Below are 144,179 nucleotides of genomic sequence, written 5' to 3' on the forward strand. Positions count from 1 at the left end.
CACCACGGGTTCGTGAGCATCCGCAAGGACATCCCACTGGGGTATGACTGCAATGAATGGCGGATAATGGTCTCCCTCTGCGGGATGTCGCTCCGAAGTCAATCTCCGCCTGCCCCTCTTCGTCGCACGGCCATTGTGATTCGGTCTGCGTGCAGTGCCGCTGCAAATCATAGTCCGAATCGACGTCCTGCTCGAGTTGGGTTATATGTACGTACATAGCTGTTGGCCCATCTCTGCTGTCGACACTTGCGAGATCGTGGGATCGCAGACCTGGAAAATAAAGAGGTGATCTCCGAAAACGGGCGGCAAGGACGTTGCCGGTGGAACATCGTCCGCGGGTATCCATTGCTGTGCGACTTGCTTCCGATTGCTCTGGCGTGGTTGTGTTCGCCTGAAGGCTTGTTGCGCATTGAACTCCGCTTGCGCGGTGTTATGGTCTGGATGGGCGAGTATCTCTCGCGATAAGATCTTCGTCAGGTAGGTGAACAGCACTCTTCTCACGATGGATGGATCTCGAGCATTATGTTGAAAGATGAAGCTGTGTAGCGAATTCGTGGACTATAGTTGCGAGAATGGCACGAATTGTTTCGAGAGAGAGAGAGGACATGGTCCATCATGTTAAAACATCATGTTCATAATTCATGTTCATAAGTCATGTTCACACATCAGGTAGGTGAACAGCACTCTCCTCAAAACGGTTGGAACTCGTGCATCAAAGATGAACCTGTACCGCGAATTCGTGGACTAGTTGCAAGAATCGCACAACTTGTTCCCAGAGGGAGTGGACGTGGTCCATCATGTTCATACATCATGTTCATACATCATGTTCATACATCATGTTCATACATCATGTTCATACATCATGCTCATACATCATGTTCATACATCATATTCGTACATCATATTCATACATCAGGTAGGTGCATAGCACTCTCCTCGCGACGGGTGGATCTCGAGCAGCATGTTGAAAAGATGAAGCTGTGACGCGAATTCGTTATAGTTGCGAGAATTGCGCGACTTGTTCCCAGAGAAAGAGGACGTGGTCCATCATGTTCATACGTCATATTCATAAGTCCTATTCATACGTCCTATTCATACGTCGTGTTCATACGTCGTGTTCATACGTCGTGTTCATACGTCATGTTCATACGTCATGTTCATACGTCATATTCATAAGTCCTATTCATACGTCCTATTCATACGTCGTGTTCATACGTCGTGTTCATACGTCGTGTTCATACGTCATGTTCATACGTCATGTTCATACGTCATATTCATACGCCATGTTCTTGCGTTATGTTCATAAATGCGACATGTACCATGCGGTCTTCCTGCGGAGTGTCCTGTACTTCATCTGAGCAATCAACCGCGTGCAGCAGTCTGTTCAACAACTTCAAAACGTCTCCTCAAACACACATGCATACTCAGATACTTGAGGTTTTTAAGAAGGCAATCAACCTTGCATGTAACGGAAACTCTTCCCCGGTGCCGAAGTGTGCGCTTGAACACTCCCTTCACCCCAAATCGCTCGGTCTCCGTGGACAGACGCCGCGATTCGTAGTCAGTCGACGTCCTGCTCGAGTTGGGTTCTACCTACTTAGCTGCTGGTCCATGTCTGGCATCAGCACTTGCGAATTCGTGGAATAGCAGTCCCGGAAAATAAGGATGTGGTCTCCGAAAATAGGGGCCGGTAAACCATCGTCCGCGGGTATCCATTGCTGTGCGACTTGCTTCCGAGTGCTCTGGCGTAGTTGTGATCGCATGAAGGTTTGTTGCGCGTTGAACTCCGCTTGGTCGGGGTTATGGTCCGGATAGGCGAATATCTCTAGCGAAAAGATCTTTGCCAGGTAGGATAACAGCACTCTCATACGTCATGTTCATGCGTCATGTTCACATATCATGTTCATATATCATGCTGACATATCATGTTCGTGCACCATGCTCATGCATCACGTTCATAAGCGCGACATGTATCACGGGCTCTTCCAGCGGATTGTCCTGTACTGCATCTGAGTGCTCAATCAACTGCGTGCAGCAGTCTGTTCAAAAACTTCAGAACGTCTCCGCATATACGCGAGCATACTCAGATATTTGAAGTTTTTCGAAAGCAATCAACCTTGCATTTAACGGAAACTGTTCCCCGGTGCTGAAGTATGCACTTGAACGCTCCCGTCACCCCGAATCCTTCGGGCACCCGTAACTCCCGGTGTCTCGCGTTGGGTGATACCTACCTGCTGTTACATATTCGTGGATTGGCAGTCCTGTTAAATAAGGAGGTGATCTCCGAAAACGGGCGACAATGACACTGCCAGTCGAACATCGTCCGTCGGTATCCATTGCTGCGCGACTTGCTTCCGATTGCTCTGGCGTATTTAGTTGTGATCGCCTGAAGGCTTATTTAACTCCGCTTGCTCGGGGTTATGGTTTGGATGGGTATCTCTCGCGCTAAGATCTTCGCGAGGTAGGTGAACGTCTCGAAAACCTGCGTGAAAACGTGGACGATATGACCGCAGCTCCAGCCCTGTTGTGGACATCACTCTCCTCATGGTACCGAGGATTTGTGGATTAGTTCCGAGAACTGTACGACTTGCTCCCAGAGAGAGCGGCCGTGGTCCATCATGTTCATACATCATGTTCACATGCCATGCTCACATGTCGTGTTAATACATCATGTTAATATGTCGTGTTCATAGATCATGTTCATAGGTACTGTGGTAAGCGCGACATGTAGCGTGGGCTCTTCCAGCGGATTGTCCTGGTATTCATCTGAGCAATGAGCTACGTGCAACAGTTTGTCCAAAAATTTGAAAACATGTCCGCATATTAATTTTATTTCAGTGTATTACTCACTTAGCCGGTGAGGGCTATACAGACAGGAGTGGTTAATATAATGAAAAAATAAAGAGAATATAAAAAAACGAGTGGTTACAGTACGTAAGTAGAAATGGCATCCTTGAATGTTACATGGTTCATAATGGTGACATATACGCGAGCATACTCAGATACTTGAGATTTTTTGAAGGCTGTCAAACTTGCATTTAACGGAAACTGTTCCCCGCTGCTTTATGCACGAGAACGCTCCCGTCATCCTGAAACACTCGAGGATCCCGACACCCTAGGAGACACCCATAATCTCGGTACACCCGGCGCTCAGTATACTGGCTTGATGCTTTTGGATTACTGACGGTGGTGTAGTGCTTAATCCACTTGCCAAATAACTAATTTTTGTAAGCATCATCTACTGAAACAGTGCAAATGAGTTTAAAGTGTGTCAGCTAACGCCAGCTTCCAGCAGATGCCCAGCGACTTTCGTCCACCAAAACTGCGGACGCTGTAATTCTGAAACTAGCCCCGCTTGGGGGAATCATGATAGTTTAATAAGAGAGTAATTACTCACTGGCATCCACCTTAACGCATCCACAATGCTACAAAGGAAAGCTGTACAACTTTCTCAGAAACTTCATAGTTAAACAAAAATTCGTCCTGGTCCAGGGTAGGTTAGTTTGGTTATGCAGCTGGATTGTACACTTACAGCGATACTTGTCTTAGGCAGGGCTAGAGCCGGATAGTAGTCGCGTTTTTTTAGTTACACATGATTCTTGTTTTTTGGAGTGCTGTAGTGCGTTGTTTTGAAAGTCGATGTTAAGCAGAAAATTATTTTTTTTCAAAAGTGCTAAGTACACAATACGAGCGTGAAGTTTCCAGCATTTTTAAATAAATACCTGTGGCAACTGTTGCTTCGGTTCATCAAAATAAGTGGCAGCACGTGAGTTCATTACAGTTCGGTGAACTTTACATGAAATTTCTCCCTAAAGTTTGTTCAGGTGCTATATTTCGTTATGTCCAGCACTTTGCAAGATATATATTGAATACGGCAATAATGCAAGGTATGGAAATATTGGGGGTAATGGTGCATTCTTCCTATGTATAGCGAAATCTTTTAAAGTTTTTCCGCCGCTCGCATCGAGCAGTTCAGACTGCCATAGAACACCATATGGCGAACTTTTACGCGTTAACGACAAAAAAAAATTCGTCTTTTGACAAGAGATCTACGGTTATATTGATTGTTACAGTGAACTCTTACAATATATGAAGAAACTGCATTCATGAAGTCTTTTCCGTTGAAAAAATGTTTTCTTCGGAATTGTTTGGTATTTGTCAGCGAGTGTTTTTCCTATCCATGGTAGTACACAAAATTGACTACACAGTGTAATCAGCTCTTCTTTGCTCGGTAAACAACAGTAACAGACTACGTCGCAAACGCGCAGAGAGAACTTGAGCTTTCACCGTAGCTACAGTAATTTTGCCGTGCATCTGAGTGCTCTGGAACTCTCCATGACGATGGCGCAGTAATGTCTGCAAAAGCAAAATTATCTTCTGCGCTCCATTTTAACATTGTGAAAACAGAGACGCTTAGCAGGAGACGCGGTAGTTATTGATAGTTTCTCGAAGGACGGCTTAGCATCTTATCACGACATTATTAGTCATTTTAAACTAGAAAGGAGGGCCTTCTCCTCTCCAGACAAAACCTTAGATAAGGAGGAGACCACCTGGAGGCAACTCCAGACGCGACCTTTGAAGACTCCTTACTTACTATTAAAAATTCTATTTCGGTGATTACGACCCGGAATGTACACTATGTGGCGAATAGCCTCTTATGATCACATATTCGTGAAATGGTTCAGAGGAGCCGCCACAGGAATCTATAATACAAGTTCCTAGTCTCGAGCAATGGGAGGCCGTGTTGATCAACTCAGACCTGGGCGTTCAAACCCGGGCCATTGAATTGGCTACTCAGGTCGCTGTCAGCCGTGGACTGATAGCCACCTAGCGCGGATCATCTGCACTTCGCATTTTGGATCATTCTGCATGTGCGAAAAGCGATGTGCAACATCTCATGTATAAGCCCCCTTTCCGCTGTCGTCCTTCTTTGCCATTTTGAAGCAATTAACGCAGAGCCGGAACTCATTAACAGAAGACAAGGGGCTCGGATCGCATACAGCTCTGACTTGCTACAGCATCCATTTGGAAAAATGCGCGCCGAGTATATGAGCAGATTAGCGCTTGTCCTATACGTCGTTCTTCTACTGTGTGCGTTTTTTCGGCGCTACTGTTTTCCTTTCTGGATCGAAATGAACAATCTAGCCCAAATAGAAGTTCTTCTAAACTATATGAACACAGTTTCAGTAAGCAAACATATTACGCTTAAAGTTCCTGCGAATAATTATTAATCACTTTTTAAAAACATCTCAATTGAACACAAGGGACATGTATGACAACGATAACAGATGTTAGTCGCGTACTTGGTATGGAGGCTGAAAATCCATGTTGCACACTGCACGCACCAAGAGTACATGAGCAAGCACACTGCACAATGTGTGTGCGAAAGTCCTGTTTATGTACGTGCAGGTTCCTCTGATATGAAACGGAACAACCAATTTGCCGAAAAAAACTAATTGTTCTCTCATTTATCTACTAAAGTTCAAAGTGACTTCGAGATCGTAAACGCCAAGAGGAAATGTAATTGGAACACAGGAGAAAATGTTTTTCGTGCATATCTGAGGAGTAATTGTTAATTTAAGGATCACACTTTGTACCCTTACCTATACGCGTGGACCTTATCTATACTCATGGGCCTCACCTATACTTATGGACCTCACACTTCACCTATACTCACGGACCTCACCTATACTCACGGACCTCACCTATACACACGGACCTCACCTATACACACGGACCTCACCTATACACACGGACCTCACCTGTACTCACGGACCTCACCTATGGACCTCCTTCACCCGGCGACGTCACGAAGATGCGGTGGCGCTGATGTCAGCAGCGACTTTCGCATGGTAGGCAAAACAGCTACGGCCAGCCGGTGCCTACCGCAGCTGCTGCAGCTACCGGCGGCTACATATCATGCCTGCGCACTGCAGAAGCCGCATTTATTGATCAGCTGCGTCACTGTTCGATCCACGTAGTAGCATAAAAGGAAATTTAAATTAGCCCCGATAGGCTTCTCGCGATAAATACCGCATTAGTAAACTGGCTAACGGGGAATGGGCCGCGGAAAGGGTGAAGCTGGGAGTCGATCGGCACTGCCACTCAATGTACTTAATAGCATGTAAGTTACTGCGTTCATTCACCTGCACATCAGCATAGTACGCTTATAATTGCGCAATGAAAAAAAGCACGTATGTAGCTGCGCACGCATTTATCACCTTGAGCCGGCGTGCACGGGGCCCCCGTCGGCAGGTTCACTCGCCCCCAAGGAATGCGTTATTTTGTTAATAGCACATCATGTTTTAATGGCACGTTTTATGGCATTTGATATTTACTAGAAAGTGTTTCTTAATATGACAGACGTAATTATTTGATTCGAGTAGAAAAAGTCTGGTAAGTTCATGCGCGGTCACGTTGGCTTGCTTAGAATAGCGTACCTTAAGTGTGCTAAAAGCCATATGCTTTTTCATTGCATCATGCATGTGTCATGTTTCATGATGCAGTCCATGACCGCGAAGCTTGTTTGGAAAGAAGCAGCCGCAGGCGCGCTACTAACAGACGTGCCGAGATTGAGAGGGGGCGCGGCAATGAAAAGTATTTTCGTTATTTATGCACGCGATATGAAACTAAATTTGGTGCAAATATGAAATTGCTACGCTAGTTTCGGTAATGCCTTTTATTTTTAGCTGTACCTGGTGCAGTTCTTGGGTAATTATAGTTAACACCCTCGTCAAGTCACCTCAAGGTCCTAACTAATGTTTATACAAAGCCTTGTTCTGTATATATGGCGCTATTACTTCTTTTTTAGACCATGTACTTATGCATGCATAGTTACGTGAAAACGTTTCTTACAAAAATAACGGACATAATACTGCACCTGTAGGAAAAAAATCGAGAGATAAATTACATTCCTCAACGTCTCAGGAATCGTTTGGGACAAATAGAATCATTCTATTTTCATGCGTTACGAAATTACGAAGGTGTGAGTGATGCCAATCGCAGAAAATGTGAAAGGTCAGAAAACGAACCTTATAATTAACGTTTATTTCCTCGTTTTTGGCCTCTTCGCTTGCGCTTTGGTCAAAGACATGCAGCCCTAAACACAAAGAGAGCCTCAAAGGAATTACCTCACAATTTTCGACGACACCGCATCTCGAAAGCGTACTTTATAAATTTCTACTGAATATTTTGCTATAATTTTTCGTCACGAAACAGAACACCCCAGGTCTAAGAAAAAAAATAATTCCAGAAATCAAAAATTTTCACCAAATCGACCAGTTTAACAAGGGGAGAAGTCGGCCTGGCTGGTGCGTGATCCTGCGGATAAAAACAGCGCTTAAGCGGGACAGCCAGAGGAGAATAAGTACACGACGCTGTCCCCACTTTTCGCACAGCACGACACCTACCTATGTCAGCAGACGGTGAGCGCACATCTGCTCCGCCGAAAGATCGCCAGCACATCCTCTCACTACTGTCCCGAAGCAAAATCATTCTGGCTAGAGCAGAGTGCCAAAAACTTCCTATTTTATTCAATGCCTAGCGTAGAAATCAACTGCAGAAACACTTTCTGTTTACTACTAACCATATATACAATACACAATGGCGAACTATTTCTCTGAATACACCGCACGTGGCCAACGCGAGCTCGTGTACTTCAAGAAATTACTAAGCTGTAAACATCAACCATTGCTGTGATTCGCAGAAGCTGAAAACGCGCCTACAAGCCTTGAAAACCCGCGGTCAACACCTCTCCGCGACGACACTCCCTGGTCTTTTGCGTACCACGAGCTCGCTAGCGACTGCAGCGCCACCTCGTTTGTTTACAAACATGCAAGAGGTCCATACTTATGGACATCACACCTCACCCATACTCATGGACCTCCCCCATACTCATGGACCTCACCTATACTCATGGACCTCACCTATACTCATGGACTTTACCTATACGCACGGAACTTACCTATACTCATGGATGTTCACTTACGAGCCATGGCAAGTGGACGCTATCTCTCTACAGTGCGGCGCATTTTGAGGCGAAATTTCTATTTAAGCGTACTCATGGTCGTTTGTAGTTTCGGCGTACTATCTTCAGCTGCAGCGTCCAGGAGGACTGATTTTTCCTTGCCGATGAAATTAACACTTGAGGGTATGTCGTGTACGTGGTCGATAGCAGATAATCAGCCGGTCTCGACTATTTGGAGTTATTTAAACTGACGTACGTAACCCCAAGGACACGTCCGTATTTTATATTTTATCTTCAACTGAAATTCAACCACAGCGCAGGCCTGCAAAGTCTGGAACCGCTTTCATCTCCCGCTCCCTGCATTGCCATAACAGGCTCGTGAGTGGTGGCCCTGTGATGATGCATCCGCCTAGCATTCGGAAGGTTTAGAGTTCGATCCCCAGTGGCGCCGGGTACCCGCCTGTTTTCTAATGAGTACAAGACTTCCCCCGGCCTGGTGTTCGACTTCTGTGGGGTGGGATTCTTGGAAAAGGGTCTTATACCAAATCGTTGCGTTGACGGGCCAGTGATTCGTTCCGACGTCAAGCCACCCTAAATCCGCCTTGTGCGGTTAAAGCCCGCTTATGGCCCCTTGTTTCACCGCAGCCGTGGCCTCGTGGTAGAGCACCCGCCTCGGCTTCGGGAGTTGGTGGGTTCGATTCCTGCTGCTGGCCGGTCATCCACCGGTTTTCTCAAAATGGGTACAAGCTATGCCCCGGCCTGGTGTTCGGCTTGCTAGGGTTACATGGCTTGGCAAAGGAGCCTGCGCTCACTGTGGGCCTCAAGAGATACATTGAAAGATGCTGGGCACAATGCTGGGCACAGCGGGGTGACAATAAAAGGGGAGACTATGCCTGACCGGTGATGGAGAGGATTATCCCTTTTCATCTGCCATTGTCACGCTAGAGGTTCACGAGAATCGGCCGACGCCATTGGTTGGAAGAGGGCTCATTGTCGAAGAAAAGAAGCCTCATTACTGAATTGTGTCCGACTATAGTCAGATCTGTTAACCGGCGCCGAGTACGTGGATACGTGAAGATAGTTGCTCTATAAGCGAGAACGCGAAAGAGCTCATGAGAGGTAGGTTTCACCACATGTGAGAGATGTTGCACGAAGAGCACTTTCAGGAGGCTAGAGCGCCATTCGGTTTGCGGCCACACTGATAAAGAAAACACAAGTTACAAAACAGTTATGTACGTTAGTATACGGTACAACCGGAATATATCGGACAAAGTTAAATTCCTGGACCTCCTTTATAAACGCTACATTTCATTTCACATCTCATTAAACATGCCTTAAAAAGAAATATTTTGCATTCAATGCCTACACTCCACAAATTGTCACCTAAAAGAAGACATTTGCAACCGCCTTCACGCGCACACACGAAAGACACTAGATTAATCAGAACCAACTGCCGTCACCAGTAATAACAGCGTTCAGGAGTATTCAAAATGAGTGTTTATATCAAGTTTGCAGTTCTGTTTTAAATTAGATATCTCAATGATTCCACATGAAAAGTATTAATGATCAGCGGTCATGCTCAAACGACGCTCAAGGTATTTTCAATTCCATTCAACGACGCAGCGGCGTTTGTCAGGTACGCTGCTCGAGCAGATGGAATTCATTAGCGGTACATACGTATCGAAAATCGTGGAAAAATTCAGCTCTCTACCGAGTCGCTTCAGATAACTTCGTTTAATTTTTGTCATTAAATTTTCCAATAACGACCCACAAACAGAACGCAATCCCCACAAAATTCACCACGTTTTCCGTGCATCACGCAGAGTTACACACCTCCAGGAAATGCCCATCCATGCCCTGAACTGAACCCCCAAGAAGCTTCCTTATCGCCGGCTTATCGCAAAGAATAACAAACCGAACTCCTTTGTGGCGCGCGTTCACACCGCGATCAGTGAAATGCTTGAGAACACGCGCGCTCCAGTGCCCCCCATTCGCGTGCCAGTGTGACGAAAAGGCATTGCCTTCCCTTTATCTTTTCTTCTTTCTTCGTTTCCGTACGCGCTTTTCGTCGCCGCGGTCATCTTTCTTTTTTTTTTTCCCTCTATCCTCCTTCCGCCGCTACGCGCGTCGCTCATCCCGCCACCTGATTAGCTTTTGGCGGCCATGGCGTTGTAATCCAATTGAGCGCCTTATTATCCTTTCGCCGCAACCAAAAAAAGGGGATCAAATTCCCTTTAAGGAGATAATTCCCGTCTGATCCTCTTCTCGTGCCCGTTTCCATTGATCCCCAAACAAGCGCCTTTTTTCCGGCCGCGGCGAGCGGCTCGGGAGCGCGCGGCGGCGGCGGAACGGAGAGGCCTAGAGAGCGCGAGCACGCGCGCACCTCCACGCGCTTCCCGAGCCGCCGGAGCGCTCCACACAATGGGCAGGAGAGAGTACGGCGTTCTCAAGGAGAGAGGAAGAGGCGGAGCTCCGCTCGCGCGACGCTCCGCCTCTTCAGCCTTGGCGCCGTTCGAGGTTATTCAAAACCAAAAAAGGAGAGGCGGTGTCGGCACAAAGGAGGAGGCGGGGCGCCCCGAGAACCGTTGCGACGGCGTGGCTGCGCGGTGGGCGTAACCCGCGTTTGCGGGAGGGTAGCTGCCCAGCCTTCTCGGGGCGGGGCGTCGCGCGGCCTGCGTTCCGCAGCCGCTTCCAGTGTGCGGTTCGGCAGCGTTGCGCAGGCTGCCTGCGACCGAGCAAGCTGGCGTTTCAACCGGCGGCGGCGGGACCGGGGCCTTTCGGCGGCTGCCAGCCGTCCGGCGGTGCCATGGCCGCGGCGGCCTACCACCACCTCAAGGGTCCCGCGGCGGCGGCGGCCTACTCCATGAACGGCATCGGACTGCACACCTCGCCGGGCGTCGATCTGCTGCACCCGGGCTACCCCGGTAAGCTGGATTAGCGGCGCGAGCGCGCGCAAGCTCTCTATCGAAGAGAGCCTAGGGGGAGAGAGGGGGGGCTGAGCGCCCCCCAAAGCCGATTACGGACGGCTTTGACGGATGCCTAATTGTGTGCTGCGGGCTCCGCCGCCTTCGCTCGCTCGCCCTCCGCGGCGGGCGCGCTCCGGGCCCGGGTCCCCGCCTGCTCTTTCTTTTCTTCAAAAACAGCGCACCCGCCGATACGGCTGGAGAAGTACCGCGACGAGTGGGATTCGCAGATGATCGAGGAAGTCTGGTACACCTCGTCGGGCTGCCCAAGTGAGTAGATGCCTTTTCTTCCCTTGCGCTGCGCATTGTCGGATACTCACTCGTGTCGGTGGTGCCTTGGATACGACTCCGTTCTTTCCACACGTCGCACGACCCCGGCAGACGCAGGCCGCGCGCATTCGGGCGACGTATGCTCCAGGTTGGACGGAGGCTGGCCACAGTTCGCTCGGTTTCGCCAGGCCCTAGTACGTCATCATCGTCCGGCTCCGGAGGAGGCCTTCACAAGCCCGCTGGGCGCAGTTTTTTCTTCGATCGAGGAGGGCCTCCGGCGTCAGGAGCCTGCCGTTTTTTCGACGTCTCCGCGTTTCGGCGCTCAGTGTGAGGAGGTTTGGGTGTGTTGTGGAAAGGAGGAATAAGGATTTCCAGCCTCCTCGCAACGGGTTCGGCTCTCATCCGCGGTGCTGGTGGTGGGGGTTCTTCGGACTACTATCGGACAGAGTGATTCCCCCCCCTCCCCAATCCCCCGCTCATCGCCGCGGGGCGCGCAAGGAAGCAAACAAGGGCGGGGCGTGCGATGCCCCGCCCACCAATGGCTCTCGTTGGTCGGCGCCACGGGCTCGGGGTCCCCGCCGGAATGGGTTGGCGCGGTACGCGGACCGCAGCCGACCCGCGCGAGCCTTTCCCCTGGCGCGCGGACAACAAATTGGTTGCCGACAGGGCCCAGTCAAGCCGTGGGTGCTGCGTGCTGCTTTCCGGTTTCTGGCCCTGACGTGACCCGAGAGATTCGGGGAAAGAAGGGGGCCGTCCTTCTCTGCGAAGTGTTTTATTTTGCTGCTGCCGATGGGCGCTGTGGTTTTTTGCCCGGGCCGGTCCGCCGGAGCGGCGGCGGCGTAACGGACGGGCGCTGTCAATCTGCGTCGAGTCGACGGGGTGGCTCGCTTGCTTGCTTACTTTCTGCTGCCGCTGCTTATCGGCCGTGGGCGTGCTCGCGAAAGCTGAGCTGCCGTGAGGCCGCCCGCTCCCCCCTCCTGTGAGCGAGCTAGCTGGAAGCCTTGTTGTGGAACACGGCGTCGGTTGCATGCCCTGTCAAGGGCAGAGGCCTCTTTCGCCTCCTGTATGGCAGCTTTCGGGGGCGCCGGTGGGGCAATATTTTCCCAAGAAGGACCGAACGCGTAGCAGCTTGAGAGAGCGAAAGGTGTGCGTTCGAATCGTCAGTAAATCAAGACGAGGAGAGGTTCGGGGGCGGTTCTCCGACTCCTCACGGTTGTGGCCTTCTTCGAGCTTTCCATTAGATGCGACTGTACGCTGCTGTTATTACTGTGTGCACTGGTCTCACAGATGTTATGCAACTTCCCAATGATTTCTGTGTCCGACCTAGAGGCCTTCATTCCACCGGCGCGATCGCAAAAAAAAATTAAATTAAAATGGACGGCGTTGTAGCGCTCCTGAAACTGCCAGTGAATATAGGTAGAATAATATATAACAGGCTCAGCCGTCTCTTTGCAGCCATTATTTGCTGCCAAGTTCAAAAGTTTATTCACGGACACAACCAACCTAACAACAGCCTGATAATCATACACTGCGTCCTACAGCTTCGCTGAAAGAAATATCGACTCAAGAACCGCGCTGATTTCTACTTATACATTTCGATTATTTTTCCGCGTTCGATCTTGCGACCGCTTCCCCGTTTGGCTACGGCTGCGCCGAGCCATGGCACGTGCTCTGTGCGCCTGCGTACAGTGTCTTTCGCCCCGCGCGCCATCTTTTTTTTTTTTTTTCCTCCGCTGCCTGCTGCGACGCGCCGCGTACACGACACTCGGCGAGCAGTTCTTCCGCCTTGGCCGCGTTCCCGGGATCGCCCGTTTTGCAACCGCCGCATTTGCACAGTGCGCGCTTCGTGCGGCAGCTCCCTGGGCGCCGCGGTCTACTTTCTTCGTCGCCTTCGCTCTTTCCCTCGCCTCATTTTATTCCGCACCGCGCAAACCTGACGTCTCCCCGAGTTTCCGAAGCCCGGCGATGCTGCGTGTTGGCTCTGCGCGCGAGATGCTCCGGCTGATCTGGTCTTCTTTGCGTCCAGGATGGCTGAGTACTAAACAGGAAGGACAGTGGCGATGCGTTTGCATAGGCTTGGTCATGAAACTTGAGTCTATGTCCTGAAGAGCTTGCATGATGGTTGTTGTGCGCCCTTGTCAAACTCCTGTTATGGTCTTGCTCATCTTACCCCGCCGCGGTGGCTCAGTGGTTAGGGCGCTCGACTACTGATCCGGAGTACCCGGGTTCGAACCCGACCGCGGCGGCTGCGTTTTTATGGTGGAAAAACGCTAAGGCGCCCGTGTGCTGTGCGATGTCAGTGCACGTTAAAGATTCCCAGGTGGTCGAAATTATTCCGGAGCCCTCCACTACGGCATTTCTTTCTTCCTTTCTTCTTTCACTCTCTCATTTATCCCTTCCCTTACGGCGCAGTTCAGGTGCCCAACGATATATGAGACAGATACTGCGCCATTTCCTTTCCCCAAAAACCAATTATTATTATTATTATTACTATTGCTAATCTGGTCTTCTTTGCGTCCTGGATGGCTGAGTAAACAGGAAGGACAGTGGCGATGCGTTTGCATAGGCCTGGTCATGAAACTTGAGTCAATGTTCTGAAGAGCTTTCATGATGGTTGTTTTGCGCCCTTGTCAAACTCCTGTTATGGTCTTTCTGTCCTGGACAGTTCCACATATACCATGCAGACAGGACGCTATCGACGTGTCCTTGGTCTGGCTATGCCAGGACACAACGCTTAGGTCGGAACAGTGTTTGTTCGTGCTGCGGAGTAGTGAGATGTATACTTCGCATCTGCGGCCTGAGGCTGTTGGGTTTCTCAAGCCAGAGCTAACAAAACAGGAACGTGACGATGCATTTAACGGAATGGATTTCAAGAGAAGGCAAGCGTAGCAGGGGGCGGCAAAAAGTTATGTGGGCGGATGAGATTAAGAAGTGGGCGGGCATGCGGTGGGCGCAGCTGGCAAAAGGACAAAGTTAATTGGAGAGACATGGGAGAGGCCTCTGCCCTGCAGTGGGCGTATATAGGCAGGCTAATGATGATGGTCAACGTGAGTGATGTTTGAGGCGGGGGCGCTCGGTCAAAGGCAGTGCATAATGGCGATGCATCTATAACATCCCGCTAGACACGAGGTTTTACATGGGTACGCGACCTCAGCTAATTGTGATTTGTTCCATGGAGGTTTTGAATTGAACAATAATAATAATAATAAGAAGCTAGCGAAGAAGAAGACCATTAACGAGTTAGCCGTAAGAGGGAAAGCACAGGAGTTTAGGATAGCGCTGCAAAACAGATACTCGGCTTTAACTGAGGAAGATGATCTTGATGTTCATTCAATGCACGATAACCTGACATCAATAATTACGGAGTGCGCAGTAGAAGTAGGCGGTAGGACAGTTCGAAAAGATACCGGGAAGCTATCTCAGGTGACGAAAGATCTGATTAAGAAGCGCCAAAACATGAAGGCATCTAACACTACCGATAGAATAGAACTAACGGAGCTATCAAAGTTAATAAATAAGCGCAAGGTAGCCGACATAAGGAAGTTTAATATGGAGAGAATCGAGCATGCTATAAAGAACGGAGGTAGCCTAAAAACAGTGAAGAGGAAACTAGGCATAGGTAAAAACCAGATGTATGCATTAAGAGACAAGCAGGGCAATGTCATTAGCAATATGGATAAGATAGTTAACGTAGCCGAAGAGTTCTACACAGAGCTGTACAGTAGCCAATGTAATGAGAGCGCCAATGAGAAAGACAGCAGTGCACAGCAATGCGTCATCCCGCCAGTAACGAAAGATGAAGTAAAGAAAGCCTTAGAAGCAATGAAAAGGGGAAACGCAGCTGGGGAGGATCAGGTAACAGCAGATCTGTTGAAGGATGGAGGGGACATCGTGCTAGAAAAACTAGCCACCCTGTATACGCAATGCCTTATGACATCGACTGTACCAGAAGCTTGGAAGAATGCAAACATTATCTTAATTCATAAGAAGGGAGACGCCAAGGACTTGAAAAATTACAGGCCGATCAGCTTACTATCCGTGGCCTACAAAGTATTTACTAAGGTAATCGCTAATAGAGTCAGGGCAACGTTAGACTTTAATCAACCAAATGATCAGGCAGGCTTTCGTAAAGGATATTCCACAATAGATCATATTCACACTATCAATCAGGTGATAGAGAAATGCGCAGAATATAACCAACCTCTATATATAGCTTTCATTGATTACGAGAAAGCATTCGACTCAGTGGAAACCTCAGCAGTCATACAGGCATTGCGTAATCAGGGGGTAGAAGAGCCTTATGTCAAAATACTGGAAGATATATATAGCAACTGCACAGCTACTATAGTCCTCCATAAAGTCAGCAATAAAATTCCAATAAGGAAGGGCGTCAGGCAAGGAGACACGATATCGCCAATGCTGTTCACCGCATGTTTGCAGGAGGTATTTCGAGGCCTGAATTGGGAACAGTTGGGAATAAGAATAAATGGAGAATACCTAAATAATCTGAGATTTGCTGATGACATTGCCTTGCTGAGTCACTCAGGAGGTGAACTGCAAATCATGATCAACGAGTTAGACAGGCAGAGCAGATCGATGGGTCTAAAAATTAACATGCAGAAAACCAAGGTAATGTTCAACAGCCTAGCAAGGGAACAACAGTTCACAATTGGCAGCGAGAGCCTAGAAATTGTGCCGGAATACGTCTACTTAGGGCAGGTAGTGACAGCTGATCCGGATCATGAGAGGGAGATAACTAGAAGGATAAGAATGGGGTGGAGCGCATATGGCAAATTCTCGCAGATCATGAGTGGCAGTTTACCAATTTCCCTCAAGAGGAAAGTGTACAACAGCATAATCTTACCGGTACTCACCTACGGGGCAGAAACGTGGAGGCTAACGAAAAGAGTTCAGCTTAAGTTAAGGACAACGCAGCGAGCCATGGAAAGAAAAATGATAGGTGTAACGTTAAGAGATCGGAAGCGGGCAGAGTGGGTGAGGGAACAAACACGGATTAATGACATCCTAGTCGAAATCAAGAGAAAGAAATGGGCTTGGGCAGGGCATGTGATGCGAAGGCAAGATAACCGCTGGTCTTTAAGGGTAACGGAGTGGGTTCCAAGAGAAAGTAAGCGTAGCAGGGGGCGGCAGAAGGTTAGATGGGCGGATGAGATTAAGAAGTTTGCAGGCAAAGGGTGGATGCAGCTGGCAAAGGATAGGGTTAATTGGAGAGACATGGGAGAGGCCTTTGCCCTGCAGTGGGTGTAGTAAGGCTGATGATGATGATGATGATGATGATGAATAATAATAATAATTGGTTTTTTTGAGGAAAGGAAATGGCGCAGTATCTGTCTCATATATCGTTGGACACCTGAACCGCGCCGTAAGGAAGAGATAAAGGAGGGAGTGAAAGAAGAAAGGAAGAGAGAGGTGCCGTAGTGGAGGGCTCCGGAATAATTTCGACCACCTGGGGATCTTTAACGTGCACTGACATCGCACAGCACACGGGCGCCTTAGCGTTTTTCCTCCATAAAAACGCAGCCGCCGAATTGAACAGCGTGGTCTACGATTTCTTCCCCAATTGAACAGCTTGGTCCTACGATTTCTTGAGGCAGATTGTTCCAGTCCTTCTCTCAGGCCTTCGAGGAGCCCCCGGCGTCAGGAACCTGCTGTTGTTTCCTGAACAAATCCTGAACTTACGCCCGAGGCTTCAGTCTGTGCAACCTTCTTTCTAACCCAAAGGACTAGGCTTAAGAGATATATTACGCTCACACTGTATCCTCCGTTGCACGCCTTTACTATGGCATGACGCTTGGGTCAGTGTAGTCCTCTTTCCGTTGTGGAATAATTTCATGGTTTAGAGGAAATATAATGATTTTCTCCGGCCTTGCCCTGCTACTGTGCAAACTTTTTCTTTTCTTTTTTTTTTGTAGAGAACCAATACTGAAGAACCAATACGGCAGTATTTACGCGGATGCTCATTTTAGACGAACTGCGGAAGAATTAAATAGTAGAGGCAAGATCTAGCTGGTGGCTTGCGCTGCCCAACATCTGAGGCCCGTATCGGTGCTTTCTGACGGCCACTGTGCCTCGATGATGAGTTTTGCCTGTTGATGCATCGCGAAAGCTTTTTCCTTCCGGATTATTGATCAGAACCTCAGCTTTTAATCGATGCAGCCCCGCTTTTTTGTTTGAGGACTGTCGAGGACAATTAGGCATCAAGGGCGTAGGTAAACTTGGACGTGATGCTTTAAACGAAAGCATTGCTTCTCTTTGTCTTACCATCGCATAGGCATGTACACGAGCTTGAACTCAGTGTATGAGCTTGACTCGGTGTATACTGATTTGACGCTCACGAAATAATTAATTTCGTGACTTTTTAATTGCTGCCGCTTCACTACAACGCCGCGAACCAGTTGTATCTATACACGATACACGGAAAACCGGCACGTTCCTTGTTTCTGAACAAATTATAAGAACAAATCTTCGAAACATAACCTTACTGTTAAACAAGCACAAATTTGACGCTAAGCCCACAAGAAACGACTTGCGGGAACAATTTCTAAACGCATAGTAAAACCCTAAATGTCTGCCCGTCTTTCGATCACATTGTGCTTTTTATCTATAAATGACGTCGACTGTTTGATTATGTCGCCTACGATAGTTCGTTTTTGAACATGTGATTTGTTAATACTGTATTGAATTGGCACTAATTCTATACAGGGTCAGTTTTTATATTGTATGCACTAGTCGTGTTTTCCTTGTACATAATACTGCATATAATGTTTTTGTCATATTACAATCATGTATCTGCACTGCTCTGCCTTGTTATGGTCTCTTGGGCCTCGTCGAACTGCCCCGAGCAGCTTTTTGCCCAAGAGGTCCAACCATGCATGTATGTGGTGAAATAAAATGAATCGAAATGAATTGAATTGAATAGTCAGGGCACTCAGCTCCAAAGACATGAGCAAAGAAGAAGTTACTCTGGCTTTTTGGCTAGGCGATTCTACAACAACGAGGCTACAAATAAATACCGAACAACACCTGAACGAAAATATCAAGCCGTGAAAAAGCTTTAAACAGCGACCTAGGCGACGCGACAATTGCATACATTTCGATTGACCGGCCATCGTTTCCTTTTCCCTCGTCTTTCTCTCTGCTCATTCGTCGGTCACAAACAGGCGCCATCTCAACTGCCTCTCGCGGTCTTGCACGTGTAGTGTCCGGGTCTGTCCCATATATTGCGGTGGCAATCTCGAAGAGAGTGGCTTGACACTCCTTTTGCGCAACCTGCATTTGTTGCATGCCTTGTCATCCGTTGACAGCCCAGACCTCATCTATATAGACACACACACATATGACGTGGCCGTTCCTGGAAGGGCCTTGGCCGGCGTGCATTGTCTGGGGCCGTGGGTGCGTGCCACGCCCTCCATATATAGAGGGCCTGCCACCTCTGCTCAGTTGCTGCTGTAGCCGAACTCCCGTCGCCCTCGAGCGCATGCGACTGGCGAGCGGGCTCTTCAGCCTCGGTGCGTCTACAAGTGTACACACATGCACTCTTGAGGGTCGGGACGGACCAGCCGTGGTTGAACCGGTTCCTCGGTGGGACGGGCTCTGGTGTGTGCGTGCGCATGCAGTTGTAGAACTGCCAATGGCCGCCCGGGCACCTCTTGACCACGACCCCGATGCAGTGTGCGGCTGCTGCGTTATAACCCATGGATATGTCGTGGCTCTGTACAAGGCGGCAAGACCACGACTGTGTCCCGGATTGAGCGCTCGTTCTAACCTGGACTCCGCCATATGTACGTTTTTGTTGGGATGTAGCGGTATATACAAGGCGGAGGCATCGCATGTTATACATCGAAGGAGTGTTGTTTGGAATGCGTCGTCAGGTTCCCGAGCTCTTGAATTCGAAGCGCGAAGCATGACTGTTTCATTGGTGATAAGACAGTCATTAATTACTTCACTCTTTAAAACGAAATCCTGACCTAATTGTAAGGTGTTATTACGTTGAGCGCAGCGCCTGTTACACCCGTGAGCACTCTGTCAACGGTTCGTAAGTTGCTTACCGCATCCGATCTCTGGCAGGTACGGCGCCATTTCTTCGATGCATAGTTATGCAGACTGCGCGCTGAACAACCTGACCTAACCAGATCCTGACCTAATTGGAAAGTGTTATTACGTTGAACGCGGCGCCTATTGCACCCGATATTTGAGCAATCTATCAAATGCTTGTAAATTGCTTACTGCGTCTAGCCGCTGGCAGGTGATGCCATTTCTTTGATGTGTAGGTGTACAGACTGTGCATTGAACAACCTAGCGGTAAGCGCCTCCGTGCGGTGTTCATCGTGAATCTCGACGGCACTGCCTGTCAGGCGTCGACGCTCTGCGGTTAGCAAGATTGATATTACCTTTTTTTTTTTTTGCCGAGAAAAATAATGCTTCTAGCGACGAGAACTTAAAGAAACCTAACTGCTTGCGTTGTTAAAATATTCACTCTCCTGACCGGCGGTTTCTCGTATACCCGAATTAGCTTACATAAAGAACAATAAGTTGTTTTTCGCCACGAAGTTTCGGAAATTTTGCACGACGCTCAAATATTTATTTAGTGTTCAGCTTTCGATTCATTTAAGTTCGTACATCGCTCTTTTTCGCTCGCTGCATTTATAGTGCACCATACCGGACAGCCGTGGTTCCTATAAGCACGTTCGTTAGTGAAGCACATCTGAATACGGACTATATTTAGGTATGTTTCCAAATTAGCACAGTCATTTGTCAATATGCGCATCCATGCATCTCTGAATTGCATCCGTTTGTGGATTGCATTCCATTGTGAATTTCATCCGTTAGTGAACCACATCCGCTTGAGAACGGCGTCCATAAATGAACCAAATCAATTTGTGAACCACATTCATTAGTGAAATTTCTCAACGGCTTTGTTTGGTTTGCGCGGTACAGCTGCACCAGGCGTCCGTTATGCGTATTAACCGGCACTCGTTACCGCTTCATATGCGTGAGGTCAATTAAGCGACGACCAGCACTCCACCACCCCGCCCCCTTGCCACCACAGCAAAGCATCCTCAACAGCGAATGACCGCGCCGAACGTGTTTAACGCCACCTCCTGTTCACATCGGCAGTTCCGGCCAACACCACCGACCCTCCCGGTGGAGCGCGTCATATCTTCGTCGCGCACTATATGAGTAAATGCCCTGCGGTCACTCTACGCACTCACAAACAAGCACAGCGTCCAGCTGCATAAAAACCATCCAAATCGTCGCCGAGAAATTAATGAACATAAAACGCATAAGAAAGCGTTCCGCTCCGCCGGCATCACGTCGCGGACGCGAGCAGCCACCACACATGCATCCCGGACCGTGCCGGCATCGGGAATGGCGCGCACGTAGTCACGGCGACGGCCTCGCTGATAAGCTTCCGCGGAGCGCCGCCGCAACACAGAGAACGGGGAGGGACGACGCAGGGCTGGCAGGGCCCCACTTTCTTCTCCAAGCTCTCTTGCGCCCCTCGCGCGACTCGGTTCTTGCCGCCGCGGCCGTTGTCGCGTAGCTGAACGAACCGTACTGCACGGCGAGAACCCGCACGATAGGCATCGCGCCGGCGGCGGCGCGGCCTTCTTCACCGAGCTCGCCTTCCAGAAAGAAGGGGCACGCGAAATGCACGCCGCCACTATGTGTGCGTGTGTCTGTGTGGAAGCGGTGGTGTCGGAACCGACCGGGCGTGAACGAATACGAGATGCCGACCGACCGCGGTTTAGGCGGCGGCGGTGGGCAGTCGCGCGATGCTTGCGGACAGCAGCACGGATATATCGCTCTGACTCCGCGCGCGGTTCTGGTTCGAGGAAAATCTTGGTTTCGGTTCCGGTTGGGCGAAATTATTCGCTTTGTTTCCCCTCAATGCCCCCCTGTACGCATAGTGAAATGTGTACAGGGTATCGCGTGTTTGTTGCGTATACGCGTAGCCGCCTGGAAACAACATTCCTCTCTTGATTTCTTTTGTTCATTCTCGGTTGCGTAAAGAACGCTAAGAAGGATAGCGTAGAGCATTGATTCCTTGTTCCCAAGCGTATACAACGCGTTCATCGCGCATCTTGCTGCGGAGGGTATTCGCCATTCAGGCATGCATGTGTTGGCCGGGACATTGGTTGGTTCCTGATGGTGATCTGATGTGCATCTTCCTGTCGGATTGCTCTTTTCATCTCGGAGATTGCGGGACTGCGGTCGCTTTGAATACGGTTTGGCGGCGGCTGGCTCGCTCGACGATGGTGTCCCGCGATATATTAATAATAATAATAATTGGTTTTTTGGGGGGAAAGGAAATGGCGCAGTATCTGTCTCATATATCGTTGGACACCTGAACCGCGCCGTAAGGGAAGGGATGAAGGGGGGAGTGAAAGAAGAAAGAGAAATAGGTGCCGTAGTGGAGGGCTCCGGCATAATTTCGACCACCTGGGGATCTTTAACGTGCACTGACATCGCACAGCACACGGGCGCCTTAGCGTTTTTCCTCGATATATTGCCGTGGTCCGATTTTGGGCGACCACTGTAGCTCTCACAAGCGCTTTTCCGCAGGAACCTTCGTTTAGAGGGTCCAAGAAAAGTGTATTTTTATACTCATAGACTCAATAGAAACGTCTTCTCATATACGTAGGGAACAAAGTAATATCGGTGAATGTCGTTGCAAAGACATTTTATAGGTGGTTTCCGGGCATTGTCACCACCAGATGGCGGTATCTGCTTCAATAAGTGTGTCGTCGATGGTCTTCTGCATACTCGATGGACAACGTCAGGCTGCACTCCGGCCCATTGAGGTCGATAGTACAATATTTCAGGTGTCCTAAGTTTTATAGACCACTAAGGACATGGAGACGTGCAATTAATACAAAGAACTCAAGTGACCTTTTCCTCTGTTTTCTCTTCCCCACATGTAAATAAGGCAGCCAATCGGGAGTAACCTGGTTAACCACCATCTTTCCTTTTTTATTCTTTCTCTCTCTCCCTGGCGGCAACCCAGAAAAACAGAGCACCGCGAATCGTGTTTCGGCGCGTCGCGAAGCGCCATACACTGGTATGCTGTGCGATGTCAGTACCCGTACATTAAAAACCCCGGGTGGTCGAAATTATTCCGGACTCCTGAGCCTCTCTTCCTTCTTTCACTCCCTCCTTCCATCCCGTACGGTTGATGTACCGAGAAGAGAGATATGCTACTGCGTCTTCATTTTATTCAAAGCAATTTTTTTTTTACGATCGTGTAGATGGTTATAATATCACGAGATCATTTTGCACCTATACGGATGCTGTATATACTCGGTCAAAATCCTTATATAAGCTTCAGTTGTCTCAGGCTTGCCATAAGCGTATTTTGTTGTCCTTCCTTTATTTTCAGGCTGTTTCTGCGAGGTGTTGAAATTGACTTTCATTTGTTCATCTCAGCTGTTGTACAAGCTGAGAACAGCTCGATTATTTCGCTTTCCAAACGGCTAAACAAACCGCGATGACTTGCGCGAATCACCTCGGGTGTATGTTGTACCGTATGAAAATTATATTTTGGTGTACTCGCACATATAAATTTATCTCGACTACACGGCATTACCACAATTCTTTGTCATCATGGATACTCCTGCTGTCGCCTGTTAGTGATTAACAATTTTAACCAGCTTGATTCGCAGATCATATAACGACCACATAGGCTGATGAGCACGTGCTATAGTTCAAGAATGGCTGTTTGTGCTCTATTAATACTTCGTCATATTGGGGGAGGCTGGCTCCGCAGGGTTCTGGGAGGGGATATACATACGTACAGCACTTCTTCGGCCCGCGGGGGGTCTACGATAACAATGCGACTCATTTCTCTGAGCGAAGGTTTGTTCACAGAGCGTAAAACAACCTAAATATCGAGCTCGGAGATTACATACCTTCATACTGCACACAGGTTGCACGAGCAACATCAAACACGCGGTGATATCTGTGATATATAGGGGTAAGCCGCTCTTTACACTTGATCTTGAAGAAGGCTTCATTCGAGAGGTGTATGGAAGAGCTCAACCCAAAAACAAGGGGGGGAAAATGCCTCCGATAATGAACCCGTTAGCTTTAATTTTTTTTTTCCACGCACCGTATACGAATCCGCTGCGCGTTATCTCACGGCGCGCCTCGCTCGATATATGTTAGGCGAGAGAATGAACCCGTTCTCCACGGCATTTCGATATGTAAGCGTGACTAGAGTACACAATACTGCGAGAAAGCAGCGCCAGAGAAGAACCGCCGCCGCCGTATCGAATATGCATGCCTGGAGCTGGTGTATGTATACGACAACTCCAAGGAGACGCACCCCAAACGACACTCACCACTCGTGCAGTTGTGTGCTCCACGGCATTGGCGTGTGGCGCTGCGGTCGCTTGCGGTGGTGATGCCGTAGCGGTGTGCCCCGTAACGCGGGCAAGAGAAGATTGTGTCCCTCCAAAGCTGCAAGGGCGGAAGCTGTGGGCTCTTATCTGATTCCGCGATGGCGGCTTGCGGAAAGGCGCCTCGCGCGACTCGCGCGATCTTTTTCCTAGTTCGCGGCAGCGGCAGTGGAGGTTATACGGCGCTCCGCTTGTTGGTGTTTTATGCACCCCATTCCTGCGGCAATCTTCGGCCTTGGTGACACTCAGTGCGCGGTATAAAACACAGAGAAAGCTTCCCGTGTCGGAAACTGCAAGCGGGTGTGCGAATATGGCGTTCGACTACGTGCTGTTTTGCGACAAAAAAAAAAATAAAGAAAACGAACTGCGAGGAACAAACGCATACTTTTCGCTTTCTCCCCGGTGGCGGTGGTACAGTGAGAGTTATAGCTGTGCCACAACCGCAACGACAACTGCCACTCCCACGCCACCTGTCATGTGGTCAGAGATGGTCAAGGCGTTCTTTTGAGTACACCAGAAATTCAATAAGTAAGCGATTGAGAGGTCACTGAGTACTTACCCATGGAGCAGAGCGATTGGATGGGTTGCGCATAGGAAAAGAGCTTCATTACCACAAGGTATATGAATAACGCACTTCAGTAATTAGAGCATAAAGGGCCGATATGCTTGTAATTAACTGTCTACCTGCGTATCCCCACCCATCCTAGCATATCTCCGGGCCTTCCACTTCGGAGTAAAGGCCCTATATACCCCCCCCAAATGATGAATGCTTTGCCCCGCCGCGGTGGCTCAGTGGTTAGGGCGCTCGACTACTGATCCGGAGTTCCCGGGTTCGAACCCGACCACGGCGGCTGCGTTTTTATGGAGGAAAAACGCTAAGGCGCCCGTGTGCTGTGCGATGTCAGTGCACGTTAAAGATCCCCAGGTGGTCGAAATTATTCCGGAGCCCTCCACTACGGCATTTCTTTCTTCCTTTCTTCTTTCACTCCCTCCTTTATCCTTCCCTTACGGCGCGGTTCAGGTGTCCAACGATATATGAGACAGATACTGCGCCATTTCCTTTCCCCAAAATACCAATTATTATATGCGAATATCTGCAGCGTTCGATTACTTGCTGTTTTGCGACAAAAAAAAATAAAGAAAACGAACTGCGAGGAAGAACGCATACTTTTCGCTTTCTCCCGGTGGCAGTGGTACAGTGAGAGTTATAGCTGTGCCACAAACGCAACGACAACTGCCACTCCCACGCCTACCTGTCATGTGGTTAGAGATGGTCAAGGCGTTCTTTTGAGTACACCAGAAATTCAGTAAGCGATTAAGAGGTCACTGAGTACTTACCCATGGAGCAGAGCGATTGGATGGGTTGCGCATAGGAAAAGAGCATCGTTACCACAGGATATATGAATAACGCACTTCAGTAATTGGAAGATGGAGGGCCGGATATACTTGTAATTAACTGTCTACCTGCGTATCCGCACCCATCCTAGCATGTCTCCGGGCCTTCCACTTCGGAGTGAAGGCCCTATATACACCCCCCCCCCCCCCCCCTCCCCAAATGATGAATGCTTTGCACAGACAAAGACAAGTGCTCTTGTCGAAACGTTGGCAAGCACCTCAGGATTCCCTCTCTTGCTCACTTTGTGGGTATCAAGAAACCAAATTGAATTGCATTTGAATTGCATTGAATTGAATTGTTGAATTGCATTTTTGTGACCTGTATTGCCCTTCCTTCTTGGTCTTCAATGACTGCAGTATGTTTTAAATAAATAAAAATAAATAAATAAGCCATCTGTCTGTCCTCTCTCTACCATAACCCGTGCGAGTTATAGCTATCGTCTAAAGAGCAGCAGTAGGATACAACTCTAGAAAGCAGCGGCTTTTCTCTACCAATCACCCCCTTCCAACCAATGGCGTCCGCCGATTATCATGACCCTGCTAGTGTGACAATGCAAGGAGGGTACTGTCATCAACCATGGAGGGAGGGGACTATCGCCTTTCATCTGCCGCACCCTACATTGTCACGCTATAGCAGCTGGAAGGGGAGCTTTGGCATTGGCAGTAAGGGGGAGCTTTGACGGGGGAAAAGCAATGTCGACAGCAGATATGCTCACGTCTGTTTCAGGTTGCGGCACTTCATGACGTGTATACTTTACCGAGGAGAGCATCACTCACGCAGTTATTGTTGTACAAAACTGTACCGCTGTATATCCGATGTGAGGCCTGAGGTATTCCATCATCTGGTTGCGCGACCACGCCCCTGTTGGGGCGTGAACAGAAATGCGGTAGAATCGTTATCACTCGCAGCTTATTGCTGAGAGCAAGCTGGCACATAGTTATGGCGATAAAATCAGTGCGCATATGGAATGACTGCGAGGAGAAAATAAGGGTAGGAAAAAATCAAGCGCTTATGTATACATCTTTACTTTTCGTTATCTATGTAACTGTTATCTCCTTACGATCATCTACTTGCGTACGTGTGTCAATTTTCGGAACTGCGACGATCAGAATACGCAGCACTGTTTGCAAAAATATTCGCTGACGTTGCGAAGCCTTTGGAAGATGCATCAATGTATACATACGAAGTATAGACTGAATATGAGCACAGCTTTTTGTGACTGTGGGGCTGTGTTGACTTCAGTATCTGTCTACATGCGATGTTTGTATGCATGCTTGTTGTACGACGAATGATTAGGGGGAGCTCGGTGCTTCACTGAGAGCTCTCCATGTAGACAGGAGGCCCTCAGTGACCACAAGCTATAAGGGAATAAAAAAAAAATGTACGCGTTGGTGAAGCGCGGCCTTACAATTACCATATCCTAACGAAACTTAGACGGTTCTGCTATCGTTCTTGGTTACTTCCACCAAGTTGAGATTGTTTCTGCGGTCAACACTGCATTTTCGACGTCACAGCAGCCCCCCCCCCCCCCCCCCACGTTAATCAACGACCTCCGCTTCAGTAACAATGTTTTGAGGATTGCTTTAGTTCGTCGTCTAATGTATTTTATGAAAGGAGTCATGGTTTTCAATCGCTACTTCATAGATTCAACCCGCGTACGAGTGTTTTTCTGTTAATGTTCGTGACGTGATCTCTGCGAAAAGCATCGTCCCTGACTGATTTATGTGCTTCGGTTGACTGTTTTCGCCGTTTTAAAACGGTCGCACTCGGTATATTTTGAAAAAAACGGGTTGTTCTGTCGGAGAGAGAGGAATATAAGTAATCTGGCGTGATTGTCAACTCAAAAAGTGCGAAACATCCCCAGAGTTGCTTTTTAAAGTCTGGACTGAAGCTCCGGCGAAATTCACGACCGCCGCACAGATTTTCTCTGCCACAGAAAAGTGTTTGTTGTGTAGCTTTTCTTGTTGAATAATCAGGGACCTGATCGTAAGAGGAAATTATGAGCATCAAGAATTTTGATGCTTCTCTCGACTTGAACATAGCCAAACATGGAAAAGCGCATTTCGTTTGCAGTTCTGGTTAGTCGTTTGAGCACGAACGCGGGAAAGAGACTGTTGTAGCGTGAGCACGGTTGCAGTTTAAGTGTACAGTTGTACCATGGTATAGTGATTGGCTGAATTGACCGATAACGCCTGCTCGGCTTTTCGTATACTGGCGGGGCTTATCAGGCAGAAACGTGCGACAGAAACATCTTTGAGAAGCGAACGATTGACATATATATAACAGGCGGTGCGCTCATTGCGATCGTTGTTTTTATATTTTAACCAAAACATAAGCTCAGTTTCCACCAAGCCACAGATCCTTAAACTACAGTGGAGGGCGTTTTATAGAACCACATTGTGTAGTAGTAAGTGGTTATTAAAATAATAATAAAAGGAAGGAAGAGATTTTTGCTAGCCCCGGCATCTGCCATCGATACTGAATCACCTGAGCTGGGGCAGCGGAAATAAAGGATAGCAGTTAGAATGGAGAAATGAAATGAAAGAGATGAGGGGACAGGAAGAGAGGATAGGGGGACAAGTAAATTGTGCAAACTATTTACACAATAAGAAATGTGTCCAGGTTGTGCGCGTGATTAGTTCATGTTGGTTGAATTAAAACACACGCGCACAGCACTGTGTTGGCTACAACTAGAGTTGGGCGTCCAGTTGTTAATCGTCCAAGGTAGAACTCGCGGAGCGTTCGGCAAGTGCGCGTAACTATATCTGGCGGATACATTGGGTTCAGTTCCACTTTTCATTTGACTTTTCTTCCAAAGCATATAACGTCACAAAAAATTGAGCAGGCTTAGAAATACGGGACGCTTATTCTTTCATCAGTGCAGTAACTCTCCAGTTGAGAGCTGAGAGGAATCATAAACGTTCATGTCCAGAATATCCACAGCCAACGACTGCGTCCAATTTGCCCGTGCGGATTTGTCTTTCAACGTTATATATCGTTTCTCTGTTTTCAGCTTGCAAAGACTAGGCGACCATGATTGTATGTACATACAGAAAGACTATTATATGCCTCGGTAAGAACTGAAGAACCTCAGATTGGCTTCGCTGATTGAAAAGGAAAACGCGGTAACCTCACTGGGCATTTTGGCGGGAGTTATCCATCATTCTTCTCATTTCAATTTGTTGTTAATTTCCGTTATTATTTTGAGGCCCGTGCATGTTTAGTCACCTTGCAACCGTGAACTTTGGCTAAGTTTCGCTGTGTACAGTACGCTGCTGCGACGACGGGTGTAATGCATATATAGTAGTTTCTTTTAAATCTAGCGATAATGCTACAACTCTGAACTTTAAAACTTTTGGGGTTCGAATAACAGCGGAAAAATCACACGGGGACAAAACTGTTTAACGATAACAAAAACATTGGCTATATTCAAGAAGCATTACCCACGTCTTCTTCCGACGACTCTCCCTTTCGCACCGGCCGCGTCCACCCGCTTTTTCACCCTCAGTGTCCACGAGGCACTATTTCTCTCTCACCCGCACGTGCACGTGGTTTGGTGGTTGCGTCCCCACCCCCACACTTTCGCCGTGTTTGACATCTGGAGTTGATTCGGGAAGGTGACCGCTTGCGGGCGTGTTGCTGAAGCGCGGTCTGTAGCCGACCGCGCGGCTCTCCCTAATGTCGCTGCCAATTAAAGGCGCCGGGCTGTTGGTGGTCTTTTGTCCGCTCTCTTCGGGGCGCCGCCGTTCGGGTGTCCCCAGGTTTCTGTTGCCGTCTGTTCCTGCTTTGTAGCACTTTACTCAAGCTAGGCGCTTCTTTCCGGGGAACTGCTGTTTCTGCTTCTTCGTTTCCTTGTTTCTTTACAACAGGTGGCGATGCTGTGGCGATTTATGCCAGACACGAGGACGGAGAAAGAAAGAACATTGAACGACAGGTTAAAAACGCGGAAGGTAAAAATTGGATAGATTCAGTGGAAAAGAAGCATAGTGTAGAACTATATCGATGCTGGAAAAGGCAGATCAGGAAGGAAACGTTTTATGATAACTCAAGAGGCAGTGCCCTCCTCTTTGAAGCTAGGTCAGGGTATCTTAGAACGCGCAGCCATAAAAAGAAATTTAACGAAGAAGATGACACATGTGCTGTGTGTGGTAAATCTGAAGAAACAATAGAACACCTCATCCTAAAATGCGATGGTATCCATCTCGATGTCGATGCAGGCACAGTCACCCTTCCTGGGGCCCTAGGATTTAGAGATAACAGTGGTCATGTAAATAAATATGGGGCGGAAATTACCAAAAAGTGATTGGAAGATTGGTGGCTCAAAAGCAGAGAGGTGACATAAGGTTAAAAGCGTAGGAAGACTTTTTTTTAAGGAAATGGCGAATTTGAATAACTTACTACTTAGTTAAACAGAAATAAAGGAAAAAAAGCTGAGCATGGTGGCAATTAACCGCCATCGCCCGTTTCAAAGGGGGCGCTCCTACCTTCCATCCTTCCATCTATCCATGCATACGCTTCATGACCTCGTCGCATTTGCTGCAACAGCGCCAGATATTGGAACCCGAACATATCAGATATATGTATGTTGATTGAAGAATAATGGGCATCAGCATTTGGAACCAGAGAAAGGGGGAAAATGCGAAGTTTATTTATTTATTAATACTGCAATCCCAGGAAGAGATTTTCGCAGGGTGAGCATACAGAAAATAGGTAAGTACAAATATTAAGAAGAAAAAAAAGTACAATGGCCACAAATTAATAATAAGCAACAAAACACAACAGCAAAAATGAAAGGCTCAATGACGTAACACAACAAAAAAGTACACTAAGGTTTGGGGCATATAAATACACTACTATCAAGTCATCAGTGAACATGGTCAACAGGGAATTAATTAAATGAAGAAAGAGCACCAAAACGATCACAATATTAAATTCAGTTCAAAAATGGGAACCGGGAATGCATGACAGAGGACATTATTGTGCACTGAGGTTGCCGATGAATGATGTTACAGATAGCTCTAAGACTTCGTCGTTAGTAAGTTGATTCCACTCCGTTACTGTTCGCGGAAAAAAAGATTTAAAGCAGTTATTACGCTGGGTGAAAGGGGTGATTGTAAGATTGTGACGTTGTCTTGTAGAATAACCTACAGTTGTGCAATAAGTTGTGCAAGGAAGCCGCACTATTCGTCACTGAACACAAACCAAGTCCCTGCCGCCGCAGTGGCCGAGTGGTTATGGCGCTTGGCTGCTGGCCCGAAAGACGCGGGTTCGATCCCGGCCGCGGCGGTCGAATTTCGATGGAGGCGAAATTCTAGAGGCCCGTGTACTGTGCGATGTCAGTGCACGTTAAAGAACCCCAGGTGGTCGAAATTTCCGGAGCCCTTCACTACGGCGTCTCTCATAGCCTGAGTTGCTTTGGGACGTTAAACCCCCATAAACCAAACCAAACCAAACAAACCAAGTCCCTTCCTCCACGAACCGGCAACCGAGCGTTTGATGGAATACCTTCTTACAGGTGTGCTGCATGACGAATTGACAGAACCCAAGAGGCCATGCCCCAAGTCAAATTTATCCTCATGGCTATCGGCTGGCGGGGGTTAAAGAACCTATGCGATTTGCATTTTTCATAGCGGCTGTCATCATCACTAGGCCGAGTTAATTCACTCCAGTGGAGTACAAAGGCCATTTGTTCTTTTTACTTACAGATTAGGTATTATCAACATTCGCTTCCTATGTAACCGACACTGCTTCCGTTTTGTCTATAAATATAGCAACAGTTTGTCTACAAATATAGCAACAATATAGCAACGTCTTAAAGCGACTCAGGCAGTGAGGGACGCCGTAGTCGAGGATTCGGGATAATTTCGACCACCTGCGGTTGTTTAACGTGAGCTGACATCGCACAGTGTTACACGACGTGCCTCTATATAGAATTTCGCCTGCATCGAAATGCAACCGCCGCAGACGAGTTCGAAGCCGCGTCTTCTTGCCAGCAGCCGAGCACCATAACCACAGCCTTCTTTAACAGGATTATCGTCCTGTATCTAACAGCAGCCTCAATGAGGCTTGTTGACAACAGCAATGATTGAAAACATGCCGAAGCTGCCTATAGTTAATGTTTTAGTACGACCATCGGCTGTCTATCAATGCTATATAGAAGTCACCGCCCATAGCCAGTTACAGAAATAGTTAACCGTCAAATAGTAGTTTTAGCAGCGTTCGCTTTGGGGTTAGTTTGCCCATTATCAAAGACGAATTACTTAATAGGGCAACAAACAGCACGCAACCCCGACTATACCTTTATCTTTGAGTAAAGGTACTGCGCAAAATAATACAAACATGGACGAGAAGGGCACAAGTACCTTTACTCAACGATGTACGACCGACTCGCCCAACAACATGCACTTCTGAATTACCTTTATCTGGTGCGTGCTTTGTGTTGCGCTGTATGAACTGATCTGTCTTCCCCTAGCGAAAAAAAGCTTTGTGATGCAATAACTTCATACGGTTTGTCATGCAAATGTCATACAATTATCATACAGATGTCATGACAAATGTCATTCATTTTTTCACAATCTTACATTTTTCTTACAAATGCCATGAAATATCGTAGAAATGGTATGACATTTGTGTGACGAATCCTGCATGAGATTATCGCATCATGCTTTTTTTTCGGTACGCATATCAGACAGTTGTTATCTATTTAAAATAAGGGAGTAATTACTCATAGGCATCCACCCAAGCGCTGCCTTACGGCTACAAAGGAAAGATATACAGCTTTCTCAGAAACTTCGCAGTTAAAGAAAAATTCGTCCCGGTCCGGGGTTCGAACCCGGGACCACCGCTTTCACCGGAACAGTCGCTCTACCAATTGGGCTAACCTGGACGGCAAGTTTATGCTAGCTTACGGTTATTATCGTTTTAGAAGCCTGTACACGTGTCATATCCGTGACCTCCGTTGGTCCCGCGAAGCGCGATATGACGTAACATCGGAAGTGCACACCGGCGCCACCTGCGTTGCCCCCTTGCAAAATTGGTCTGTAAACTGTCTATAGACTTCTTATAGACTCTGTTGCCTTCCTATATATATTTTTGTTTATTCATAGTCTATAGACTGGCTATAGACAAGACTACTAAAAGTGTATGGCCTTAAATCGATGGTTTGTTATACAGACTGCCATAGAATTGTTATTGCCTATAGACCGTTCTTTAGGGCTTCTCTATAGACAATCTATGGACTTTATAAACAGAAGTCTATGGACAGTTTATAGACTATAGGCTATAGACTATAGACTATAGTCTATGGACTATCCTATACAAAAATGTCCTATGCGCGTCTATGGCTTTTTATGAACGTCTATAAGCACCCACAGAGGTGCTTATATCCAGCTATTGAAAAATCTATGCCACTAAAGCTATAGCTTTGGAACCATACAATTAATTGTCTTAAGCTCTCTATAGAAAAATATATCAGCCTGTATAGACAGCTATAGACAGAAATAGGAAAGGTCTATAGCTCTTTGGGCCAAAATTCTATAGCCGGCCATAGGACATTTTTGTATGGGATAGTCTATGGACAGTCTATAGACTATAGTCTGTATAGTCTATAGACTGTCCAAAGAAATTTTTGTAAGGGTCCACCTCTGTTTCGCGACGCCTCCTTCCCTCACACTCGTCTTCGCAGTCCCGACAGCGCTCGCGGGGTCCCACCATGTATACACGCCTGCTACACACGCGCCCGCACTTGCATCCACGGCGGACACGTACCGTTTTCTACGGCGCAGATGAACCGTTCGTCATCCCGTCACGCACGCTGATGTGTGTGTTTCGCGCGCCGCCTGCGGTATATAGACACGGACGAGTGCGCGCTCGCCGCCGCCACGGACGATCCGCGTGTGTATGTGTGTAGTGCACACACACACGTACACACACGCACGCACAAACAGCGGGCAACTTTCTCTGGGGGTTTCTTTCTATTGAATTCCACAGTCAATAAGAGAAATACCTACAGGTATAACACTGAAAAGTTGTTATAGCAGTGTTCACTTTGGGGCTAGTTCGCTTATGATAAAGTAGACAGATACACGCTTAAAATCACGCTTAAAATGGTTTAGCCGCCGCTGTGTGTTAGTGATTGTGGCGCTCGACTACTCAGCCTAAAGACGCTGGTTCGATCCTGCGTGCCCTGCACTATACGGCCTCCCTCATAGCGTGAGTCGCTTTGGGACGTTAAGCCCCCATAAACACTTATGTTTTTAAGCGTGTGTCATTCTATTTTATAGGTATAAAATTTCTGGTTCATAATGCCTTCTTCGCATGCATATATACACACACACTGCGCGTCTGGAGGAAGCTGTGCGCGTGTTGGTGTTCTAACGCTGCCTGCACGACGCTTACAAGTGATACTGGCGCATTTTACATCATGTGTACTGTGCGATGTCAGTGCGCGTTAAAGAACCACAGGTGGTCGAAATTTCCGGAGCCCTTCACTACGGCGTCTCTTATAGCCTGAGTCGCTTTGGGACGTAAAACCCCCTCAAACCATTTTACATCTACATTCGGTCTTTCTATAGTGATAAACGGCGTCTCCTTGGAACTGCATAACGCCGCGGTGTCAGGAAGCATCGATGATTAATAGCTCTTGACCACGTGAGCTCGCAAAACTTGTAATGCGCTATCGTCCCTCTTAGGCAGCAGAACGTCTGCGTCTGACGTAAGCGGGCCGTGCTTCCGCCACGGCGCAGAGCTCAGACACGTATTGCCGAGACGCCCTGTTTCGTCACGTTGCCGTCCATGTCGCAACCTTCGAACCGAAATGTTTTAAACGAAATTTGACGTATTCGTTTTCACACAGTTCGTTTTCACGCTTTCATCTGAAGTGCGCAGAAATTTCCGCGCCAAAATATTTCGCCTCTGAAATGTTGGAGTCTGCATATATTTCCGTATAACTCGATAAGTCCGTATAATTTTATTCAAGCTGTGTACATAGGTAGTCTTTAATCAGTTTTATATATAAAATGCACCGGCCAAACTACATGCATACTAACGCAACCGCATTTGTGCACGGTGGCTCGTACAAGCGGCGCCTGTAAGCATCGCTAATAGGTATATTGATCAAAATGCGGATATCTGTGGTATAGAGCAAGCTTCGAGTGCGTGTTTGCGGCCATCTGCTCGGACGTTAAGCATACTCGTTATTATTACTTCGATGCGCTTCGTGCTATATTAATGACTTTGTTATTCGACGAGTATAGTTAATGGACTCATACGCGATTTCTAGCCGTTAGTGTGAAAGGAGGAAAGGCACCCAACGCCAATGCGGGCACCTGGTTCAGGTGGCGTGGTTTCCGAGAACGTTTTGTCACCCTGGCAGCAGCTCAGTCCGTGTTGAGCATATATCAAAAAGAAAAAAAAATTATGCTCGGAGAAACTGTGATAACAATCGCGCATGCATGGCTGTTTGTTGCATGACGCATGGCAACGCGACATCATTTTTGTATACTGCCGCGCTATAGCGCATTTGCTGCACCGTTCAAAGGCGGGCAACAGTGGCGCAAGTCCTTTTGCACGCAACTGCGGGTTATTTCCTGGCCGTTATGCCTTGTGCCTGACACTGGCACGTTTTTATTGCGAAATAAATATCGCTCATGCCTCGTTCATTCGTATCATGTACTCATACAACATGACGATTTTAGATGATGTTAGGAGAGAGTACTTTATTATAGGGAGGGGGGAGGTTAGATAACTTTATGGTTGAGTACTTTAATAAACAGCGGGGTGTGTGTTATAGCTATTGAATTTTCTGTAATCTTCCTTCCTCGAAGTGTTTTGCCATTATGGAGGACAACTTCCTTAATCCAGTGAGACCACTATTACCACCATTTATTTATGAGCCCGTGTTTGCATGTTTGCTCTATGCTTGCCCCCCTTTTTTTTAGTAACCATTGTCTCTGACATTTGCCTCGCTGACCACTCGCTAACCATTCTTGCTGACCAATGATCGTGAACGGTTTGTTGCTCTCAAAACTGAACTGCCTCTGAGCTTGAGTTCGGCTGGTTCATCTGAACCTGTAGTTCCTGCGTGTAATGTTTACAGCTTGTTCAGATTGTATCAGTATGCAGGGTACTGACAATTAGGAATTTTTAATGATTTTTTAAACACAAACATTAACCTAAGCGGTCAGCCTTACAAGAAAGCTGCTTCGCATGCACGTTATATATATTCCACTATAGACTTGCACAACTGAGAGGATGATTGTCATCGTCAGCCTCATAATTAACATCAATAAGTTTCTTAACCACTGCTGCTAGCGTCAATATTTATACTGGAAAATTACTGGTGCATGGTCGCATTATGTACGGGGCTACTCCACTTTATATAACTCTCCGAACACGCGCATGTACCGAGGTACTCAATTCAATCCGCCTAATTGCGCATTCAAGGTGGTGATAATCGGCAAAAAAAAAAATGCACAGAAATGCATATTCCAGGAAAGGCGTGGGATCTATGTAATAATTATATTTCGTGCCAATATGCATATGGAAAGACTTCATTTGAAACTGGGCTCAGAGTAACAATGAGTATATCGTACAGTTCTCTCACATTCTTTTTCGAGTTCTCGCATACGTGTAAGGCGAGATTACGGTGCGTCATAAGGTGCGGGGTTCGATCCCCAGTGGCGGCGGTTACCCTACGGATAAACGATCGATACAAGGTTTCCCCAGGCCTGGTTCTCTCGGCTTATGTGGGGCGAAAAACTAGGGAAAAGTGTATGTGACCTCTCACTTCGTGTTGACGAAAATACTTTGTGTCCTGACGCTCTTTGGCCAGTGCTGCCCTCTACAACACTGCCCTCTACCCCCCCCCCCCCCCCCCCTCCAAAAAAAAAAGCATCATCGTCAGTATATGGTGCATCGTTGAAAATGCATTTGAAAATAAAAAAAAATCCAGAAAGTACCAAACTTTGTCCATACTAGACATTTCGTGCAGAACAGTACACGGAGTAATTTCTCAAACTCATATAGCGGCACAGCTGGAACCATCTATAAACGTTGGTTTGGAACCACATACCCAAAAATACTGTAAATAATAATAATAATTGGTTTTTTGGGGAAAGGAAATGGCGCAGTATCTGTCTCATATATCTTTGGACACCTGAACCGCGCCGTAAGGGAAGGGATATAGGAGGGAGTGAAAGGAGAAAGGAAGGAAGAGGTGCCGTAGTGGAGGGCTCCGGAATAATTTCGACCACCTGGGGATCTTCAACGTGCACTGACACCGCACAGCACACGGGCGCCTTGGCGTTTTTCCTCCATAAAAACGCAGCCGCCGCGGTCGGGTTCGAACCCGGGAACTCCGGATCAGTAGCAACAATACTGTAAAATAGCATTTTTCAGCGGGAAACCGTTTATGAACGCCTTTTTTTTTTCATATAATGTAAGATTTCTCTGTAACAATCAATATATCCACAAGTCACCCGACGGCAGTCTTGTAGTTTTTTCTTTCTATTAACGTTTTTGCTATCGCCAAAAATGTTCCCCGTCGGTTTTCTATGCCAGTCTTAACTGCGTTATGTGAGTGATGGAAACTGTTTAAAAGAAAGATTTTGCTGCATATCAGAATAATGGACCATTACCTTCAATATTTTCTTAAGAGTGTCTTATAATTTTCCATTTTTCAAAATTTTTGTCCGATAATGTCGTACATGATTGCATGCGCGTAGCTGCGCCAGCTGCGGTGCTTACTTATTATTATTAATTGGTTTTGCTTACGCAAACAATTTTCTGGATGACCTGACAGTGTATACGTACCCGCCTTTGATGTCGTTTACTTCCTGTTTTCTTCTGCAAAGCTCGCGCCATGACATTTACACAAACACAGAGATAAGACCGTCGTCCAGCTGTTTCGTAACAAACGCCATGATGAGGCTCCATATACCGGTTGCCATCAATCATCACAACATTCAGGCAGTCGGAGCCGAACACCTACTTTTTGTTTTTGTTCCTGCTATTCATTCAACTCTTCCGTGAAATCTCGGAAGCTGCAGGTGCGACTGTGGCCGCTTTAACCTTGAAGCGAACGCGGAATCTGGCGACCGCAGCCGTGTAAAATGTATGCCGCATGCATGCCGTATAAGTGACGTGTGGCATACGCAGTTGGTTGCGTCTGTGTAGGTTAGACTCGAAAAGAAAAATTAAGGATTTTCTTTTTACACGGAAGGGATTAATAGCAGCGTTCGGAGCCGCAGTTTTAAAGCAAATGAGGCCATCACAAGAGGCGGGGGTGGAGACTGGTGGCAGTGAGAGAGAGAGAGAGAGAGAGAGAGAGAGAGAGAGAGAGAGAGAGAGAGAGAGAGAGATCATAGACGTGTCCGAAAACGCAGCTGCTGACTGCAGTCTGTTCCGTATATCGAGAACAGCTGGAGCAAGCGAGCGGCGCCCTGTACAAACGTATGGGAAAAATGACGCGACGCGGTCGGTGTGTAACATACATTCACCCTGAAGTCTGGTTATGAATGTTGGGCTCGCGTGTATATATGTTGTGTGCATGGCGGAACGACTTATTTTGATTAAACGAGCCCATTAAAATGTCCACGATTTCATTACTCACTGCACATATTTAAAGTAACACGGTGGTTTGGGCTAGTTGGTTGCTATTCATAATGGCGACAAGTTTCGCAGCATGAATAAAACGCACACAGAAGACAAGTAACAGACAAGACAGGACTGTGCTGCAGCACAGTCCTGTCTTTTGCAGCACAGTCCTGTCTTGTTTGTTCCTTGTCTTCTGTGTGCGTTTTATTCATGCTGCGAAACTTGTCTACATATTTAAACCATGGGTTTGAGAAGTAAGCTAATTCTTTGCATTGCACTATTCTTTCCCATCGCGAATCCCGGGGAAAGAGGGGGGGGGGGGGGGGGTCGACCGATATTCGGATAGACTTACAAGCGGGTAAACGCGAGAAGTTCTGGTAGTCACGGTTACGTGTATGGAAGAAGCTCGAACTTTCGCCCAACAATTCTGGACAAAAGCAGTTTTCAACGGGAAAGAGCTTATGAGCGCAATTTTTTTTCATACGTTGTAAGTTTTCACTATAACAATCGATATATCCGCCGATCTCCCGTCATCAGGCTTGAACTGTTTTGGTATTAACGTTTTTGCTATCGCCAAAAATTCCCCATAGATTTTCTGTGGCAGTCTTAACTGCACGATGCGAGTGATGGGAACACCCTAAGAGGATGATTATGCGAGATATCCGAAGAATGAACCGTTACCTTCACAATTTTTATACCAGTACCTTATACCAGAAACCTCAAGTTTTACAATATTCAAAACTTTTGTCACAGAATGTTGGAAATGTATGATAGGAGATCACGGAGAAAGAAGCGAGAAGCGCAATTAATATGTTTCATGGCCGCTTCAGCGCTCCTGTGCAACTGCATAGATGAATGCACTCCATTTCCTCATTTGTTTCGCGAGATTTTTGTCGCCTTTGTATGAAGCTTCTAGAAGACGAGTTATATAGTACTCGTCTGCTGCGGCCTGCTGGAAGAACGAGTTAAAATGCCATCAGCTTCTCCTTCGCCGCCCGTCCTATTAGCTGCACAACCCGTGACTAACCTCTTGAATGTGTATGTCGAGGTCGCCCAGGAGGTGACTGCGGTCACATTTACTGAAGCTGCAGATTTGCCGACACAATGATCGGCGGTGTCAGCGGCCGGCCGAGGCGTTAGTGAGTGAGAAAAAAAAACAACGTTTATTGCATAAAATAATTAAACGTTTTTTTTCTCACTCGTTTTCTTACTAATTTTTTTCTCACTCGTTTAATGCATAAAATAAAACCCGCCGCGGTGGCTGAGTGGTTAGCGCACTCGGCTACTGATCCGCTAAGGCGCCCGTGTGCTGTGCGATGTCGGCGCACGTTAAAGATCCCCAGGTGGTCGAAATTATTCCGGAGCCCTCCACTACGGCACCTCTCTCTTCCTTTCTTCTTTCACTCCCTCCTTTATCCCTTCCCTTACGGCGTGGTTCAGGTGTCCAACGATATATATGAGACAGATACTGCGCCATTTCCTTTCCCCAAAAACCAATTATTATTATTATTATTATTATTATTATTATTATTATTATTATTATTATTATTATTATTATTATTATTATTATTATTAAAATAAATCGACCGCCTCAGAACGCTCAATGACTTTCGGCTCGGACTTTCGCATCGGGACTTTCGCCTCGGGACTTTCGCATCGGGACTTTCGCATCGGGACTTTCGCATCGGGACTTTCGCATCGGGACTTTCGCATCGGGACTTTCGCCTCGGGACTTTCGCCTCGGGACTTTCGCATCGGGACTTTCGCATCGGACGCAGATCGTTCTTAGGCGCTCGTGCTGTTGCTGCCTCATTGTCTTCAGGACACGGCAGGCGCTTGTGCTACACATGTATATAAGCTACGCCGAAGTATCGAATGATGTGGTTATGGCGATCAGTTCCAGCCTATTTTCCTTGACATTTATATGCCCAAATAATGCAAGAGCATGGCGGTATCTTCCACCCTAGAGTGTCAGTCGCATGTATACAGTGTCTGACGTCATGAGTGATTTCGAACGAATATTAAATCCCCGACTGGCTTCCCCTCAGCGAGCGACGTCAGTTGCACCCGAACATTGACCGTATTATTGATGGCGCGAGGACATGGATTCAACAGATGCACATAATGGTTGCTACAAGCGCTTGCTTTTGTGCGATGCATAAAATGCCCTATTTGCTGTTCATTATTTCGAAAGCAAAAAAAAAATTGAGTTGCATTAACTGCCTACCAAATGAAATATGTTTTCGTTATGTCTAAAGCAATAAAAATCTAATTCTTTAAACAGTTTTTCAATGCAACCTGCCATTTCTAGGTATTCCGAAATGTACATTACCACTCTCCTCTATAGGACAAGTTGTCGGGCTAGTTGGTGGTGATCCATTATTTTGTTGACAGCGCTTAAAAAACACGGACAGAAGACATAGAAGACGACGTCACAGGCGCTGTGCGGCATATATCCTTCTCTGTAGACGTGCCTGCCTTTACACATTGCGAAAATATTGGCTCGCTTTCACAGCGGCCGTTTGAAACGCTTTGAAACTTGCACCAGGACGTTGCTAACGTGGATAACGCTTAATGCGATGATGCTGACAAGTCACCGGCTCAGTGGCCGTGTTGTGACGCCTTGCTTCTAGAACGTATAAATCTATACGTTTTCGAAATATTAAACTACAGCGCGATAAAACGAATTACGCTGCGTTTACTTTGGAAAGTATAGTTGGAGTAAATTGCAGCTACTTGTGGATTTAGGTGGGATTTTGTTTAAAGGCACACAGTTTAAACGCAGGCCTCTGAAGGGCCTCTGTCGGTGCTTAGAAAATGATGCCTTGAAGTCAGGAAAGGACCGCTTAATTATGTTCAACGAAGCTTCGTCTTCCAAGGTCAGCAGTGTTGCGGCTAACCAAATTAGTCGAAGCATTTCTTTTCGATGGTCGGACAAGCTTGCTGTGATGCTTCCGCAGCGGTCGCGATCTGCGCTTTTCTTTCTGATAAAACTGACCTCAAAACAGTAAATCATTATACTTTAGCGAGAGTTGTTGTCAGACTATTTGTTCTGGTACATGGTATGCCATGAAAGGTTTTTTTTTTCGCAATAAAAGACGACACATAGAAAGATACGACGACAGGAAGTTGCGCTCGTCATGTCGTCTTGTCTTTCTATGTGCCGTCTGTGCCGGCGCAAAAAATCTTTCATGGCGCTTCAAAAATCATTGTAACCCTGCAATACTTTTAGGCAAAGTTTATATAAGTAACTGACTCTTTCGAAAGGCAGTTTAATAACAATGATGTTACTGCAGCAGTCTCGCGTAATAGGTAATTCTTATGCAGAAAATGTACGCGGTCCCACTGTTGTGTCACGGCAACGTCCGAGACTCGGCCACAATCCAACTGCGTTATAACTGAGGCGACGCCTCGGTGAGTCAGTAGACACATTTAGCATACCGTGTTACCGGAGCACCGGAGCCTGGCTCCATCTGGCGGCCTCTAGGTGATGTGCGCATGCGCATTGGCTGCGCGCGGGATCCCGGTACTCCGGTCACGGTAGCGGTAACATTGTACACGGTATGCTAAAGGTGGCTACAGGAGAGTTTTAGAATAACGTAAGCGTAATAGCTTAGATGCGTACGAAACTAAGGGACGCGGGGCCATGTGGGGCCATTGCGCGTATATACTCAGCCGTTGTCCTCTAATCTGGCATACATCACGCTAGTACGTATACGTTACGCTAAAACTCGCTAATACCGACTTCCTGGAGAACCGCAGTATAGGAGGAAAACGGAGCCTCCTCTGGCGTTGCCACTTGCATTGCGAAACCAAAGGACGTTTCAACATTCCTTCAAGTTTCCTATGTACAGACGTGCTTCGTTAATAATATGGACACTTTGGTTCCCGAGCAAAACTATCCATAAAGTGGGTCATCCGTAATAACGAATTGGATATAAAAACGTGTGATTAAGGCCTCCTTCTGTGTATACTGGTGTCCAGTGAAGTTGAACTTAGACGTGATTTTCGGAGCTACAGACCCATTATCGTGGTCGCCATTGTGCTTGAAATGATGTGCTGCAGCTTTACGCGCCTGGTGGTCTATGATATGCTTGAAGGCATGTCGTGGCTAAATGACCTAACTGCTACTACTATATTGTTCACATCTCAAGAACCGCTGCTATATATCAGTACACAGTCGGCCGACGACTGCTGAACGCAGCTTTTTACGTGGCACAAGCTGGAGAGAAAGTTCTCATCACAGTCATTCATGCAATATGGAAAATAGTGAGGCACGTCAAGTGTGCAACTTTTCACTCTAAAGTATGAAACCACGAATGAAGTGGGCCATTACCAATGAAGTGGGCCATTACCAATGAAGTGGGCCCTTACTCAGCCATTCGCACTTTTTCATTGCATTAATCTGATGCCCTATACGCTCATAATGCAGAAATCCAAGCACCTCTTCGAGGCAGTAGAGATTTTGTTCTCATCTCCGTCCATATTACCGAGACAAAAATACATGAGCCCTATCGGATACTGTGCATTTTCCCCCTGTCCATTGTCCGGACAGCTAGTTTTCGCATTAACTAGGCGGAAATGCATTGAAAATGTTTGGTCCCCAGGAAAACTGTCCATAATACGAGACGTCCATATTAACCGGGGTCGTATTAACGAGGCAGGGCTGTACTCGTTTGTTTTCGCGTTATAGCGTTTCATGCTGTAAATTTACGGTGGACATTTTAACCTTCTTTTAGTCGTATGGCTACCAAACGAGACATAAAATGTATGGATCTTCCGTTTCGAAGCAAAAGCAGATTTATTTTTTCCCGGAAGTTAACGTGCGGAGCAGATTACACAGTGCAATAATCGAGTTAAATCCGACTTCTACATGAAAACACGCCCCTGGCAGTGGTTAGGGCGCTCGGCTACTGATCCGGAGTTCCCGGGTTCGAACCCGACCGCGGCGGCCGCGTTTCGATGGAGGCAAAACGCTGTAAGGCGCCCGCGTGCTGTGCGATGTCAGTGAACGTTAAAGAACACCAGGTGGTGTAAATTAATCCGGGCCCTCCACTACGGCGCCCCTCCTAAGCTTTTGGACGTTAAGATTAGATTCCATCTAATTAATCAAGCTCGAATTCTTTATTGCGCTGTAATACCGCAAGCACAGCAACAGATTATCTTGAAAGGATCTCACCCGCCTTTATTATAAAGCGACTCTGTCCGGATGGATGGATAAGGCTGAAGCCTTTAAATCGGGTGGGGGCTCACGGCACCTATATAGCCGCGACTCGTAAAAATTCCACTCTTGTCTTGATTTTAGCACACCAGTCAGATAACCTTCGCTTGGTTACTCCTACCCGTTTAAAATCTATTTTCACTCCACTGTCCTTAAACCCCACTGCTTTGAACAAATCAGCGCCATTGTTTTCAACTGTAGGGTGAAGCTCTTTACAGAAAAGTATCAAGTGTTGAGCTGGTCGAAATTATTCCTGACCCCTCCACTACGGCATCTCTTTCTCTTTCTTATTTCACTCCCACCTTCCTCCCTTCCCTTACGGCGCGGTTCGGGTGTCCACCGATATGCGAGACATTTTTGGTGCTACCATTTCCATTGCTCTTCTTTTTTTTTCCCTCTTAAAATATGGCACATATCCACGTGAGGGGATTGGCCAAGGTGTAGTGGCAAAAACCAATCTTCGTTTTCATTTCCTTTCTTCTTTCACTCCCTCCTTTATCCCTTCCCTTACGGCGCGGTTCAGGTGTCCGCCGATATATGATACAGATACTGAGCCATTTCCTTTCCCCAGAAACCAATTCTTCTTATTATTGTTATTTCATTTGAGCCGCTTCCTCATCCTCTCCGCGCCCATGGCATAACGTGTCTATTCGATTTTGAATCCGATTTTCATTTCGATTTTGAATCCAGCCTGCCCCCTTGCGGAAACGAAATGCGTTTTTTTCTTGCTGCATGCAACGCGTATGTAGTTCAGGAATAGCCTTTTAAGGACGATCAATCACGCCTCAGCGACTTCCGCTAGTTTTTTTCCTTTTTGTTCTCATGTTTTATGGAAGCGCACTCAGCTAGGTTCACGTTCCCTCGCTTTCGGCCGTCGCTGGCCAAGTCCGAAACCGGCTGGGACGTTTTTGTGGGTGCCATCCTCTGCGCGGCTCAACACAACGATGAAACAAAAATTCAGGTACCACTTGTTTTTCTTGGTTCCCGTGGGAAAAGAAAAAACGCGGACCCCGTTGCCTCTGGACTTCCTCCGGCCTTTGCTGCTGCCTCCGTTACGTGGGTGCTCCTCAATATTTTATACTAGGAAGTGAAACCGTATACAACCGTATACCGTATACGCGGGTTCGATCCCGGCCGCGGCGGTCGAATTTCGATGGAGGCGAAATTCTAGGGGCCCGTGTACTGTGCGATGTCAGTGCACGTTAAAGAACCCCAGGTGGTCGAAATTTCCGGAGCCCTCCACTACGGCGTCTCTCATAGCCCGAGTCGCTTTGGGACGTTAAAGCCCCATAAACCAAACCAAAACCAAACCAAACCAACCATTGGCACGCACTAACGTTGTTTGTGGTGTACATAGGCCGCTTCGCCCTGCCTCCGTGGGTGGGAGTTTTTGCTGCATCGATGCCAAAGCATGAAAAACGCGAAAACGAATCGTGTTTCCACTGTAGTACTCAGGAAAGAGACTGCAGAGTATAACCCTGCAATACTGGAAGATTTAATTGCATTCTAATCGAATGCCATTCGATGCATCGACTGTCAGTCGCTCTCTTTCGGTGCTACACACTGTAATAATAATAATAATTGGTTTTTTGTGGAAAGGAAATGGCGCAGTATCTGTTTCATATATCGTTGGACACCTGAACCGCGCCGTATGGGAAGGGATAAAGGTGGGAGTGAAAGAAGAAAGGAAGAGAGAGGTGCCGTAGTGGAGGGCTCCGGAATAATTTCGACCACCTGGGGATCCTTAACGTGCACTGACATCGCACAGCACACGGGCGCCTTAGCGTTTTTCCTCCATAAAAACGCAGCCGCCGCGGTCGGGTTCGAACCCGGGATAGCAATGACGGTCAGTGAAAAAAATTAATACAATAAGCAACATCAGTGCGCGTAAAAGGTGTTTGGAATGGTCGTGCAGTTCTTTCAATGTTTGCGAAAACATTTCTGTGCGATAGTATAGGTGTCAGGTATTATTTTCAGCCAAGCTGAAGCAATTTAGCCATGAAAAGCCCAGCAAAGTATAAAGTCAAACATAAATTCGATGGCTGTAGGCAAACAGTATGGCTTACACGGCGGAACGCGGAGACAGGCGCTGAGCATGGAATTGACACCCAAGAGGTGAAGCGCTCATGTTACAGCTTGAAGTATTGCTGAGCTGAACGAATGTGGAACGCCAAGCAAGAAGAAACACAGAACCCAAAATGACTAACAGTCGCGGTCAGCACAGTGCTTCTAGCTGAATGTTAATAAGGTTAATAAGGTAGTGTAATCTATATCCATGAATCAACTTTTATTTTTATTTTTGCAGAACTCAAGAAATAAAATTTTTAACTTTGGCGGTGCAAAGCATTATTTTACCTCAATGCTTGCTTCTGCTAACTGTATAGTGTCCAGAGTTTGCATTAGATTTCTGATCGAAGGTGAATGAATTGCTGAAACGCATCCGATGGTGAACGTCATTCGAAGCTAATGACATTAAGCATTCCCATGGAGCAGCCGAATAATGGCATCCTAACTGAATGACAAATCTTCCAGTGGGAGATAAGTCATGATACTTCTATATACTTGAAGTGGCTGATGCATGTTGCCGGACGTTCATTAACAACGGACATTCGTTGTAATAGATATTACGTCGTCTTGGTCCATTTCTACCTCTGCTGTACACTTCTGCTTAGGTCTGCCTACATTTATAGCGTGTTCTAGAGCGGTACATTTTCGGTGTGGAATGTTTTTGCTGCGGGACATTTCCCTATTCTGCTGCGGTCCATTTCTGCATATCTGCTGCCAAACATTTTAGCATATCTGCTGCGGGGCATTTTAGCATATCTGCTACCGGACAATTCTGCATTTCTGCCGCGGGACATTGATGCTGATCTGCTGCGGGCCATTTCTGTAGCGGGACATTTTTGCACTTCTGCTACGGGACATTTCTGCATTTCTGTATTGTGTCCATTTCTGTTGCTGGACATTTCTGCATTTCTGCTGCGAACCATTTCAGCATATCTGCTGCGGGACATTTCTGCATGGTGGCCATTTCTGTTTAGGTTCATTTCTGCATTTCTGCTGCGAACCATTTCAGCACATCTGCTGCGAGACATTTTGTTGTTGTCCTCTTCTGCGGGAATTGTTAGCTGCGGAACTTTTCACCCAAACTTTTGCCCAAGTATGTTCACAACGGGGCGAATTCAACGTCACTGAAACGTGTTTTCAGGCGTAGACTTAGTTGTACTCTCGCACAACGGGAAATTTTGTTCTGTTTACACGGCAAGCTTATTCGAAGTGCATTTCACCTGCAGTTAAGCACGTCCCCAAGCCCGGTTCGTCCCACGGCATTGAAAAAACACCGGGCGCCAATGTCTAACGCCGGCACCGAACTGGATGTGTCAGAACTGGATCGTGCGTCGAAGAGGACTGGCCTCACGGCTAGCCGCCGCCCTGCAGAGAAGAGCGCCGTGGGGTAGCGCCTATCTCGCAGTTGGGGGGGGTGTTCATGTTCATGTCGAACAGGCAACACACGCACCGATAGCGGCGCGATATCGAGATAGCGACTCGCGCCAAGAAGATGGCCGGTCCGCGCTCTGCGCGGAGGGAGACCTTTAATCGCGTCAAGGAAAAAAAAAAGAAACACAGCACGAAGTCTCCCCCTCCCCCTTTCCGCGCTGAAGCCGCACGCTAGCCGCCGCTGCGTGTCTGGCGGCCGTAAATAAGGCCCCCGGCGCGCTCCGCGGTATGAAGAAGGAGCAGGCAGCAGCGGAGGGCCACCGCCTTCTCCCCTCGATGGAACCGCGCCGCGGCTTCGCTGCCGTGACAGCGGCGCGCGCGTCGCGCCGCTGCTGGCCGGGCGCGAGCAGCGGCGGACACCGGCGAGTCAGTTGCTGCCGCCGCTGCTTCTGCAATGTCTCTCCTCTCCTTCGCTTTCCCTCCTCGCTTCGTGCTGGTGCAGCAAGAACAGACCCCGGGGATGGCCCACAAAGGAACGCCCGGCATTCCGCGACAACCGCGGCCTGCGGCTTGGTCCACTGCGGCGGAGCGCTGGCTGCGTCTTTCTCTCTCGCTCTCTGCCGCCTCCGCTTCTGGCGTCACAAAAGGGCCGGCCGCACGTGCGAAGAAAGCGATCGCAAATATTGGGACATGCAGGTGCGCCAGCTGCTAAGTCGTGTCCGGCTGTTTGCGCACGGGCTTAAGCCCTCCCCTCCCTCCGGCCTCCTTGCAGCGTCCTTTCCAACGCTGTGGCCGCTGTCCGGGGAAGAAGACCGGGATTCTCTGCTGTTGTTGTTCCTGCCGCCGGAACCCCGACGAGGTGCCCGCGAGCGCGCGCGGGGGTGTTCCCTTCACCTTGTGCCCTTAGCCGAGCATGAAGACCTGGGCGCTTGCCTCTTCTGCCCCCCCCCCCCCCCCTCTTCTTGCATCTCTTCTCGGGCGATCCCCCCTCCGTATACATGTCAACAGAAACTAGATCCCTAATTTCCCCGCCCGCCTGTGGCCTTTGCTAACCTTGCGTGCGGCTGCCGCTGCTTCTTCAAACTTGCCTACCTAGCAGGCATGTGCGTGCCTCTACTGGACAGAGAGAGAAAGCGGCGTTCGCGGGCCGTGCGGTGCAATGTCCAGCCGCATGAAAACCGCGACTTCTTCTCTGCCGCGGGCGTTGTTCTGTGTCTCTGCTTGCTTTGGCTCGGTTTACTTATAAAAGGGCGTCCTTTATCGGGGCACCTCCGCCAGCAGCAGCTTAGGCGCAAGGGACGCCTGGACATATTCTCTGGAACCTGTGTCGGTCACGTGCTTGCCAACTCCCTTCCCCCGCGAGCACGTACGACACCGAGTCGGCCAGGTTGTTGGCTTTAGGGGGCCGAAGGTCTGGCCAGGTTTAAAAGAAAGTTGGAAGAGAAAGTTCCAGTATGTGTCGTTTCTATTTGCTCGCTGTTCCGTCCCAGCTCTGGTCATGCGGCCTTCTCTCCTTTCTCTGGCATTTCGGATGTCTTTTTGCATCAGAATGCCTATAGGTTAGGTCTGTAGCGCACGGCGGCGTCTTTCTTCCACCAGCTGTGGCTCTCTTTTTTTTTCACCTTCCTTCTCTTTCGGCACGAGGAAATCGGCCCAAGCGCAACATACCTGGCGGGCTGTGCTCCGCTGCGCAACCCGCGATCGATAGAAAGCGGGCGGTGCCTCCTCATCAGTCCCAGAATGCGACACCCTTTCTCCGTCGCTAAGGCTCGTTGAGGCGCCTCCAATGACAGAAGAAAAAAAAAAGCTCCAGAGTTGTAACCCGTTACCGGAAGTACATCATTTTCTCAAACCGATTAATATTCTACTGGGGGTTCGATGACTGCACGTTAATGGCCGATGCACTTTTACGTGTCATTGAAAAGCTGCGGTATTTTTGTGGGTTCCGTCACGGAGTCCCCTGAATTCAGTTTTGACCGCCAAGGCTTGATTTACGTTGTATACACGCAGTTTCTAGCATTTCACTTCCATCGATATGCAGTCACTGCGGCTAGTATAGTACCCACTATGCCTATCAATGGTGTCCCTCTAAAAACCAGTGGTCTCTCAGACCAGCGGCAAATGGCGTCTATGACCACTCATATTTCTCCGTTCAATGTCCAATAGTGTCTTTGTTCAGTGGTGTCTGTACTTGCTATCGTTACACCCTTAGATGGGCTAGGGGACTTTTTCGGCGTCGGCCCTCTACACATGCAATAATAATAATAGTAATAATAATAATAAGTTTATTTCCATCAGATCAAATACAATTTGATGGAGGAGGGGAGAAAAAAAGCGGCATTCCGCTTGACAGAGTTCTCACCTCCTGTTCAGGCGGCAGTGACAGGGACGAGAAACAATTTTTTTTAGCATAAAAGTCAGCTTCAATATACAATAGTATGCAGTCAAGAAAATAACCACCATAGTGTGCGCATTCAAACAGAAATACAAGGAATTATAAGGAACGAAATAAAATAGGCGGCTAAGCATCAAACAACAAATAAGAGTTGAAGGTCCATCGTACAAAACGGTTGATGTATTAGTAGTAACTGAGATGAACTGGAATATTTCGCAGAGAGGAGAGAGTAATATCGGGAAAGCTAACGTTAGCTTCAATTAGTTTGTTAAGTGCGAGCGGTAACTGATAATTAACCATTTGACGGCCATAGTTGGTTCTTGTAAATGGTAAAACCCACTGTTGTTTGTGGCGATCTGGAACGATCTCGTTATCCTAGGGACCAGTGATGCTGAGCACGTTCCCGAAAGCACTTAATTATCTGCAGCATCACAGTAGTGTCTTGGTGGACCGCACGATAGCAACGGCAATGACACAACCGTTATGACCTGCACCTTACTAGGGCGTAAACTTTTTGCACCTTACTAGGGCCACTTTTTGATTGGTGAAAAATTTGGAGTGATAAGGAATCCCACTGCTTGTCGCAGTTTAAGGCATGGACCTCCGCGCCAACTTCTTTCTCAAACTGGCTGGCACATTTCATCAGATGAGTTTCTCGTTATTGTCGATAGAGAAAAGTTGCGCTGGTGCATTTTAATCAGCGCTCCTCCGAAGGCTTCAATCTTTGACGTAGCATTGACGCCGCTTAAAAGAGAAACGAAATAAGACTTGTAAGAATGGAACGAACGCTTAAGAATCGAGTTTAATAGCCGAGAAAGACCTGTCCCTGCTTCTCCCATTCGTCCGTGACTTCCGGCAAAACAAAAGACAGCGGGAGAAAATAAAGATGCGTCCTGGCCGGCTTCGCTGGCGCCTTCCTATTACGACGACGTCCTTGCCCCCGCACTCTATCTAACGCTTCGTTTAATTGCCGCTCACGGAGCTAGCGCACCCACGCGTTCGCTCCCCCTCGCGGAGAACTGTTTACGCCGCGTTCGCGCTCGTGACGTTCGCGCGCCGCCGGCCAGCCAAAAGTTGCCTCTCTACTACACACGCCGAAGCGAGTCAGTGTCCCGCGCGCCGCCTGCCGACTGCGGGCGCTGTCCTTTCTTTCTCCGTTCGTTCGCTCGCTGACTAGACTCCCCTCCTCTTTAAGTAGGGTGTGCGCTAGTCGCGAAGGTCGCCGACTTCCTTCCCAGCTCTTTGGTGCAGTTCATTCTAGCTGCAGTCTGCGCTGTCGCCGGCCGGTCGGTCCCCGATGCAGGCAGCGAGCCAGCAGCGCACCTCAGATCGCCTCCTTCGTCTTTGGACGCCGGTGCAACGGCTTCTTCCTCGGCCGCTGCTGCGCCGACGGCAGAAGGGCGCGGCGAGAGAGGAGGCAAGGAGGAATGGGAGAGGGCAGGCCGCGCCGATCGATGCGGCGCGGATCTTCCATCAGCCTCTTGGCGCTGGGGCCGCCGAAGCCGGTCCGGCGCGGCAGTGGGTCCGCGATAAGGCGGCCCTCAAAGGCGCCGCCGCCGCCCGCGCGCGCGAGACAATGCCGCTTATAAGCGGCCGCCGCCGCTCGGCCGCTGCTGAGGCACGCCGCCGCTGGAGCAGGACTCGCTCGATTGCCCCCGCGTGCCGCAGCCTCTGCTGCTGCCCAGGGGACATCTCCCTCAGAGGGGGGTATCGGGGGAGGTCTTGGGTGTAACGCAGGTGGGTAGTGGAGAGGAGGGGGGTCGGTAGTGTGTTGTGCTCTTGTGTGGCAGGGGGGAGCAGTGTTAACTGAAGGCATGCAACAACGGGACCGTCACGCGGGATTGTCGGTGGATGGTCCGTGTTTCGACGACGTTCCTTGCACGTGGGTGCTCGTCCCTGCCGGGCTTCGCGGCGTGGTATGCGAGAATATATCCACCTGCGTGTCCGATTTTCGGAGGGGGGGGGGGGGGTGCGTTGGAATGGGGCAGGAGAGAGAGTGGTGGTAGCATCCCCCCCCCCCCTCCTGTCCTTAGCTCGTTCGTATTGCAGAGCAGCGCATTCCGCAGAGCCGCACCACACATTGGCCGTTGCCCCCGTTTCGGTCTTCTATGCACTCCGTCCCGCATTCCGCCAAATGTCATTTTTCTTCTTTTTTTTTTGCGTGCCTGTGTGTATATGCTGGGGATTCTTCTCATACTGGCACGGAACTTGAAGGCGGTATTTAATTTTCTTTGGGCAGACTTCCGAATCGTACCAGAAGTCTGACAAGGCTTCCATCTGTTCAGATATTTTATTACGCAGACTGCACTCCTGTTCTTCAATTAACCGCTGCCGCTTTATTCATTTCGTAGAAACCCTGTTCTAAGCGCCGAACACAGGAGCAAGAACAGATACGTTTTCTACAATACTAGTGGTAAGCACGGTGGGGGTAAGGGACATTAAATTCTTAGATTATTTATATAATGTTCCCGCTTTCATTTTAGTTGGGTAATTTGTAGTTTCGCGACCATGACACTGAATTTGGTGACGAGGAAGGACTGTCGTCTTTATTCTTAGGAATACCTGAGAACTGCTGCGCAATCAGTTTACGAAAACACGTTTGTTCTACATTGTAATGTGCCTGGGGCAATAAATCTGTCTCGTCGGAGCACCTGTTGCAGCTTTGTGCGCTTATTCTAAAGATATTTTTTCTTGTTTGAGCAGAGCTCTTTCTTCCTAAATGGGCACTGAAATATTTATGCACTTCTTTGTTACCCTTTCAGATTGATACGTATTGGTCACATTATCTAACTTTTCCTAGTGACTACCTGTACAATGCACAGTATGTTTCATCTCGATATGTTACTTGACTGGGTCTCGTAACGCCTTCAAATGTATGCTGTGCGTAGACCTTTTTACGTGAATGGTCATATATTTGTCAAGAGCTAAACGTAAACGTACCAACCGTACTCGTCACTACAAGTTTGTCTCAACGTCAAATATACTGTTTGTGCTTGTATTTCAAAGACGCTGAGCATGTAGCCGCCTTCGGTGTAATGCACCTATCTTGCTCAATTACCTCAGCCACGCTTTCAAGGGCGTGCACTGCCCGTTACCTGCGCTCGCGGCCTGTGACATAAATGTCCGCAAGCGCTTAATTAATTCGCTTTATTTAGCCTAGAAGCAGAATAAGCAACAATTAAGTTCTCGCCGACGTCTTTGCTCTTTTTTTTGTGTTGTGTCTATCCGAGTATGTCCCACATTCAGGTGCTATCTTCACGATCTCACAAGTTGCGCATTTAAAGCCTCATTCATTCACTCAGCGCCGGTTGATTTCGCAGTCAGGATTTCGGCAGGTTATTGTAGCGCGCGCCGGTACTAAGCCGATTAGAACCGTTCGTATAACAGCACCAGAACTGCACGTAGTTATCTGAGAGGATTTTCTTCCGCTCTTGTCTTCAGTGTCTTCCTGTTTACGCCGTGAAACCCCCTCGCCCCCTTTATTTTTCTTTTTTTTTTTGCGTCCTTGTGCGCGCTGGAATATGTACACGTTAGCTTTTTCATAAAAGCTGACCGTTCTCGTCCCCACTCAAAGACATGTCATACGGAGTAAAATAACAACTATGCAAACGTTTAAACCACGTCTCTTCCCAAAGAGTAAGTACAGGCGGCAGCTTTACCGCAACGCACCCTCCCACCCACGCCGCCCATTCTCCCCCACTAGTTTTCATATCTAATGAGAATTCCCCTTTGAAGGTCAACATGGGCCGAGTGAATGTGTATAGTGTTGGCCAAATTTCACCTAGATCATGATGGAAGGGCGCATTCTAGTGACCGCGCACACCACCGGCCACTTGTATGCATACAGCATTCTCATCTGACAGCAGGTGAAAGCCGAAGTTTTTAGCGACGGCCTGCATCGACGGCGACGGTGGCGCCGTCTATGTCAGAGAAAGTTCGCTGTGCCGATATCGCCACACGCGCGCACCGAAATAAAAAGAAATCTGGCCGAGCGTGTTCGCGTTGGAAAACAAATGCAGCTTCTTTACCGGATCGAGAGAGGGCGTTGGAGCGGGCCATGAGCACCGACTCTGTGTACTCGTTGTGCCGCAGGGCCCCCGTATATAACTCGTCGTCGGCCAGCTATAAGCCACTCTAATAGGGACTCCCGGAGCATTAGTCAGGAGGGGCTGCAGGCGAACCGGGCCGCGCTGCAACTCCCGGGGTCTCCGCCGCAGCGGGAGGCTGCGGAGCAGTCGTCCTTTCGGTCCGTGCCGCCCCCCCCTGGCGACGACACGTCGGCCTGGGGTGGATATTATTTGCCCGGACCCCGTTGCGTGGTGACCGCGCATTAGTCTCGAACTTCTCGCGTTCTGGCGACTACACGCTATATGGAGGACAGGTCGCTGTGGTGGCTGGGCGGTCATGTAAGCCAGGTTTTGGTTCTTTTCGACTATCTCCTGTTTCTCCATATGGTAACCCTTACAAAAATTTTCTTTAAACAGTCTGTAGACGGTCCATAGACTTCCGTCTACAGACTCTCTATAGATAAATCCTAGAGAACAGTCTATATGCAATACAAATCCTATAGACAGTCATAGATTTATGGCCATACACTTTTAGCAGACTTTTGTACATAGGCAATAGTCTATAAGAAGTCTATGGACTGTCTATTGACTATTTTTGTAAGGGCAGCCAGGTTTGGTTCTTTCCAGCTCTCTCTCTCGTCTCCATATGGTAACCCTTGCAAAATTTATTTAGACAGTCTGTAGTCTGACCATAGAGTTCTGTCTATAGACTCCCTGTAGGCAAACCCTAGAAAACAGTCTATGGGCAATACAAATCCTATAGACAGTCGATAGAAAATCATAGATTTATGGCCATACACTTTTAGTAAGATTTGTCTATAGGCAGTACAGTCTATAAGAAGTCTATAGACTGCCTATTGACCATTTTTGTAAAGGAAGCCAGATTTGGTTCTCTCCAGCTCTCTCCCTTGTGCCCATATGGTAAGCCAGGTTTGGTTCTGCCGAGCTCTCTCCCGTGTCTCCCTATTAATCCTCCCAGTTATTGCAAAAGCAGTGGCTGCGCAGTTAGTTATCCTATACCTTCACAAGGTTCTAAACGCGTGTTGACTGCTTTCAGTATTTCCTCTCCAATTTTTTTTTCTTCCGGCTTCCTATTATGTTCTCTTCCACTTTTAATCCCGTCACTGCGCACTATTGCGTTTTCATTTCCCTATAATATACTAACATCCCCATGTCCTATAACACCATTCACTTTTCTACGCCACCTCGTGGACGTACTGGTACGTTTTCACAAAACATGACCGCTGTTGCACAGAAGCCATCCACTGTCGTCACATGCGAGTTCAGTGTATGGGCCGCTGTAGAACATCTCAGTGGTGAAAAATAAACGAAAAATGAAACGTCTATAGTTAAGCTTGAGACAATGTATGTATGTGGTTTCTTGAACCGTTCTTTCTGCAAATGGAGAAGCACGATGTCGTGTGAGTGTGTGTATTCGACGAGAAGAGGCTCTCTGGGCTCGAGTATGCTAAGTGCGGTATTAATGTAATCCAAATAACTGGTTAAGAACGTCTGCATCACGAAACCTGTAAAAGTACCTCCACAAGAAGTTGTATAATTATGTGCCATTAATCCAAAAGCAGTGGATTATCCTATATATACGGGGATTTTTAAATCGTGTAAACTAAGATCGATTCGTTAGTAGTCGAAAAAAAATCTGTTAGGAATACTATCGCTGCTATGGTAAAAGCTCGACGTTTTGCTGGGGTTAGTTTTCCGGGTTACGCGTTTGCAGCAGTCAGGTCTTCAGAAATCGGCAGTATTTGCTGGAATGAGCAACAGGCACCTCGAAGTAATATGGCCATAAATATGTTTGAGGAATACATGGCTGGATATACATGGCCTGTATGCCCGAGCATCTGAACCGGTATATCTTACTGGTTATATCTGGGCCGACATATCTGGCCCAAGATATATGCTGCCGTCCGGGGGCGTGTTGACTTGGACACGTTGGCTTGGACTCGCCTTCGACACGTTGGTATGGACACGTTGGTATGGACACGTTAGCGGCTGTATACTTAAGCGGACGTACGTATAGGTGTTACGTACGCTATAGGTGTGCATGATCAAGTCATAAATGGCCTTCCGCCGAAGGACAACAAAACAACGATTAGCGGTTATTAAGCAAGTGGTGTTTAAATGCGCCTATGAGTCTCATCCGAACCTGGCACCGCACCACACGAATCAGCAAATTTCAAGGTGAAGACACTTATTTCACTGCCGTTTCGGTTTACGAATCGAAGACCCATAATTGCATTGAAAAGACATCCTATTCTTGAACAGGAGTGTGCGTCAAGGGCGTTTGCTATATCAGCCTCGTTATGCACGCTGCCTGTGCGGATTACGATACACCAGATCGTATAACGTGTGTGCGTTATATACGACCATAGCCGGCAACAGACGACATCGGTCATTGTCCTCCACACAAACAACGGCAGTTGCTAGGGCAACGCAGGTGTATGCGGAGGGTTTGCGCGCGGAGCGAGCCAAAGCTGTCTTCACCGGCAAAATTGAGGCAAAAAAAAAAAACTATGTACGAATAAGGCAACATGCATCTGCATTCCAAACTGAGAAGTCGAAACACGACCTTTTGATAACTATGGCAATGAAGATTTTTTTTTTCTTTTGCTGCCGGCACAATGAAGCAATCAGTGTATGTGCTTTCGTGCACTAGTCACTTTCTTTAATGCCTTTTTTTAATGACACCCCTTTTTGCTCGCCAACTACAATAGCAGCCGACGTGCCGTCGGCTCGTAAGCATTTGCGTCTCAACTGCGTCACTTAGCGACTCAAACACCTGAACGCTGGCTTTCACATCACATCAGAAAGAGAACTAAAAAGGTGTGAAGAAGGAAACGAAATGCGACAGAAAAAAAAGGGAGAGGGAAAAAAAACAAGTCGCATAATAAGACGATGGAACGAGTCGCATAACGAGTGACCAAAAGTTAGAAAAAGATATATAAGTCGAAGCTATAAGAAGGGACAGGAAGCAAAAAAAAAAAGGGGGGGGGGGGGAACCCGAAGCGGCAATGCGCGCTGTCTGCCTGCCGCTCGGCCATAACTCTGGCGGCGAATGCAATTCCTGTCGCGTTGTCATGAATGTCGCGCGCGCTCTGCCGCTGCCGCCGGCGGCATCTAGCGGCATCGGCGCCGAACGCGCCTCTGTCCTTGCGAAAGCCCGGGCTCTGAAACAGCGCCGTGCATTTTTTTTTTTTCCCTCAGACGCATGCGTGCAACGCGCTCTTTGTGCGTTCGCTCGTGCGTGCGTGCGTTCATGGATGCGTTCGTGCGCACGCGGCCAGCGCAAGAAGGAGCCGATGCACGCGGTCTCAAGTGGAGAGGAGGAGCCGTAAATAACCGCTCGGCGCGGCGGGGGCAATGCATTACGAAAGGCAAAAGAAACGCGCCCGAGCCTCTCATTCCGGGGGTACCCCCGCGTCGAGCGAGGCACACGGGCAGCGGAGAGAAATAATCTCGAAGAAAGGAGGCAAAGAACAAAAACCCCAGCAGCGCTGTGTACTCCGAAGAGAGAGAGAGAGAGAAATAGAAGGGAAGGTGGAGGGGAAGAGAGAGCGAGTCTGTCGCTGGCGAGCGCGTTCTGGCAAGGTGTCCCTGTGGTGGTCGAAGTGGGTCTCTCCGCGGTCCCCGCTGCATGCAGTCCAGGATTCGCGGGGACTTCTGTGGCGTACGTTGCAGCGAATGCTGCAAAGAATGTTGTGACTAATGTTGCAAAGAATGTGCGTTGCTTCTAACGCGACCGGGTTCAAGCTACAGTCGAACCTCTTTATAACGAAACAATAGAAATAAAGTAGGAATGCCGAGTCTTCCCGGAGGCTCAATCAATAATGGTTATAACGAAGCTACAGCTATAACGAACTAATCGTAGTAATCATAGAAATTGTCATATAAATAGAGACAAATGACAAGGGAGGAGACACATTGGACGATTGACAAGCGCTTGTCAGTCGTCATATCTGTCTCTTACGTTGTCATTTGTCTCTATTTTTGTGACGATTTCTTTACTAGCCCGACAGCACGCCCTTCTGAACGAAGCAATCCCAGGGCTCCTTGAACTTAGTTATAACATGCTTCAACTGCATTAGCATTCGTCTCCTTCGGAAAATTCTACTGAGTTTCGAAAAGAAGGCCCCCATAGGGTTCTTCCGTCGAAATCCGGTGCTCCGATTGGTACAGATCTACTCGGAACTGTTGGTCTTCTATCGCGCTACAAGTGGCGGGCAGATGAACTGCGCAGCGCCGCTCAAGAAATGGACAATGTCTGGCAATGAAGATCACCACACACAACTCACTGCATAACTCATAGGTGGCGCTTCCATCTGTTTTAACTCGATAAACAGGCTGCATGCATGTCACGGCCGGAGTGTATGATATGTAGTTCAGCTAACTCCGTTAGCAATCGCCTCACCCGGGCGCGACGCAGTGGCCGGGGGGAGGATGCAGACTTGATTGATTCTTCACGAGCACGGAACGTTGCGCTCTGTTCTTTCCAGGGATTTCCCCCTGAACTGCCTTGAGGTGTCATGTGCGGTTCTTTCGCCACGGCGTCGGAGAGAACCTGGTTCAGCTGGACAGCGAATGTTGCGATATGAAACTGAGCGGTTGCGTCCCTGTCCGGATCAGTCGGTAGTTGCAGACTTGCAGTAGCTTCCCTTCTCGTTTATACTTTCATTTCTTTTCTTTTTTCTTCTTTTTTCTCTCCCTGCTACTATGAAACTCCCCCTCCACAAAGATCGCAGGTACAGCATGGGCAGAGGTGAAAGGGTGAAATTGTAGGAGCGTACTTTTTCAACCTTTGCTGCAAAAGAAAGCTGTGATATGGACGAATTTCGACCTACTAACCTATGTACGAAATTCCAAGTACTAAACGTGGCAATGTGCGTTAAACAGATGCAAAGAGTGGATGGTAAGAGTAGTATAGAAGATTGTTGTTCGCGTTCAATTTTTCGCGCGGACACCTCTAATACATGATTGCAGTACCTCTATATTAGGTGTCGAATGTTCACACACGATTGGTGCAGAGCCTGGAATACAGTTCGCGACGGCTCTACGGCTGTGACACTGTTCTCCTCTCACTGTTCTTCAGCTCTACGGCTGTGACTCGTGTTTGCAGCGTTGCATGTTCAGATTTCTGTGACTGAGGCAAAATGCTTAAACGCTTGATCGTCTGCAGTACCGTCGATACACGTGCAAAAAAGTGGTAGGGTTTTAAAGTAGCTAAACTGAGTAGACGCGCAAAAGTATGTGTTTAGCCTGGTTGGCTCATGGTTTTACTTTGCTGGGTCGTCGGCACGACGGTGTTACTTCGAAAGTAGTGTTAATTGATGAAGACGACGACGTGCAATAACACAGCGCGAGGGTGTGTTACAGTTTAACACGAGGCGTGACCGGCTGCGGCGGTTGCATGGTGCTATCGAGCAGTGGCCAGCGAATCTGATATGCTAGCGCCGCCGCGGGTTAATAATAATTGGTTTTTTGGGGAAAGGAAATGGCGCAGTATCTGTCTCATATATCTTTGGACACCTGTACCGCGCCGTAAGGGAAGGGATAAAGGAGGGAGTGAAAGAAAGGTTCGAATTCCAGTCGCGGCCATATTTGTTCATGATTTATTTACTCAAGGTCAGGCTTCAGCGTTTATACGGCTCTTGCAGTTTTGGTCGCACCCGCCGAGGTGGCTCAGTGGTTAGGGCGCTCGGCTGCTGATCCGGAGTTCCCGGGTTCGAACCCGACCGCGGCGGCTGCGTTTCGATGGAGGCGAAACGCTAAGGCGCCCGTGTGATGTGCGATGTCAGTGCACGTAAATCCCCAGGTGATCGCAATTATTCCGGAGCCCTCCACTACGGCACTTCTTTCTTCCTTTCTTCTTTCACGCCCTCCTTTATCCCTTCCCTTACGGCGCGGCTCAGGTGTCCGCCGATATATGAGACAGATACTGCGCCATTTCCTTTCCCCCAAAACCAATTATTATTATTGTTATTATTGTTATTAGCTTTGGTCGCGTAGTAGAGCTTTCGATTTGAAAATTCAAAGCCCTCCGAAGCTGATCTGGAAAAATTGTTCACTACCAGAGGCAGCAAACAGAAATGGAGGTTAGAATGTTAGAGGGAGGAATCTCATGGGACCTCGTGATTCTAACGCGTACTATTGTGAGGTCAGCTTTAACAGGGCTGTAACACGCACGCACGCACGCACGCGTGAGAGAAGCATCGCACGTGGCCGACGCGCCAAGTTCCTCCCTCACTACTTCCCCACCCTTTTTCAGCCTCATTGAAATGCACGGAGTGAAACACGACCTCCTTCTCGAATTCTATTGTACATGGACGAGGGGGGAACAACCACCGTTTGTGTATAGTGCCCCCCCCCCCCCTCCTCGGCGGTTATTTGCTTATTCATACTTATTCTCAGATAATGCGGGCGTCGGTACTATATTCTGTATAGCCGCGTACAGGGGAGAGCCCTGGGAACCGGAGCGGGAGAATGGCTCGATATCGTTACATTGTAACAAACTCGTTGTGTCTGGACTCGGAGCCAGGAGAATTATATTACTAGTTACACTGTGCGCTGTTTGTTACTAGAGTTTGAAAAGGTTTGGTTTGATGCCTTCCGTCGTGAATTATTCCCTGTTTTTCCTGCTTTATACGGACTATCAGTTCTTCCATTTTCTTCTTGTGTGTACTCCATGTTTTGCGTCTATTGACCGATATACCACCAGGTTGGATGCCAGAATGATCATTGAGCTTAACTTTTCGCTGCACTTTGAAGCGGCGGGGTTCGAAGTTTTGAACGTGTTCTTTAGATGAGCACGCTATGGCGTCGTGTTAGTCAAGTGCTGCGATTCGAACTGGAATCGACAGCGGATTCCTCGGCGCGGAATCGATTCGACTCGCGTGAATTCCGTTCCACTGGGAGAATAAAGCAAAACTGCGCCAGGCGTGTTCGAGCGATCGCTCAGTCTATACCACAATGGTTCCATTCCGTTTCCTGTCAGTTTTTGTCTTCACGCTGATCCTATTTTAATAAATTCAGTTTGTGTTTAGTCCGTACGCAAACTGATTCATGGCGTACACATGCCCATGGCGTACACACGCTCATGGCGTACACATGCTCATGGCGTACACATGCTCATGGCGTACATGTGCTATGTTCTGTTTCCGACGTGTTGCGATGATGTGAGTGGGAGGTTCTCTCATGTCTCAAGAAAACCCGATCACACATTTCGTGGCTGCGGTTAACACAATAATAATAATAATAATAATAATAATAATAATAATAATAATAATAATAATAATAATTGTTTTTTGGGGAAAGGAAATGGCGCAGTATCTGTCTCATATATCGTTGGACACCTGAACCGCGCCGTAAGGGAAGGGATAAAGGAGGGAGTGAAAGAAGAAAGGAAGAAGAGGTGCCGTAGAGGAGGGCTCCGGAATAATTTCGACCACCTGGGGGTCTTTAACGTGCACTGACATCGCACAGCACACGGGCGCCTTAGCGTTTTTCCTCCATAAAAACGCAGCCGGCGCTTTCGGGTTCGAACCCGGGAACTCCGGATCAGTAGTCGAGCGCCCTAACCACTGAGCCACCGCGGCAGGTAACACACAAAAAAAACAACCATCCAAGGAAGGCATGGAGCGGAGTTGCAATACCAGGCTTGACAACATTTTTGTGAACACAAAAAAAAGCAGATCACAAAAATGTTGCCAACCCTGGTATTGCAACTCCGCTTCATGCCTTCCCTGGATGCTTGCTCTCCACGTGCAAACCAACTCAGAAAAAAAAAATTGAAAAGAGAGGGTAGAAAGAGGTGTAGTGAGGAAGGAAGGCGGACACGGCCGGAGGTTTTGGAGGGGTTAGTTTCTGCAGCTGGGCCCCCGGTGAAGCTCGCGTGTTTGCCAATCTCTCCCCGGAAACTCTGAACCCCCCCCCCCCCCCCCCCCCCCCTTTTCTCTTGTTCGCCTTGTATACACCGCGGTCCCCGACGTCTCCCCTTTTCTTGGTCGCCAGCGTTCTCCCTTTCGTGCGGCCCGTCCGGGACCCCCGGGTCGTTGGCTGGTTTTGAAGCGGAACGGAACGCAGCGGGGTCCGTGGCCACGTGCACCGAATTACTGGCATTGGCAACGCGAATTAAGCGCGTACCTTTGGAAGGGCGTATTCAGTTGCCTCCCGCTTGCTTGGACAGTGTGAACCTAATGAATCGGTTGTGGTTGTCGTATACGGTCCGAAGCGATGTACAGCTGGCCACTGAGTTTCAACATTTTGCATTCCTGGGTACAGTCTGATCAGTAGGAAAGGTTGGTCTAGTTGGTGTCATCTCGGGGATAGCGTCTGACGTGACAGAGTAAGGCTTGTATGGGTCCAGAGAACATGACAGCGCTGACTCGGAAATATACTTGAAAATTTATTTGAAGGTAGTATTGTGAAAAAAGGAAATACATGCGAGTTATCCGCATTTTCGATTCTGTTAGCCACAGGAATTGTTAAAGGGAGGATGGTTATGAGATTGATGGTTATGACTTGTCAAGGGTATGCAGATGGCTGGCTGACGCATGCGTGTTATAAGAAAAATATGGCTAGATCTGTCCCATTTACAACGCAAGGGGTACAGGGATCATGTTGGTCGTTCAGTGTTCCCGCCGAAACTGTACCGTACCACAAAATGTCTGCTAGTTTTTGCCAGGGCATAGCTAGTCTGAAGAACTGAAGCTCATTCGTAACTTCCCCTTAGCTGCAGTTATTCCTAAGTGTTGCTCCAGGACAGGCGTGCTGCTCCACAATAAAGTTGACGCCTAAGTCGACTCTCTTGACATTCATCTAAACAAAATAGAACATTTTAGCATTCGCTTACCTCTATCTACACTGTACTAGCTATGTTGTTATGTCATGACCAGGTAATTACTGCGCATGCACGTCTTGGTGCAAAATAGCTAAAATTGCACTGTGGCGTCACCGACTGCGCCGAATAGTTTCGATATAGCCGCAGATAGCGAAACGTACCTGCGTGGTACAGAAAATATCCGGTAAGCATGCCGCGTTGGAACCAGTATTAGTCAGGCAGACGGCGGTATACGGGTTGAGAGCGCAGTATCCGTATAGTTATGCCCACCGGTTATAGTTAGCGCAAGTCGTTTGCGTGTGCGGATACGTAACGTGTAGCCGATTGATGATGCCCTCGATAGGTCGAACTCTCGCTTCTACAAGTTTTCAGAACAAGAAGAACATTGCGGAAAACCGTTCAGCTGACGGCTGCCATTGATGTGGAGGTGAGGGAGCCCTGAGCGGTGGACATATTAATTTTTAAGGTCGATCAGGCGGTGCGGGATGTAGTACATGTCGGTGCCAAGAAAAGCCGGAGACGCGGGCTTAACAAGCGATAACAGCATGATTAAATCATGTCCAACATTCTTGGACAAAGATTTTGAATATTGGAAAACGGTTATGGAAATATGGAAGATAATGTACATTCTTTCTAAGTTTTTCCATCGCTCGCGTTCAGCAGTTAAAGTTAAGACAGTCATAGAAAAGCGGTCGGGAACGCTTTTGACGATAGCAAAAACATTAATAGCAATAAAATGAAAGCCTGCCGACGGGAGGTCTGCGGTTGTACTTATTGTTGCAGTGAAATCTTACAATATATGAAAAAAATTGCGTTCATAAGCTCGAGCGTTAAAAAATGCTTTTGTCCAGAATTGCTGGGTATATGGCACAGATTACCAGAAACAAGGCTCAAATATGTAGCGAAATGATTTTACAAAGTTAAAAAATGTAAAAAAAAGGCTCGCTTGGTTTGGTTTATGGGCGTTTAACGTCCCAAAGCGACACACGGGCTATGAGGGACGACGTAGTGAAGGGCTCCGGATAATATCGACCACTCGTGGGGTTCTTTAACGTGCACTGACATCGCACAGTACACGGGCCTCTAGCTTATCGCCTCCGTCGAAATTCGACCGCAGCGGCCGGGATCGAACCCGCGTCTTTCGGGCCAGCAGCCGAGCGCCATAACCACTGAGCCACCGCGGCGACGTGAAAAAAGAAATAAAAGACTAGGGCGTACACTAAATCTAAACTTGAAGAATTGTAGAGTTACACGCAAGATACGTACAAATGAGACACAAATTTACAATGTTACATATAATCAAGAAAAAGAAATGTCCGGCAGAGAAGCGCCACATACCTGTAGGCGACGACTTCGGAGCAGGTTCCCGTCCCGTCGATGGTCGTTGCCGGCCGGCTCCCCTGTATCTCACGCAACCATGAGGACATCCCCCGCAACCTGCGCGCAGCCGAATGTCTCTCTTCAGCTATGCGCTGGGCTAGCCTCAACTGAGTGTCCTTTTGTCCAGACGGACTTACCCCTGGACTTTGGGACGTTTTGGACTGGTCCGCCGGTCCCCGACCTTGCCAGACCCGCACCTGCTGTCTATTAAGGTGATTGACGTACCTGGAAGGCGAATTTGCCACGCGCACGCAGTCACGTTCACCACAGGTGCATGCCTCAGATGACCTGGTCTGTGACGAAATTTCAAGCTGCGTGAATAGGAAAGCTCCGAATGCTTTGTGATGTCGCAAGGGGGCACTTTCAGTCGTCACGCATTGTTGCAGTTATGTCGTTGATGCTTTCATGCTTGTCTGGTTTTTTTTCACATGACGTTCTTTCAGGGACTGCAGTTAGGTATGGTTTACTGCGAAGTTTATTTTGTTGTTAACACGCGTTTCCTTCCTCTTGCATGCAACATATCGTTCTGTCGTCCTCAAGACTGGTCTCGTGACGTGTGTTATACCCCTGTCACACGGGCACTCTAAAGGCACTTTGAACTAATGCTCCTTTACGCTCCCAAAGGAGCACTACTTCAAGGGAGTTCGTTCATGCTACACGGTCGCGGAACGACCTTCGCAAGAAGTTTTTAGCGCCCTCATTGGCGAAAAGCTTTATTAAAATTGCACTGCACAAGTAAATACAGAAATGTCACATTTTTTTAGTAAATTAGTTTTATAACCGTATTATGTTAAAGCAACGCAATTTCAACTGCAATAATGATATGATTTTCCAAGTACAGAGCATAACATCACAGTGCTGGCCACACTGAGCCCAGCTTCGTCCTTCGGTTGTTCCCTTTGGTTCTTTTACCCCTGCGATCGTTGTTTTTGTGGTCACGTTTTTCTGGTGTACCTTGTGTTCGGCGGTCTCCATCAAAATGAGGGACGATCCACGCGACGACGCGAGAAAACATGGACGACATGGCGGCATATTTACCGTGGCTACCGTGACGCTCGTATATCTGGAACGAGAGTATGGCGTGGTGAGACTGCCACAAAACAGATGATCTTATATTTTAAAACACCACTAATCTTATGAAGTGAATTTATAAAATGAAAATTGAACGTTTCTTTTCCCAATTTATTTATGGTGTTAATTCGCTGGGAGAGAGAGTACTCCCTTGAAGCCTCAAAGGACGAACTCGAGCTGCCTTGTTTCGAAGCTCCTTTGAGCTAGGTGTCCTTTGGCGCGTCCGTGTGGCAGCGCGCGTTCGTCCTTAGAGTAATGGAGCATTTGTTCAAAGTACCTTTACAGTGTCCGTGTGACAGGGGTATTATACACTCTGAACTGACAGGAGTAAAAAGGGATTAAGTCATCCTCTAGTACACACCCTTTTCGCTAGATGGCAGCTTGCTTCCTTTCTACTTCGTTCGGGAGCAGAGAAGCTAGCAGTAAGATAGCATTCGAGGAGCGATTGAGATAAAAGGGGGGAAAAGCAGTGGGCTAGGAAAGTTTTCGGATAACTGTATGTAAGGAATGTTGACACGAAATGGAGAAAGCGAACTAGAAAATTGACAAGCAAATATCTGGACAGCAGTAGGGGGCCAAATCAGCAATCATCGGTTAAGAAAAAGGCTAAATAAACAGAGGGAGCTCTGTGGAAAACAGGGATGCTGACGAAATTGGCACTGGGAACATACAGGATTTTTAAGCAGGAAATTGCCGAAGAAGATATCTATGATAATTGTAGGGGAAGCTCTTTGTTGTTTGAGGCCGGGACGGGAGTTTTGTGGACTAAGACATATAGAGTCAGGTACCACGATATAGACACGTTGTGCATTGCGTGCGGAGAGGAGGAGGAAATGGCTGAGCACTTGATACTATCCTGTAAAGGGCTTCACCCTACAGTGTAATGCATTACCCAAGGCATTGGGGTTTAAGGACAGTGAAGGGAAAGTAGATTTTAAGCGGGTAGAAGTAACCAAGCGAAGGTTATCTGATTGGTGGCTAAAATCAAGACGAGTAAAATTTCATAAGTCATGGCTGGGTGGCTTGAGCCACCGCCCGATTTAAAGGGTTCAGCCGTATCCATCCATCCACTTGCATATAGGCGTATTCGTGTTTAGAGTGCAGAAACAGGGAAAATGTGGCTCTTCTGAGCGCAACACTTTCCAGTGCGGCTTTTTTCGATGTGGGTTCCCCCAGAGAGCTTGCATGAGCAGTGTTCCACTAAATTTCGTCTCATACGCATTAGTCACCGTATACACGGCCTCGCAGAGAACAAAGAATCCGTTTCCGTTCAGAGTGAGTAATTTAATAATAATAATAATAATTGGTTTTTGGGGAAAGGGAATGGCGCAGTATCTGTCTCATATATATCGTTGGACACCTGAACCGCGCCGTAAGGGAAGGGATAAAGGAGGGAGTGAAAGAAGAAAGGAAGAAAGGGGCGCCGTAGTGGAGGGCTCCGGAATAATTTCGACCACCTGGGGATCTTTAACGTGCACTGACACGTTAAACCCCAGGTGGTCGAAATTATTCCGGAGCCCTCCACCGAGTGTGATTTCGCTTGTAATTTCGGCACCTTCGAAATTAATAAAAACTACTGCACGCTCAGTATGCTGGGCGCTTTCTCTGTAGCACTCGCGATGTGGCATGAATTAATGCGTTCACAAGGGAATTCGCAGTTGTGAAACTGAAATTTTTTACACTGGAGGACACGTCCTGCGTTCACCGTGACAGTCCTCAGCGCATCTCAGCGCATGATTTTCCGAGTGGAATTTTCTCGAGCGGCGCGCAGCTCAATGAGATTCGCGGATGCATGAGGTGAAGGGAAAGTGCTGTCTCTTATGATACATACAACCGCAACGCCTTTGTGGAGGTGCCATATGCTCACCGTATTTATAAAAGCGCGCGGAATCTCGCCAGAGCTTCACTCGAAACGCCTTTCCAAAGAGTCCCCGCTATGAGAGGGCGATTCAGCTTTATATCTTGCCGCAGGGATGCCGAAGGTACCACTGCAACTTCCCTCATTTGCAAGCTCACGACCACCGCTCGCCTTTGGGCGAAAGCATGAGTTTTACGTTTCACATACTACCTCTGGTGATATAACTGCATGACCTTGATGTTTAATTAGACGAAAAAAAAATGTGAAGAGGCGGATTGGTACACCCTCGCACACCTCACGTAGCGACGTTGATACTTGTGCAGTCTTATAAAAGATAGATATTCTGCTCATTTTTAAAATGTACTAAGACGCTTATATGATATAATTTTGTTTTACTAAGTAATCACATGAAAATGAGCTCTGTCGGAATCGAAACCACTGCATCTGCTTTGAATTCAACACCATATAATCTAGCCAGTGCTGTTACCGCACGCCATCTTTACTTCTGTTTTTTTCCGCTGTCAAAGTGCGTTATTTCAGCTAACACAACTATCGGTTGTGTAGTGTCAAAAGCAGATATGGGGCGCTCGTGGGAAAAAAAGGGAATGAAAGTGTACGTGTTGAAATAATATACACCTGGCAACAAAAAATGGCGCTGGTAAATGCCGCGGGGCACTGGGCTCCGTGATGCACATTGTCCACGAGGGAGGGCCCGTTAAAAAACACTTCAGTGAAAAAAAAATCGCCGCATGCTGTACTAGTGGATGAGTCAGGCCAACAACCCCGGGGCGTCTGCCCGCTCTATCAGCGAGCTGCCAGCCAGCCAACTTTCCACACTCTCAAGCCAAAACCCGGAGTGCGCGAACATCGCTCGCGACCAGGGCGCCCCCCCACCACGAAGATCGCGCGTTCCAGCGTTGTATCCGAGCCAAGTCAAGCCGTGCCGCCGCGGGGCTGAGAGTTTTCCCGAAATCTCGGCCGCGAGGCGCGTTGTAGCAGTGTTTTCTTACGGGGGAGGCGAGACAACCCCCCGCCCTCTCCATTGCTCACATGTCTGCAGCGGAAGCGGCAATGCCGTTGTCGGCGCGGCGGTTATGGAGGAAACCGTTAATCGGGCGGCAAGCGCGCGCGAGTTAATCCGGGATCAGCCCTTGGGCAAACAACGAGGGCGCCCCCGTGCGTTCGCGGGTGGCGACGGGCAGGCGGAGAGCCCGGGCTACCCGGGCTGCTCCTGCTTCTGCTGCTGCGTTTCGCCGCTCGAGGGGCGCCGCGTGCGCTTTCTGCTGCCGCTGCTGCTGTTGCATGTGCTTACTTCTCGTCGATGCTCTGTCTTGTCATTGTTGCGGACAACTTTGACGACCGCCCCGTCCTCTCAAGTTCTAACGGTGCTGCAGTAGTGCGGACCATGCCTGCCCGACTCGTGAGTTTGCGCCACCTTGGTGTGGCGTGGTTCAGCTTAAGTTAGGGACAACGCAGCGAGCCATGGAAAGAAATATGTTAGGTGTAACGTTAAGAGGCAGGAAGCGGGCAGAGTGGGTGAGGGGGACAAACGCGGGTTAATGACATCCTAGTCGAAATCAAGAGGAAGAAATGGGCTTAGGCCGGGCATGTAATGCGAAGGCAAGATAACTGCTGGTCCTTTATACGGAGTGGAATCGAAGAGGGCAAGCGTAGCAGGGGGCGGCAGAAGGTTAGGTGGGCGGATGAGAATAAGAAGTTTGCGGGCATGCGATGGGCGCTGCTGGCAAAGGACAGGGTTAATTGTTCAAAAAATTGAAAAAAAATTGAAAAAAATTGAAACCAGCAATACATAGGACAGACAAACACTGCATTCCGCATTCGATTTAACAATCACCGCGCACACGCCAAGTCTCTCCCAAACCTTCCCGTATCCAGCATGTAAACGCAGAAGGACACCCATTTGACCAACTAAAAGTAAAAATTATTCAAGGGGGCTTCAAAAACAGGCGAGAACGTGAACAACGTGAATCCTATTTTATCCACAAGTTTAATACTATTCAAGAAGGTCTTAACGAAAAGCCTGGTACCCTTTCTTTTATTCACGACCTCCAAACAAAATAATACTACACTTCTCGTTAATTGGCTAACTCAGATATACCTTTTATAAATCCTAGTGTATATCCCAGGCAATCATACCCCTCCTTACTTACTCTATCCTGCCTCGTGCAGTATTGATAAGCTTTTGACGTTCTTTCCTTACATTTTCCGACAATTTGAAATCTTTGTACACAGCTAGCCCAGCTCTCCTCCACTACAAACAAGTATTCCCGGCGAGGTCGGTTCAACGACCCGCCCAGGGAGAGGGGTGCACCGTTGAGTGAAACCCAGACCCCGTGAGTAAGTTCTTACACATGTGCTCGTTAACGTAGCCCACTCCTTCCTTAACGTTCTAGCCCTCGGCTCACCGGAAATTAGTGAGACCCCCAAAAGGCGCCTGGTTCGGCCTGTTCGTCACTGCCAGTGTCATTTGCGCAGCGGCTCCGCTTTGGCCACACATCTGCAGCGGCGCCCTTTGTGTTTGTGCATTTTGTTTGTGTGTTTTGTTTGCACGTTTTGCTTTCGTACGCTTGTGGTTGCCGTGCTGTCCATGTCCCCCGCACCGTCTTCCTCTCCCTTTCTCTCGTTTCGCCATCTCCTTTTGTACCCCATCCTTCCTTACTATACTAGTTTTCCCCCTTTTTTCTTTTATTTCTATTTCTTTTGCTTCCTCCCCCAATATTGTCCCTGTCTGCTCCCCGCACCCCCATCGTTATTTTTTTTTTCAATTTTTTGAACTGTGGTTGCTATTTGCTTTGCTTGTTACACTCCTTTCTCCCTCCTCTTTAGCTCACAAACTTAAAACGTCCATCTGACGCGAGACCACTACAGTCCTGAAGAAGACCGCACCGCGGTCGAAACGTTGATAAATAAATTTCTTTGTAGAAGTGCCCACTTCTCTTATATATATATTATATATATATATATATATATATATATATATATATATATATATATATATATATATATATATATATATATATATATATATATATATATATATATATATATATATATATATATATATATATATATAATATGGTACCTTGGCAAGAACGGAATGCGATCATTGTTGCGGTCTGCTCTTCGAAGAGGAAGCGTGACAGCAATTTTTGACCAATTCGTAAAGACTGCAGACTTCCCGGTGTGTATCGTTGCAGTGGCGTCAGATGTATGGCAGTACATTGTTCACAGTTACGAATAAAAGCGACGACAGTGACAGCGTGTATATACAGTCCGAAAGCAGCCCTCTGTAGTCGGGTGTATGGTTCACTTGTTACCCAAGGAACGGAGAATGCAGCTCTTGCGTGTAAAATAAGATTAATTTGTATCGCAGACTCGGCCTGATACACGCGGCATGCAACGAGAGTAAAGTGTGTACACACACAGTATCGAGTACAGGGCTGTTCGTAAAGTTATCGGCACACAACCTCCAAGTTCAGGAAACGTTTGAGAAGCTGGAACTTTTACCTATTTTGTCCCATTTCGTTGTTTTGTCCCCTATTCGTTGCGGGGTACTAAACAGGCGAGGAATGATCAAGCCAGTTTTTATAGATTAAAGCTTTCCTTCACTGCGACGCGTCTGCGGTGAGGATTCGGTGTTTGGTATCACAGAACATTTTATGGAGGAAAAACGCTAAGGCGCCCGTGTGCTGTGCGATGTCAGTGCACGTTAAAGATCCCCAGGTGGTCGAAATTATTCCGGAGCCCTCTTCTTCTTCTTCTTCTTCTTCTTCTTCTTCTTCTTCTTCTTCTTCACCCCAGGTATATGGCACATACCCACGCGGGGGGATTGGCCAAGGTGTAGTTGAATAAACAAACCGGAGCCCTCCACTACGGCACCTCTTCTTCCTTTCTTCTTTCACTCCCTCCTTTATCCCTTCCCTTACGGCGCGGTTCAGGTGTCCAACGATATATGAGACAGATACTGCGCAATTTCCTTTCCCCAAAAACCAATTATTATTATTATTATATCACAGAACACATGTGAAATGGTTTTCTTAACTGTGTCCTTTACTGTAGACCGTGCTCTTTCTCAGAGGCCCTGCATAGACGCTCATCATTTGAGAAGCTTTCAAGGGATATCAAACATCCAATTTTTTTATTTTCTTTAGTTTCAACCATGCCTCATGATCCACACATTGGCGTCGTATGTCAGTCCTGATATCAACGTTTTATTTTCCGTTATACTTGGACCATCACTGTCGATGGTGCTGTGCTGTCGCTGCTAGATTCGCTGTCCTGGTGGTGCAGTTTCTACTGCAGTGCCACCGCTGCGACCAGTGCTTGCCTCGGAATGCTGTCCGTCTCTGCGATGCTATCTTTCCTCTCTTGGGCACTCAACGCACGCGTTGGCAGAATGTCAACGCTGCCCACCGCTGCACGACCAAAGGCGGGACGACCTTCCTGAAATTCCTCCCCCGCCACCAGTTGACGGCCGTGGCGAGATGTTTGAACGGCAGGCCCAAAAGTGCGGCCATTTTGCCTACTACCATGGCGGTCGCCCCCGCGGGATATTTAGACACGCTGATTGAGACTTGACAAGCGTGCCCCTGTGCGCGCGTAGCCTTTCTCCTACTTTCTGGTCAGTCTCCTCGCCTGGTGCCGGCGAAGGGGTCCAGTGTTGCCCTGCCCGGTGGGGGCGTGCGGCGCGCCCGTTGTGCCTAGTCATCATCGACGCCGTGCCGCGAATGCCGGACCCATTGTGTTCATGTTCCGGACGGCAGAAACCGAGATGGACACAGGCACGTGGGTGGTGTGTGTGGTGTGTATGGCTTAGTGACAGTCGAAAATGGAAAAAAGAAAATAAGAAACGAGGGGGCCATTGTGACCCGCACGGCATGTGGCCGTGTCTGTCAAGCTTCGGTCCGAAGGTTCGAGACCTCCTCAGAGCTTTGCAAGCAGCGGAAGCAATGACGCGGCTGGGGTGTTTGCAACCACTGGTTCTGTTGTGTGAGGAGGGCGCGAACACCGTGACTGTGCCAGATTGAAACCCGTTCTGAGGGGGAAGGGAGCATGTGAGACCCTTGGATATGGATTTTTGGAGGGATGCCGCGGTGGATTCTGAGGAGCAGTGAAAATGCTTGAAGTAAAGGGATAGAATATGAGGAATGAGGGGCTGATGACATGGTTTGGTGTTTGAACTGGAAGGGCTTACCTGTACGGGTCGTAACGATCGGTTGGGACAAATGTCATTAGCGCAAATAGCTCAAACTAGGGCTGGTCGGCGTGCGTGAAACAACAGCGCTGAAGCGTTCCTGCAACTATACAAGGCTCCTCCCGCACGTACGAGTTTTTATACCGTGGCGGCAAACTGTCCGGCAAAAAAAAAGTGTAATCAAATTGGCACATCACAAAGAGTCGTCATGCATGGGCTGCAAACTCGTTTTCTGTTCGACCTGTGTTTGGCTAATAATGACCTTAGTTGCTTTTGCATGGACATGTACACACCAACAAAACTCTGCACATTCTGTGCAGTGGGCATCTCTGTCAACTTAATGCGCGCCGAGTCTGCATTGGAGTGGCGTTTAGGGGAATCAAAGGGTCCGCATCCCTTTTCATACCGTTTCCGTTAGCTTGCTGGCTCGTTGAGGATGTACAACTTGTGGCGTAGGACCCCCAGGATAGCGTATATAAAGACACGTATGCGCAGTAATAAACACATTCCGTCGGCAGATATTACAGTCCGGAAGTTCGTTATATATACCGCACCCTGTCTCTTCATCGCCCTGTTCGGTTGCCTCTGACGCCCTTTATATGATAAGCGTACGCTTCTCGTCTGCAAAATCGCACCATAACAACCGCGCAGTAAGCTCACCATAACAGGCGGTGAGCACAAACAGATTTGCAAATCTGTTAGCAACCATCTGCTTGCTCTGTTTCCAGTGCAAAACGGCGCCGGTATTCCTTTTCTCCCTTTTCGCTTCCCCCGACCTCCCGCCTCCTTTGTACTCTCGGTGCCTATTCGTATGACGAAGTTACCCTGGTATAAGGGATATGCGCCGGGCGAGCAATGCTTGACCACACTTCAGGTGACGGTGTATTTTCCATATCATCGCCACCTTTTGTGCGGGGGAATAAGGAACACTCTCAGGCTATTCTTCTCCCAGTTTTCCTTTCGCATGGCGCGTCATTCTTGTGAGAAGAGAGTATGTGCAGTGACAGGACGCGGCTGCGACAAGAGGCATAGGTGTTCCAAGTGGCGTGTACTATGCGTACGCAGCCAGCGACCCCTCGAAGGACTGGTCGTCCGAAGAGGCGTCGAGAAGGACCCATCGTGCATTCGATCAAGAGGGTCCGCACACTGCGCCAAGGGTCCGCGCCTTGGCGGCAGGGCCGCGGGGAGTTGGGTGTCCGTTCGGCGTCGACAGCTCGCGATGCCATTGGCCTAGCCCGACCCGATATCGACCGGGAGGCGGGCGACTGCCTCCGTGCTCCGGGAGAGGGCGCGGCGGGACGCCGGTGGCGCCGCCCTGCTGTGTGCAACGCGTAATCCGGACCATGGCGCTGGCCCCGAGCCGTAGCCGCTGCTGGAAGCGCGATCCCATCGACCCGCCCGCCTCCCCTGCTGCGCTGGCATGCAGCGGCTCTCTTACACCTCCTTACCCTCTTTAACCGCTCCCCAACTGCACATCTGGACGCGTTGGTGGCCCTTCGGTTTGAGGAAGAGGGCTCGAGCTCAATCTAGAATGCCACGCTTTCTATCAGGAGAGGACGGATGGTGGTGTGACTGGGATTGATATGGACGAATGGAAATGATGTGTCTGCTGACGTTCTGTTGCTTATAAGATCTTTGCGTGACCAAAACAAGAGACGCCGTACACGCTAAACAGAAAGGAATAAAAAGGGAGGAAACTATCCTTAACGCACCCCTTTATAAAAGGGTGCGTATTTTTTTACGTAGGCGTATTTATGTTCGGAGTGTAGTAAAGGGACATTGACCAAGAGGTGTCCCTAATCCTGCACCGTAGTCTCAGGACAAAGGCGTTTTTGCATATACATTGTATCCATCCATACACGGCCTACGCATTCGAGAGCTAGCCCATGAACTCTTTCTCGGCAATCGACTGCTTTAGTATAACTGTATATAGCCACTGAGGCGGATATCAGACGCTATTGATGACGATTACCCTTTTCAAAGGAGAGGCGTGTGTAGTTCAAGCACCGCAAAAGGCGAAACGAGCCACAGACATGTGCCAGCGAACGTCTCTTCTCTTTCGCACTGACTGCTTGAGACCTAATTATAAATCCACCTATAGTTTCAGAGAAACATTACAACAAATCTCGTTGTGTTTTGTTTTCCTGCTCGCATCGAGTCGGTCGATGCAATAATGGGTTTTCCCGTTTTCGTCCACAACGTTCACCTCTGTAGCCCCTTTTAACCGGATCTGCATTGAAGATGTCATTCGGACCAGTGATTGTCTTTCTTTGAATGTGTTCTTGCTTGGCATCGTGGGGGACCACACAGTGGGCACGTCTTCAATGGGCTTCAGTGCATATACCCCCCCCCCCCCCCTCTCTGCCCAATTATAGTGCCTGTGAGTTGTACGGTAGTTGCAAGGATTGCCATGCGCATGCCATGCGGTTTTGAAATTTCCATTTTCTACCAAACAGTCAACTTCATGCAAGATCTTTGCTTTATGTCCATCTGTGTTATGGTGCTCACGGGGTACATGCCATATCCAGGAACGGGACATAGTGCATCACGTTGTATTATCTTCCTCTCCAGGACACTGACCTCTAATAAGCGCGTTCCAGCTCCATCTGAGGACACATAACCCCTAACTTTCTTCTCATCATCTTTGCACCTAATCCTCTTTCGTCTTGTGTTAAGTTAATCTTTCCTTGGAATCCACTGCGCTGTATACAGACCACTGCTTATCTGTTGCCTTACGTGTCCAGTTCATGCCCTCTTCTTCCTGGTTGCTTTTTTTTTTTCAGTAAGGCTATCAACTCGTGTTTGTTACTGTAACGCACGCTGATCGCTTCCTGTCATTTTAACATCCCTTCTATTTATTTCCGTGGCTTATTGCGTTGCGCTTTCGTATGGGTAACGATCTTTCCTAATGTCTGGAGCCTATTGCTATGTCTGGAGCCTATTGCTAAGGCCATGACCATATACAAGGTCTACCGACGGTCACTTCATTCACGTTTCCAGTGACATGTTTATTTTCGGCCAGGACTGCGCGTGATTAGATATTCATTTGACTCATTCCTTGTCAAGGCCGGCCAAAAACGACGCAGTGAAAGATCTGGGTGCATTCAGTTATTACACTTTCATCCAAGACGGAGGCAACCGCGATGTAAAACGGTCCCTTCAACTCGGAAAAGACCGCACGCACTTTTCATCACTGGGCGTCTCCTTCGAAAACCATTCGTTTCACGCGGACGCCCCGCTACGGGGAAACGTTCGAAGGCCCTAAGGACGACGTTCGCTTCGATGACCGGGCGTGACTTGGAGCGTTCAGTTTCAGAAAGTGTCCGGGTGTACAACGGCATCAAGACAACTGTCACAAATCGAGAATAACAAAAGGAAGCTCATTCGCATGCCCGCATACATCTTCTGGAGCACGGGGCGCCTTTGTGGCTGCAGTTACAAGTGCCAAGACTCAGAAGAGAACTGTAACTTTGCACCTGTAACACCAAGCGAACTGCTCAACCCCCCTACCCTCCCCACCCCCACAAACTTGCCCCACAACCACCCCGCACTGAGGCGCAAGAAAACGGCCGCGGCGTGCTGTGTGTGTGTGTGACCTGTCCAAGCCACCACACCGTCGGGGAGCACCTGTGGTTGCGGTCGTGGCTGTTGTGATGGCGCGGTTTCTCCTCCGTCGGGGCAAGCGCGTAAAAAAGTTGCACCGTGAGCGCGCATCTCGATGGCTCGGAAGCCGCGTAAAAACAGCGGGCGCCCCCCTTTACGACACTAGCATCAGCAGCGCCCCGCCGCGGCGGCCACACCATAAAAGAACGGCGCCGCCGCCAACGCCGCCACGCGGCAGCTCACGACGCAGTTGTAAACCGCTCGCGCTCGCGCCCTGACGCAATAACGCTCTGCGCGGTGCCGCAAAGCTCTTGCAGTTTCGTCGACTACGGCGCGTCGCGCGCCCGGCAACATCCGGCATTGTTTTTTTTTGTTGTTTCCTCAAACTTCTTATTCTTGTGCGTAGCGGAGTGCCCAGGTCCTCCCTATGCCTGTCATTGATGCATGACTTGCGGCCAGGAGAGGCGCGCTGTCGAAGACTTTTTGTCTTCATGCCGCCGCCTCGCCGTGGCATGACGCGTGTACAGTATAGCGTACGCGGGCTGTTTCAGCATAACGCTTGTGTAGAAAGCGGCGACGCAGGAGCGTCCAACAGTGATGGATCCCCGAGATCCACCATGCATTGATGACAGAGCGCCGAAGCGCCGGGTGAGACACTTTGCATGGCTTACGTGCGGGACGCCCTTGTATCCGCTGTCTCTTCGCCGGGGAGGGAGTGGGGGTAGTGTGGCTTGCAGGCCGGTGCCTTACCTGAGTCAGACGGGGTCTCGGTGAAGACGGCTGTATACAAGGAAAAAGAAGACAGTATAGAGTGGTTACTCTTTCAGGCAGTAACAAATTCTGTGCTTCTGGCGGCGATGTTGCCTTTGTTTTTGTACGGCGCGCAAGCCAAACGAGAGGAAGTCACGGAAGGCGGGGATCGCCTTGAAGGCGCGTGTTCGAGCTAAGTTCTTCACGGCTGCCAACATCTTCTGGGCGCTTTTGCATGCGGTCACGTGATCATCTGCGTGTGGCGTGTGTTAGAACGGCGAGGTATGTTGAGTTGCTGGCCGTTTTGCCAGTGCGAAAACTTTGTCATTAGAAAGATATAGCTTTCATGACATCACCGCGTGTGCTGTTACCGTTACCGATAGCTGAGTACGTGTGCGGCGCGCATGTCAGTTCTCGAAAGGCGAGGAAACGGTAACATGTAACGTTCTAGCTTTATCGTTGCAGTCTTTTACCGATTCAGAGGCGCGTGCTTACTCATTGTTTAAGATATGCTGGACAAAGGCTTATTAATTTGCTTTACAGCGCGTATACTGTTTTCTGAGTACCGATTATATCGAAGGTCATCCAGCATGGTTGTAACGTTCCCGCAATACCGTACATGCATGCTCATGTGTATACTGTGCTGCAGTAACTGGGCCCATCCGCGGTACTGCATAGCCATCGTGCAGTGTTACTTTTGGTGACCACTTCTCGGTTCTTGGTACACGCGTAACCAAAACGGGCGTTCGATTATCCAAACGGAGATTTTAGTCGCCCGGTGGCTTTTACACTACAGACTTATTCTGAACGAATAACCGTTCAGGGGTAGGCAGATGATTTTCATGTTTTTTTTTTCGGGAGCTCACCGTAAAACTCTTTTCGGCTACTGTGTACGCTCGAGGTTTGTGCAGTGCGCATCATGTAACGAGCCGAAAGTGATAATAAAAAAAGGAAAAAGTTCTATTTCATGGTACTTTGATAAATGCAATAAATGCGTTTTAAACCGTTGAAGGTGTGCGAGAATTGTAATTAACGTTCTCCAGTATTTCAGTCGTTTTAAAAATCGTCCTAGCAATTTTACGTTCGGAATTAAATCAGCATGGAATAAAAGGCACCCGGCTAGCCCTTGACGCCTATAGCAGCGGTGGTTCTTTTCTGCTCTAGCAACATACAGCAGCCCTCCCGCCCTGATATTTTTTTTTTTGCGCTTGCTTCGCGCTGCATAAGACTTCTTGTTAAAAAAAAATGCGCAAAAATTCGGTTTTGAAGCTGGCCATATTTTTTTTTTGTCAGCTTTGATGCCATGTACATAATTTAACTTTTTTATTATTGTTTTTTTTTGGGGGGGAAGAAAGGGCGCAGTATCTGTCTCATATATCGTTGGACACCTGAACCGCGCCGTAAGAGAAGGGATAAAGGAAGGGGTGAAAGAACAAAGGAAGGAAGAGGTGCCGTAGTGGAGGGCACCGGAATAACTTCGACCACATGGGGATCTTTAACGTGCACTGACATAGCACAGCACACGGGCCCCTTAGCGTTTTGCCTCCATACATAATTTAACTTTCCGACTCTGAGCTCAGCGTGATAGGATGGCACTATATGCCAACAACATCCTGCATGCAAGAGTAACGATGTGAAAAAAGAACATTAATTTCTTGGAACACCAGATTTGTTTTTCTTATACTACGCGGGGAAGTTTCTTTTCCATGTGTCCCCAGTCTGTCACCTTGTAATGGAGAATGCGGGGAATAAGAGTTGCAGACGTTCAGAAGGGCTTTCAGGATTGTTTGGAATATGTTTATACAGGTTTACTCGCTTGAAGCCTCGTATATACGGTGTCGACGCAGCCTTCTGTTTTTGTTCCTCACATTCTTGTGTTAACACTGCCGAGATCTGACAACATTTTTACAACTATTTAAGTCAATAGTTGGCCGGAAGCTCGTCTTGTCTGGTTGGTTTACACTGCTAAAAATAAACGGTGTCGACTGAAATAATGGTGACATCACGCTTCAGCTCCCACAAACAAGTCCAGCTTTCTTGAATATCACCTTTAATTTTGGTACAACTGTGCAATATTGTAAGCCACTGTTATGAACGTATTGATGGGAATGGTCTAACCATCCGATGCGTAGCTAAATTTTCCCTTTAAAGTCTGTCCTGCGCCACTTGCACCGATTAGTTAAGGCTGCATGCCATAGGAAAGCATTGGAGTTCGTTTTTGACAATATCACAAAGAAGCAAGCGCCCCGTGGAGGGACCTGCAGATTTAGTGAAGGCGAATTTCTCGATATGGGAAGCCTTCCCTCACAAAAATATTTTTACACAGTCTGTAGACTGTCTATAGACAAATCCTAAAGAACAGTCCATAGGCAATACGAATTCTGTAGGCAATCTATAGATTTATGGCCATGCATCTATAGAAAGCCAAAAAGTCTATAAGAAGTCTATCGACTGTCTGTAGACTATTTCTGTAAGGGTTGTTCGCAAAGGCTCTCGAGCGGGAGCCGAAACGTAATGTCAGCTTTGTTTTGGTCGGCACCGTTTATTCTCCCAAAACTATGCGGAGAGTTTCTCCAATCTGCGCGTTGTATACGAAATCAGCTTTTCCCCAAATGCTCCACATCGAACTGGTTTCGCAAATTAACGCAGTCAAACTCTGACGGCGTGGCCAACAGTTGTCAGGCGGGAACTTTCATCGTATTCTTTTCTTTCATTCCTTTTTGCGTGCTTTGGTTTAACTGGAATCAGGGCGGAACGTGCGCCGTCAATCTACAACAAAAACAAGAACGCCAATTATTCCCAAAGCAAAAAACGCATGAAAAGCAACGGCCGTTAAACTGGCGTTATCACGCCCAGGCGTCAAACGAACAACTTGCGCTCCATAAACGAACGTGATCAAGGTCGATCAACGCCTTCCGAGGAGACCGTAAAAGTTCAAAGACCGGCGCAGTTGGGCTGTGGCCGCTATAAAAATCTCCTGTGTATATCGGTCCGTGCATTCTAAACGCCCCGCACACTCAAATCGGTCCTGTTAGATTATAGTCGCAGCGTCTGGACGAGCTATTGTAAAGTTAAAAGTGTGTGTGTGTGTGTGTGTGTGTGTGTGTGTGTGTGTGTGTGTGTGTGTGTGTGTGTGTGTGTGTGTGTGTGTGTGTGTGTGTGTGTGTGTGTGTGTGTGTGTGTGTGTGTGTGTGTGTGTCGTTTAGTTACCAGCTTGAGCATAGCGGAGTGCAACTTTGGGAAAGGTGTGGATGCCCTGGCTTCATCATCATCATCAGCCTTACTACACCCACTGCAGGGCAAAGGCCTCTCCCATGTCTCTCCAATTAACCCTATCCTTTGCCAGCTGCATCCACCCGTTGCCTGCAAACTTCTTTATCTCATCCGCCCACCTAACCTTCTGCCGCCCCCTGCTACGCTTACTTTCTCTTGGAATCCACTCCGTTACCCTTGAGGACCAGCGGTTATCTTGCCTTCGCATTACATGCCCTGCCCAAGCCCATTTCTTTCTCTTGATTTCGACTAGGATGTCATTAACCCGTGTTTGTTCCCTCACCCACTCTGCCCGCTTCCGATCTCTTAACGTTACACCTATCATTTTTCTTTCCATGGCTCGCTGCGTTGTCCTTAACTTAAGCTGAACTCTTTTCGTTAGCCTCCACGTTTCTGCTGTGGCTTCGTTTGCAGCCTAATATGATTTCCAATGCCTACGTTCGTATTCTATGATACCCTGATTATTTTGGAACGCAGGAAACCTTTCGATTGGTGCGTGTGATTGGAAGCACGATTAGTGTGTGTGAATGGAAGCACGCACTGATTCTATTAACTGTCCGCAAAAGTTTCTGCCAAGATATGTAGGAATACACATCCCCTGACCGAATACTCCGGCCCTGGCCTGTTGGCAATGAGACCTTTATTTTCGTGAGTTACGAGAAAAAAGCGTCTCAAAATGAATTTTTTTTTTGCATCAATTATGCGCCGTCAGCGGTTACCTCAAGCAAGAAAAACGCCCTACTTGTGAACCCTCCTGTGTTTATTCGACTAGCTTGAAACTTCTTATTTTGAGTACGCAGTATCGCATTCAGCGCAGATGCATATCAGCTGAATAAAAAAAAAGTGCACAGAATTATGCACATATGTACTCGCCGCTGCTGTTATTGTGCACTTATATCGAATTCCCATCTCTTCGAACGGCAATGCTCGCTCCTAGCTGGCACTGGGCGGGAACCCAACGTTTTTTTGGCCGTTGGCGATCCAAGCCAGCTGCTTGGCTATGCATATGGCTTCCAAAAGGCTGGCTGATCTCCGAACCATGCAAACGCAAACATATGGGTACAGCCGCTCCGTTTTGACGGGGTTCCCGTGTTACGCAGGCGCAGACATATTGGCAGGGTATGAGCCATATCCAGTTATTCAATCAGTCGACGAAAAGAGAGGGGCTTCTCCGCACAATGCAGGTTTTTTTTTTTCCCCTGGCGCGGCCGACCCTGATGTCGACGACGGGACCGCGATGTTAACTCGCGATAACCATCTTGCGTTTGCCATTGCTGTCTCTGAGTGGGCATCGTGTTCTGTGTAGAGCGTACGGGGAGGAAGCTTTGTGGTAGCGAGAGCAGATCTCTTGTGTATGTGTGCTGACTGCGCAGCAGGTTTCTGCAATGAATATGTGTGCCGGAAAAAGAAATATAAGAAAAAGAAATAAGCCATTGTTCTTCGCTGAACATGCTAAGGCCCCTGATGAAATTGATGATGGCGCCGTGCTCGTTCTCGCGTTATTTTCTTATATTTATACACCCACGACGCAGCCGTGGTCTCCATTTCCTCTGACCTCGTCAGTAGCGCGGCCTAGGACAAAGAAGGCGTAGTCAGCGTCTCAGAAGGTCAGAACGAGAGGAAAACAGGCGAAATGGCGTATTGAGACTCCGGTGCGCGTGTTGAAGAGACAATTTTTGATGAACTAGCGCAAGAAGACAACGGACAATTAAAAGAAGAAGAATGACGTCGACTGAAGCGCTTAGCCCAACAGCAAGTGTTTTTGGATAGACAAGTCGCGAACACCCTAACAGAACCGCTGCATTCAGGTTAGCGGATATATAACGTTCAACTTGCCATCACATGATAACAGTTTCACACTTTCCTTGAAAACGTCCGTCTTTTCTTTGCCTTTTCAGCGGTGCTCGGAGTTCTAGAGCGATGTCGAGGGCCTTGCAGAAGCAAAATAAATAAAATAAAGTGAAAATCTAAGGAATCTGCCATTTTTAGCTTCGGTGAGGAAAGGTTAAAAAAAGGCTGTGAGTGAACCGTGTGGGAACACTTGAGAAAACTTTTAAGCTTTAAGAAAGCTTTTAAGCGGTTCGCCACCTATAGCGTTGGGCCGCATCAATTCAGCACCTCGATCTCATTGTCACGAATCACGTGTGTGTACACGCGTGCGCAAGTCAAGACCGCGAACAAACTTTCGGTACGCCACCAAACACTCCTGGCATACATCGAACGCCTACGCCGTTGGTGACACTGCACGTCTCGAGTCTGAAAGCGACATATTTGCTGTCCGGCTTTATCGTAAGCGGATTCCGTGGCCTCCCCGTATCTATATCTCTACCAGATAGTCTCCGGGTGCAGCCTAACGCCCGCTGTACTAAGAGCCACTGAAGCTGCGTAAATGCCAACACTCTGTATCGCCCTCTTCTTGGCGCTCGCAGCGACATCTAGCGTGTTATACCGCATGCGCCACCAAGTGTGCGCTTGTCCGCTCTATTTAAGCAAGTGGTCATACACAAAAGGCCTTCCTTTAAGGCCCGCGAAAAGACTCGCATTGTAGTCCGCAAATGCGACGTCTTTCACTGTGTGTATCCATCTAGTATTCGTGTTGAACTAAGCAAGTGCCGAGCACACAAAGCAACTGCGTTGGGGCTATACGCGCGGAGGAAGAAAAAAAAGCGCACAGCGCGTTCACACATGCGGCGCTCCTAGGACGCGCGTCTCTTCAAGAAGACCGAGACGAAGAACGACGATGGCACGCGGTGAAGGAGAGTGAGGGGGTATTTTTTCGGGCGCGCAGTGCCACCCGGGCAGCATCCGCGGAGACGGCGGCGGGTCAACTATACAGCTAAGTACACAAGCTCGCGTCGTATACCTACGCGACGAGGCGTCGGCGTGCATCAGTACAGAGGCGCTCGTTTCGTCCTGAAAGCGACGTGCGTCTGCACAGTTCACACACATACGCACACAACACTGCGATGTCCGCGAACGCCCCATTGTGTCTTCGGCGGCGCTCGCGGCGTCCCTAAGGGCGCGGAGAAAAGTTTTTTCCGGACGGGGTTCCGGAGCCCCTAATTGGGGTTCGACGGGGGGGCTGTAAGGACACCCCCCCCCCCTCCCTCCTTACACTAGCAGTGGCAGCCACGACGGCTCCGGCTACGGCTACAGCACCTTCTCCGCTCCCTGTTTGGCGCCGGTGAATGGGGGCGCGCAGATGCACGTCGGCTGCTCACTTGGACAAAAGGGCGGATTATTACGGGGTCCCAGCGGATTAGGGCCGTCGGCGCAGGGAGGGAAGGAGGGGTGAAGGGGGAGAGTCGTTGGATACCGATATGGACACAAAGGAACAATTTTTCGGGGGCGCTCCCGGGGATTTGCGTCGGCCAACCGCCTTCATTATATCATACATGCCGATGGCTCCCGCCATGAATAGTTTCGGTTTCGGGCGAGCTTTCGCCCGGTAGCTAGCTAGCTAGCTGGCTAGGTAGGTAGGTGGGTGGGTGGGTTGTGCAGTGGAGAATAAGGGGGAGGGAAACGGCCCGGGCCGCCGCCGCCGCGTCTTTTCCCGCGACCGGCAGCGGGCTGATTTTTAATCCGCCCCGGGTGGGGTTATAATCCAGCTGGAGGGGAGGGAACCAAGGGGACCTTCTTTCTTCCTCACTGTCCCCGCCGCCGCCGCCAGAGGATTACCGGCGGCGCTCGATAACAAGGCAGCGCCCTCCCCTCTACTCTTCCCCTCCGCTCGTGGTGGGCGGCCCGCCGGAAGTTCGCGGCGCTGCGTCTCCCGACAGATGGCGTTGGCCGCACGGCCCTCGGTCCGGCCCGCTTGGTGTCGCTGCCGCGCTGCGAGCGAAAATGCGGGGTTCGTGGGTCCTGGACCGTGGGCGCGGTCTGCGATTGCCGTACGCTTTGTGGTAGAGGCACAACAGGTGCCCCGTGTGAAGCGGTGATTGCAATTAGCATGCACCTGAGCCCCGTCATGGTGCTACATAAGGAAACCCATGCAGCTACCTCGCATTTGCATCGAAGGAAAGAAAAAAAAAACATTGTATAGTTGCTGGAAAAAATAACCCAACTTGAAGGTTGATTTCTTCACCTTGGTATAATATCCACCCCAGAAAGCTTTGTGTAAGAAGAAAGAGGCTTGCATGCAAAGAAAGTCTGAGGTCGGACTCGGTTTTGAACTGAGGAAACTGCTTAACTTTTTTTTTTGCGGTGGTACGCATGGGCTTCAATTGTTCCCTTCTTTGAAGCGTACCGGACCTTGGCGAATTCCCTTTTAAACGCACTGGCTTATTGGCTGTTGCATAAAATGTGAGAAGTCGACGGGAAACTTCAGATTTAAAAAAATCTGAATACCGATTCTGAATACCACTAATTTGTCGCAGGTAGTCGCTTGCGCTCGGGCGATATCATTCAATACTTGAAACTGGATTCACTGTTCCAGATACGTATGTTGAGGATGAATGACATGGGACCGGAACAATTGAGACGCGCCGCAGAAAATAAAAAAAAGAACCATAAAGACGAAGAAAGACAAGCTAGATTTATCACCACTTTCGGAGAACGGTAATCACACTATTTAAGCACATATTTGGTCCCCTAAACTAAAATATTATTCTTCTTCTGCTCGCATCTGTTCCGTTCATGTTTGAGTTTTCCCTTGGTTATTGCACATCACCCTGTTCAAAATGTAACACTCTAGCCGGTTAAAACTTAAGTCTGCATTGACCGCCATGCAGAAATCCTCTGTGACAAAAAGTAGTCCACTGCTATAGCTTTTCTTGCTACCTTAACAAAAAGCTAACCACCGGAAGAAATCATAAGGTCAAGAAATTTGAAGCCTCTAGCTTCTCTGACAAACATCAGTTACTGCTGTGGTTGATCAACGGAGTAATATAGAACGCCGCGGACTAGGCTTATTGTTTTCTAAATTGTAGCTTACAAAGACAGGACACGGCTGTCCGTGTCCATTGTTACCATCTGCTGTTTTTTTAAAGTTGTAGCTTACTAATATAGGACGCAGCGGACCATGCCCATTGGTACCATCTGCTGTTTATTTTTAAGCTGTAGCTTACTGTACAACCATTTGAGGAATAGCTTACTACAACCATGTTGTACGCTGCAGTGTGATTCAATAGGCCGATTGAAGCCACGGTTCAGGCAATCGACCTTCACCCAGTGGATCTACTGCTAAACCTGCACATCGCTGTGCATCTCGCATCGCACGGCCCCTGGTGTTTGTGCGTCGCATTATCCGCGGGAGTTCAGACGTGATTAGTCGACGAGCCATCTTCCGACTCCTCCAGGCGCGTGCCTAAAAGTGCAAGTTGATTCCGTGCAAAATCCCCCAGAGCCGATTGGCTCAGGAGCGGATTATCCGGATTGAAGTCTGTAGCGAGGAGATACGAGCCACGCCGCAGATGCTATCTCGGCTATAGTAAATGCCTCCCTACGGGTGGTAGACGGCGATACCGCTGTCTTTCCCTCTTATTTCTCTCTCTCTCCACCTCTGTTCCCTTTCCATTTTTCCTGCTGGAGTTGCAACGGGCCTTTTTTTTTATTCAGGTCTTCAAGCGATACGTTAGCAACGTACGTGTTCTATTGCACGTATACCGTATCGATGGCGTAACACTTGTCCTCTTTCCGTGTGCGACTGTATGAGAGATATAAATGCGATCGTGTTGAGCCATACCCGACAAATCCGGACAAAACCATTTTTGAGCGGCAAATACATTATGAGTGCAATTTTTCATACATTGCAAGATTTCACTATAACAATCCATATATACGCGGGTAAGTCTTCGACAGGCTTTTCCTGTCGAAGACTGTATTTTTCCTGTATTTTTCCTGTTAAAAGCGTTCGCCTTTGGTTTTCTATGGCCATCTTAACTGTTCCATGCGAGAAATTTTGTCCCAAGGATGTTGGACATGGTTCTCTACTCGACTTTGAATCACATCGACTCGAAGCTTAAATTGGTGTTAAGCAGACACTGGTTCGCTGTGGTTCAACAGGGGAAGAAATTTCACGCGCCATTATTGGCTGCGTAGTTGGAGCGAATGTAGTACAGCCCTTGCGCTTTTGCCTCATGATAGCTGGCCGCGTTTAGACATTTCGGGACGAGTATTTCTGCAGCGCATTCGCAATGGCCCCGCATAGGTGTCGCCTTTGTACGCGTGAGGGTTAGGCTGCCTCGATGCATCGTTCCCTAGTGAGGTTTAGTCACCAGTGACTATAGTTAGGGTCTGTTTTGTGTTCGGACATTTTTTTTTTTTAATTTCCGAAAGCGATTTTATTATAGGTTGGGTTCGGTAACCTATGATACTTTTATTGGTATCATATTGACACCGATAGGTGTATCATATTGATACCCATGATACTCGTAATGGCACCATATTGGTAGGTAACCTGTTGATATCCAAGCCAATATAAACGAGACAAAATCGGCTAGTGAGGGACGAGCCGAATGACTGCGTAGTAACTTGGGCGAATTGGGACAACAGTCCTTAGCGGCAACAAGAAAATGCAGGACAATCAATCGATGAGATGAGACGCTGTTGGACATGTTACACAAGGTGCCGCGGATTTGATTTGACCAGGCAAGACGAACATCCTTTAGCGCCGGTGCCTCTATGTAGTGTACGGAGCTGCGATACGTACGCGGCCGTGTGTACGCATTCAGGCCCAAGCGCGTTTCCTCGACTCGGCAAGAACGAAGCACTCTACGCAAAAAAAAAAAAAAAGCGGAAGCGCAAACACAGCACTGCGCACTGTTTGCGTCCCTTTCGTTGGGTTCCCTGCGGTCGCACCGTAACTCTTTGGCTCTAATGGGATTGCTTCTCTCCGTCTTTCTTCCGTTCTTTGCTTCCTTCTATCTCTCCTTGCTTTCTTCTTCGTTCATTCATTTTGCTCTTTCTTCCTTCTGTTATTTTTGCTCTCCTTATTTTCTTTGCTCTCTCCTTGTTTTGTTCTTCTTTCATTTGTTCTTCTTTCATTCCCTTTTTCTTTGTTCTTTTTTCCTTCCTTCTTTCTTTGTTCTTCTTTCCTTCTATCTTTGTTTTTCATTTCTTCTTTGTTCCTCTTTCCTTCCTTCTGTTTGTTCTCTCCTTCCTTCTGTCTTCCTTCTGTTTGTTCTCTCCTTCCTTCTGCCTTTGTTCTTCTTTCTTTCCTTCCTTCTTCCTTTGTTCTTCTTTCCTTCCTTCTGTCTTTGTTCTTTCCTTCCTCCACCTTCTGCGTTGTTCTTTCCTTCATCTTCTTCAGACTTCGCTACGCGCTCCCGCACTGCAGAGCCTCAGGAATTCACCGCCGCGGTTATTCTCTCGAGGCGGAATCGGCGAAGGCAAGTTTGTCGCCGACGGAACGCCGGCATCGAGCCAGTTCTTTTTCTTCGGCCTGTTTTGATGTTTATTTGCCCGTTTCCGCGGAAAAAGACTGGTCGGCCGCGGCTCGCTGCCATGGGAGCGCGGCGCGCGAGAGAACTCTGGCGTCCGCGTCGCCGCCGCCGCAGCAGCCGCAGTGTCGCGTAGTTTACGCAACTGCACGCGTCCGCGCGCCCGCGAGATGGCGGCCAAGATGAAAGGAACCCCGCGGCGGCGCGCATAGCTGGGCCCACCGGCCGGCCAGCTGGGAGTGCGCGACCGCTCTGGCCGCTGCACACGCACCGCACGCATTCTCCACTGAGCTCTGCCACGCTTAAATAGAACTGTGCAGTGTTTTTAAGGTGAAGAACCGTGCAGATGGTGCCAGCTAATCGGGGAGAGCTTGAACTCTGATGCGACGAATAGTCTTCCTCTGCAAGAAATACAGTTGTGATGAGATAGAAGAAACGTCTGCTCAGATAGAAACGTCTGCTCAGATAGAAACGTCTGCTCAGATAGAAACGTCTGCTCAGATAGTAACTTCTGCTCGGATAGAAACCTCTGCTCATATAGAAACCTCTGCTCAGATAGAAACGTCTGATCAGATAGTAACTTATGCTCGGATAGAAACCTCTGCTCAGATAGTAACTTGTGCTCGGATAGAAACCTCTGCTCAGATAGAAACCTCTGCTCAGATAGAAACCTCTGCTCAGATAGAAACCTCTGCTCAGATAGAAACGTCTGCTCAGATAGAAACGTCTGCTCGGATAGAAACCTCTGCTCAGATAGTAACTTGTGCTCGGATAGAAACCTCTGCTCAGATAGAAACCTCTGCTCAGATAGTAACTTGTGATCAGATAGAAACCTCTGCTCAGATAGAAACGTCTGCTCAGATAGTAACTTATGCTCGGATAGAAACCTCTGCTCAGATAGAAACCTCTGCTCAGATAGAAACCTCTGCTCAGATAGTAACTTGTGCTCGGATAGTAACTTGTTCTCGGATAGAAACCTCTGCTCAGACTGTAACTTGTGCTCGGATAGAAACCTGTGCTCAGATTGAAACCTCTGCTCAGATAGTAGCTTGTGCCCGCATGTAAAGATGTGCCGAAATAGAAACTTGTGTTCGGACAGAAACTCGGCCTGATATAAACCTGTGCTCGGAGAGGAATTTGTGTTCAAGTAGAAGCATCTGCTGTGACAGGAACCCGTGCGGAGATAGTAACTTAGGGTCAGATAGAAACTTGTGTTCGGATAGAAGTATGTGCTCGGATGCTGGGATATAAACTTGTGTTCAGATAGAAGCATGTGCTCGGATAGAAACCTGAGCTGAAATACAACTCTGCAGCTGATTCCCGTCAATAGGAAGAGCGATACAGCACACAGTGACCGTGCCTCTCTGCACGATAAGCACCAAAGTGTGAAGTGCGCATCACAGTGAACAGCACCGTTGCGATAAAGATTGAGTAATTTATTTTTACGCTCCAAAGCAAGGCTGGGGATAAGCCATGAGGCAATGCTGTTTAATGGAGTACTTCACATTAATTTTCGATCGCTCGTATTTTCTTACCGCGCGTTGTCTGTTCCGCCTTCACCAAAACGCGTCCTCCACGGCCGCGGAATCAAACCTGTGGACGCCCGCTACCAGACGCCGATGTCATGTGATTCGTCCAACCATATTTCGCATCTAAGAATTTGTAACTTGACAACAGTGTGATGCTTTCAAAGGTAATCCCGCCGTATGAGCCTTTAAGCTGTTTGTATTAAATGAACACAAGTATGCACCACCTATCAGTTCGGATGGCGTCAGTCTATGTTGCGACACGCGGTGGAGACGGTTTCGTTGAAAACAACCGAAAATGAATGCGCCGTATGAAAGTTGAAACTGCTTTCTGTCCCGTTTCAATAGTTACTGCCTCATCATTTTTTAGAATGCAAGCCGGCGATGTTACGGATGCGTATAGTGAGAACAACGTGTTTTCGTCGGGTCTCAGTGCATGTAATTCATAATTTGGGAGAAGTACGGTGCATACAGGGCGTCGATATTACCCGAATCAATGACAACGACGCAAACAAGACAGCACGGAGATGAGAACACACAGCACCAGCGAAACTAAACACTCTACTTACTGCTGAACACCATAATGATCGCATCATCGAGCCCCGCAGCCTCAAAGACGTTGTACCCTTTTATCGAAGCGGAGCAGGCCCGGCTATTGTTCTCCGGCGACGGAGAGATCCTGAACGCGTGCGCTCTCGCACACACAAGCGCGCTCCCGAGCACGTGGCGCCACCCGTCGGCGCCTTTGGGAAACCTGGAGGGAGTCGCCAGGCGTTGGCGCTCAACGTGGGGTGCTGCGTGAGCTGCTGGAGACCCGGCGGGACGGTGCGCGCTTATGACAAAAGGCCGTAACATGAGAACATAAAGGAAGCGTCACTGCGTGTGCGCGTTTCGGGGCATAAATTTGTCTCTCGAGCAACAATGGCGGTCGCAGCGTGTGCGGTTGTTTAGTTTGGCGCAGCGGGCTGATAAGCGCAGCGTGAAGCCCGGGTGCGCGCTCGGCTTTTATTTTAGCTTCTGAAATATTTCTGTATGATTTTTACGACTTGGAGCAAAGAACTTGAGCCACTCTGCTGACCGCTCGATCGTTCGGGGCGTGCCTGTGCTTTCGGGTGCGTGCATACTTCAACTGTTTCGTGCATAGCGGATTCAGAAGAACCATTCGTCCAGGAAATGCTCGACGAGGAAATATGCCGTGGAGGTATATTCTTCCTGCCGGGCTACTTGAAATGGGCGGTACCCTGTCCAAGCGGCAGTCCCCGTGCGGTAGTGCCGTGGTCATAATTTTGACAAGGTGGAGTTTGTCCGAAAGACGTTGCGCTTATCGCGTGCATTTGAATTCGGCCACAGGAGGTCTGGACGTCAAAGCGGCGGTGTTGTGTTCTGAAGGGAATATCGCTAGCACTGAGTCACTGCGGCTGTTCTCAACGGGGCGTGGTCGCAGGGCTGAACTATACCTTTTAGTGAATGAAGCGCAGTTTCTGAACCTGGTCTGAAGCAATTTTGCATACAGATATACCTTAAAAGGACATAACAATGGAACGCTCGAAACGTCGTTGTTGTTACTCAACTGGGATTAGAGCTGCACGTCCTATGTCTAAAATATAAACACTACTGTGCCACGTCAGGAAACATACAGTGCGTGTCCGAAGGCAGTTCCGTCTAAGGTGCGCTGTTATGTACGCTGGGCAGTGGAAGACTGCTTGGCAGTTGTATACCAGTGCGCAGTTCAAAACGTCCGCATTTTAAATTACCGTTGGCTTGTCTCTTGATTTATTCTCCAGTCACTGGGCTCGTACGGTTATTTATAACTCTGTAGCTCTGTCATTTCGTCCATGTCACTGCCTTTTTTTTCCAAATGCGTTGTCGCATCGCCAGTTTAGATAATCGTTCAGGCTCTTGCCATTGTACGTATCAAAGTATGTTAGTACGCGTCAACACCGTATTACGTTCGCGCCGATGAAGAGTCCATCACTGTAGGCGGCACGGGTCAAATTATTTGCAGTACGTTCTGCTTAGTGCTCAGTTGCTCACTATACCTGTTATAAAACTCAACTGACACAGGTGACTTCAGTTGCGCCGGGCCCTACAAGCTAGCACTAATACCACTCGCGTGACCGTAGCCGTTACCGAAGCCAACTGATCAGTGTCCAGCCTCCTCGCCTGCGTGCCCTCGTCTTATTGCAGTCAGTGTCGGAGTCCTTCTAAGGGGATGATATGGTAGTTAAGCTTGGCGCTAAATGACGCGTGGTCACTGATGTCGTCGTCGATGTTTCTAACCTCTGCTCCTCCCTTGAACTGTGCAGCGACCGGACCTGCTCCCCGCAAGCAACGCCGCGAGAGGACCACGTTCACGAGGGCCCAGCTGGACGTCCTGGAGGCTCTGTTCAGCAAGACTCGCTACCCGGACATCTTCATGCGAGAAGAGGTGGCCCTCAAGATCAACCTTCCGGAGTCCAGGGTCCAGGTAAGCACCGATTGCCTTCCACTTTTTTGTGTGTGTGTGGCTGTGCCGACACACACGGCTGTGCACTGTACAAAACAAGGACGGGATTAGGGATGAGTCAAAGCGCTTAATTCTTAATCCCCACTTAAAAATTGATCCCGAAGGGAACAGAGAAGTCGACGGGAGAAAGTAGTCATGCACAGTGCTGAAGTAGTCATGCACAGTGCTGAAGTATTCATGCGCAGAGCTTCCAGAATGAAAGCATTTTATACGGGGGAAGACAAGGTTCTTTTGGTTTATGGTGTTTAACGTCACAAAGCGACTCAGGCTATGAGGGAGGCCGTGGTGAAGGGCTCCGGAAAGTTCGGCAGCCTGGCGTTCTTTAACATGCACTGACATCGCACGGAACACGGGCCTGTAGCATTTTGCATCCATCGAAATTCGATCACCGCGGCCGGAATCGAACCCGCGTCTTTCGGCTCAATAGACGAGCACCCTAACCACTGAGCCACGGCGATGGCCGGAAGAAAAAGTATGGAAGATTTGCCACGTATACGCTTTTTTCTTCCGTGACCTTCTTTTTTCCTGCAGTTTGAGGGGTGATCGAGAATTAAAATACCTCGAACCTTGATTCACTATACCTTTTTGTGGAGGGTGCAAGACGCAATTCACAGAGAAGTTTTTCACAGTAGTTCAGTAGTGTGTATACAGTTCTGTGTGGCGCAAATTTCACCCCTTTTGCCTGCGTAATCAAGGGCATCGCATTGCGATGGGTGAGATCGTCGACTGTACGTAACTCGGGCCTTGCAGTTTATCGCTGCATGGCATTGTAACCAGATAGCAGCATGGCAGGGAATGTCGCTGTACTTATTTTTCTCATCCAGTGCCTATAACCGCACCGTCAGTACTGGCTTCTATCCTGCAGAAGTGTGATCGGTATCACCTAACACAAATTGTCGCTGAACGCGATAGGTTGTTCTACTGAGCGACCGATAATCCTATCATTGACATACCTGCGCCGATATTAACAAGCATTCCTTCGTGTATACTGTAGCACGCGCTTGACATGGGTTAATTTTTCTTCCATGAAATCACAGCAGCCCAGAGCTGCTGTCAATTTACTGACGTGCTCTATGGCGGTATAAATCATTCGCAATAAATTGTGAAATATGAATTTTACATTGGCAGCAATCCGATTTCTACGTGCTTTCGCAGCTTACCGTGCTTAGACATTATGCACCGACGGTCGGAACATGCATGTTATGCCGCTTCTTTGACTAACGATAGTGAAACCAAATCACTTACATGCGTCATTAAAGCTCAGCAATTCTTTCTATGCTTCATGTTAGTGCTGACTGAGCACTTCCCATCGCGTCCGACATCTTCGCCCAATATAAATGATTGAATTGGTTAAAATCAGTGATTTCATGCCCCACTCTATATATACCCCTTGCGGATAACTCGTGTCCTTTTAGTTCCCGTCGTGATCACCATTGAGAAGGAAGCAAAACAGGGTATCCTCCCCAAAATCATCCCCTCAATTTTCCGCCCCCGCATCACCGACCCCACAAATCCCCAAATCGGTTATTCATGAGAAGGCCATACACGCGTGTCGTCGCTACTGTGGGCGTGCGTCACGTGCAGGCTAAGCGCGCGCAGGTCTTTCACACACACCGAGACGTTTCGGACTGTCGCGCACGTGGAAAGAGACCTCGAACCGCGGCCACTCGCCTCGCCTCCCACGGTTCACCGCGCCGTGCCGAAACGTTGTCGTTGCCGCCGCCGCAGACGCCATCTAGCGAGCGAGCAGCGAACGAGAGTAGGGGGAAGAACGGGGACAGCGCACACATCCGAAACGACGGCGGTTCGTCAGCTGGCTGCGCACGCAAGCACACGCACGCACACGCACACAATCACTCCGGTTTCAATTACAAGCCCGCTTTCCCGCGACCGTGCAGACCTCGGGGTCGATCTCTGTCATGCAAATGGCTGAGCGACCGGCGGTGGCCCCTGGTCGTCGAGCCAGCTGTGGAGAGGACGGGGAATGGTTTTGGGAGAGCGTGGCGGGAAGGAGGGAGGGGGGAGCTCCCCCCTCTCGCACAATGCGCCGGAGCAACTAGACATTCGACGCCGCACTCGAGAACGCTCGTGTGAACACGTTCTACGCCCGCAGCGCCATGCACTGTTCTTGTGCACGCGATGAAAGAAACATACACTCGTGGTGCGCGGGGCAGCTCCGGTGAGATGCGCAACACAGAGGACTGCGGTGGGGATGGAAAGCGATGTGGCCGCAGGAAAAACGCTGCGATGTGTGTCCCCGATGCGCGACAGATGCAATCTCGCGTGCGCGTTCCTTGTAACATGTCTCCCCCCGCTGCTGTCTATTGGCGTTCCTGTCAGCATTGCCGCTACCGCGATGTATGTTGGACAGTATATGTCTACGGTGGAGACCTTCTGTCTAGGCACCCTTACTTTCTATACTGCTACTGTGCGTAAAAAGCACCGACGGCAAAGAGGTCGCCACCATCGCCTTTCGGTTTCTTTCGTCGAGCGACCGTATCGTATCTTCGATGGGGTCTGGAGCGACCACCTGTCGCTTCTTCCGAAAAGTGAATGTCTTGGGCAACGGAAGTGGCATGGGCGATGGCGTCGTGTCCCACTTTTCCGTGAGTCTGTGTTTTTCCATGCGTGTGCTTCCTGTATCACACGAGACGCTGCTCTGTACCGCCTTGGCGTATCAGTGGTTGTGGTACTCGGCTGCTGACCTGAAAGACGCGGGTCCGATCCCGGCCGCGGAGGTCGCATTTCGATGGCGTCGAAATGCTACAGGCCTGTAACGTCAGTGCACGTTGAAAAACCCCTATTGGTCGAAATTTTCCGGAGCCCTTCTACGGCGCCCTTATGTTCTTAGTCGCATAGAGACGTTAAACCTCATAAACCAAACATCTTACGTTGCGGCCACTGGTGGCCGTAAGTACGGCCATATATATGTGGCATCTCAACGCTTGAGCTTAGTTTCACTTTATGTACACTGTGTAAATGCTGAATGTAAAGGAACCAAGCGAAATATGTCTTCTATAAACTCTATAAAGTACTGATCATCAAGCTCTGTCAATAACTAATGAATTAGGGCCAGTGTCTTTTGCGGTGGCGTACGCAAGCAAAGTTGACGCAGAAAGAGAGTATATGTGGACTATAAACTGAAATCGAGTTAATGCTATCCTAGCCGGATATCAAGAGGAGATAAGCTTAATCAAGGAAGGCAATCTGCAGAGCACATAATCGCATAGATATGTCCTGATCAAAATCAGGATGCCAAGGAGAGAGAAAAGAGAATGTGGCGATAGTGAAGTGCATGCACCTGCTACAGAACCAGGTTTCTTTAGCCATGTATACCAATTACGGAATTCTTAATCTAAGTTCGGCCACTGCCCGCGGTTCAGTCCCTGAACATTAGCAGATGGATGTGTCACCTTTGAGCAGGGCCCCTCGCCTTTGGCGGCGCCCCTCAAATTTTCGGTCCCCGTGATAACCATTCCATAATAATGTTTTGAAAGCGCTGCGCGGTTCATCTGAGTGCCACAAGTTGTGTGACAATCGGCTAATCTCCTAGTTTTGAACGGGTTTAGAGTGCTGGGTCCCGCGGAAAGTTCAACTATTGTGATCAAAGAACTCTACAGAAAGGTGCGTACGCCTGGATTGCCTGCTCCAGCTTTGTATTTAAAAAGACTCCACAGGTAATGTGTAAGTTCCGCTGAAGTACGAAATCGTGACCGCCTCTTTTGCTGATATATACTCCTTTTAAAATATGTGCCCGACGTGGAATGTGCGCTACTATATTAGCTAGCGGCAACCCAGGTCAACGTGAGCCTCACTAGAGGAACGCATACTGCTCATTTGAATTGCACTCCTGATCTTTACTATCCTCCTGGGCAGTCCCGATGTGGACTTATATTAGGAACGAAAATGATTATGCTTCTGGTGATACGCGCAGTTCGAGCATGCGTTCAGTACAGCGCTATATCCGTGGATGTAGTAGTGAGCATTACATGCCTAACTCTACGGAGCGCACACATTCCACGTGGCGTGGCCATCGAATAAAGGTATACATCGCGTCCGTGACTACGCAACCAACCAATCCCATCCGCCGGAAGTTAGGTCCAACGCACGTCCAGTGTCCACGCCTTATCGCTGTGCCAGGGTAAGAGCTGACCGAGTATTTCCTGGCGGGGTAAAAAAAAAGGAGAACTCCAGTCCTTTTACGCGGCGGACACCGACACAGCATTGATTCGGTGTCGCTGCAGCTACTGCTGGCGCTCAAAGGGAAACTATTGCTTCAAAGAATGCCACCATCTCGCACGGGATCTGGCCCCCCGGCTCGTCCGCCCTCTCCTCCGCAAGACCGGAGCGGGCAAAAGACCTCCGCCGCCTCTGCAGCTCGCGCGGAGATCGCTTGTTTGTAGAGGGCCGACCCGGTATCTCTCTAGAGCAGCCGCCACGAGTTCCCTACTCACACACGCACACTGTCGTCACAGCGAGGTGTGCGGTGTCGGATGCTTTGGCGGCGGCGGCCGCCGCATGATGAGGACAGGGAGAGGGCTTCTTTTCCCCCCAAACCTCTTTTCTGTTTATTCAAGAAGCGTGATGTTCACGCCGAGAAGAGCTCCCAAGTAAAGAGGGTTGCAGGGGGTGCCAGGGGAATAGGGGGGCAGTGGCTGGGGCGTTGTCCGTTCTTGTTTGTGCGTTACGGGAACGCACAGACGAACACACACGACGACGTGTCTGTGTGTGCGTCTGCGTCGCTTCATCGCGTGGCTGCTGCGGCGTGTTATTTGCGGGGCGTTATCGGCATCCTGCCACGGTGGGGGTATCGAGGGGGGACCTATAATATAAAACTGCTACTGATGTTGCTGCCTGCGCGGGCGAGAGAGAAATTGGGGAAGGACGGAAAGGAAGAGAGAGGGGAAGGGAGTGTTCTCCTCCATTGTCCGGCCCATCTATGTAGCCAGCAACTCACAGCCGCAGTGCCTGCCGGTATACGGCGATGGCCGCCTTGTGCGTGAGCGCGCATATATGCGGTCGCCTTTCCTCCCTCGCTCCTTCCTGATCTGTGTGGGCCCTGGCTGGCGTTGCTGTCGGCGCCACGCGAAAGGCTGTGTCCTCAGGCTTAAACGTGTCGCGCTTTTCTTGGCTCCGCTCGTCGGCGTTCTCTTTTTTCCTTTGTCCGGCTCGGTTTCAGTTCACTAAACCTCGCGGAACTCTGAGGTCCGTGAACCGCGCAGTCGGTCCAGGCGGCGAAGTTCAAGAGCCGGGGACACCGCGTGCGGATTTGTGCGTGCTTGCCGAGGTCGCGAGCACACGCGAACGCACGCGGTAAACCTTTTAACGCCCGCCGCTTCTTTCTTGGGGTCCGGAAGGTAATAGCAGCCCACCGTGGTCGTGGCGGTGTGTATGTGTGTAACTTGTGTATGTTTTCTTGACGCATGCGCCGTACGGATTCGGGGGTCCTCTGTGCGAACTGGGCTTGGGCGGCTGGGACTCCATTTGGTCCGCCGCTGGGTCCGGTGTGCGATGATGCGAAGAGTTGTCGGTGTATGTACCGATGGTATCGGCGTCTACTTTGAGTGTGGTCCTTCTGTGGGCGAGGTGCGGCCGGGTTATAGGTGCAGTCGCTCTTGTGTGACTCCTTTATCCTTAGGGATGTCTGTTTGTTTGCATTTGCTCTTCCTGGCACTTGCATGTGCGGTTCGTGTATACACACACGGCGATGACAGTACGTCCCCGTCGTGGTGGCTCAGTGGTTAGGGCGCTCGACTACTGATCCGGAGTTCCCGGGTTCGAACCCGACCGCGGCGGCTGCGTTTTTATGGAGGAAAAACGCTAAGGCGCCCGTGTGCTGTGCGATGTCAGTGCACGTTAAAGATCCCCAGGTGGTCGAAATTATTCCGGAGCCCTCCACTACGGCACCTCTCTCTTCCTTTCTCCTTTCACTCCCCCCATTACCCTTTCCTTACGGCGCGGTTCAGGTGTCCAACGATATATGAGACAGATACTGCGCCATTTCCTTTCCCCCAAAACCAATTATTATTATTATTATGACAGTACGCGGTTAGTGCGCTCATCTCGCTTACTCTATTTTGCTCCATTTGTCAATGGGGTTTACTTTCGCCGTTAAGTACGGTGCAGCTTGCTACAGTTATTCAATTTTTCCTTAACGTAGCCATAAAATTCTGAAAGTACGCACATAACATCGGCTTGTAGCAGTCGACAGATTTATTGTGATATGGCGCAGTCTGGAAGCGAACAGAGTGCGTCGCGTGGTAGCGGAGCAGGGAAGAATGATATAACCCTGTGGCGTTCAATAAACATAAATTAGAGGTTCAAAAGAAGCAAAGTGCCGGATGTCAGCTTTTCTCTCCACGCCTATTTCGCAAACGCATGTCCTTTTTACACGCAGTTCTTGTCACAATGCTGAAGTCTATAGTTCGGTTGTCGGAATCAGTACAGGATGATGTAGCGCATAAAAGGACGCATACCCAAGAAAACAATGTTTGAAAAGCCCTATAGTCGGATACAATTCAAGAAAGCAGCTGCGGATGCCGGGCCCCTCAAATGAAACCCTCCAGCCACTTTGTAAGAATATATTATTACATCATGCCTCCAGCCAATGGCGTCAACCGGTTCTCATGACGTCGCGGTTTATCCCCAAGCGTGAAATCACTGTTGGATGGCAAGTATACCTCTGTGAAATGAGATTAACCGTGACGTCATGACATTCGGCCGATGCCATTGGCTGGAGGGCATACTTTGAGGTGTATACGCCGCTGCGTTCTTGACTTGTACACGATATGCTGGCTCAAAATCTGCTTACCGCGGACCTGTACATTAGCCGACCAACAATTAAAACTTATCAAATGCGCATGTCTTGACCATGCTTTCTTGCACCCTGCGCGCAGGTATGGTTCAAGAACCGCCGAGCCAAGTGCCGTCAGCAGCAGCAGCAGCAGCAGAACGGCTCCGCCTCCAAGCCGCGACCCAAGAAGGCCAAGAGTCCCGCGCCCTCATCCAGCCCGACCTCGTCGAGCCGTGGCGAATCTCCGTACAAGCCGGCGGCGCTGGTCGCCAGCGCCGCCTCCTCTCCCCTCCACCAGCAGGCGAGCTCCATCTGGAGCCCCGCAGCCATCGGACCAGCCGTGGCCGAGCTCATGGCTGGCGCGCACCAGCGCTCCCCGTACCACACGGGTTCCTCCTCTGTGGCTCACGGCCAGGGACCGACGGTGAGCCAGGCTACCCTAGCAGCGGGACCCCAGCACGCTGCCCCACCTTCCCTCCAGACCGCGGGAGGTGGCTGCTACGCGCCCACTGGTCCCTACGGGGCGCCCTACTACGGCGGCATGGACTACCTCGCTGGACCCGTGCACCAGGCCCCACCGCACCAGGCCCCGCACCCGTCGTCCCACCAGCAGGACCGGCCTGCGACGCTGAGTACGAGGACGCCCCCGGCCGCGGACTGCCTCGAGTACGGCGGAGGGGACAAAGGCGGAGCGGCGGCGCCCTGGAAGTTCCAGGTTCTCTGAGGCCCCGCCGCCCTCTGATGTCGTCATCGTCGTCACCCGCGGTGCGTGTGCATGTGTCGTGGGTGCGCGCGTGTGTGTTGGTGTGCCCCTCACGCGCGCCCCTCTGTGATATACGCCCGGGACAATCTCTCGCTATTATTTGTGTACATAACGGAGGGACCTTTTGTAGGCGCCACCGGAACGCCACACAGCAGCAGCAGCAGCAGTCGCTTTGGCTGGGTCGTCCCTGTGCGTGGACTTCGCGCGCATTTTTTTGTGCGGTGGAAGGAGTGCCGTGTACCTCGCGCCCATGCCCTCGTTGTCACCACCGCAACCTTCACCACCAATGTCATCTTACCAAGTACCACCACCTATCCTACCATCACAAAGGACAACGGTACAGCCGGCGGCTGTTCGAGGTAGTCGCCTCGCTGCAAGCGCTCTTCTTACCGTACTGACGACGCTGGACTTTCAGCTAAGCTCGTATTTAAGCTGTAAATAAAAGAAAAAAAATCTCATCAACTGTGGATTGAATTTGTGGTTACTTGGCAGCACCTGGGTGTATGCATATGTGCACAGTGGGTTATGTATGTGCATTCAATGGCCACTTAACGAAGAACAGCCTTGAAGATATAGATGTCTCTTGTCTGGAAGCCGAAGGCGGGACAAGTTATACTGAATACGTCGCCAGAAGCTTCGAGCTCCCATTGCCATCGGCAGCAAACGTCTCTGCAAACCTTTGCGGTCTATAGATTTTCTATACCTTTCTTGTAGACTCTATTGTCATCCTATACCAAGTACTACCACCACCTATCCTGCCAAAGTACAACGGTACAGCCGGCGGCTATTCGAGGTAGTCGCCTCGAATGTCATTCTATAGACATTTCCTTTTGTCTATATGTTGTCCACAGAGAAACGTCTACTGAAAGTATATGCACATAAATCTATATATTGTTTAGAGGATTTATATTTTCTATAGAGCAGTCTATAGAATTCTTTAGATTATTGAAAAAGTCTATGGACAGTATATAGACTATCTATTGAAATTTTTGTAAGGGCGCTGATGTAGTGTACCAGAAGAAAAGGCGCGCAGAATGGGGAGTGTGTGTGAACGGTTGCATATCAGCAACTCTTGTTCGCGTGTCTTTAGAGCTGTCCCAATGCCAGAGCTGCTAGTTTAAGGGAAGCCTTCAAATGCTTCTCTGGCAGCGGCATCCGACAGCTGTACGGACATAGATGTATAAGCTGCTGTGCTGATCACATACCACCCAATGCTTCGGGCATACCTATATATACGTGCTATGTCTCATGATTCGGCGTAGTGACGCAGTTCAAATGTGCTGAGGTGCTTGCCGTTTGATAGGCATCGCTCTGAAAGTGATATAGATAAGGCACCGTGAGTCACAAGAACTGTTTTTTTAGCTCTCCCCCCTATTTACTTAATTAAAACCTTGCTTTGACGCAAACAGTCGAAGGCTATAGCCAAATCACGTAGACACGCGCAAAAAAGCTAAAGTGCCTAGTTGCAACAGCAGCGTACGTAGTTTGAAGTGAAGCGTATACAGGACGATTCTTTTGTTCATTTCAAAAACTGAGAAATACGTCGTTGTGGTTTCTGCAGGTGGATCGTTCAGCAAGGCGAACATTACATACTATCAGCAAGAAACAAAACGCGAACAAGACAACTAAGCCACGATTAGCAAAGTATGAAGGTCTTAGCCAGGGGAAATTCAATACTTCCAGAGGGCAATTTCACTTCGAAAACGCAAGGGCTCCTCTTCAGAAGTGATAATCAGCCATGCTTGTGTTTGCTTTGCAGGCGCTAATATGCCGCTGTTTTTTGTTGCTGCCTGAATTTACTTGTTCGCGTTTCATTCGTTGCTGATAGTACGTGATAGTGCTGAATAATTAGACGTTTCTTTAACTAAAATTAACAACACTTTTGAAGCGGAAGCTTCATCGCGCTAGGTAAAGCTGACTTCGCCGTGCGTTGCCGGTTGACCATCAAGTGAGCCAGAGGTCGTGTGTGGCTATAGGCCTCACAATATGCGGTGTCAGTTTTCCCGAATACATTCAACAAAATTTTGAGCAATCGTTCGTCATACGACATTCTGGTTAATGGCATAGCATTTCTGTTTTCATGTGGCTTACATGTTGCAGTATTCTTGTTCTCGTTTCATTCGTTGCTGACAGTATATAACGTGCGCCTTACTGCACAAATCACCTGCACAGACTGCACTGCGTATCTCTCGCAGTTTTGTAAAAAAATCTGTAAACGCAAAAAAAAAATCGCGATATATGTACTATACGTTAGATGCTTTTCCGGCCCTCCCTGCATTGGAACTGCGATGCTGTAACTGTCTTTCTGACTTCGGTAATACTTCAAAAATTAAGGCGACCTTAACGAGCACTTCTATAAAATATCATATATGCATGCATATGTTTTCGGGATTGCCTGGAATGATCATGAGGTCCAACTGTTACTATGATTCTGACATTCGCCACCTCAATTGTGCGTTGATAAATACCCATTCCTCCTGCACTGATGCTCGTTCACATATTCTTCACGGATGTCGAAAGTGTCTTTGGTTCCCCTCGCACAAGATCGCTTTCAACGCTCCTCGCTTTAAAATGCACTTTGTTTTTAGGGCCCATTCACACTTGAGAGTCGCAGAGGTCGTGCGTCTGTTTTGGTCGAAAAGCGTCAGTCGCAAACGGTCACGTTGGTCGAAAAGCGACAGACGCGGGCCAGTCGCTCGCTGCTCGATTTCGCCTCGCGACTGCGAGTCGCAAACCGCTGAACCAATCAGCGAGCGAGCCGAGCTTTCGGCAACGACGCCGCTCGCGGGTGCGCCGAGCTGCCGTAGTCGTCACTAAGCCTAGCCGGTTTCACATCGATGCCGCAGCTGAGGGCGTTTCGGAACTAACCAGCTCTGTAATCAAGATGCTACTTTCGTCACGGCTTTATTGTGAACCCCGCCTCATGACAATATAAAAATATGCTCGATTTCCGCGACGCCTTCAGCAGCGGAGAAACAGGCGCCAGGCGATCGAGCCGCTTTGGGCAACAGCAGCAAAGCGGCTATGAGAAGAAATTTGCTTGTATCCAGCAGCTCGGTATTGGCTAACGACCCTCAAGACTGATTCATTTTTGAATTTCGACTTCCCAGAGCATGGTATGGACGCGAACAAACAACATACTAGCGCATTTTTCTGACGCTAGCGGCCGGCATCCAGGATGGCTGGCAGGCCGCTTGTACGGCCGCGGTACACATTGCCGCTATATCTTCCTCTTCGCTCAGGTCGTCGCAGTACATTGCTAATATCGAGTGACCAGAGCACTTTCGAGGGCCAAGCGCGAGCGCAGGAGACGCAGCCAAAGCATACGAAACTTTCGAAAGCGCGCGAACGGCGTCATTCCCAAGAGTTCTCATTTCAAACGAGAATCGAACGAGAAGGCGACCCGCAGGTCACCCTTGGAAGTCTGAACATCGGTGTTTTAGAACTGCGGTGTATTCGCAGGCGACTGCTGGTCGCGCGACCTCTGCGACTCTCAAGTGTGAATGAGGCCTCACTCATCACGCGCTTCCATCACTGCTGAACGCTAACCTAATATAATCGCTGATATGTTGTTTTAAGTCACTACGACATTTATAATCCAGCCTCCACTGAGACCTGGACTGACAAAAAATGTCCTGTCAGCGATTATATTTACAGTTTTTCTAGTGGATCACGTGACCAGAACATCGAATTGACTTCACAGTTGTCGTTCGGTCGATGAAACCGAAACAGCATCAAGAAGAAATTCAAATATAAATTGTTTAGCGCTCGTACACGAATACCACAGTGTGCTCCATGTATACGAATGTCTAAGACATGGTTTGGAAGAAGAAAACACGCAATCAAAAATGTGATGTCTAATTCCTTTAAGACCGTGGGCATGCGTGATGCACCCGTGCTCTGCGGCAGCTCAATGGTTAGCGCACCGGGTTCAGTCACTCATTTAGTTCAGTCCCGGCCGCGTTCCGATGGGAGGGGGCCGAAACGCAAAAGGCGTTCATACAATGTCAGCGCACGTTAAAGACCCCCAGGTGGTCTAAATTGATGCGGAGCCATTACGGCGCCCATGACAGCCCGCGTACCACTTCGGGACGTTAAACCCGACATTTATGCTCCTCCCTTTCCCTTCCTTTCTCTCAAGTTCGGTTCAGGTTTCCACCCAAAGTGAGCCAGTTACTGCGCCTACCTGGCCTTTACACTGTGCTGCTCCTAACTATGTACACGCACTACAACGGATGAACCAGCAGTATAGCTACGCAGAGAGCCCACTTGTCACAGCTGCATGTCATACCGATCTAATCAAGTCTCCTCTATCGGTTACCTGAAGGGGAAACAGGCGACGTTCGGTGTTTGGCTATTGAGCACGAGGTCCAGGGATCCAGTCGCGGCCTCACCGGCCGCGTTACGATGGAGGCGAAATACATGACACCCATGTGCAGTGCAAAGTGACTTTTTTGGCATTGCACCTTGCTACCTTGGTCGACGAAAATACAGTTTATTGTCCTCCTCCTGGCATTGCAGCTGAAGTGCTACAGAATCAGAACACGCCAAGTCTCCCAAGCACACCGAACATAAGAATAAGGTTATAAAAATGTCATGTAACGTTATGTAGTAACGTTCCCAAGCAGCACAGGTAATCCGCCCAATATTGGAAGTGTATTGGCAAAGACTGGTCCAACAAGCGACCAGAGTGAAACCATTCATTTGCAATATTGGGCTGATTACCTGTATGTTGCATTGGAACGTTACATTAATGTTAAAAATGAACAAAAAACGTTATATTGTTATACGTAAAAAGTTAGTTTAACATTGAAAGTAAACATTATTCTAACGCTTACATGCAAATCTTACTATAATGCTAAAAATTAACAAATAATGTTATATGTTTTGTCGGACACATTACTCAAACTTTTCCAAAATAACATTGTTTTATTTAGCTATCTAAACATGATTATAACACTTAAATCATTACATTGCAAATTCGATCCCGGCCGCGGCGGTCGAATTTCGATGGAGGCGAAATTTTAGAGGCCCGTGTACTGTGCGATGTCAGTGCACGTTAAAGAACCCCTGGTGGTCAAAATTTCCGGAGCCCTTCACTACGGCGTCTCTCATAGCCTGAGTCGCTTTGGGACGTTAAACCCCCATAAACCAAACCAACCATTACATTACAAATATATTTCAAGCACTCAGCCTCAGAACTTTTCGCACTCTTCCTTAAGTAAAGATGAATTTCAACTAGCGTAACTTTGCAGTTGAATCTCTTAGATTGTGCCTGGCTTGGCTTGCATGCACAGCCACATATCTTTGTTAGAAAGCTTTGCTTATTACATATTAGCCACTTTCACTCATGGGACACCCCTGCGTAATGGCTGTATAAGCTTGATATCATGGTGTCTGCTCGGAAGTGCATTAGTATTTGAGTTGCATGCTATACTGTATGCTATGGAGCGCAGTTATCGCCATCGTTGTTGATCGCTGCGAATGGTGAAGCTGCGTACCTTCACAACTGCCGGGCATGGCGGGCCTCATTGCTCGTGCAGGGTGGTGGTGGTAGTGGTGTTATTAAAAATAATAGTAAAAAGGAAGGAAAAGATTTTTGCTAGCCCCGGCATCTGCCATCGATACTGAAGCACCTGAGCTGGGGCAGCGGAAATAAAGGATAGCAGGCAGAGTGGAGAAATGAAATGAAAGAGGTGAGGGGACAGGAAGAGAGGACAGGGGGAGAAGTAATATGTACAAACTATTTACACAATAAGTAATATGTCCAGGTTGTGCGCGTGATTAGTTCAGTTTAGAGGAATTAAATCACACACGCGCACAGCACTGTGTAGGTTACAACTGGAGTGGGGCGTCCAGTTATTAATCGTTCAAGGTAGAACTCGCGGAGCGTTCGGTCACTGCGTGTAACTACCTGACGGAGAACAGACGGGACGTCAAGCCCGTGTGTTCGAGGAATGCACAGAGGCTCACCAAAGTTCGCTCACGAGTGCGCGCACTGCCCTGCGGCCACAATAGCGTCTTGATGGAGTCTGGTATAGTATGCCCTGCGCCCTATAGGCCGCGAGCATATCGCGACGAGCATCGGCGAACGCGTAGCAGCGAAGGAGCAGATGATCTAGTGTTTCCACTGCACCGCATCCGTCACACACATCACTCGTCGCGATTCCGTGACGCACCCGCCGTTCCCCGGGCCACACGCAGCCAATGCGCGCGCGGAGGATCATTGCACGTTGCGACCGTGTAAGTGCGCGACAGCCGGTGACACTGTCGATGCGCTCACCTCCCGCGATGCGTGGGTCGGGGTGTTGCTTTCGGAGATGGTCGTGAATGGCCGCACGCACGTCCTCCAGCGCAAGGGGCAGATCGCTGGCAGGTAGGTGGTGTGCAGCGGTCGCGAGGTCGTCAGCTTCTTCGTTGCCGGCGATGCCGCAGCGCGCCGCCCTCAGCCGCCTGCAATCTAACGGCCGCGGTACCCCACTAGTGCGGGAAATTCGCTCGCGCATCGAGCGCCTCGCGCAGAGAGGTTGTGCCGAGCGTGCACAGTGGGTGCTCGTGCAGGGTTGCTTTACGATTTTCGAGAATGTTGAATGTATGTTGTTGAAATGTTCAGTTAATGTTAATGGAAAGTTGCTTCGATATATATTTGTAAAATTACAGATACTTTACATTAAAAACGTTGAGATATTAAATTAACGTTCGATCTAAACAAAAAGGTAACGTTGTTTTAATGTTTCGGTGTTACCTTGACTCTTCCTACGCAACGTAACGTAGTCCCCGATTGTAGTAAATAGTTTCGTTTTAAAAATGTATATTGGCTATACTAGTTACTTAAGGACCATTTCTTGCATGACTGCACATTTTAAACCGTTTTAGTAGAAAATTCAATATTGGTTTTCGGTGAAAGGAAATGGCGCAGTATCTGTCTCACATCTCGGTGGACACCTGAACCGCGCCGTAAGGGAAGGGATAAAGGCGGGAGTGAAAGAAGAAAAGAAGAAAGAGGTGCCGTAGTTGAGGTCTCCGGAATAATTTCGACCACCTGGGGATTTTTTACTTGCGCTGACATCGCACCGCACACGGGCGCCTATGCGTTGACATTAAAGGCAAAAGCAGTTTCTTTGATTGCAACGAACCCGCTGCGGTGGCTCAGTGGTTAGGCCGCTCGGCTACTGATCCGGAGTTCCCGGGTTCGAACCTGACAACGGCGGTGGCGTTTTTATGGAGGCAAAACGCTAAGGCGCCCGTGTGCTGTGCGATGTCAGTGCAAGTTAAAGATCCCCACGTGGATAGGATAGGATAAACTTTGTTTGGCTCTAATTACAAGTTCATTCAGCGGTCCCACAGAGTTCTTCCATGTTCCTGATGGTGATATCTTCTGTCTGGCAGGGTTGCTGCCCCTATTCCAGGGCTCCACTGAGGGTGGCTGCTCGTCGGGCATGCTGTATGAGTGCCCGTTGTATACATGGGTCGCCACTGGAAAGCACCTCCCACTGTTCCGCACTCGGGTTTTCTACTCTATGGAATAATTTGTTTTTGCTGCATTCCCATGTAATATGATAAAGGGTGGGCTTTGCGCCACACCATGAGCATTATTTCCTATATTGCCCAGGGAACATTTTGCTTAGTATGTTTAACTTAGGGAAAGTTCCGGTTTGCAGTTTCCGCCAGTGTAGTGCGTCTTGTTGGTTTAGTATGTGGGGGGGTGGGGAGTATCTTATCCTCGTTCCTCGATGATAATTTAGTAGATCTGAATACGTCGATGTCACCGGCATGAAGTTCTCGGTGTCTCAGTCCAAGCCAGCTCGGTTTGTATGCTCTCGAGCGATCTTGTCGACACTTTGGTTGCCTTCTATGTCGGTGTGTCCCGGCATCCAAAACAGGGCGTGTCTGACTCGATTTTTGTTCTGGCCAGCGCGGAGGAGGATCTGGAACTCTTTGCGGCCAATTCTGCCATTTGTATAATTACGACATGCTTTCTTAAAATCTGTTAGTATTACAAGGGATGTATTTGTGCGGCAGCCCTCCGCGGCTTCTAGCTAGAACAACAACCCTCTCTTCCCCCTTGGCTACCGCACAATCAATCCCGCACCGACGCTCAATTGATTTCCTTAAAATCCGAGCCTATCATTACCCGCCGCGGTGGCTCAGTGGTTAGGACGCTCGACTACTGATCCGGAGTTCCCGGGTTCGAACCCGGCCGCGGCGGCTGCGTTTTTATGGAGGAAAAACTCAAAGGCGCCCGTGTGCTGTGCGATGTCAGTGCACGTTAAAGATCCCCAGGCGGTCGAAATTATTCCGGACCCCTCCACTACGGCACTTCTTCCTTTATACTTTCACTCCCTCCTTTATACCTTCCCTTACGGCGCGGTTCAGGTGTCCAAAGATATATGAGACAGATACTGCGCCATTTTTCCTTTCCCCCAAACCAATTATTATTATTATTATTATTATTATTATTATTATTATTATTATTATTATTATTATTATTATTGTTGTTATTATTATTAGCCTATCACTGTCGCTACGACTTTTTGCTCTTTTGTTCCTCGTTTCCAAGGATAAACCGCGGCGTCCGTGTAGACCGCGTTCGCCTTGGTTCCTATGTGTTTCTCTACATATTTTGCCCTGGCGTTTCGCCTGGACGTATGTAAATTTGGGTCCATGTTTTTTGGTAGCGGTCCTAGTTTGATAGAGCTGCGGAACTCATTCGCAAAGGAACAAAGAACGGCGAACCCCAGCTGGTTCAGGTGTCCAACTATATATGAGACAGATACTGCGCCATTTCCTTTCCCCCCAAAAACCAATAAACCCCAGGTGGTAGAAATTATTCCGGAGCCCTCCACTCCGGGACCTCTTTCTTCCTTTCTTCTTTCACTCCGTCCTTTATCCCTTCCCTTACGGCGGGGTTCAGGTGTCCAACGATATATGAGACAGATACTGCGCCTTTTCCTTTCCCCCAAAACCAATTATTTATTATATTGCAACGGATTGCTTAGACGCGTTGTTAGGAGAGGCAAGATCAGTTTCTTTGATTGCGACGAATTTCTTAGACGCGTTGTTTAGAAGAAGCACCCATAGATGGCGTCAGCTGCCCTTTTCACAGTGGGAAGCAACCGCGCAATGAGCAACCTGCGAGACGGCCGTGCTGCGGCTGAAATATTCAAGGAGTGGCGTAGTTACATACACTAAATCTCAGTAGTATTCTCCTCATTTCCAAGTAAGGCTGTCGTCGAGTATAGTTCAAATCAATCCGTGCATCACGGCTGCTTGTCACTTCCTCTTTGCACTACATGTGAGGTGATGTTGAGTGAATATTTTTACAGTGTACAAAGACAGGCAAGTCTTGTACAAGTGCGAACGTGCCGCGTAGGAGATTGGCAATGTACTCTTCAAAAAAATTGTAATACATGGGGAAAAAAACTGATTTTGTAAATCGTTTTCAATTGCAACCTGCCATTTTCATGTTGCTTTTAAAATAATGGACAAAAAATAGGGTACTTCATGCGCCACCCAACAACCGGACCATAAGTCAAAGGTGCAAAAAGTGACCCGAAAAACTTTCGAATTATGAAACTTTTTGCTAAATAACTCGATTTTATCCAAATTTTAGCTGAGAAAATAATTATTGCCCACTGTTTGCCTCCTGAATTCTGGAAAAAATGAAACCTGAAAACGAAGGGCCCTAATTATAGGCTACAAAAGTGCGTCTTTATGACCAACCACCGAACATCTTTTGCTACAACTTGGAAACACGTCTAGCACTACGCAGTTACAATACAATACTCCTGCAGAGCTATTGAGAACAGCGAAACTACAATGCCACCTAGAGGTCGCTCAGTGCGAGAATGGTCCAATCTTCCACAGTGGAATAATATTTCTCTGACTTTTTTTTTATCGAAAAATGAAATTTGGCATTGTTTTCCTTTACAAAATTTTTCGCTTCGAAGAGAGAGAGAGAGAGAGAGAGAGAGAGAGAGAGAGAGAGAGAGAGAGAGAGAGAGAGTGTGTGTGTGTGTGTGTGTGTGTGTGTGTGTGTGTGTGTGTGTGTGTGTGTGTGTGTGTGTGTGTGTGTGTGTGTGTGTGTGTGTGTGTGTGTGTGTGTGTGTGTGTGTGTGTGTGTGTGAAGGGGGTTGGCTCAGTGGCTAGAGCGTGGCTTAGTGGTTAGAGCGCTCGGCTAGTGATCCGGAGTTCCCGGGTTCGAACCCGACCGCGGCGGCTGCGTTTTTATGGAGGCAAAACGCTAAGGCGCCCGTGTGCTGTGCGATGTCAGTGCACGTTAAAGATTCCCAGGTGGTCGAAATTATTCCGGAGCCCTCCACTACGGCACCTCTTTCTTCCTTTCTTCTTTCACTCCCTCCTTTATCCCTTCCCTTACGGTGCGGTTCAGGTGTCCAGCGATATATGAGACAGATACTGCGCCATTTCCTTTCCCCCAAAACCAATTATTATTATTATTATGTGTGTGTGTGTGGGGGGGGGGGGGTGGTTAGCCCATCTGCCCCTTACTGGATACCATGAAAATGGCTTTACACCGGACAGCAGAAGTGTTAAGGTTGAACCTGTAAATGACTCCTGCTTGACAAAAAAAAATTACAGTAATGCATTGCTCGTCTCTCGAGATGCACGGAAGGACGTTTGGCAGCTGCACTTCCAACCAGGGTTTCCATTCAATGCACGCGCGTTAAATGAGATACAACTATGCAAAGCGTTCACGGAGGCGTTAGTCTTAGTGGAGTCAGCTTAATTATTCACCAAGAAAACAAAAACAATCCCATACTCGACCACTCTCACCTCGCAACACAGACCAAAAGTCAGGCCGCGGAGACGAGTCTCCTGGCCGCAATGGCGACAGTGTGGCAGAAAAAAAAAATAAAGTACTTCATGATGGAAACAGGTAAGCGCAGCCTTCACATACAAAGTATCAAGAAGGGGAACGTACTCGTACATTACACCGACACAGAGTTTTCCACCGATAGGCGTTGGTTTTGCGGCGGCCTGGTCGGAAGGCGTCTGAGATAACGCGAGTTCCGAGCCACGGCGCATATATGTTGGCCGGCGTGATTCAACTGGCATTGGATTGTGACCGGTCTCTTCTGACAGCTGCTCCCTTGGTTGAGATAACGCGAGAGGCGGTGCGTTTTTTTAATTCTTTTTTTTACTCCATCTAAGGCTGGTCGAAACGTTATGGGAGACTGTGTACGCTCTGTGCGTGCCCTCGTCAGACACCTGCCGTACATTGAAATGAACATCTGTATTTTGCGTTTTTGTAAAAGAAAGAAAGAGACAAAGGAATAAAGAAAGGAAGGGAGGAAGAAAGAAGGAAGGAAGGAAAGAAAGGAAGAAAGACAGAAAGAAAGAGAGAAATGAATAAAGGAAGAAGGAAAAAGGAAAGGAAGAAATAAAGAAAGGAAGGAAGGAAGGAAGGAAGGAAGGAAGGCAGGAAGAAGGAAGGAAGGAAAAAAAAAGAGAGAGAAAGAAATAAAGAAAGGAAGGAAGGGAGAAAGAAAGAAGGAAAGAAAGAGAAAGGAGGAAAGAAAGAAGGAAATAAAGGAAAAAGAAAGAAAGAAAGGAAGAAAGAAAGAAAGAAAGAAAGAAGGAAGGAAGGAAAGAAAGAGAAAGAATGAAAGAAATAAAGAAGGAAAGAAAGAAAGAAATAAAGAAAGGAAGGAAGAAAGAAAGGAAAAGAGAAAGCACCAGTTCTGCAACATAAGTGCACCCGCCGCGGTGGCTCAGTGGTGAGGGCGCTCGACTACTGATCCGGAGTTCCCGGGTTCGAACCCGACCGCGGCGGCTGCGTTTTTATGGAGGAAAAACGCTAAAGCCCGTTTCACATGCAAGCGAAAATGCCAGCGAATCCTGTCGCAGCGACGGAAAAACCTGTTTCGACCCGTCGCGGCGGCTCGGCGGGCCGGAGCGACGGGGTTCCAACAAGTTGGAAATTTTCGCAGCGACAGAGCGATAGCTCCGCCCCCTGACCAATGACTGCACGGCGGAAAAGCCACGTGACAAGAAGAGGATTCGTGCGGGAAAGACGACAATGTTTGTATGCTACACGCGCTTCCGACACCACGACAACATGTCGCGTGGACTGTTCAATGAGGTGCTGATCATCGAAGTATCCAAGCGCCCACTTCTATGGGATGTTAAAGATAACTTCCGCAATAAGTCGGCCAAGGAGTTCCTTTGGGAAGAAGTGAGGGACGCAATTCGAGCAATTGACGACACCGGTAAGTGAAAGCACGCTTTGTGGCGAGCTCGAAGATTATCAGCCATTATTTTTCATTGTGCAGCCAACAAATTTTCCTCGTCACACTGGCAAGCGTGGTCAAAAACTGTCTTATGTCCCCGCGTATTCCTGCGTACTGCTCGGTGTTTTTTTTTTCGGTGCGCCGGCTATTGTGCGTAGATGAGCTGTATGAAAATTGTCGGAATCACGCAGCCGTGAGCAAATGTTTTTGGTTCTTAAGACACGCTAGCTGCATCATTTTGTACCCTTCACTTCAATCGTGAAATGCACGACGTGCACGTTTTCATGTTCTCAGCTACGTTTCTAAATGCGGGAGGCGACCTTTCTCAGGCGTGGAGTTAATCCGGGCGCTGAGAGCCTAGTAAAATCGTCTCTTGCGTGTATGTAGAGCGAGCGCTCCGTCCCGCGGCACTGCCCGCTCATCGTAGTCTTGTACGTAGCATTAATCTGCAGCTTCTGAACCGCGCAAAATCATCTCGTGCGTGTCCGCAAAATAAATCATCCATCTTGTGTGTGCCTCAGTTCAGTCATGCATGCATGTATAATCAGTAAAACTGCCTTTTAGAAGAAAAAAAAAACTCGTGCTTCCGTACTGAATCGTGTGTTGTAAACATTTTCTGCAATATTCTTGTGTGCTAACAGATGAGAATTTGTACATGTTCATGCTAAACTTTGGGCCACATGTCTGCCATTGTTTCCTAATTTGCTCTATACTGCTCCATATTTCAGTAACAGTTGAGGAGATTATTGCTCGGTGGAAAAATCTAAAAGATACGTACAGGAGAAAAACTAAAGACGAAAAAGATGGGAAGAAGAGTGGGTCAGGAGCCACTGCAAAGACGGCCTGGCCACATTTAAAGCAGATGGAGTTCCTGAGGGACTCCATGGAAACGAGACGGTAAGCAATGATACTAATGATGAATTGAATGTGTAAGTGACAGCAATTAACAGCCTGTACATTCTACTCAGGAGCTTCTGCAACCTCGACGCAGTGAGCCACGTGCAGGTGGCCAGCGCAGCAGCCGAGACGAGCCACGCCAGCTGCAGCCCAGCATCGCCAGGCTCGAAAGAAGTAGAAGCATCGCCAAATGAATTTGAATGCATGTATAGTGTCCCAGGCCTTCCTGATGAACCAGGACCATCCTGTATGGCAGCAACTTCACCAGAGGTTCTCCCACATAGGGGAAACAAGCGACAGAAGAAAAGGCGGCAGGAAGTGGAGGCTGCTGACAGGGACATTCAGGCCGTGCGAAGTGCAATTGCAGCGCACAGGCCAATGGTTACACCGCACGTACGGACTTAAAAAAATGATGTTATTACCATCAAGATAAGAAGTAGTTGATATTTAAAAAAGAAGAGTTCTTTATTTCTTAACAAAATTTGAGTAATCGTGGCAAAATAATGCATAAACATTGTCCATGTTGACGTTTGCAAACCACCGAAACCAACCGCGAGCTCGTATTCTTTGCCAGCAACACTGAGATTCGCAGCGGCAGTAAACGCTGTGGAGCGACGCATGTGAAACGGAACCCTGCGAAAAGCATCGCTGCGCCGTGCCGCTGGTCGCTGAGTTCGCTCAATCGCTTGCATGTGAACCGCCCTTAAGGCGCCCGTGTGCTGTGCGATGTCAGTGCACGTTAAAGATCCCCAGGTGGTCGAAATTATTCCGGAGCCCTCCACTACGGCACCTCTCCTTCCTTTCTTCTTTCACTCCCTCCTTTATCCCTTCCCTTACGGCGCGGTTCAGGTGTCCAACGATATATGAGACAGATAATGCGCCATTTCCTTTCCCCAAAAAACCAATTATTATTAACATAAGTGCAAATACAAGACCGAGAGTACTCAGTCTGCCCCAAAGTACTCACATTTTCACGTGCTAACCTTTTGAACGTATACTCACCTTTCCAAAATTGGTTTCGATTATGCAGGCTTCTAATTGAACCGACCTGATCAGGCTTTAATCAAAGTGATACGACAGGACCAGGGTGTTCCGGAAGTTCGAAATTAGGCGAGTTCGCAATAACGAGATTCCACTGATACACCGCGGGTATCCGCGAATTATGAGCAAGAACACCGCGGTGAACACCATGTGGGAAGTATAGTTGATGCGATGGCTGTAATGAATAATTATGCGACAACTAGTGCATGACAATCAATTTTTAATGAATGCAGGCATGATATGACGCCGGGCTTGATTCTGCGGTGTTTCTAGAGACCACAGTGTATAGTATATACGCCAGTGTACTGCACGGATCCGCGTGTCTTGTATACAAATTAGCGTTCTATTTTGTTTGCCAAAAAAAAGTATTATGATGTGCGTATAAATCATACCTGATTTTAAGCTGTGCGTTTGACGAGAAATACACCACGATCAAAGAATGCTGCCAACTTGTTAGATTATTCAGTCACGATATAGTTAACAGGCAGCAGTCAGTACAACCAAGTTTAGCTTGGGAGGATTTAAGGGAAGGGGGGGGGGGGGGGTGATCTCTGAAACAAGTCTGAAATCTCTGAGCAGTTGTTCCAGATATTTCTACGGTACAATCAATAGCACGTATCACACGTATCTTCCACCACCAGATGAGAGTTTCTTTCTACATAATACACAATAAACCGAAATGAGACACGCACAGCACCCGTGATTAAGAAACAAAATATTTTACGTCTGTTCTTTAAGCTAGAGTATAGAACTAACCTGATTCATGTTTCTGGGTAAACGGCCCGCCGATGTACAATGTATTCATAAATCCGTTGAAAAGGAATATCTCGATGCAAAACACGAAGGCGCGAAATATGCGTGATCGAGTTTCATTCCGGCCTGACAGTACACTCTACCAATTAGGGAGCATGTATAGAGAAACCACCAGCCTGTTCTGGGGACATGTCTTCGGTCATCCTATGCATGTTTCAAGAAAGTACCTTCCGCAAACAGATGCCCCACTGTGCAAGGACCCACTGCGCAGCTTACGGCTGGTGTAGACTGCAGCCAGCGTTGTAACACGTTCTCATTTTAACACTTGGTCGTTAAATGACAGAATCGAAGACTAGTGAAGAGGCATCGGTACGTCTGATACCCCTGTTACACGGGCGTTTTCAACGGCAGTTCAGTTGATTCTCAGTTGAACTGAACGGCAGTTAGCGGTGTTACACGGCAGTGCTAACTGCCGTTGAAATCTCAACGGCAGTTGAGTTCGACTGAGATCGGGGATACCAGTTGAACGGCCAACTGACAAGATGACGACCTACAGACCGAAAGACATGCCCTCTTACTGGATTGTCTTGGCTCAGTGTGCTTCGAACCCGCAAATTTCTACCGCAAAGCAAAAAGTACACAAAAATAATTGTCACTATAGTAAAAAATATATACACTACGATCATTTACAACAAGAAAAAATGCACACACTGCTTTTTTTCTTATTTAAACTTCGCTCTAGACGCGAGGACATGTGGTTAGAGTGCTAACTGAACTGAACGCGAAGTGCTCGTGTAACAGCTGGCGATTCCAGTTGAGTTCAACGGCAGTTGAAATCCTTAACTGGCGGTTAACTGAACTGTCGTTGAAAACGCCCGTGTAACACGGGTATGAGTGAGGTAAACAAAATTACATCGTCAGCGGTCATAAATTCGTTTCAAGCAATCTTTATGGGACTTCGATACGACAGAGATATCGATAATATCTACACTGTTAATCAGATGATAGGGAAATGCGCCGAGTTTAATACGTCCCTTTATATATTACGAAACATTTCACTCAGTGGAAACCTCAGGAGTCAAGTATGCATTATGGAATCTGGGTGTTGAAGAGCCATACGTAAAAATGCTGGAAGATATCTATAGCGGCTGCACAGCCACATTAAACAGTAATAAAATCCTAATGCGGAAGGGTGGTAGGCAGGAAGACACTATCTCTCCAATGGTATTCCCCACATGTTTACAGGAGGTGTTCAGAGACCTGGACTGGGAAAAGTAGGGAATAGAAGTTAATGTTGAATACCTTAGTAATCTGCGATTCTATGATGACATTGCCTTTGTAAGTAACTCAGGGGACGAATTGCAGAGAATTATCAATGAATTAAACAGGCTAAGCAGAACGATGGATCTAAAATTAACTTCCAGAAAACTAAGGTAATATGCAATAGAATCGGAACAGCAGTTTACGATAGGTATGCAAGCTCTGGAAGCGTTAAGGGAATACATATCTACACGGGGCAGGTAGTTACTGTGAATCCGGACCACGAGAGTGGAATCACTGCAAGAATAAGAATGGGGCGGAGTGCATTTGGCAGGTACTCTCAGATCATAAATGGCAATTTCCTAGTGTCCCTCAAGAATAAAGCTATCCATCAGCTGTATTTTAACAATACTCACGCGCAAGACAGAAACGCTGAGGCTAAGGAAAAGGGTTCAGCTTAAATTAAGGGAAACACAGCCAGCTATGGAAAGAAAAACTATAGGTACTATAGGGGACAAAATTCTCCAGGACGCGAGACAAGCGATTTTGGCTAATAGCTGCCATGATTTTTTAGCGATAACCTGCTATACCACTAGCACACATCACAGCACGCGAGTCCGACTTTTATCTCAACAAGTGTGGTCTCCAGCCAGTGGCTAAGATAACCGATATCGTAACGGACTGCATTCTAAGAGTCGACAAGCATAACAGGGGGCGGAAGATAGGGGGGGCAGACGAGATTAGGAAGTTTTCGGAGATAGGCCTGGTAGCCGCAGCTGGCACAGGGGCGGCTATATTGGAGAGACACTGGAGAGGCCTTTGTCCTGTAGTGGACGTAGTAAGGTTGATGATGATTACACGACAGCGATGGACTTTCATTATGTCCCGAAAGACATTTATATTGTACTCTATATAATGTTCAAGGTAATCAAAACGTACAGCAAGAATCAATAGAAAAGGATACACCTTTTCCAACTATACATAGACAGTTACTTTCCACACTTTTACATATTTTTATTACAGCTGTCGCCTGCTTGAATGATTCCCATAACACCTTTCAAAGTTAGAAGTAAAATCAATTTGGTCCTGGAGTGTGAAATATAAGTGTTTCTCTTTGTTCCATTACATCTACATGCGTAAAATTCAATGTTGCTTGCAAGCCAAGGAATCTTTGGGCAAGCATCAAAACAATAATCCAAAACCAATCGTCAATTCATTTAGAGGACCACATTAGAAGTTTTGAATAGATCTGCAATGCGCGCTCGAGATATGCGTTTGCAACTTTAATACTGTAAAGAAGCAGACATCATTCCTGAATGTCCCCGCACAATTGCACAATCTGCAGTGTTCATGGGTCTTTTTTCCCTACATGACGTCTGAGCTTTTTTTTTTTTACGTTTCTTGGTCAGTCGATTGTTGCTTGCGCAACGCTCATCTGAAGTTGATCGCAAGAAGTCATATATTCGATTTCAATGACCAAGATCATCAACGCACCCAGTCCATCAGTTCGTAGGGATGCTTAGAGAGACCTCATAAACGAGGTTTTGGCCATGACTGACTCCAGTCGTACTTTAGATATCGCTTCAATGTTCGGTTATGGTCCAGTTATCTTATAAAAGAAGGAGTCGTTTATCTGATGTCTTGTGGAAATGCTCTATTTGCAAGCTCCTAACAGAATGCCAAAAGCACAAACACTGCAGTAAAAAGGAGAAAAATATATTCACGGACCAGTGCGCTCAACACAAGTGCCATGTGCACTCATGCATTTGAATATCCCAGAAGCTTTTTTTTCCACAAATTAACCCTTCTTGTTTTACGCGGTGAGAGCCGAGCGACCTTAGGTCGTTTATGACACTTTGCACCTTCGACATAATATGTAATGCCTAGCCCAAAATCCCCTGGCTTCGCATCTGCTGTGGGCCATGTATAGGCATGGGATTCAGGTCCTATGAAGAATGTCCCATGAAGGGCTGATAGGCGCCCTTGCATTGAGGGGGGGTGGGTGGAGTGGGGGTCATTGAAGTGGTACAGATCAAGCACCTGGAGAAGGAAATACACAATTCATCTTTCTTTATTTATTTCATTTCATTCATTCGTTTCCTTGATTGAATCATCTTTACTGATGACAAATTTCATTGATGCCAGGGCGAAATTTCCTGTTGGAGAAGAAGTCTGAGGAGGGGGTATATATATACATAGATCGCTGCCACTTAATTTACATCCGGGGCCTAGTAACTATTCCACACTAATGTGAGGCTGAAATTTTGCGCCATATAGGAAAATAAAGTTGTAGGAGTGCAAGAATGATATTTTTCTGAAATCGAATCAAATGCGAATAGTGGTTATAAAAATAAAATCTAATATGGATCGAATTATGAACTTCGCCACACTAATGCGCCTCATCGAGGAACTGAACCCTGCACCCAACACAGAAGATCGCAGCAGCATGGTGTGCGGCGTCGGAGCGGGCCAAACAGACATCGAAAAAAGGGTACGTTCGACGTGCCCTATTCGAACTTCGTGACAACTAATCGAAAACTCTTCGAGAACTTGACAATTAATAAATTCGAATCAAATTCCAAATAATTTAAATACGCATTATTTGATTCGTTCGGCGAATCGAATAGAAGGGTATTCGATTCGCAGTTGTAAAATTTCGAATATTAGCGCACCCTATCGAAAATTGTCATTTGTCTCTGCGTCACACAGAACGTCTGTGAATGTCCATACGATCGTTTTGGCTGTGTGTCACATGCTTCAGTGTGAACGGCGAAATACAATGTGATGGAGCCCAGGGCTCAGATGGACTTCGGTACCAACTGTGGGCCTCTTTCAAACATGTAACCAAGGAGCCTTTTTACAATGACGTCCTGAGCCTGCGCGTAACCTTCTCGTCAGCCATTTTGCAGGACATGCCCTAGCTCATGGAGGAAGGAAATAACTGCCTTAGCTGCAAATTTGTGGACGTGTTCGCGGCGCACGTACTCTTCCACGAACGGCGTTTTCTCGACCAAGGTATTCCCAATTATTCCCTTATCCCGGAGCCCTCCACTACGACATCTCTTTCTTCGTTCACTCCCACCTTCCTCCCTTCCTTTACGGTGTAAATCGACATGTGAGACAATTACTGCGCCATTTTTTCATTTCCTCAAAAACGAATTTTCAATTTTCGATTAACGACGTGACAGAATGCAGGACAATTATGTGCAGTGCTAACGTCTGCTATGCCCATGCATATTTACTCGTTCGCACTGTCTGGTTAAAGTGTACCTTCTAGTACACTTTAGTCTGGTCTCAAGCGAGAGTACGCAAGCAGGGAATTAATCGCGCGGATGAAATGCAGCGCTGAATACGTTGTGCGCTACCAGGCGTGTAATAATAATTGTTTTTTTGGGGAAAGGAAATGGCGCAGTATCTGTCTCATATATCTTTGGACACCTGAACCGCGCCGTAAGGGAAGGGATAAAGGAGGGAGTGAAAGAAGAGAGGAAGAATAGGTGCCGTAGTGGAGGGCTCCGGAATAATTTCGACCACCTGGGGATCTTTAACGTGCACTGACATCGCACAGCACACGGGCGCCTTAGCGTTTTTCCTCCATAAAAACGCAGCCGCCGCGGTCGGGTTCGAACCCGGGAACTCCGGATCAGTAGTCGAGCGCCCTAACCACTGAGCCACCGCGGCGGGGTAGATTGATGCCGCACGCCTGCTTTGGCGAGATGAAGCCAGCATTGTTAAAGGGAGCCCAAGAGGCTTACGACTTCCGAGTTTTTCGGACAGTCAGATGACTTTTCATAGATTTTGGATATTCATCGGATATATTCAACGAACATATCGCGCATTTTATGTATCCTGGTGAGGGTATCTCAGACACTGCGGAAAGGTTTTTTTTTTTTTTTCCACTTCTTGTTATATCAAGCGCCATACAGAAGGGCGAAACCAAATCAAGGCCTTCCTTGCGAACCTAACAATGCACTAACGTGCTCGTGCTGCCATCTCGTATGGGTGAGCTAAAGCTCAAAAATTGTTGAACAGCCTCCGAGATAGCGTTACTATTTACCTTCCTCATTTTAAAGCTTACAAAACTTTAAGCAACCAAAGCCATAATTTTAATTGAAAGAAACGTCATTGTTTGTTTTATTTATAAAGCTTATTTTTAAGTATTTAACAATTTGTTACTCCAAATGGCCTACTTTGATGTTCATCGTCTAGCAACACTTCAGCGACGTTGTAATTGCGGCTGCAGTATTTTCACGTCCAAGGTGCAAGTTTCGCCCACGGAATGTGTTGTGCGGAGTACCGCCTTCTCCTGCGGTGATCCAGCTGTTGATCGCGTAACGCCCGGCCGCCCGGCCCGGCGATTGTCCGCACCGGCTTCCGGCGACCTACTGTCCGAAAACGGCAAGACCGGCGCGGTCATATCGGAAATAATGGCGGCCACGCGACACTCACTGCAGTGTGAACTGTTCCGGCCCAACGACGAACGCCTCGTTGATGTTGTCAACGTCGTTGAGGCCACGAAACGCAAAAAGATGAGTCTGCTGTGCGCCGTAGTGAGTACAGACAAGCCAGTGCGCGTCACCATCTACCAGGTGAAAAGCACCGACAAGGACCTGTACAAGAAGAAACATAGCTGGTCACTGAGAGACCTACGCCTCGTCGACGGCCGGAAACCGGATAGCGCCGAGTTCGACTTGCACTTTGACAAAGCTTACAGGTTAGCATCGCCCAGTGCCGTACAGATGATCGGGGGTGATAGTTAAGAACACGTGAGTGAAGTGGTTTTATAAAGTTGCTTCATGAGGCTATTCTTCTCTACTTTCGTTTAACGGGTCCGAGCCGCGCTAAGCAGCAATCCGCTGCAATTGCGTGTGGTTAGCGTCCTCGTAGCTTTTTATCCGAGGTGTTTCCCAGACTAAACTAGATGATGGCTGATGCTGTTAGTATTTGGTTTATGTCCCAGAAACACTGACTACTATGCTGCTAAACCAACGTCAGTTCGCGTACGTCTCAGTGTCACCTTGCAGTAAGCTACTTGCATAATTTACTTTCAGTATTCACTCTCACGTGGTCGTGGTGCCGGCTTTAGGAAGGCAGCAAACTGCAGTAAAAAAAAAAAAAATCAGATGTGTCTGAGGTGCCCATTGACCCCAAGAGAGCTAGCTATATAATTGCTGTGGTCATTGACTGCTCTATGTTGCTGAAATAAGCAGTCAATGCTTGCATGCGACATAAAGACATTTTAGTGACGAAGGCAGCTTGTAGTCGTTCGGTGTATTTGTTTCTTACTTTGCTTTCCACTTTTCTGTGCTGCATTGGTTTTTGAAACGTTGTGCACAGAAAATATGTGTGACGCATAGATGTTTTTTTTCCTTCCTAAACTGCACTTGAACCCTGTTCCTTCACTGTGTGAGGCCTGTGAATGTCAGTTTTTGCGTATTGAGCTTTTGCTTACTGTTTGCTGTGATGTGACTTGCCTCAATTATCAACTGTAGTTATTGGCACTGCTTGTGAAAAACTTTTTTTCTTTCGCTGATTTATTTGGCATCTTACTGGGCATCAGGAGATATGCTTACAAAACCTAGCTATAAAAGTCGCCCTCCGACCAGCGTTTTATAAAGTTCACTAGAAAGTTTTACTGCAAGGAAATGAGGTGTCTAAGGGCTCTCATTTATGTTTGGGAAAAGCAGTTTTCAGAGGCATCTTACTGTGTACCATGAGATATGCTTACAAAACCTAGCTATAAGAGTCGCCCTGCGACCAGCGTTCCCTTTGACTCAATCAACTCCTTCTCATTGGGTACCTTGGTGCAGTCCGTTTATGATGACAGATTTGGTTCAGGGTGGCCGCCGCTTCTCTAAAAGCCTGCACACTGTTTTGAAACCTAAACCTTCCAGCAACTCGTACCACGTGTGTCAGTCCAAGAACTGAGCACAATAATTTCTTCACAGCTTTTACCTTGTCTACTGTTGTCGTGGAGGATGCCAGTAGTTGTATCTTCAAGCAGAATGCGTGGCAGTTGATGTGCTTGAAAGCATTGAGGTCAGGGGTGTGATTAGATTAAGCAGTATTTCCTTTTAATTGTAATTGTGACTGCATTTGCAATGAAAATGGAAAGTTCACTAGAAAGTTTCACTGCAAGGAAATGAGGTGTCTAAGGGCTCTCATTTATGTTTGGTAAGAGCAGTTTTCAGAGGCATCTTACTGTGTACCAAGAGATATGCTTACAAAACCCAGCTATAAAAGTCGCCCTCCGACCAGCGTTTTGTGACCATGCAGAAGAAGTTAGCAGGCGAAGTTACTAAGCGCAGGCATTCATGAGCATACAAGCCAAGCTCACAGTCTGGAAGCTGTCTCTCCGAACATTTAACTTACACTACATATCCACAGAAACTTGCCCACAAGTCTAGGCTCGCCAAAGAACTTAAGATTGTTGCTTACAGGTTGTTGCTGCAGTATAGTGATGAATAAATGAGGATATTGCTTATTAAAGGGAAAGCTTTACTGGCTGCAAACTTGTGATTTCGCCCTGGCCTGCTCTGAGGAGGCACATGATGTCACAACAGGTGCCTTGCCACAGATATTTCTCTCTCTCACCCCCTAGTTACTACTGTGCATGCCCTACTAGTAGCACTGAACCACAGGTGTTCTGCCCCTGGGCCACAGCTTTCCTCAAAATCCAATTTTCAGTTTTCTCTTTCTTCTTTCCCTCCCTCCTTTATCCCTTCCTTTATGGAGGGGTTCCCTTGCCCACAGAGATATGTGAGACAGTTACTGTGTCATTTCCTTTCCTCAAAAACCAAACAAAACAAGTGAGCCGTTGGGGTTCATAAAGTTCATTGGCATTGACAACTTTGCAAAGCCCGTCCATTTTCACCAAAGGAAAGGGGCACAACCAGCTCCTTAGGTCAATGGAGGCCTCAATCTCGCTTCCATGTATGTGGGGTTGGTGACCAACTGCAAAAGCCTGCTTTGATTCCATTCTGCACACTGGATAGGCAGCGTGCCCTCCCTGCCACCCTGGGAGGTGGCATGCAGTTAATGGTTGATCGCGAGAGATTGATCACCAAATGAACGCTGCAGCCTACCTATTGCTGCAGTGCCGCATGTCAGCCACAACGCTGTCAGCGCTAATGCATTCAGGCCACATCTCTCTCTCACCACCGCCACATGTATCAAAGCACGAATGAGGCGTCCGTCCGCATATCCATGGATCCAGTTATGCGCCCTTCCTTTCCTCAAAGCCATCGCCGTCTAGAACATTGTCAATGCCAACGCCAATGAACACAGTGAACACCGACATCTTTCGCTTTGCATATCCTGGATTAGCTGAACTAATCCACATTAAATTTTTTGCTGTTTGTAACAGGAATAGTTAAAACACACAGTGTGCATGTTGAAGCCAGCCAGCTGTATCACTAGACTGCTTTGAAGATGATCCAAATGCCTTTGAATCGGCTGTGTGCAGTGCCTAACATCTGCTTGAGGGAAATGCTTCTTGCCTGCCATGCATGGGCACTGGCTTGCCAAAATAAGTGTGGAAAGAACGTGGTGGGACTGCGTCACAGCACATTTTTCTTTCTGTGAACAATATCTGTGTTGTATTGCTGACTGATGTGTCGAATTCATTGCGCTCTTCTGACAGTACATTCGCTTTCATTTAATTATGAATATTCCTCTCCTGCTTGTACATACCCTACCTGCAGTATTTCGTAAATAGAATAAAATTTAGAACTGGCAGAAGAAGCATGCCCAGGTTGGGGAGCTCAGTCGAAGCTTCCCCCTCTGAATTTTTCAGGTGGCAGGCAACGAGCATGCAAGAGCGCAATGACTTTCTGCGCTGCCTGTACCGGCTGTGTGTTCACTATGCCCCACAGCAGCAGCGTCCACGTTTCGAGAATGTGCCCAAAGCTCTGCTGGAAGATGACGACCGGGCACTGCTTCCTGAGAAGGCGGTTGTGGATGAGGTGGATGACTACCAGGTCAGTGCACGCCCGTGAATTGGAGCGCAAAGTCTTAAAGGGACTGATGGCAACTCCATACAATTTTTATTCTTAACAAAACCAGTTCTCTGGCACCGTGGGGGTATGTTGGTATGTTAAAGTTTGTCTGCCAGCAGGAGACTCGTTTATTACCAAGAAAAAATTACGTTTACAAATGTTTTCCACCAGTCTATTTAAATTCTTGATGATTTTGCCAAAAAGCACTCCGTGATCACTGTTTTGAATTGAAAGGTGTGTTACCTAGCCTCTGAGATTGGCGCCAAGAAATTGATGCTGACGCACGCAGCTTAGTTGCGAAATCGGTCGGTGGTGTTAACATCTGTGTTTCATTTATTGGTATTGGCTAGCTTATAAAAAGCTCCATTTTCAGCGAAAGTAACATTTTTTATTTTTCCTTAGAATGCAGTAATTTATCAATGCAGGTTAACTTCAATTTGTCTTTAGTGCCTTAGTGGTTACTGAGAATGACAACAGGCAAAAACCTTGAGTCCCTCTTAACCACATTCTTAAGAGAAGAACATGCCATAGCATTTGGAAGCTGGCCCACCCCCAAATATTCCGAAGCACCTCCCAAATTTTGAGAGTAGTCCCACCTGAGAAAATGGGTTAAGACGGATTATTGATTTGATTCAGATGGATTAGTGGGTGGATTAAGGCGGAAGGGTGGGTTTGGTTAGTGTAATCTCATATGATAATCCATTGGAAGGTACTGGAACATTCTAGTCCTCAGATTTTTAAATTTGGCTATGTAAATGATGGCATGACCCTCTCGACCAATTGGAATTTCGTTATGGAGAAACTGGGTGGTATTTAATTGCATGACAACAGCTAAAATGCTATCGCAATATTTGTTCTTGGTGAAATCAACTGTTTGCCTATTTGTGCATACATTGTTGTTTGGTCTGTTGGGAAAGTTTGATTTAAATGTGCACTATTTTTTTCCCCTGCTCGATTCAAACTCATAACATCAGTAACAAAAAGGACGTCAGGATCAGCATTTGGAACTGAACGGCAGTTTAGCCTGGCATTGGTGATCAACATTCAAAAATCACCTTGGTCAGTTTCACACTGGCTGATTTTAAGTCCTTGCACAATTCTGCAACCAGGCACTGACAGCACGGGAGGAGGCTGACTTGGAGAACCTCATGGCCAAGTATGAGTTCGCCATCCATAATGCCGAAGCGTTCACGGAGCAGCTTGCTCGGGAGCTGGCTGCGTTGGATGCCTCCAATGTGCATACCATCATGGAGTCCGAGCGCCGTGTCCAGACGCTCATGGAGATGACGCAGGCGGCACTTGACGAGGTGAGTTGCCACTTTTTGCTGTTGAGCTCTATGCAGAAACGGCACCTTAGTGTCTTGGTAAGAACATCTCTGCGTGCTTGTTGGCTGCTGATGCTTTGTGTGTAAGTAGCTCCAATATGAAAGGTAAGTCAGTTTCCACACAAGTATGAATCCTGTGAAAGAGCTTCATGGGCATTTCTGTCTAGTGGAGAATTACAAAAACATGCTTTTCACTCATACTTTGAGTGTAGTATTTAGTTAAACTTGGATAATGTGTTTCCTTTTCGGATGGGAGTTATTTGTATTATATGGTTGAAACTATCAGCAGCTTGTGTTGGCACAGCTAGGTGGCCATGTTTAAAATTTGTTTCTCCTGATTTGCATTTTCATTGTGTTAAAAATTGCTTAATTCAAACAATACTTTTGGTTTATTCATGCTTGTAGCTTTTTTGTACAGTAACGACTAGAAAACATGACTCATCATCATCATCACCAGCCTGACTTTGCCCACTGCAGGGCAAAGGCCTCCCCCATCTCTCTGCAATTAACACTGTCCTTTGCCGGCTGCGTCCACCGTATGCCCGCAAACTTGACTACTGCTGTCAAAAGAACCTGACCATAAATGTTGGCATAGAATTAGTGAACATGAACATGATAATTACAAAGAGCACTTCTAAAGCACTGAATAATGCAGCTGTTCTCGCTGTTGAAATATACATATGACAGATAATTTTTCACCAACATCTACTAAATTTACCACCTATATCATTTGAACCTTTCACCTTTTGTGGTGTCTGATGATGTTTAATATTGGACTGCAAATTACAAATGCCACCTTATATGGGTGAACTGGTTATCGGAGAAAAACCTGATTCAGACATGAAAAATACAGGTGTGTTGACTTATCACGTTGCTAGAAGAGCGCTACTAGTGATTTTCAGGGCTAAAAATAATCTTGCGAGAGCATGGTTTCCAGTTCATTTGAAGTATGTTTGTCTGTTTAACAATGCAGCTGGCAAGGTGCTACCCAAGCAGTAGAGCTTGTACGAAATAAATTATATTGCACATTCTTCAAGCATATTGATACAAGAGCACTCAACAGTTAGTGCAAAAATGCTATTTTTGATGCAGTTCTGATCAAGCAGTCCCAGTGGGCTAAGTTTGCTTTGCCTTTGTACATTTTCAATGCAACAGTTTTTCGACGTGCAGGTTGATGCCTGGTGAATGTGTGGATAAAGTTACCAGCAACTCACTTGATGACAGCCTCACTTGCTAGTTCAGCAAGCTGAACTTTGAAAGAATAGCTTGTCGTATTGCTTAGCTGTCAGTTAAATATGAAACCGCCTCGACTGGGAACTTGCGTAACCGCTTCCACTCTTTCTGTATCTATGATTAATTCCATTCTCAGATCTGGAGCGGTTTGCCAGCTCCACGGCAGAGTACCTGTATCCTCTGGAGTGTATCCACCCCAGATATTCCTTTGGAACACTTATGGATTGGCCAGAGCAAGCCGGGTGCACTTGCATGCCACTTGCAGAGCGAATACCCTGCGTTCTTTGCACTCTCCTGCATGTGTTCTCTACTATGGAATGGATGCCTGAAAGAAGTCGCACAGGATTCAGGTCGAATCCGCCGATTTTAGCCGAGCAGTCCAAGCTGCTCCACGGAGCCATTCTAGCTCAGCAACTGCTCTCAGTCCGCTATTGGAACAAGCGATCCGTGATCCAGATCTGCTATTGGGATAGGCTTGCTCTAAAAAGAGGAGAAAAAGTTGATTCGGAAGAGTTCAGAATCTTCAATTGGAATTCACCATTATAGAGTACATTGTAGCACGCTGGTCGGCTGCTGTGAACATTTGGTCATGAGCACCAATTAGGGTTTTGCTTGTGAAAATAAAATGTGTTTGGTGTGAGAGCATTATTATGTGCAGTTATTTAACTCTGAAAGGCAATAAAAATGTGCAGTAAAAATATTTCTTTGTAATTGCTTCTGAATCATCCTTTAACTAAGTAAGCCAATGTTTGGACTTTCATGCTATTGTGCACCTGTTAAAGTGGCCTTAAATACCAAAGCTACTTGTTCTTACCTTGAGTGTGCTACAGGACATGCAGTAAAGAAGTTTCTAATAAAGCTGTGTGATCCTTGCCTTCTTTAAGCGCTACATGTTTCTGTCCATCTTGGCAGGTCTGCCGCCTAGAGCGCCGCTTGGACGCATATGAGCACCTGCTGCGCACTGTCCGTGACAGTGTGCTACGCATGGAGGAGAAGGATGCCCTTTTGCACGTGCAGAATGAAAATAATGTTCGGCTCCTGCACGAATTAGAAACTCTGGTCACTCAGCTGGACCTGCCACATACACACCAGGTGGGTGCGATATCTCTTGATCGCATCTATAGCTTTTGCGGTTTCTAACCTGCCGTTCGCTGCGGCATTGTCAGCTTTCTCTTCACCTAGGGTTCCCAGTGCGTTCTGGCAGCCTTTTAAAATTTTTGTTAATTACACCTAGTTACCATTCACATTCCTATCCTGCAGGGGACATCTCCTTTAAATAGTCCCTTAGACATTTTGCTTCAGTGTTTTTTTTTTGTTGCATTCTCTAGTAACATCCTTCCAAAGGAATTTCTAAGGACCGTAAGGAGGCTTTATGAGTGTGTTTTGAGTAAACTTTTCAGCATGTTTATCAGGAAGCCCTTTGATGGGTTCGCCAGCACTTTACAGATGCATTTTGCAAGGTTTGCTAAAGCATAAGTTTCGGCATGTAGTTGAGGGCGTTAGCTATCACCATCATTACACTTTTAAATGCATAGCCTCAATCCCAGACTCCCGTCTAACAAAGAGCAACTTTTTTTCATCTTAGCCAATGCCGTTCGCAGATTGTTGCATTTCAGCATTGCCTGCTGGGCGCTTTCGCAGGTTGCCCTCCTGAACGGAGACCTGTCCAACCAGGATGGCATTCGCGCCTGCACCGCGGCCGCTCGTGCTCTCGAGGAAGCATGCAGTGCACAGACCCACCCGGGGCTGTCCAAGATGGCCGCCGTTCAGGAGCAGACCAAACTCCTCGAGAAGCTGCGTGACAAGTTCAGCACCACCCTGTCGCACCACCTGAACAAGCTCTTCCTGCGGCTGGCCTCGGAGACGAGCCAGTGCGGCGAAGTGACGCTCGTCAAGCATACAGGCTGCCACAATGAGCTGCGGCCCTACAGCGAGCTTATGCTGTGGCTCTCCCGAGCACCGGACCCGACACGTTTCACACAGCTGCAGAGGAACTACACCAACACCATGAGCAAGCTGTATGAGCGAGAGCTCCACATCTTCTTCGAGCAGGCCAAGGACAGGTTGACCACAAAGCCGATGACGGGAACCTTAGATCGCCGCCTATCCACCTTGCAGCAGGAAACAACGGAGCAGATGGAGAACCGGTTCGACGCGGTGCTAGAACGTCTACTCAGCATGCTTGAACCAGTCTGTCTGGCTGAACAGCAGTTCTGTGCCGCCTTCTTCGGCCTCGGCTCAGCTCGAATTCCTGGCTCTGTGAGCAGCCAGCCCGCAGCGGCGGCGGCCGGGTACTCGGCGCCCGTGCGTGCGGCCTCGGATGAGGCCCTGGCTTCGGTCCACCGTAAGGAACGCCAAATCAACGAGGAGCTCCGCCGCATGATGTCGGCCCTGTTTCCGACGCTGGAGGCTAAGTTGCAGAACTTTCTCGAGACGTACGACAAGCTGGACGGGGTGTACTCAATGCACTTGCTGGTGCGTCTCAACCAGCACGTCATGTCGGCGCAGGACACGGGCTCCTTCTTGAGCATGGCATTTGGTACGGTGGTAGTCCAGGCCAAGCGCAACTTCGACAGATATATGGCTGACAAGGTGGGTGTTGTAAATGTGCCCTTTATCTCGCTCATGATCATGTGAGCGTAGAGAAAGCTTTAGTTTGGCCTGAACCCCAGTTTTCCGATTGAAACTTATGGGGAACTCATGGCAGCAGTTGTTGGCCAACTACTTCTCTTATATGGGGGAGATTTGCTGACATTTAAAGAAATTGAGGCATTGATGGTTAGGGACTGAATGTGGATTTAAGCAATTAGTTTTTCTAGAAATCATCCAGGAGTATGAAATGTCTAACATCTTGAAATATTATTATTATGGCCTTGTCGCTATGCGCTTAGAGAAAGTGTTTGAATGTCACTGCATGCGTTTGGGAATTTAAACCAAACAAGAAAAAAGTTCTGCGCTATGTTAGGCTATCATTTCATGAATAACACAAGTTGCCATCTTGAAAAGGCACTTTGAGGTACATGGCCAGTGGCCTATTGCTCCAGGAGGGGTGAAGACGAAGACACGATTTGTGCGCCACGTCTCGGCCACGGGTTTTGATGACGGCGGGGTTTTCGCGTAATGAGCCAAGTAATACACTCGCATTTATAAAGGTGGACATTTCAGAGTTATATGCTGCACATAGGAAGGGCTGTCCAGAGCAGTAACTTTTTTTCTTTTTTTGCGAGGTGGAATGTTTACTAAAGGACACTGTAGCTGAGTTTTCATTGTGGAAATAGTTTTGGATGATAACGAAATTAATTATCTGGGCATAAATATGCTTTTTTTTAAAGAATAAAGCTGCAATTTTTTGAGCATGGAAGTGTATGGCATGAGCGAAATCTTAAAATTTTGACCCATTCATTTATTTTGTGAAATAGGGGGCTGCACAAATTTTCAGATTTCTCTCGATTGTAGAATATATTGTTGTCTGAAAGGGTTAAATTATAAAAAAAAAATGCCACCTTTCTGTTGTTCACAGTATCATGTGCACTGTATGAAATATGGGGATATAAAAGATAAATGATAAAGCATGGCAAAAAACTCTAGCAGCTGCTTGTTCATACATGTGTTCTGTCTTGATGTGCAGGTGCGCGCAGTCGAAGAGGCCAAAGCACCGAAGCGCTCCAAGTGCGGACTGCTGCCTTTCCTGGGCCACTTTGAAGAGTTTGCAAAGCAAGCTGAGGCCATCTTCAGGCAGTCAGAGCGTCGTGCTGACCTCGACAAGTGGTACACGCGGCTGGTGCGCGCCATGTTCGATGCCATCGGCCGCATTGCCCTCGAGCACCAACGAACGCCACCCGAGGTGAGTATGCCGACAACCGCAGGCACTTTCAACAGCTATGGCGGTATATTATAGGCTGTTTTGGCTGCAAAAGGGTTTGACAGAGAACTTGCACAGGAAGAAGAATAAATAAAAAAGCACCATGAAGTTGGCTTTTCCTCTCAGCTCACGAGGCCAGTGGGTGAGCTCACTGTGGGTATCTCAAAGACTGTGAAAAAAAATTAAAAAAATTCATGCTATATTCGTAGCTTGGTTCAAAATATAATGCGTGGTGCTTTGTGAAGCTGGTGATTTGAGCAATGACTCGCGTTGTGCTCGTGCAGATTCGGTAACATTGCTTTCGACAGGCGCCAGTAATACGACACTTCCCTTAAAAGTGTGTGAGCACATTGCTGCTGGAGTCGTAGCCCCTGATGCGCTAGGTTACTTGAGTGGGTAGGCAAGCAGGCATGTCAAGGCATCAGCAGATTCTACTTTAACGCTATAGCGTAGAAGGTCCTGTTCACCGGAAAGCCAGGTGTCGATGTTGTGACTGGGAAATCCTGATTGGTCAAGAGGGTGGTGATGTTGGAAAGTAGTTTCGCTGAAAAGGGAATAGGTGGTCAAGTGGAATCAAACCACTGTCCTTTGAGTTTGGAAACGGGCACACTACCTTTACACCACAAAGGAACGTTCATTCAATGGTCTAAATGGAGGCCTTGTACCAACACCTCACACCACAGTAGGCAAATCACATTACAGGAACTCTTAATAATTAGGGTCACTAATTAGCATCACTTAATATAAGCGATGATGTGTAATAAAGCAGTTTGTGATGGCAGCAAGTGTGTGGATGCCTGCGAAAAAGGGCATGCCAGGGGAGCCGCAAGTGACCGTAAGCACCCATTAATGTTGTTGCATCCTACTCTTTAGGTGAACTTGTGTCCCTCAAGTTTTTGCATGAGAGTTCACATAATTAAATTAATTAGATTATCGTCATTCTGTCACACTTCTTCATCTCCACCACAGAGAATGATGCTGCTAGTGCACAAATACGCGAGAAATGCTTAAATCTGCAGTTTTTCACGGAATCACTGGAAACTAGGTATCGTAGCTATGGCATTTGAATGCCGAGCTCAAGTTCACGGGATTGTATCTCGGCTATGGTGGCTGATATCAGTGTATGCCTCAAGGAGACAGGATTAATCCAGAGCCCTCCTTTACTAAATCCCTCACAGCCCGCACACTGCATTAAAAGGTGAGACCCTGCACACCACACTATACAATACTGATATAGCATGAAGACAGTTATGTAAATGTGGTGTTTACTTAGTGCAGGTAGGCTGACATGGCACGAAGAATGTCAATTTCATGGTTGGAGTGCTATTGCTATTATACTGTCGAGGGCTGCATTACGAACACAAGGTAATTAATCGAACCAAGGCAGTACCAGTGATATATCAACATGACAAGAAACATTCCATATCCACAGCGCAATATGAAACTGAAACTAGACGATTCAACAGTCGTCATGATGAAAATATAGCCCTAAAATACTCCTGGTGTTCCACAGTTATTCACGATCCAGAAATGTTTGCACAGTGCAGCTAAGGCTATATGTCTATCAATTAGGGAAGTGAATGTACAGATGAATGGTATGGTATCAATCCATGCTTTAGTTTTGTGCTTGCTTTTGTAGAAACAAACATAAGATGTCTCTGGTTGAATTTGTAAATTGTGACAGTGTTTGCTGCGATGTTTGCATCATGTAGATGTCATATTATCACTTCCCACTAGGGGGCGCTAGAATGAAAATGGGCATAAACTTTAAGTACTTACCTTAGATTGCTCCACCTGGTGTTAAGCAAGGAAACTTAGTTGTTTTTTATCAGTTATCACTGTTGGGCTCCCATTGGAGCTTCTGCTACTGTGTTTGCCCATAGCTCAACCATACTAATGTATCGACCATAACTACTTTGAGAGCTTGCAGTTTGATAGCATCACTGTGAGCATTTCTTAGCTTGCTGGGAATGAACAGAGGTTTGCTGTGAGCTTTGCTTCAACTTGCTTCCTTAAACCTGTGAAATTCTGCCTGTGGGCGTTCTTTATGAAGTGAAAGGTACATTTTTGAATGCCTTGTTGATGTCGTTTTGCATTGCTGAAGCCAAAGTGGTGATCAGTGTTGGTGCCTGTTTTCCCATAGGTCGTCCGGCTAGAAAACTTCCATCAGTTGTACACGTTGCTGTACCAGCTCAAGATTGCCTGCCTTGAAGCCGAGCGTCGTGAGGCCAAGCAGCGTTACAGTGAAGCCTTGCAGGCCTACGTAACGCACTACTTTGGCCGGCCCCTAGAGAAGCTGAACCTGTTCTTCGAGGGCGTCCAGAGCAAGGTAGCTCAGGGTGTGAAGGAGGAAGAAGTTGGGTACCAGCTGGCATTCAGCAAACAGGTGAGTCTGTGTATATAGAGCCTTTCACATATTGCATTAAAGGGACTATGCAATAAATTAATTGAGATTACATAAAGCAGACGAGAGATAGGCATTTCATCACTCGTCACCCCAACGCTAGAATTTTTAAGCTAGCATCAATAACAACGAAGATAGAGACGATTAAAAATTCCGCTCCTCCTCTCTCCCCTCAACTCGTACACGTGGGGCACCAGACAAAAATAGAGAAAACAGCTGTGGGACTGGGCCCCGCCCATGATCACGCCATCCGCTGACGTTCCCTTTGCAACTTCCGGTTGTCGCACCCAGCGCCCCAGCAGCAGCGTCGGCGGTGTGATTGCGGCGCGCGTCGGGTTTCTTTGCTTGTCGTCTGTTGTAGTTAGCAGTTATTGAAACCATATGATCGAAGGCAATGCCCTGGCTCGCGCTTGCCCGAGAGGGTCGCGCGGCGGCACGAGCAGATGATTTTCACAGCTACCGGAAGTGTGCCCGTGACATCGTGGCTGCCGTGGCTCCAGCGAATGACAGCGTGTGGTGGCCTGGCGACGTCATTGGTAGTGTGACGCCTTTGTTCCACGATTTTAGTTCCAAAATCAGTCACTACAATCACACCAATCGACCTGCAAATTTCAAAAAACACGGTTTTTAAAAATTCATAATAAATTGCCGGCTCAGTTCTGAAGACTCATACTTGGTGTGAATGCTCATTAGCATCATTTCTAAGCATTGAAAACATTTACAAGTGACTTTGAATTCTTTGTATAGTCCCTTTAATGCAGTGGACTTTTGTTAATTCAAACTTGCTGACTGGTGGTGCTGGGGACAGGAGTCTTAGAGCTAACATCTTTTGTTTTTGGTTGAATCTTTATGAAACCAATGCTTTTGTGCAATTTTTTTTAGCAGATTTCAAATATGGCATTAGTTTTCAGGTGTAATAAAAATCACTTTCTGCTGTTTTGGCCCACAATGGAAGAAAATGGCGTTTTAAAATAGTAGTATTATGTTAGCATAGATAGTGCAAGGAATAAAAAATGCGATGTTCGTAGTAGATTTTTGACATGATAATTTTTTGAAGTAACTGTACAGCTCACTAAATTTTTGTCTCCAAACTGTACCTGTGAAGTGGTTATGATTAAAATGAAATAATCGATTACTGAAACCAAAATTTGAAAGTCAGCTTCCTACATTGCTTGCATTTCTTGAATTGCAACAACCTTCTACTCGATGCTGTAGCTTTGGCATTCAGCAGCTGATCCCAGGGCCGCGGTTTCGATCATCACCCTTGGTGGCCTTATTTCAATGGAGGCAAAATGCATTCTTGTCATTGCATGTTAAACCCGGGTGGTCTAAATTAATCCAGAGCCCTCCACTACGGTGACTATCATAGCCCATGTGTCGCTTTTGCAGGTTAAACCCCACAATTTTACTTTTTTGCAATGACCTTTTTATTGACAAAGGAGTTATGTAGTGTGTTACGAAGTGTATTGCGAACTCTGCATAATTCAAACAAACTTTCAGTCTCCTTCAATGTCAAATTATTGAAAGCTGTACCTTTTTAGTTGATATGGGATATGAGTATGTTTAAGTTGGGCAACATGATTTTTTTTTTATATGTAGCAGTATAAGATGAAGTGAAAAATGAATAATCTTAGCTATTCATGCAAGCAGCTGATGAGTATTACCGAGATCAATGTTCTGTGCCCTCTGATTAACTTTAGACAACACAGAGGACAATTAAAATGTGTTTTCTTCTGATAGAAATTTGATAGTCATGCTATTCTTAACCCCATTGATATTTGTTAAGCATTGCTGAGAAATTTGGGGTTGAACTTGTAATATTTTTTTCTTACACTCTGAGTCAAAGCTTAAAATGACGTCGAGTGTCGTGGGCCTACTTTGTTTAATTTTCCACATTTAGTCCTTTCTAAAATTTCTATTGTGCAGTAATAAAATGCACTGGCAGTGGCGATACAAAAGTTACCTTAATATTCAGGCAATTAATTCTCCATTTGCTTTTGGTTTCAACAAAAACTCTCACCTGATATCACTGCGATAGGCTTGTGGAAATTAGCAATGTTGGCGACATATGTCTGCCATTGCTTGCTCGTTTCTAGATTACATGGGCTCTATCCTTCTGGGAAATCAGCTTTTTTACCATTAGAAAGACCTAATCTATCAGTGTAGGCCAACTTGAATTTGTCATCAATGTTTAAAGGGGTAACTGCAGAAGATTCTAGGACATTTTGAGCTAATGATCGCATTTACTTTTGTACCCACCATCTCATAGCTGTGATTATTGGATGTTGAAAATAACGAGCAAAACAACAATAAAGCAGCAAAATAACAGAAAACCAAAACTGAAAGTGGCTTTTGACAAGTGCATGATATTGGGAAAACCTGCAAATGACATAACAGACAGTATCTGGAAACCTCTTATGTGCATGCTTAATGGCTGTAAACCATAGTTACAATAATTATTTTTCTCAGATGGCTAGAAACAAGCTTACAATCTTTATTTAATTCAGCAAATGCAGAGTAAATATCAATAGATGGACAGTTTGTGCTGCCAGAACTACAAGGTTGCCTGCAGAAATTGATGTGATTTAGGCCATGAAATGGGGTGAGGTCACAAGAGGAAAATTTTCAGGAAAACATGTGCATGTAAAAAAAAACACCCTCAAGTTGCTCTTTGCGAGCAAATTACAAGGACATTATAGTTTTTTTTTTACACTAATAGCTGTAATGGCAAATAAGTGACATGAACCTCTGGACCTGCAACATTGACTTTGACGTTTGCATAGTGAGACTGGTATGATAGCTATAATGCCAAATAAATAAATGACACGAACCCCCAAATCTGCAGAATTGACGCTGGCACTTCCATGGTGAGATGGGTAGGATGGTTGTGTAGAAGGGAGGTATGAGAGGTCATGTGACTTGTCAGTCACATGACCTCTCACACCTCCCTTCTACGTTCCTCTCTGTGCAGGCGTTTGTTTCATAGAGGTCCTCAAAATTACCTAGAGAGAAAAGTAATGCCACTGTCCATAATTTTCTTAAAGAGCTTTCATCCAGTGTGGGCATGCCAGGAAGTGAACACTTTGTACCTATCTTGACTAGTGTTGAGCCAAAAACATGGATTCGGCAGCATAGTCATAGATGCACTGCAGTACATTGCTTTGATGTACCCACAGTTGCTGCGGTGCTCGCTACCCTGTGCTGATTGAATTCCTTTAACAGAATCATTTTCACATCTTCAGAAAATTTAACGTTAGTGAATATTTCATATTAGGCTCGTATGGAAATCTGCAAAACATTCCTTTTGAGGTTTGCATCAAGGAGAGAGTTATTATTACGACTGAATTCACCGTTTGTGTCAGGCACTAGCCAAGCAAAATACGAAGCGCTCACTTCTCGGCATCCCTTTGGTGGATGAAGTGCAATGTAGCCACGTTGGGTTCGTATGACGCATTATCTGTTGGTCATATGGCGTATTGATACGCCACATGACTAACGTTAAACCCTTTGCATCATGACCATGTCCCCCTTAGACAGCGCAACCTGTATAACAGATGTCTGTCACATTCCGTGTCAAATTGCGTGAATGCCCACCACAGTTTTTGCGGTAACTGCCATTTGCGTGGTTCCCCTCGTGAAACAGGAGCTGCGCAAGGTGATCCGCGAGTACCCGGGCAAGGAGGTGAAGCGCGGCCTGGAGGCCCTGTACCGCAAGGTGGAGAAGCACCTCTCGGACGAAAGCAGTAGCAGTCTGCTCCAAGTGGTGTGGCACTCGATGCAGGACGAGTTCATCCGCCAGTACAAGTCACTCGAAGCGCTGGTGCAGCGCTGCTACCCGGGCTCCATGATCACGCTCGAATTCACCATAGATGACATCCTGGCTTTCTTCTCGGACATTGCGCGTTCCCACTAGTGCCATGTTCCTCCTGATGCTAGTGTGTGTGGTCCACTAAGAACAAACTGGAAGTGCGTTTTTTTTTTCTAGGAGTGTAGGAAGTATGCTCTCGCAGATGTTTATGCTGCATTGTTATGCCAAATATTATTGCCTTATGCCAAGGGCAACAGTTGAATGTTGGGCAAGAATGTTAAGAATGTCAGTTATGTTTCATGTATGTGTTTGTCCGTGGTGCTAAACGGTGTGTAGGAAAGGCAACGACATTAGTAGTGGTTGAAGAAGCTAAGTTGTTATTGTGGAATGGAATAAGGGCAGGCCTTGCCTTTAATGCAGCTGCGGGCACTAACTTGGGGTTTCTAGTGAGGGTTAAAAATGAGACCTGTATAGTTATGGGAGTTCACCAAGGCAGGGTAGTGAGGGCTAAATGTAGCTGCTAATTGGTCCCTATGCTGGGTTACATGTATTGTTTTGTTGTTTTATGATTTACTGTGGCTGTTCTGAATGCGCTCTTTAAGCAGAGTTGACAGCAGTATTCAGGGCACTTGATGACACTGGAAATGTCATCCCAGTTGTCTTTGCAATGTCCCTTCTTCAGAGAGTCCACAATGGTCACAAGCTAATGTAATGAGTTTGCCGGTGCCTTCCAGTGTTTCTGGTGTCTGGAGATGTTAAGACAAGAGACTGATGTGTCACAATTGCAAGCAGTCAGAGTGTGCATATGTACAGTTTGAACATATTTGGTGCAGCTGTGTGTATGTGTTTATGTATGTGTGTATGTGTGGGGAGATAACCTTGTTTTGTTTGAGGGTAGTACACGGAGGTGCTTTTTGAAACGTTAGAAAAACGTGGATACAAAGGAAGCAAATGTACACATCTCTTCCTTTGCACTTCAAAAAGTATGAACATTTACCAAATCACCCGGCTTTTAATTCTAACCCAGTGTATGGTGATAAACCACCAGTGTTGGCACGTCTTATTCGCCACCACTTGGAAAGAAGTGCTGAGGCAATCATTGCGTAGTGCTACTCAATTGTAAGCAAGAAGAGTATCGTTTTTGTGTGTTGATCTTAAGAGACAACGGACAAATGTGCTGAGGCCTTTTTCACAGTTGAATAAAGATTGAATAAAGACTTCTTTCAGAATGTTGTTGCCATTTGAATGTACCCAGCTCTTGTCAGGATGGTCATCATACTAATGTGTGTTTTTTTTTAATGCAACAAAATAAATTCTCCTGAGAAATTGCATTTCACCCAACGTCACAATGTACAAATTGCATGAACATTTAAAGAATCTCCTGTCAAAGCACCGGATGGACTCAGAATGTTCACACGTATTGCCTATGTCTTTCAGCAGCCATTTGCAGACATTGCTTCCTGTCGATCAGAATTTTATCCACGGTACATCCTTGAGACATCCAGTGGATATCCTCTTGGTGCACAGATTGTTGAGTTTCGACTTGGATGTCTCGCAGACGTTTCCTCTTTGTAAGGATGGCTGTTTATTCAATTAAAGATGACATCCAGTTCCTACTGATGCCCCTAGAACATTCGGTTTTCAGTTAGCAAAATTTGTGGATTAGGAATTATAAATGTACATTCCCCCCAAGTTCTCACAAACTCAATGCTTCAAACCAAAAAGAATGGTAACCACTTGGACTACCTTTGCAAGAAAAAAAGGAATTTCACTTAAACATTGCCAGAAGAGCTGCATCTTAGAGTATTTCTTGATCACCAACAGTGAAGTTTCTCTAACTCATGCATTGCACGAAGAGATGAATAAAAAATAACTTTCGCACACCCCACTTCATCACAAAACGGGTACGCACAGAAAAAAAAATGCATAAGGAGTTCACTGGTGCGAAGGCTAGCGATCGCTCTAATCGCGTGCGACTCAACACGAGCAGTGGTTGAGTACGAACTACATTGAGGCAAGTCTCGGCACTTCAATACTATTTCTTCGTTGTGGCCAGCAATGACGTCTTGGGGCTTTCCAGAGGCGGCCCGTCGAAGACCGGTGACTGATCACCGCAGGTACAACGCCCACAGGTCTGCCTCATACGTCCACCTATTACGCGATCGTTTAGATACGTAGCCCCGTCCAGGATCAGATAGTGTCATGCAACAAAAACTCCCGAGAAAAAAAAAAACGAGTTGAAAGAAGGGTTGTAGTTGGGCGTTATAGCTCGCTGTCAGCTAATGCGTTGTCGGTTGATGGATCACCTTATGGCGTGTCCCGAAAGGCATGGTCTCGGCTCACGCAACTTCGCCTTGCGACTAGAAGCAAAAAAAAAAAAATGTGGTCACGTGTATTTCTTCGTGCTATCTCATTCGCTCAAACGGTCGCGAGAATTTGGGCGAATATACGGCTCTGCAGGGGCGTTGCGGCAAAAAAAAAAAAAGCCTAAAAACGCTTCATCACGCGCTCCGAGAATCGCAACAGATGGTCATCGAAGACGGGACACTCTAAGGTGTTCTTTAAAGCTGATAACATGGCTTTTGCGGTTTGGCGATCCTCGAGACGCGACAGCAATGTGACCAAACATTGTGAAGTCAAGGAACATGGCAGGCGTATGCCTGGTATGATGGCCTCGTTTTTCCAGCGTAAGCATGAATTGATGACTTTAGAACGCGGCATTGCACATTTAAGTTTATTTTGCCGATAGACTGGCCCGTTTTATCAAACGAATTCGCACCTTTTTTTTTTTCTCAGTTCACTTGAATTTCGTGTGCACTGAAACCTTGGTTGTTGATTAAATGCATGCATGTATACGCATAGTCGAATCTTGATCATTCTTACTCGAAGGAGACGGAAAAGTTGTTTGAATTTCGCGGACGAGTTAAAGGGACAATTAATAAGAACAACTAAGTCGTCCAGTTTTCGTTTTGAGTAAAAGAAGACTTTCTGGCGTTTTCCGACTATGTCGACATTTGTCCGGCAGCAAAAGGCACATTCATCGCCAAGAAAATTGGATTACAAAAATGTTCCCGCCGGTCGATTCAATCCCGTGGCAGTATGTGGCGCTTGCATCGCGGCCGATTTTTGTGCGCGGCCATGGTGGCGATGGCGAAAACTATTAATTTAGTGCAAGGAGAGTTTGCAGGCCAAAAATGACCCTTTACATAGGTGAAGTGTTTAGTCCGGCCTTTACCGCTGGTCCCTGAGGCTACACTTGGCTGCACTCGCTGCACTAGTTCCGTCAAGTTCCGCGGCGGTGTCGCCAGCATGCATTAAAGTGAAGTTTGGCACTGGCTACTTCCAAAACGAATGGTCGAGTGCAGGCCTGGTTACAGTGAACTAGAAGAGAGTAGAGTAGCCTGGTCGTCTACTAGCCTTAGCATCGCCATCAAATTACAGCCAACTGCGTGCCGCCGACATGAACACGCACCGAAATCCCGAACCACGTGAATTTTCAAGCAAGCTTACCCGAGTTGCTCTATAGTGCTTCACACCAGATTTTTTTTTTGTTGAAACCGTGTTAAGTAGTGCTTTCGCACTAAAAATTGCATATGTACACGCAGACGATTTACGAGTAAGCGCTGAAATGCTCATGCGACTTGATTTGACCGCTTAGGTTTACGATTAGACGCCACGAACAGTTACTCACATCCGCCTTTCAAGAAAGAAATACAATCACTGGTGGTGCCCCTCAAAGGAGGCCCTCCAGCCAATGGCGTCGACCAATTTCCATAACGCCGCGGTTAATCAGATAAAGCCGTGGTTATTCCCCAATCATTTGCCACCCCCTGCGATTTCACTCTAGCCGTCCCAACGGGATCGGTCAAAGGAGGGGAAGGAAGAATAGGCCCACGAAAAGAATCGGTCGATGCCACTGGCTGGAGGGGCTTCTTTGAGCAGCATTTGCCGCTTCGTTCTTGAGTTGTATCTGACTATATCTGTCTGGCCGAACATTGAACCGCTCTTCACGATTCCAAAGACAGTGTACCTCCTATCTTGTACTACCAGCTCTTGCATATGGTCATCACTATAGTCATAGACTGTCGGTCTTGACGAATGCAGGTATCTGCGGCGGCTCCAGCAGCAGCATCGCTCCAGCCCAGACTCGCCAAACACTAAATCCACCCAGAAGACACTCGGGCTGCTACATGATACAGAATTTTTCCCGTTGCCGCCTGTTGTGTCGATTCTTCGGGTGCTTCTTCATACAGAACTTGACGGAGAGGTCATTCCACAGAGCCAGAGCAACTTGGAGGAGTCCTTACACCCTCTACGCCCTCGCGTGGGCCTGCACAGTGATGATAATAGAAGGCAGCGGGGTCATTAAAAGGGCCGTGAGGCTGGTTAGCCTGGGTGTCAGCCAGTATTTCGCCGATTACACGGCATCCATCTTGAACATAGCCGTCATGATCGAGGTGATGGTTAATTTCTCGTGCGCTCTTTTCGGTACCGGTCGGATGCTCGACTTCTTCCAGAAGTGCGCGCAGTTCGAAAGGTCCGCCGACTTTTGCCGGCCAACGTGGCGGCAAACAGTGAAGGGCGGGTGGCTGGTCGGGCTTCTCAGAGTCATCATAATGGCCGGGGCTCTCGGGAAGTACGGAATCATAGTCACTTTTCACAGAATGACTAGTACTAATGAAGGGTCCAGTGCGGCAGCCACGATTATACGTTCGGTAGCAACGGCGGGATACATGTTCTACGACTGCGTCATGTACCTGGTTCTGAGGTCCACCTGCAGCGTCCTGGTCTGGTACATGCGCGACCAGAGGAAAGCATTCGACGAATTGCGCTGGGCCGTTGTCCGCGAGATGCCACTGACGAAGGAGACGTCGTTCGACATGTTCTGGGCATGTCTGAAGGTCGAATCGATCCGGCTTAACGTGTCGAAGATTATGGAACTCAAGACTTCTCTCCAAGGCGTCTGGAGCCCGGCGCTTTTCTACGCCGCTCCTTGTCTGCTGTGGTTAAAGTGTGCCACCGTGCATGCAGCCCTCAACGCTGAACGCCCAAACTTGTTCTTGTACATGATCGAATGCTATGCTGTTCACAGCTCGCTGAAGTTCTGGGAGCTGATCTTCATCAGTCAGTCATTTCATGATGAGGTAAGACACAGACTGATTTGCGTGGCTTTGTGAAGAATATTCGTTGATAGTCACATTTCTACAGTGTGTTGTTCAAGCAGGCGCAAGCTCTGAGTCGATGCGCGAGTGCAGATGTCGCCTTCAAAGACATTGTTTGCCAATCCTATATCGCATATAGCTAGCTATAAATTCATGCCTCCTCATTATTAACTTCTGAGCACCTCAAGCCAACGGTACTCTCCTAGCCAATGGTACTTTCAACACCCCGTGAGCAAGGCATAGATAAGTGAGGAGTAATATGCTGATAAGAAAAACTAGATATAGACAGAAGAAAAGTTGCAGTGCAGGGGAAAGTAATCCAAGGCGCAGCCATCTTGAGATATCGAAGCGCTTTTAGGTGGTGCTGAAATTCGTGACCATGCATATATATTGTTTCCTGTTACTGAGGGCAATGCAGTCACAAACTGTACGTATTAGCTAGAACTTATGAAGACGTGATCAAAGTCCGATTCCATACCCAGTGAAACACAGTAGCGTATCATGACAACTAATGCTTGCCACTCCCTGCTATATTTGTAGTATATACCACGCAAAGCGTCAAATGGGTATGCACAGCCCGGGCAGCGCATGTGCATTAAGGGATAACTGCGTGCTGAACACCGTCATATTGTGCTAGGTCTTCACAAAATGCTGCGAGCAGATTACTCTGCTCAGTAGAGTACAGCCGTCCTGATTTTTAATAATATAGCTCGAGTGTCGACCAAGCTGCTGGTCAGCGCCTTATAACGGCGATAAGCTTGCAACACGGCGAGAGTTCGCGCACGAAAGGAGAGCGTCGTCTGCTACGCTGTTCCGATCACGAGGACACACGCCCTGCCACAATATCCGTTCGCAAAAAACCGGCGGCCAGCAGAGCTCATGTGCATGACTAAGGTGTTACACTGAGACATGCTTTCGTTATTTTTTTCCTACTACAGGAGGCCGCGCTGACGACGCAGAGTTAAGTTAAGAAAAAGTAACAAGAAGGGAAATACAGCAGCACGCGCAAGCCATTGCCTGGAATGCGAACCCTTTGATTTGAGCAGCCCCCCGCGAGGTGGGAACACGATAAAAGGGGCACCAACCAGCTCTTTAACCAGTCTTTCAATTTCTATACGGTGTAAAAAAAAGAATCGCAGCTTTCGAATGTCACAGCGTAACATCTTAGTCATGCACATGTGCTCTGCTGGCCGCCGGTGTTTTGCGAACAGATATTGTGGCAGGGCGTGTGTCCTCGTGATCGGAACAGCGTAGCAGACGACGCTCTTCCTTCGTGCGCAAGCGCGAACTCTCGCCGTGTTGCACGCTTATCGCCGTTATAAGGCGCTTATAAACTGTTTGGACGACGTTCGCGCTATATTATTAAAAATCAGGACGGCTGTACGTGCCAGGTATTTCGGCAAAATTTTTAAAACGCGGTTACCCTTGTTGGTTTGGCTCAGTAAATTTGGGCCATTTCTCGCGGCATTTGAAAACCGCGCGCCTGCGAAGAATTCACAGCAACGCTCAACAAATCTCGTCACTCCGTGGTGCACATGCCACGTGACAGTCTCTGCCTCGCCCGCACTGTAGCAGTGAAGTGGTCAGGAGCGGGTCGCACCGCAGAGCGGGCGAAGCAGAGACTGTCACGTGGCATGTGCACCACGGAGTGACGCGATTTGTTGGGCGTTGCTGCGAATTCTTCGCAGGCGCGCGGTTTTCAAATGCCGCGATAAATGGCCCAAATTTGCTGACCCAAAGCAGCAAGGGTAATCGCGTATTAGAAATCTTAAAAATTTATATGACTATTACTAATGACCAGCTACCAATATCTAATTGGAATCAAACGCCTATTGGTAAGAGTTAAAAAGTAAATTGTTAGAATTTAGTTAACCACTTTACTAGTTAACATGATTCGCCTGCTTCCTGACGCGTGATGGCACTGGTATTACTACGCCGCAAAAGCTTCACTTTTCCGAAAAAACCCTGTTTAAAAAAATAGTGCCAGCCTTTCTTATATGCCTTTATAACAGCCCTCTTATACCTGTGCTAACATGTGGGACATAAACTGTGGAGGCTCACGAAAAGGCTTGAACTTAACTTAAACTGAGGACAGTGGAGCGAGCTATTGCGAGGAAAGTAATAAAGGTGTAACGTTAAGAGATAGGAACTAAGAGAGCAGAATGGGTCAGGTAACAAACGCGAGTCCTAGTGGACGTATTAAACTATATTCTATCCGAAATCAAAACGAAATGGGCAAGGCACGTAACGAAGGCAAGGTAACCGATGGTTGTTAAGGGTAACGGTCTGGATTCCAAGAGAGGCAGGCGTAGCAGGTGGTCGGCAGAAAGTTAGGCGGGCAGATGAGATTAAGCAGTTTACAGGGATAAGGCGGACGCGGCTGGCACACGATAGGGTTAATTGGGGAGATATAGGCGAGGCATTTGTCCTACAGTGAACGTATATTAGCTGACGGTGATGAGGACGTATTGCCGGACCAGCAGGGCGACTTCTCTACATGCGCAGTGGCTGGCGCATGCCGCCACCCGGTCCTTTAGGCCAGCGAATCGGTAACCATTGGGCAAGGCTAAAACTCGCTACTGTTAGGGACTGTTAAGGTTACGGTGTTAAGGACTTTGAATTGTCGGAAGGACTGGGAATATCAGCAAAGAAACACAGGGGGCTGCCGGACGTTTCACGGCAGTTTGGGGTGAAAGAGAGTAACAATGCGCTTATTGGCCTTTCCAGGCTCACAGGCTGAGAGAATCTGTCCGTGCGGCGAGTACATACCGTGGTACGGATTCGTATTTCAAACAGGTAAGGCTTGTCTCGAATCGGCTTTTAATCGCACGTACCATAGCGATGCGGTTTCCTTGTATATATGCGTATACGTCTGACGCAGGTCAAGTTCTTGCACGACTCTATCGTGCCGAAGGAATGGTACCTGAGTGGCGGAGGGTTCTTCCGCCTGGGCCGTTCGCTCATTGTCACGGTACGTTTTGTTTAAAGGGCCATATAACTCACGTTCCACTGAACAAAGTAATAAAATCCCAATAAGGAAGGGCGTCAGACAAAGACACACGATCTCTACAGAGCTATTCACATGCGTGTTTAAAAAAGGTATTGAGAGACCTGGATTGGGAACAGTTGGAGATAATACGTAGTTAATGGGTAATACCCTAGCAATCTGGGATGCGCTGATGACATTGCCTTGCAAGGTAATTCATATAATGCGGAGGAAAGACAACCAATGGTCATTAAGGGCAACGGACTGGATTCCAAGAGAAGGCGAGCGTTGCAGAGGTCGGCAGGAAGTCAGGCGGGTTGACGAGACTAGAAAGTTTGCGGGGACAACATGGCTGTAGCTGGCATACGACTGGGTTAATTGGAGAGATGTGGGAGAGGCCTTTGGTCCTGCAGAGGGCGTAGTCAGTTTGATGAAGGTGATAACTAACATGCCACCACCTGCAGATAATGAAATAGTGTTGTGATAGCGCTGGCGTTCATGCACACTAAACAGAAAGTAGTAAAAAGGAAGTAAGTTGTCCTCCACTGGCACACCCTATAATTAAAGGGAGTGCGCTATAGGACAGCTTACGTCCTTTTTACTCCCATATGGGGGTATTATGCCGCTCGGGTTGGCTAGGGGCTGGCCTTGCACCCTCAAAACGGTTTTTGACACGTTCAGTGCAGAAGTTCAGTCGAGAGCAGAAATAACTCAGAGAGCTGTTGGAATGCTAGCAGTAGTTTACGGGGGTTTAACTTCCCGAAGCGACTCTGTCTATAAGAGACACAGTAGTGGAGGGCTCCGCCCATTTCGACCACCTGCGGCGGCAGCGCTCCGATGGAGGCGAAACGCAAAGGCGCCCGTGTGCTGTGCGATGTCAGTGCACGTTAAAGATCCCCAGGTGGTCGAAATTATTCCGGAGCCCTCCACTACGGCTCCTCTTTCTTTTTATTTTCTTTCACTCCCTCCTTTATTCCTTCCCTTACGGCGCGGTTCAGGTGTCCAACGATATATGAGAAATATACTGCGCCATTTCCTTTCCCCAAAAACCAATTATTATTATTACGCTTTCAGTTTCGACCACATGGGGATCCTTAACGTGCACTGACATCACACAGCATACGGGCACATTAGCGTTTCGCCTCCATCGCAACGCACCCGCCGCAGTAGGGTCCCGACCCGGGAACTCCGGATCAGTAGCCGAGCGGAGTTCCCGCTCCATGTGGTCGAAATTATTCCGGAGCCCTCCACTACGGCACCTCTTTCTTCCTTTCACTCGCTCCTTTAATTATCCCTTTCCTAACGGCGCGGTTCAGGTGTCCGCCGATATGTGAGAGATACTTCGCCATTTCCTTTCCCAAGAAAACCGATTTTTAAAATTCACCGACCTTGCAGGGCACCATGGACACTTCGGTCTTCGGTACTTCCTTATGAGGGGTCTCCATCTGAACAGAAAGGAGTAAAACGGGTGTAAGTTGTCCTCCACTGCCACTCCCTTTCATA

At 47.8% G+C, this 144,179-nt stretch overlaps 3 protein-coding genes across 3 annotated transcripts; all 3 read left to right on the top strand.

Annotated features, from left to right (window-relative positions):
• Positions 1-10,665: 10,665 nt before the first annotated feature.
• On the top strand, positions 10,666-98,154 carry LOC144104159 (uncharacterized). Its single transcript, XM_077637004.1, has 4 exons — positions 10,666-10,890; positions 11,110-11,199; positions 89,942-90,102; positions 97,038-98,154. Exons 1-4 carry the CDS (start codon positions 10,773-10,775, stop codon positions 97,656-97,658), a joined length of 990 nt encoding a protein of 329 aa, XP_077493130.1. The 5' UTR covers positions 10,666-10,772; the 3' UTR covers positions 97,659-98,154.
• A 12,582-nt stretch (positions 98,155-110,736) lies between these two features.
• On the top strand, positions 110,737-111,542 carry LOC144105396 (uncharacterized). The gene is made up of 2 exons (XM_077638516.1): positions 110,737-110,845; positions 110,917-111,542. Exons 1-2 carry the CDS (start codon positions 110,811-110,813, stop codon positions 111,248-111,250), a joined length of 369 nt encoding a protein of 122 aa, XP_077494642.1. The 5' UTR covers positions 110,737-110,810; the 3' UTR covers positions 111,251-111,542.
• Positions 111,543-118,151: 6,609 nt separating this feature from the next.
• Positions 118,152-135,748, top strand: Sec3 (exocyst complex component Sec3). The gene is made up of 8 exons (XM_077637005.1): positions 118,152-118,613; positions 121,695-121,878; positions 123,006-123,203; positions 125,367-125,546; positions 126,096-127,046; positions 128,083-128,298; positions 130,460-130,702; positions 134,364-135,748. Exons 1-8 carry the CDS (start codon positions 118,327-118,329, stop codon positions 134,631-134,633), a joined length of 2,529 nt encoding a protein of 842 aa, XP_077493131.1. The 5' UTR covers positions 118,152-118,326; the 3' UTR covers positions 134,634-135,748.
• Positions 135,749-144,179: the final 8,431 nt, after the last annotated feature.

The sequence above is a fragment of the Amblyomma americanum genome, chromosome 9, assembly GCF_052857255.1.
Source record: "Amblyomma americanum isolate KBUSLIRL-KWMA chromosome 9, ASM5285725v1, whole genome shotgun sequence".
Taxonomy (NCBI): Eukaryota; Metazoa; Arthropoda; class Arachnida; order Ixodida; family Ixodidae; genus Amblyomma; species Amblyomma americanum.

Coding starts and splice junctions, on each gene's coding strand:
- LOC144104159 (XM_077637004.1), top strand. CDS start 10,773: ATGGCCGCGGCGGCCTACCACCACCTCAAGGGTCCCGCGGCGGCGGCG. Junction 10,891..11,109: donor GCTGCACCCGGGCTACCCCG/GTAAGCTGGATT, acceptor CTTCAAAAACAG/CGCACCCGCCGATACGGCTG. Junction 11,200..89,941: donor CACCTCGTCGGGCTGCCCAA/GTGAGTAGATGC, acceptor TGAACTGTGCAG/CGACCGGACCTGCTCCCCGC.
- LOC144105396 (XM_077638516.1), top strand. CDS start 110,811: ATGGAGTTCCTGAGGGACTCCATGGAAACGAGACG. Junction 110,846..110,916: donor GACTCCATGGAAACGAGACG/GTAAGCAATGAT, acceptor CATTCTACTCAG/GAGCTTCTGCAACCTCGACG.
- Sec3 (XM_077637005.1), top strand. CDS start 118,327: ATGGCGGCCACGCGACACTCACTGCAGTGTGAACTGTTCCGGCCCAAC. Junction 118,614..121,694: donor CACTTTGACAAAGCTTACAG/GTTAGCATCGCC, acceptor TGAATTTTTCAG/GTGGCAGGCAACGAGCATGC. Junction 121,879..123,005: donor ATGAGGTGGATGACTACCAG/GTCAGTGCACGC, acceptor TTCTGCAACCAG/GCACTGACAGCACGGGAGGA.